General features: G+C 42.6%; 10 protein-coding genes across 16 annotated transcripts; 7 read left to right on the forward strand and 3 right to left on the reverse strand.

Annotated features, from left to right (window-relative positions):
• Positions 1 to 7,197: 7,197 nt before the first annotated feature.
• On the forward strand, positions 7,198 to 13,134 carry foxn4 (forkhead box N4). The gene is made up of 9 exons (XM_062382039.1): positions 7,198 to 7,277; positions 9,577 to 9,743; positions 10,624 to 10,736; positions 10,832 to 10,942; positions 11,033 to 11,160; positions 11,271 to 11,367; positions 11,465 to 11,672; positions 11,777 to 12,169; positions 12,273 to 13,134. Exons 1-9 carry the CDS (start codon positions 7,198 to 7,200, stop codon positions 12,521 to 12,523), a joined length of 1,548 nt encoding a protein of 515 aa, XP_062238023.1. The 3' UTR covers positions 12,524 to 13,134.
• Positions 13,135 to 13,255: 121 nt separating this feature from the next.
• acacb (acetyl-CoA carboxylase beta) lies at positions 13,256 to 35,608 on the reverse strand. Of its 5 annotated transcripts, none has more exons than XM_062382034.1 (54): positions 35,538 to 35,608; positions 32,969 to 33,527; positions 29,634 to 29,766; positions 29,222 to 29,360; positions 28,929 to 29,038; positions 28,746 to 28,827; positions 28,540 to 28,638; positions 28,285 to 28,394; positions 28,065 to 28,175; positions 27,773 to 27,982; positions 27,509 to 27,679; positions 27,238 to 27,399; positions 26,979 to 27,142; positions 26,556 to 26,706; positions 26,369 to 26,472; positions 26,194 to 26,275; positions 25,568 to 25,713; positions 25,311 to 25,461; positions 25,080 to 25,214; positions 24,418 to 24,564; positions 24,140 to 24,328; positions 23,948 to 24,048; positions 23,751 to 23,839; positions 23,078 to 23,202; positions 22,868 to 22,981; positions 22,574 to 22,687; positions 22,383 to 22,472; positions 22,173 to 22,291; positions 21,902 to 21,925; positions 21,120 to 21,260; positions 20,696 to 20,795; positions 20,503 to 20,610; positions 20,348 to 20,404; positions 19,966 to 20,007; positions 19,655 to 19,870; positions 19,418 to 19,573; positions 18,925 to 19,128; positions 18,674 to 18,829; positions 18,468 to 18,590; positions 18,105 to 18,374; positions 17,916 to 18,013; positions 17,705 to 17,825; positions 17,507 to 17,617; positions 17,159 to 17,302; positions 16,957 to 17,077; positions 16,773 to 16,869; positions 16,572 to 16,668; positions 16,336 to 16,471; positions 16,075 to 16,252; positions 15,858 to 15,970; positions 15,589 to 15,743; positions 15,298 to 15,468; positions 14,814 to 14,953; positions 13,256 to 14,291 (listed from the first exon to the last, which is right to left on the reverse strand). In XM_062382034.1, exons 1-54 carry the CDS (start codon positions 35,584 to 35,586, stop codon positions 14,165 to 14,167), a joined length of 7,362 nt encoding a protein of 2,453 aa, XP_062238018.1. In that variant the 5' UTR covers positions 35,587 to 35,608; the 3' UTR covers positions 13,256 to 14,164. The 5 variants fall into 5 exon arrangements, with proteins under 5 accessions (XP_062238018.1, XP_062238020.1, XP_062238019.1 ...); XM_062382036.1 differs by having other exon boundaries at positions 35,186 to 35,559; XM_062382035.1 differs by lacking the exon at positions 21,902 to 21,925 and having other exon boundaries at positions 35,538 to 35,554.
• A 598-nt stretch (positions 35,609 to 36,206) lies between these two features.
• Positions 36,207 to 51,826, forward strand: pole (polymerase (DNA directed), epsilon). The gene is made up of 48 exons (XM_062382040.1): positions 36,207 to 36,390; positions 36,494 to 36,623; positions 36,719 to 36,799; positions 36,913 to 36,957; positions 37,039 to 37,131; positions 37,420 to 37,574; positions 37,664 to 37,808; positions 37,898 to 37,978; positions 38,083 to 38,190; positions 38,280 to 38,390; positions 38,525 to 38,610; positions 38,699 to 38,818; positions 39,023 to 39,155; positions 39,259 to 39,372; positions 39,478 to 39,690; positions 39,774 to 39,881; positions 40,012 to 40,140; positions 40,221 to 40,323; positions 40,663 to 40,809; positions 40,943 to 41,088; positions 41,462 to 41,610; positions 41,706 to 41,798; positions 42,062 to 42,364; positions 42,538 to 42,733; positions 42,883 to 43,097; positions 43,927 to 44,029; positions 44,126 to 44,206; positions 44,298 to 44,420; positions 44,805 to 45,014; positions 45,207 to 45,419; positions 45,538 to 45,681; positions 45,765 to 45,905; positions 46,058 to 46,211; positions 46,420 to 46,526; positions 46,631 to 46,807; positions 46,913 to 47,136; positions 47,255 to 47,475; positions 47,584 to 47,788; positions 47,921 to 48,094; positions 48,428 to 48,553; positions 49,208 to 49,340; positions 49,441 to 49,639; positions 49,730 to 49,861; positions 50,044 to 50,237; positions 50,399 to 50,599; positions 50,935 to 51,060; positions 51,333 to 51,422; positions 51,514 to 51,826. The coding sequence occupies exons 1-48, from the start codon at positions 36,323 to 36,325 to the stop codon at positions 51,634 to 51,636; spliced, it is 6,873 nt and encodes a 2,290-aa protein (XP_062238024.1). The 5' UTR covers positions 36,207 to 36,322; the 3' UTR covers positions 51,637 to 51,826.
• A 1,773-nt stretch (positions 51,827 to 53,599) lies between these two features.
• On the reverse strand, positions 53,600 to 57,973 carry p2rx2 (purinergic receptor P2X, ligand-gated ion channel, 2). The gene is made up of 12 exons (XM_062381025.1): positions 57,834 to 57,973; positions 57,305 to 57,440; positions 57,106 to 57,177; positions 56,926 to 57,001; positions 56,738 to 56,834; positions 55,816 to 55,896; positions 55,588 to 55,729; positions 55,316 to 55,446; positions 55,129 to 55,219; positions 54,989 to 55,054; positions 54,818 to 54,895; positions 53,600 to 54,071 (listed from the first exon to the last, which is right to left on the reverse strand). The coding sequence occupies exons 1-12, from the start codon at positions 57,971 to 57,973 to the stop codon at positions 53,973 to 53,975; spliced, it is 1,209 nt and encodes a 402-aa protein (XP_062237009.1). The 3' UTR covers positions 53,600 to 53,972.
• A 3,096-nt stretch (positions 57,974 to 61,069) lies between these two features.
• On the forward strand, positions 61,070 to 67,643 carry pes (pescadillo). The gene is made up of 15 exons (XM_062382044.1): positions 61,070 to 61,228; positions 61,453 to 61,532; positions 61,866 to 62,019; positions 62,261 to 62,370; positions 62,521 to 62,692; positions 62,800 to 62,889; positions 63,014 to 63,130; positions 63,559 to 63,636; positions 64,065 to 64,154; positions 65,460 to 65,590; positions 65,701 to 65,826; positions 66,101 to 66,285; positions 66,568 to 66,728; positions 66,815 to 66,982; positions 67,245 to 67,643. Exons 1-15 carry the CDS (start codon positions 61,205 to 61,207, stop codon positions 67,317 to 67,319), a joined length of 1,761 nt encoding a protein of 586 aa, XP_062238028.1. The 5' UTR covers positions 61,070 to 61,204; the 3' UTR covers positions 67,320 to 67,643.
• A 1,254-nt stretch (positions 67,644 to 68,897) lies between these two features.
• gal3st1a (galactose-3-O-sulfotransferase 1a) lies at positions 68,898 to 74,358 on the forward strand. The gene is made up of 3 exons (XM_062379816.1): positions 68,898 to 69,230; positions 71,769 to 71,920; positions 72,249 to 74,358. Exons 1-3 carry the CDS (start codon positions 69,225 to 69,227, stop codon positions 73,396 to 73,398), a joined length of 1,308 nt encoding a protein of 435 aa, XP_062235800.1. The 5' UTR covers positions 68,898 to 69,224; the 3' UTR covers positions 73,399 to 74,358.
• Positions 74,359 to 76,137: 1,779 nt separating this feature from the next.
• On the forward strand, positions 76,138 to 83,442 carry lztr1 (leucine zipper like post translational regulator 1). Of its 2 annotated transcripts, none has more exons than XM_062382048.1 (19): positions 76,138 to 76,746; positions 76,866 to 76,928; positions 77,013 to 77,069; positions 77,160 to 77,239; positions 77,330 to 77,438; positions 77,618 to 77,701; positions 77,794 to 77,851; positions 77,962 to 78,101; positions 78,197 to 78,398; positions 78,796 to 78,906; positions 79,084 to 79,176; positions 79,289 to 79,384; positions 80,133 to 80,322; positions 80,439 to 80,608; positions 80,744 to 81,027; positions 81,381 to 81,530; positions 82,003 to 82,108; positions 82,206 to 82,286; positions 82,685 to 83,442. In XM_062382048.1, the coding sequence occupies exons 1-19, from the start codon at positions 76,595 to 76,597 to the stop codon at positions 82,799 to 82,801; spliced, it is 2,343 nt and encodes a 780-aa protein (XP_062238032.1). In that variant the 5' UTR covers positions 76,138 to 76,594; the 3' UTR covers positions 82,802 to 83,442. The 2 variants fall into 2 exon arrangements, with proteins under 2 accessions (XP_062238032.1, XP_062238033.1); XM_062382049.1 differs by having other exon boundaries at positions 76,138 to 76,567.
• A 1,164-nt stretch (positions 83,443 to 84,606) lies between these two features.
• Positions 84,607 to 85,263, forward strand: cldn26 (claudin 26). Its single transcript, XM_062380035.1, has one exon. The coding sequence runs from the start codon at positions 84,607 to 84,609 to the stop codon at positions 85,261 to 85,263; it is 657 nt and encodes a 218-aa protein (XP_062236019.1).
• A 6,165-nt stretch (positions 85,264 to 91,428) lies between these two features.
• LOC133945656 (apoptosis-inducing factor 3) lies at positions 91,429 to 102,830 on the forward strand. 2 transcript variants are annotated; one of them, XM_062382050.1, is made up of 20 exons: positions 91,429 to 91,521; positions 94,585 to 94,798; positions 95,578 to 95,687; positions 95,776 to 95,885; positions 95,977 to 96,021; positions 96,112 to 96,208; positions 96,321 to 96,433; positions 97,175 to 97,261; positions 97,431 to 97,522; positions 97,597 to 97,727; positions 98,360 to 98,475; positions 98,725 to 98,796; positions 99,607 to 99,670; positions 99,795 to 99,871; positions 99,955 to 100,072; positions 100,195 to 100,293; positions 100,446 to 100,521; positions 100,679 to 100,783; positions 101,446 to 101,466; positions 101,595 to 102,830. In XM_062382050.1, the coding sequence occupies exons 1-20, from the start codon at positions 91,491 to 91,493 to the stop codon at positions 101,635 to 101,637; spliced, it is 1,821 nt and encodes a 606-aa protein (XP_062238034.1). In that variant the 5' UTR covers positions 91,429 to 91,490; the 3' UTR covers positions 101,638 to 102,830. The 2 variants fall into 2 exon arrangements, with proteins under 2 accessions (XP_062238034.1, XP_062238035.1); XM_062382051.1 differs by lacking the exon at positions 101,446 to 101,466 and having other exon boundaries at positions 91,431 to 91,521.
• Positions 102,831 to 102,910: 80 nt separating this feature from the next.
• Positions 102,911 to 113,971, reverse strand: si:dkey-98f17.5 (uncharacterized protein LOC569123 homolog). The gene is made up of 13 exons (XM_062382053.1): positions 113,825 to 113,971; positions 111,202 to 111,313; positions 110,338 to 110,431; positions 109,461 to 109,515; positions 106,619 to 106,759; positions 106,371 to 106,531; positions 106,190 to 106,288; positions 105,419 to 105,564; positions 105,083 to 105,254; positions 104,818 to 104,930; positions 104,577 to 104,664; positions 104,306 to 104,365; positions 102,911 to 104,154 (listed from the first exon to the last, which is right to left on the reverse strand). The coding sequence occupies exons 1-12, from the start codon at positions 113,934 to 113,936 to the stop codon at positions 104,312 to 104,314; spliced, it is 1,347 nt and encodes a 448-aa protein (XP_062238037.1). The 5' UTR covers positions 113,937 to 113,971; the 3' UTR covers positions 102,911 to 104,154; positions 104,306 to 104,311.
• Positions 113,972 to 118,580: the final 4,609 nt, after the last annotated feature.

A 118,580-nucleotide genomic window follows, 5' to 3' on the forward strand; every position in this document is an offset into this window, starting at 1 on the left:
ACAATAGTAGCATACAAAAAATACATAATTAAATTAAGCATAACTATTCAATTTTATTGAATTGTATTGATTGTTTTTGGGAAGCACTTTGTATCTTGATTTAAAAAAAGATTTATCTACAGCACGTATATTAAGGAGTGTAATAAAAGTAGAGGCTTATGTCTCTGACTTAGTTGACTGACCTGCTGCAGTTAATGAGCCACTTAGTTTTAAGGCTCCCAACAAGAAAACACCAATTGATCTATCACTATTAAATTAGAGGTTGATTTGATACAGGAACATACATTTTTTATGAATATTAACAGTCACTTTTCTTCTGTGTACGAAAAACAAATGCCTTAGGTAAAGTAGCTACACCCTGTGGTTAGAACCTGGGTGGGAGTAATACTATGTTTACCTGTGTAACCTGGCAACCACCATCAGAAAACACCCCCCCCCACACACACACACAATGCGAGGTAACACAGGTATCTGTTTGCTCTGCTCTAGTGACCTAAGTTTGAGAAAAGCTCAAGTTTCACTCAATTTCTGGATTGTTTCATATTTGGAAAGCTCTCAGTCAATTGGGCCATAGATGGAGACCACTTGAGCGATGAACATATTTGAATTATTCACTTGCTGCTCCAGAAAAGTTGTCAAGGTTACCTCTGCTGTCGACCCACCTCTCCCCCGGCCCAGCGGCCCGGCAATGCTTGTCCGATCTTAACAAGCTTTGTGCTACCCACTGGGCTCTGATTCAGCACGAGACCCGGCAAATCCAATTACACAGGAGTCAGAGAGGTTGATTTTCCCATTATAGATTCCATGCTGAGAATGAGAGCTGATGATAACACTCACATCACACCACACCCGACCCAACCCCTCCTTCTTCTCTCCTCCTTATTTTGTCTCCATTTCACTGTGTCCCTCCTTTTATTTCTGCACCTCTTCCTATCTAATTCCTCTTTTCCCAAAGAGCCTCTTTCTTCCCCCTGTCCCTTTCTTTGGATCTCTCCCTCTTTCATAGTCCATTATTCAAATTTTTCAGAGCAGCGTAACGAAGGCCAGGCCCTGTCATCATTTCAGTCCCAAAATGCTGGGTCAGTAAGGTTAGTTCATACCCCACATTGAATATAGTTTTAACTAAAAACACAAATCATGTGAAGACATATAGCATCATTAACCGTGATTTTATTCTGCGCCATTTTTATGTACTGTAGCCTTAAATATAATTGGTTTACGCTTGATTTGACACCAATAATACAAATATTTGTCAGTCTGGATAACCTTTGAAAGGTCACTGCAAAATCTAAATGCAAAAGTATTTAGACAACTTGACTTCAGGCTGTGTGACTGCCATCCTTAGTGGACCCCATGAGCCTGCTGTGTCACATGAAAAGCAAATAGGAGCTCTTTTGGAAGTGAGGTTCTTTTACACTCAATCGGCTCTGACGAAAGTAAAGGACTTTTGGTCCATCTTTAGCCTTTAGGGCACTAAAAAGGACTGACCTGGCCTCAGACCAGAGGCTTTGGTGTTGACACAGGCCACAGAGAGGTCAGTACCATTGACCCCTCTGAACCCAGAAGACAGGGTCCTCTGTGATCCTCGGGGACAATAAGATTGGGGACTCCGACAGTCGTGGAGGAGAAGACAATGTGATGGGACCTGTAGTGACATCTGTTAATAACCATAGACCAGTACAGACCAATACTCTGTCAGTGCATTAAAAATCCAGCGCAGCTCAACCTCTCTCTTCTTCAGCATAAAGAGAAGGCTCATAGGGAAAAAGTACTCAGATCCTTAACTTAAGTGAAACCAGCAATAAAAGACTGTTTAAAAACTTTATTACAAAACAAAATGAGCATTGAGAATGTTTCTTTAATGAAAATGTGAAACAATATTATAAAAGCATATTCAAAGTAGAGGTCAGTGGCTTTGTATATTTTGTATGTCCTATGTTTCTTTGCATAGAGATTTGATAAATATTTTAATTAAAGAAATCATACATTGATACATTCTTCTTTTGCTGCTGGATAATATTATATATATATATATGATCTATGATAACTACACTTAAAAAGCAGTGAAGGGACATACATTTTATCTTCATTGCATTTAGTGGCAAATATCTCAACAGTTTTCAAATCTGACCAGATAAAAGTAAAACTCATTGTTAAATACCACAATGGATTAAGTGGTCTGTTTTTGGTGGTCTGGTTGAACTGACCTTTGACCCTGCTTGAGGCACATTTAGTTTACTCGATAATAACGAAGGCTGTGTGTAACTGCACTTTGGGTTTGAATCTTCAGTTTCAAGTAAAAATAAATGAATAATTCCTCTTACATAAGAAAAATGTAAAGAAACCACAAACTGGTAAAATATACACAACTTGTAAATGGTGCTGCCATTCCATCTTAAGCGCTTTTCCGACATGAATTAAGGAAAATGTCCAGACTCAAAATTCTGGAGCAGCAACAGGAACATTTCCAGAACATTCTTTTGAGGGGTAGTGCAGAGCATGAAGGAGGCAGGACATAATGCATAAATTGTGCATTAAGTGTTTTTGTTTACAGCTCATCAACACTGGCGTCTTCCCTTTATCCTAAAAGCTCTCGAATCTAGTTTTCTTTCCAAAGTCTATATCCTCCTCAGCATCTTCCATGTGTATGGCACCTCTTTTTGATCTTATAGGATAAATCACACCCACTTGCAATTTCCCGGGCATTTCCTCGCTGTATTCTCACGAGAGCACAACTCAGATCTTCCCCAGACATTTTACTTTGGGGCCTAGCAGAATATCTTCCAGAGAATGTCCAGCACGACAGACATTTATGTTCTCACTAACACTTCCCTTTGGAAAATCCAGACTTCTACTTATGTCTGAAATGTCGCCTGTGAGCCAGACTCACTCTGTGGAGGTGCGACTTCACTGAAACCTGTCGTGAGTCGTGCCTGGCTGTCTGACCTCTGACAGGACTACCCCGAGTCTGACAGTCTGGACACTCTGCTCCCTTCAGGTTGGAGCTGCAGTGAGCAAACACAGTTTTTGGCAAGGCAGTGGTGCTGGTGCTGCTCCTGGGCTAAGCATGGCTGACAGCAGCTTCCTCTGTGTGGCCAGGGGGTCACTTTGGGTGACATGCTGTTCATGGGGGACACTGTGTCTCTGCCTGCGGAGGAGATTAGAGGGGTGAGCTGACCCCGTTCTCAGAGGGGCTGGTGTGTTTTGAGTAAACACTTGGTGCAAGACAAAAACACAGGCTACAAACACAGGCCAATCCTGGGGCGGTGAGCCCATTGTTACCCCATTACTCCTGAACAGGCATGAGAGAGGAGAGCAGTCAGCCCGAGCCGCGGGGAGTCCTCGTGTCTCTCCTGAATGCATCACGGATGTTAATAGCAGGTCTGATCAGGGCCTGTCACACACAGCCAGGTCAGGCTGAGGAGCTGCCCACAGGTCGTTGCCATTACCTTCACAGTCCTGCATGTCACTTCCTGGATCGATCAATATTTTATTGATATCATTATTCATTTTTGGGCTAATCAGAGTGAACACTGCAAATATGTTACAGGGGGAGTGAGTTCAAAAGTGTTCAGAAGTTTATGATGTTGCTTTTCCATTGCATTAACATAAGGAAACTACAAAGATTCTCATTAACATTAACTATAAGACCCATAACTGACCATTGACTCACTGACATTCAAAACTGCAGCAACTGAAATGTTAGAGCACTTGAACTGGAATTATTTTCACATTCATTGAAATTTAAGGGATTTTTTTATTTATTCAAAAACCTCTGTGCATGTCAGTAGTAAACGTTGCTAATATTAGCACGATGCATGGCTGTGATATTATTATAGATATAGATGTATGGCCTTATCAAGAAATGTTAGGGCGAACTGTCACAACCCAGCACATGACTGGACGAAGGAGGGGAGACCTTATGAGATGTAAACACTGTACAACATTGTCATGCTGCAGTGTTTACTATTTTGCATGTCTATTTATAATGGGTTTCTTTTCTTAGTCCAGTTTCCGCTGGGAACGGGCGGGAGCCAATCCCAGCTGACGAGAGGCGGGGTATACCCTGGACAGGTTTCCTTGCATGGCTGACATAAAGTAAAATACATTTTAGAAGGTCTAAAATTTAGATTTAGAGTTTTCCAATGCTTAAACTAACCGAACCCTAATCTACATGTTATCATCATGCAAACCCTCGGCCAAACCGCGATTCAAACCAAGAACCACTATGCCACCCCTGTTTTTATGATACTTCACTGCTAGTATGAAATATAGGTCATATTACATACCGTAAATTATAAATCAAAACTACAGAGAGCTACACAGTTACGTTCAGTAGCATATGTTTTGAAAGAAGCATGACAAGCACATGACGGCCAGTGGTCAGTCACTGGTGCATGATGTGTAAAACACTTCAGAATTGTGTCGTGGACTCAAGACTAATCCAACGAAGCTGCCTGTACTGAAACCATCACTGGATATTATGATACGATTCATTAAAGCACTGCAAACTGAGCGGACTATTGAATTTATACAGCTTTTTTATTTACTACAACAGTTAAACTTATAATAAGATGAAGTGCTGCAACCAAGAATTAAATTGGGGAAAAATAAATAAAAAATACTGATTTAATGAAAAAATGTAATGAAATGATGAATCTAATCAGTTCAGGTCTAGGAAGGTGTCCACCTGCTGTTCCTAAACATCATCATCATCATCATCATCATAAACATCATCATCATCATCATCATCATCACCATCATCATAACCCTCAGTATTTGTATAAACAGACCCCCTCCCCACGTCGTCCCCCTTGTTTCCAGATCACAACCCTTCGGGCTTTAGGACCTGCCGGCCGGGCTCTCTGAGTGAGGATGGTCTTGTTTTTGTCCGTTACGTTCATGCATGTAATCATTGATTGTGCCCATTGTGACAGACCGATTTACCATCTGTATGCTCCCATGGGCCCGATGCTGCTGTCACTGCAGTCTCCCTGCAGACTTTTGGGGGAATTCCTCTTTAATTTCCGGTTTAAATTTCATTTCTACAACCAAACCTGCAGGATTAAAAAACCCACAGTCATCACACCTAACTCCTTCAAGCTCCACTCTTCTTCTTGTGCATTTTCACTCGTATCCCCTCTGCAGCTGCAGCGTGTCACTCTGAGTGCCTTGTCAAGTGGTAAAAGTAGTTTAAAGTGAGACATATGGTGGAAAACCAATCATTTTTAAATAGAGAAGGCTGAAATGGAACTTCCCCTTGTTGGAGACCCCCTGGAGCTCAATTAAATGCCAGAGATTAGACCTATTCAAATTCTTCTTTTTTTTTAGATCAGAAACTGTGAAAGAATTATAAATAAACAAAGCTGCTTTTTTCAAATTCAAATGTGAATGCATCCTCTTATCCAGAGAAAAGAAAAGACGAGCTCCACTTCACAAACAGTCACTATGGGCCTATTTTCCTCAACACAAATAGACAGGCTTCTAATTAATTTCCCTTTTGCGTAAAACAACTTTAGCAACATTGTGCACACAACTCTGATACCTGCCTTAGAGCCTTGTGGCCATGGGCAGTTGGAATGGAGACTTTATATTTCAGCTTGAGGGAGGAATAGGTGACTCTCTTTATTTTATTTGGACTGGATGCCACGTTTCTTTCTCCCTCCTCTGAAGTGTCATGCTCTTCTCTTCCAGCCCAGAGTGTGTATGTGTGTGTGTATGTGTGTGTGTGTGTTTGCCGCCTCCTGCTGCAGCCCACCCGGCGCTCTGCCCTCCTCCCTGTACGCGCCTCCCCGGCTCCTTTTCCCACTGCTGAGAGGAGCAGGACGCGGCCACAGCGGCGGGAAGCAAATTATCTACAAGCACTTCCCTTAAAGAAAAAAAAAAAGTTCCCACTCACATACACAGATGCCACCACAAGTAGAGACTCACATCGTCTTAGAGCTGCCCGAGGGAACTCACTGGGAATAACCTGGCAGGAGGGTGGATACTTAATGGTTTCTTCCTCTTTTTTTAATTGCTTAATTCGGGGGACTTTTTCTTCTTCTGTTGCTTTCATTGAGCACAGTTTGGTTCATTTGTTTTTAAACTACAGAACATTTTTGTCGCATTAGTTTTAAAAGTTTGAAGAGGAGTTTGGCCTGAGCTCGTGTTTTCTGTGTTGAAGACGCACTGTGCGCACCTGTTTGTGCCACTGGTGGAAACAAGCGCAGAGGACGGTGTAAGAACTTCACATCGATATTTTCCCATAAGCTCAACTCTTCAGTGATTGTCATAAGAGGAACTTCAACCTTGGATGGAGTAGGATCTGACTTTTGGTGCAATTGTCTGGCAGCTTGAGGACGCATGTGCCGGAGCGCACCAAGGGAAGCTCTGAAGAAACCATAACCTCGTCCTCGCTTCTTCTTCTGCACTTTGCTGTGTGAAGTGTGGATGTCATCGGGACTGCTGAGTTAAGAGCCACCGTGTTAACAGCAGCTGTCAAACTCATGGGACCCTCCTGCCCCTGCCCCCCGGGCCACTGGGAGCTGTGCTGAGGTCTCCACTGCGCATGTCCGAGCGCTGGACAGCTCCAGAGAGGGAAATTTAAAAACGGTTTTTTGGAGAATCAAGTGCAGCACAGAGAAAATACAGTACAGGGGCTCGCGACCGGCTCTCACCACCTCCAGTATCATCCAAAACAGGTGACTCCTCTTTATTCCTCTCTTTCTGCATCGTAGCCTTTTAAACAGATTGTTGTCTTTATAACGTTTGAATGATTTTTACACTTGAAACAGGATTTCTCTCTAAGCTGGCTGAATGATAAACAATACAGGTGTTGGTTGAGTTAATGTGACAGAAGTCTTGTGTGAACATTTGAACTTGATGTTTATTACATTCAAGCTAAATTACTATTTATATTCAGTGTTTATTTAATGAAATCTCAAATAGGGAGAGATAAGAGGAACACATTTAATATAATGTAGGGAAATGGGATTGAGCTACAACAAAGGCATAGTGATGACAGAAGGGAATTATTCTTTGCTGCTGCTATGGATTCAATTTGCTTAACTTGCAAAAGGAGACACTATTTGAATATTCTATATATTGCACTTCTTACCTCTACAGAGCTTGTTTGTTACAGCTTGAATGCTCACACAGGGAATAAATAATGTGATGTTTTTTATGACTTTACAGAGGCTCCACATATCCCAGGAAATGATAGAAGGCGGAATTACATCCATGATGTCAGGAATAATTGAGAATGCTGGGCATCATCCATCGCCACAGGACTACAGGTAGAGACTACTGACTGAAAACATGCTCCCTTATACCAGGAATATATTGAGATCTAAACAGCGCATGTATACGTTTTGTTGCATTCTGTCAAAAACACTCAGGATCAACTCGAAGGTGCCTCAATAGAAAAAAAAGCCATATTTATATACATCAAATCCCTCAAGGTGTTTTACGAGGAGTCATGGAACAAATTGTCTGACCCTACTATGTTTAATCTCAAGGTGGATGGACAGCTCTTTTTGTGCATGGTGGTGGTGGGGGGGTTGCATGAAAAAGGCGAGAGGGAGAAAAAAAATCCTGAAGAATAAATAATTTTCGGTCTGAATGGATCTGTCAGAAACCATCAGCTCTGTTTACACTCCCGCTGTCGGCACACGGAGAGCCTGAGCCCCTTGGCCTGCCGACTCAGGGGGAGACGGGGCGCTCTGGGTCACCACCGTGCACAAGTGGCTCCCAATTAGAGAAGGAGGGCGGGAGGGAGGAGGGGGTGCAATATTTAGTGTTGTTGAACCTCTGGGAAGGCTCGGATGATACATGGAGACACCAGCTAAACATGTTTTGCCTCAGTGAGCAATTTTCATGCTGCTGGTCGAGGGAGAGAGAGAGGGACAGAGAGAGGAGGGGAGGTGGGGATGAATCCCCATGTGTTGTCTATTCTGCACTGCTCTATCAATATGTATTATTCTTTTATCCCAAATAGATCAATAGATTAGAGTAGCAGCAATAGTGCAAAAGGCCAGCTATTGCATTTATTGTATACTTTTTATACTCCACCAGTTGAAGTTTCTGTGCCTGCTAGGCTTGAACACCAATCCTTCATTTTTGTCAGAAGTAAAAGAAAACACCCAGAAAAAGAAAAAGAAAGAGCGTCAGACTCCCAAAGGCACAAGCTGTGATAACGTGATACTTTGCAAGGTGTTGGGTTCACATCCCCACCTGCCTCAACAGAGCAACCCCTCAACAGCTTTTCCCGGCGCATGCAAGGTGTGTGAGGACGTGTGCTGCTGATTCCCGCCTGCCATCATGTCACGCACTCAGACGGCAGACACACAGAGCCCTGACCTCGAACTACATTCTGCGACCCCCACCCCTCTCTGGCCTGAGGCTCTGCTGATTTCCCCGTTGAGGGAAGATTGGGGTGGGGGGTGTGGGTGGTGTTGTTGGGGGGGGGTTGCAGAGGGTTGATGGAGGGGGGATAGAGGCTGGAAAGGGACAGGGAAGCAGATGGCATCCTATTTGTCCCTCTTATGTGTGAGGGCTGTCATTCCAACAGATTAATGCGAGGGCCGGGCGGAGAAAAGAAACGACAGAGACAATCAAGGAAGGGTCTGGGGGGAGACAATGGAGCCACGTGCCACTGGGCAGATTTGTCGTTTGGGACACAATAGGTGATCATTTTTCAATGGGCAAGGCCAACTGTTTCAGGCAACATGTGCTGCCGTCCCATGTTTCAAACCATCTCGCGGGGTTGTTTACTTATGATTCAGCCAATGGTGACAGCAGGGCCGTGGTCACCTGACACAGGGTTGATTTTTTTATTAGGAGATTTTGTGTGTGTGTGCGTGTGTAGGGGGATTGGGGGGGGGGGGGGGGTGATGTCCTCCTACACTGTCCACAGACCCACAAAGTAACTGAATAGTATGTGTTGTCATAGCGACCCCAATTACTAAACCCTTTGCCCAGTGAGTGTGTGTGTGTGTGTGCTGAGGAGTCTGGAGAGGATTCAAGAGGAGTCCTCTCTTTTCTTTCTCTTTGCCGAGGCGCTCCCCGTAAAGTGACAGAAAGCTGATAGGTGCTGGCGGCGCGCTTTTTAAACAGAAATCCTGTCAGTGGATGAAAATGTATTTTAAACTTATTTAATCTGCGGTATTAAATTAACTAGCCATAAATAATAATTTCATATTTTATTAATTTGTATTTATAGGTTTTAAAAAAAGGAAGATAATAAAAAAGAAATTATGGGGAAAACAAAGATCAGTGTGTGGCCCTCCTGGAAAACAAAAAAACAATCATCAATCATTTGCTCTGAATGGAAAGATTGTTTAACCCCCTCATTGTTGATCAAAACTGTCACTGCTAAATAACACTGGTAGATAATCTCCTTATGTTAAATCCTGGATGCAGCAGCTAATACACGGCTTCGCGGAGCAGCTTTCATCTCTGTTTGCCCACATTAACACTTAGTACACTGGTTTTGACTTTAGGGGACAAAATGTTCTGTCAAGTGTTTAGATTTAAATTCCACTTATACTCACCCCCCCACCCGCCAACCTCTCCCCTCCCCCTCCTCTCTTCAAGGCTTCTGACCACGGACCCCTCCCAGCTGAGGGAGGAGGACCTCCCCGGGGACCTGCAGTCTCTGTCATGGCTCACCTCTGTGGATGTGCCCAGACTGCAGCAGATGGCTGATAGCCGGGGCCACAGCAACGGGCCCTCCCAGGGCAGCCTGCTGGAGCAACAGACAGGTGAGGGGACAGGGAGGGGACAGGGAGGGGACAGTGCAACATTTAAAATCCGCTGCATCTCTCTGATTGGATAAACTGAAGGATTCTTCTGGGTATCTGGCCGTGTAGATTACGAACACTGTTTGAAAGAAAACACTGACAGATACAAGTGGATGTGATGTTCTAGGCACTAGGACAGTTTCTACACTAACAACACAGAGACAGTTAAACTCAGAAACAAATCAACTTGGATGGTTTTGGTTGGATTTGCTTATGCTCACCTTCATTTTGTGAATAACAGATGACAATTCTAGAGATCCCATGAGTTTGAAGCTACATGTGTAAACAGACATTTTCTACTAACTGCTCACATTAAACTCTGGAAAATCTAAATTCTCTGATAAAGTTGAAATTAGTATTTGTTACCTTACAGTAACTGAATAAAGATCCACCCCCTAAAAATACTTCTTTTGAATAACAAAATCCACCCTATATAGAGTTATCAGCATTATTTCTTAAGAAATTCAAAACAATGAAACAATCTAATCCACGCCATTAGTCCATTAGGTCCTTGGTACATACCCTCTCCTACCATCAAGTTTCAATGCAGTTACTTCATTTGAGTTTACATAATCCAGCAGCTAAAACATGACTTCCTTGCCAGAAGTAACAATATCCACCGTGCCCAAATAGGAGATATTAAATTGTTTAGTTGAGAACCAGATTCTGTCAAGAGGCAGAGGTACTAAACATCTAAGTACATACATGTCATACGCAGCCACATCATCCTGTTTTGAAGACAGTTTCTGTTTCAAAGATTCTAAAAAGTAGGTTTTTGTTTCTATAAGTAAGAAATATAGGTTTGTTTAAATGTAACTAAGATTATTGCGTCCACTCACAGCTCAGCTGAGCAGCCTGGCGATGACGGCTGGACAAGGCGCCATGCTCCAGCTCCAGAGCAACATGCAGCACAGCCCTCTGGGAATCAGCATCATCAACACCCACAGTGGAAGTGTGAGTGTCCGCAGCACTGATAGAAAAAGAGGTATCTTTATGTTGTATGTGGTGTCAACAGTAAAACATATGACACCCTTGCATTTGTTTCAAAGATGTCTCCATTCTCCATGAATGGGATGCCTTCTCCAGTATACCAGTGCCCTACCTCAGTCTACCAGCCTACACCCCAGCACGTGTACTCTCTAACCCAAACTGGACAACAGGTGACACAACTTCAAGCCAACGGAGTGTCTGATTTTATCAACAGAGGAAATGTAATAGATAAGGTCCTCATTGTTCTCTCTTGTTTCTAGTGTTCAACAACTGGGCTTTATAGCAATGTCTCTTTCAACGACCAAAGTCTATTCACGCAACCTCGTCTGGCTCCGCAAGACCAGGAGCTGCAGCCCAAGTCTTTCCCCAAGCCCATCTACTCCTACAGGTCGGTACACAGACGTTTGGATTTCTGACTGAATTCTACTTCTAGTCCATTTCCCCTAATCTGCTTTAATCTGAAATCCAATAATGATTTAATCCGTTTTTTTCTCCCAGCTGTTTGATTGCCATGGCTCTGAAAAACAGCAAAACTGGCAGCCTCCCAGTCAGTGAGATCTATAGCTTTATGAAGGAACACTTTCCTTATTTTAAGGTATGAATCTCTATTAATATAACACGGTGGACTAAAATGTGAAGATTCATGTAAATGAGAACGGAATTAAAATGTTACACTACCTCATTCCCTGCAGACTGCACCTGATGGCTGGAAGAACTCTGTCAGACACAACCTGTCCTTAAACAAATGCTTTGAGAAAGTGGAGAACAAGACGAGCAGCTCGTCTCGTAAGGGCTGTCTTTGGGCACTGAACCCTGCCAAAATTGACAAGATGGAGGAGGAGATGCAGAAGTGGAAACGCAAGGACCTGCCGGCCATCCGCCGCAGCATGGCTAACCCTGGTCAGCAACGTCTTTACTTCAAATTCAAACGTCGAATGCTCCCTCCGGTCTGCATGAGCCACCAATGAACGACAAAGTCCTATAACCTGTTTTGTTCCCTGCAGATGAGCTGGACAGACTGATCACAGACCGCCCAGAGAACTGCAGACGCAAAATGTTAGAGTCCGGCATGACCCGGCTGCCCGGCTGTCAGACGGGCCTCCCGCTGACCGTCTCTAACCAGATGCAGCCTCAGCCCATTGTCACGCTGTCCCTCCCGTGTTTACCCATGCACCAGCACCACCAGTTTCAGGCCCAGCTCCAGGCTCAGGCCCGACTGGCCCCCATGTCCCCCGCCCCGGCCCAGACACCTCCCCTCCACATTGTCCCCGACCACTGCCACAGTCCTCTCACTCAGCAGTCGAGCAAGCCCCATGAGGATTTCTACATCGTGCACGGGGACACGCACACAGAGGTGGATGCACTAGACCCCAGCATCATGGACTTTGCCTTTCAAGGTAAATACACATTCTAAGTGTCAGGCCTGTTTTTATTTAGGTTTGCAGGATATCTGACGTGTTGCTGCATCAGTACATTAACCCTCTCCTTTTACCTGCTCAGGTAATCTGTGGGAGGAAATGAAAGACGACAGCTTTAACCTGGATGCTTTGGGCACCTTCAGTAATTCGCCCCTGCGACTATCAGACTGTGACTTGGGATCAGCCGGCCTCCCTCCCACCTCCTCCGGGGTGAACATGCCGCTGTCAGATATGCAGGTGACGGGCCTCTACACCACCTACACCACCCAGGAACCCCTGTCGTCCCAGTACATGGGCTCAGCAGCCAACAGCAAGCCCATCATCCTGCTTTGAAGCAACTCTAACAGGGTCAACACGAGTTTATCTTATCTGCGGAAATCTATGAACACGGTCTGAAGAAGTCTCTGGTTTCTTCTGTGCTACTAAACAAACAAATCACACTGCTTCACCTAAGGAACCTACCTGGGGAAAGGATGTTTGAAAAGCATGTCACGTACAGTCTACCATTAAACTGCTCATAAGAGATGACACTAATAATAAATTAAGGTTTCAAGAAGGACGTACGTAAGACTTAAAATATCTAGCTTTGCCCAGCAAAGCCTCCCAGCCTGTATGAGTATGAGGACTCTGCCTGGAGAAGTATGTGTAAGTTAGCATCTACCGGTTTTTCTACTGTTCACTCTGCGTTTTCAAGTCCTTCCATACTGTAGCTCTCCATCTCTTGTCTGTTGTATTGTGCTAGACATTATTACTGTGACGTTTTATTTATATTTATAAAAAGAAAACTGGAGAAGGGGATGACTCTGTCAGTCTTTTTGCTGTATATATTTGAATGTTTTAAAATTGCTATTACCACAGAAAAGCTTTGTTTTTGACTGTATTTACACATTTAAGTTCCAAAATGCAAACGTGTGCCAACACCTTTTGAGTAATCCAGATGTTACACGTCATTCTTCTACACACTGTGATTAACATGTCTGAAAGTTAGGTGTACATTATGTTCAGTTATGTGACCATAATAAAAATCAAAAGGGTGAATAAAAATACATTTGTTTTTTGCCAAAAATATATCAACGATATTTATTAACAACAGCCTTCGGGTGGAAAACAAGACACAGGAAAGAGTTTATGTACATTCAAAGGAAATGTCACGGCTGATATTTCTGATCGGAGGCAAATCAAGACATCAGCTGGCGAGACCACTTCAGTCGTTAATGTCCATCTTTCACCAAACCTGAGTCTGAAGAAATGTGTCCCAGAGATGCACAGAGAGAAATGAAAGAAACTCAGAAGTATCACATACAGTGTCACACCATCTCCTGTCATTCAAACCATTGTCTTTAGCACATAAACAGCAGAGACTGAAAGAAACATTGAAAAGAATGCACCACTGAGTCCAGTGTCAACAGTGAAATGGTGAACACAACTGAACTCATGAAACTGCACTACACAATTGAACCTGATTCTTAATTTGCATTTCTGCATCACAATACTGATAAAATAATTGCAGAAAAAAATATATCTGAAACGTCAATTCACTATTTCACTGCCTCAGGATTTTGGCTTCATTTGATTTTATTCTCTTTGAAGTTCACTATTCACTATTTTCCTGGATCAGGAACTTGGCTACTATTTCTTTGATTGTATAACCCTGACCTCAATAGACCACACAGAGCGTATTGGGATACATTTGTAATACTGACACACCATCAGCTGCAAACAACTCGACAAATGTAAAAGAAAATCATCGGAACAGATTATAAAAGACAGGGCTTTGTAGTGGTTCTGTAATAACTTATGAGTAGGTCACATTCAGCATGTGTGTAGTGCAAAGAATTGCCCCGACAATAATCCTGTACAATCACTTTTTTTTTAATCTTTAAATGCCCCCCCCCCTCTTTACTCATACAGCACAATCAGGTGGATCAGACCCTTCGTTCTCTTTAATATCACAACCTGGTAAAGCCCCTCAGTTTAACTGGCACTGGTGTTGTCCATAGTGGAGAACAGATGCAAGAGCTTGGCCCTCTGGGACGGAGTGATGCTCTGGCTCATGTGGATGATGCAGTCCATGGCCACATCAGGGTTCGCCTGCACCAGGCTGGAACACAGGTGGAAGATCAGCATCACAAACATCCCAATGAAAATGTATAGAGACTTTTTTTCTGCTTTTGCTTGAGGTTAAAATAAAATAATAAATGATGTTATATATGTATGATATATCTCTACAAATAAGAAGTCGCAGTTATAAGTCAGACTACGCAATGAGTAATGTATGAAATCCTTGGTTATTTATTTTCCCTAAATGCTTCAGTGTGAACATATAAGGAAATGCTACAGGCAACTCCAGGTAAACATGAGAGAACTTATTAACGGTTTCTGACTGAGTCAACAATAAAGCGAATAAAGATCTTTCACTGATTCTGAAATGCATGAAGATCACATGGGAGCGACCCATTGGCCGAGTGGTTAGGTTACGTGCCACATTGACGCACACGACAGTGACCAGCTGATCCCCATTCAACTGAAATGTCAGGCACCAAACCATCAATCCTGTTATTATTGCTGTGTGTGTGTGTGTATGTGTGTTGGTGTGTGTGTGTGTGTGTTTGTCTTTGCATACCTTTGGATGTGTTTCAAAGTGTTTTCTCGTTTCAAGTACTTGATGTTCTCCCTGATGGCGGACTGGGTGCCGCTGTCCTCCATGGACAAATGCTTCTCAAGCCACTCAACTACAGCTTGGTTATTGTCCCAGAGGTAAGCCTGGCAACGCAAACAGACACACCTTTACATATCCATAAACAATGGAGTGCATGAAACTAACAGACATTTGATTTTAAGTCTTTCAGGACGTCTCGATTGCAGCTCATATTCTCAGTCATATTCAGGGGTTGAAATGAAATGAGAATGAATTCAAAAGTGTCATGCTTAATAAACATACAAAAAAACTACAATACAAAAAACTACAACTCAAAAAAAAGGACCAACCCACTTTGCCAAAATTGACCAATGAACACTGCCTGGGTTAATCTGCTTTATTTACTTTTATTCAAAATGTTTAACTTGCATGTGCATTAGAGAGAGAATCCCTTTGTGTGTTCACACACCTTGACGGTTCCCTCTGTTTCAGCAAACCAGCGTCGCAGCATGGACTGCACGTGTCCGTCACTGAGGTCCTTGTTGGCCTGCAGAATCTCACATTTCACCACCTGCTCCAACAAGAGGCGACGGAGACGCCAGTAGAAGAACGTCCGCACGTTCTTCCACTCCAGAATATCCTGTTAACACAGATTTGTAAAACATGTTACAGCAGCGTGCAGCAACACTGAGCCCAGTTTTATTTCCTGCACCTAATGCTACACACAATACACCAGCATGGTTGTGAAGTGCTCACTCACAGTGATGACACCCTTCTCCTGCATCCTCCCTGGGGTGTCGTGCAGGTCTACAAACTGCACTGCCACCTGGTGGTAGATGGGCAACAGGAATTCTTCCCTGGCTTTGAGCTTTGACTCCAGCGCTCGGCACCGGGTGTCAGACAGCTCCAGGGAAGCTGGTGAAAACAGAACAGCTCTGAATCACGGTAGGGTTACGAAGATCTCTGCAATACTGTGGAGAAGATAAGAAACTACGAGTGCTTGTATGAGTTGAGATAAGAGCTTTTTACCAAGCTGCTCAACCAGACTGGCATAGATTGAATCTAGTCTTGTCATGGTCTTCAGTAGGTCCTTCCTCCTGAATTTGATCTCCACTGTGCCCTCAGCCTCTAGCACACCCCCTCTGCACAGAGAGAAAACAACAGGGAGACAAAACAAACATGTAATCACACACACATCTTTTGTTTTATATAGAAATACAAAAATAATTCGACTACATTTACATACTTGCTCTCCTTGTCAGCATAGAGCTCCATACACAGCGGGTTGATGGTGGGGTCAATCACCACCCAGGACCCTCCCCTCAGCTCAGCATGTGGTGGGATGTACACCAACACCGGCTGATGGAAACCATGCAGGGAATCCACAATGTAGGCTCCGAACTTCAGTACCTGGTCATACATATCTGACAGAGAACAGAGGAAGTTATTTTACAATCACGACAAAGCACTGTATGAGATTCAGAAATGTTTATTATCCCTCACGTACCCTTCATTCCACCGGAGAAGCCCCTCCAGTTGGCGAACACCATCAGAGGCAGACGTTCCCGGTTGAAGTCACAAATGGCCTGAGCTGTTTTAAAGGCTGAGTCTGGGAACCACACCTGACCAGCCTGCTGCAGAACCTGACATCACCACACAAACAGATGAAGGTGAAAAACTCCCCTTATTATTGTCACCGTCTGTTGTTGGACATTAACACAGTGTGTGTAGAGATTTGCTCACTTTGGATTCTGAGTCCAGGTTGGCTGGATCGGCTGGGACGGTGAACTCTACTGTGCGTGTTTCAACAGCGATGACACCGAGAGGTATTCCTCCTAACCTGTATTGATTCAACAGTGTCAATAATATCACTTTAAGAGTGAGGCTGAGTTACCGTACATACCGTTCATATGAAGTATTCTGTGAGTGTGCAAACTTATTTACCGAGCTCTTCCTACCACCACCGTCTTAGCCCAGGACTCCATGATCTCCATGAAAGAGCCGTGGTCGAAGAATCCGCTCTGCCAGGCGCCTCTCACCGCTGATGACACCCAGGAAGAATGTTCAAATCATGGAAACTTATTTGCTTTATGACTGAAAGAGACATTTGTTTTTTAGAGGAACTCACTGGGGTGAGGTCGACCAGCCAGCATCCAGCGAGGGTCATAAGGAGCTTTAGTAGGAGTGAACTCTATCTCTCTGTCCACTGGATCTTTAGCTGCTATGACAGGCACAGGAGAGTGTTTGTCCTGTGAGGAGAGAAGAACCCGAGTTAGTGATCTGGCGCTGTTGTTGTGTGAAGGTCTCACTTCAGAAAAATTCATCCGAACCTTTGGCATGTAGGAGAGCCACTGCAGGATGGTGAAGACGCCCTCAAAGTCATCTGGCACCGTGGTGTGAGTCACTCCATTGTTGTGCATGATCTGGATTCCTCCCAGCTGGTTGTTGGAGGTGTAGACCTCTCTGCCCAGAACCTGTACACAACAGGGATTCAAGGTTCCAACTTTCTATTTGAGGTACTTGAATATTATAACTGAAGCCGTCATTTATATTGAACAACTTCTGATGTGTACTTTGGCCGATTCTTTCTTCAATTCCATTCACTTCCTCATTTTCACATTTAGCCAGTTTTTTGTGAAGTGCACAGCGAAATATAAGTGAAGAGGAGACCAACAGACCTTGTTCAGAGCACTTGCTCCAGTCAGGATGATGTGGGAGTTCTCCACCTGAATCACTCGCTGTCCCAAACGGACCAGATAGGCTCCGATCCCAATAGCACGACACGTCACCTGCAAGAGCAAAAAGTGGCTTAAATACAAAAAAATAAAATCCCCAGAGGGAATGACTGCTGAGGGAGGTCAGATCCACCTTCTCACCATGCTGATTGTAATAATCTCCCCATAGGCCTGAGAAGTTTCCCCAGCGATGGTGCCAGATCCTCTCAGGTTCTCGACACCGAGACCTTCATCCTTCCCGATGATGTCCGTGATGATGTACCTGACAAATCAACGCATCTCTGTCATCCCACAGAGAAAAGTTCAGGGTGCCATGTATTTCCACGAGGTGACATTGTTTAATTCACTGTACCTGGACTCTCCTCCTTCCTCTACGTGGTGACAGTGAACAGAATTGGTGGAGCTGATACGTGTGTAGTCCTGAGGTGTCAGGTAAAGGTACTTGAAACCCTGAGGAGAGACACGGAAAAAACATATAATGAGACACGTGAAACGACACATATGTATTGCCATTACCTCTGCTCATTTCCTCAGAGGTCACCTTGTAGGGGTCAGCAGGGTCGATCCATGCCACCTGGAACATGTGTTTGATTTCTTCAGCGAGGCCGATGCGCGCTCCGCTGTTGGCCGAGATGTAAATGCGGGGGATGCCCTCGGCCCGAGCCAGCTCCGACGCCCGGAGGAACAGCTCGTCCTCCTGAGGACCGAACGAGCCGATCATGTGAGTGATGTCGTTGCAGATGACAATGATGTCTCTGCCCGCGGGGTACTCTGGAGTCTTCATCTTCAGCCTGAAGGCGACCATCCCCACCTAGTGAAGAGTGGTGATCAGAATCATCACACTGGGAAAAGAATACATGAAAAGTGTAATAGTTCATGTGAATGTCTTCAAATGGATCCCTACATCATTGTCACCGGGCAGGCGGTTCATCTGCACCAGTCGACCTTGTGGGTCCAGAACCAGCTCAGCGCAGATCAGCACGTCTTTAGGATACTTTTCCCCTGGACCCCAGAGCTTAAACAGAGCCTACAAGAAGATTTCCAGTCGAGTCAGACACATCGAGAACATCAGAGAAAGAAAATGAGTCTAACTCAGCGAGTCTGCGTTACCTGTCTGAACATCTCAGGGAAGTCGTAGACGTATGTGGTGCCCAGAGTTTGAGCCTGGAAGCGTTTGGCCTGCAGCAGATCCTTGGTCACATAAGGAGTGTTGATCAGCATGCCGTGCAGAGGGCCGTGCTTGTCTCCATATGACTGGAACATGATCTGCAAAGATGACGAGTTGTCATTTATGTTGTGTAGAATACAAAAGAAAAGACACAAGTCGCTTCGAGGAGGCGACCTCAGTCCACTGCCCTCACCTGTCCAGAACTTAGGTCATTGACCTCCTTGTACAGACTGATGTCCAAATAGTAGCCAGATTCATTAGTGAGAAACAGACGGACAGGCACAGCATTTCCTGTTGGCGTCAGGCGGATGTTGATCTTCAGTTCTGCCTGAAGGACCCGCAGCTTCCACAGGCGGCTGCCATAGCGCATCACCATGGAGCGGACAGACTCCTCTATCTGATGGTCCAAGAGAAAAGAACAAAGATGTTAAAGAGACTGAATGTGTAATCTGATGTATTTATTTAGGTTTAGTTTATTAAAAAAAATATTATATCTACTCTTATCAACAGTAAAAATCAATGGTATGGATCAAAAAGAGAAAATTCATACACTTAAATTTTCTTCTTGCAGATGGACTTAAGATATCCTACATTCTGATGACTCCAAAATAAAAAATGTAAATACAATATCAACACAAATACAAACCCCAGTGTGGTAGTGTTTACTGTATGTGCTGGACACTGACCTTCGAGGGGTCCATGATAACAGTTGGGACAAAGTTGAGGAAGATGTGGTTGCAGTCTGTTCGGATGCTGGTGTTACTGAAGGCCACCTCCAGCTCATCCATGGCCTCCAGGAGAAGACGTTCTCCCTCATTTTGAAGGTATTCAAAGGAGGCTTCCTGGATGTGTGTACAGAATCATTTAAAGACTCGAAACACCACTTCAAGCTTATCACCTCAGTATCCAGTTTCCCCTCGTACCTTGGTAATGAGGTCTGAGTGGCGGATGATGGCTCGGATGAAGTAGCGGTAGTCTGTGACCTCAGCTCCCTCCTGAACACGAGCAGCGCCCAGGTAGAGGTGCATCTTGTGGTTGGAACAGGGAACAGCTTTCAGGCCGAAGTTCCTCATACGGTTGAGCTCCAGCTGAAACGCTAACGCTGGCTCCAGATTCCTGTAAATACGATCCTCCTGGAACTGAGGAGAAGCACATGCAGAGGAGGGGGGGGTCATCATACAGGAGAGGGTTGGATTATAATTCAGGTTATTATATTCAAGTTATCCAAACTTACCCCGTCTCTAGCTCTGAACGTGAAGAACTTGGGAAATTCTCTCTGTGGGAATGAACATTTTTAAAGAATGATATTGAGAGAGCAAACAATGAATATCTACGCCAGAGGCATAATACATGCAATGGAAGTAGAGATATATGTGGAAAAATGAAAATGTAACATCACACATTCTCTACAGTTCAAACTAAGTTGTATGTGTTTCCATGTGAAGATAATCATTAAAAACACAATTTTAACTTTTGACATAAACACTAAAAAAGAAAGGAGATATTATTGGCTTCATCAAGTTATTTATAAAATTATATACACAGATGCATATGAATGCTAAAAGTGGGTCTAATGAAAACAATTCACAGTCTGGGATTATTGTTTGCAGAATTACCTTCTGTGCAATCAAAAACGTAATTCTCCTGATTCCATACTCGAAGAGGATCGCTCTCTGTGAAAGAAAATGCACCATTTTCACTTCAACAATAAAACTAAAAAACTAAAACACTATACCTTCACTCCTGTGCTGTGTAAGATTTGGAAACTGACCTTTGACTGGGTGAAGGCAGTCAACTCTGTGACCAAGGCATTGTCATCCTCCGTATCTGCTGATTTGATGGACACATTAATGATGTGGATTGGATTCTCCCTCGTATTCTGTACAGGGTGGAGGGGAAACAGATGGCTTCATGAAAACAGCTGTTTTCTTATTAAAGGCTAGCAGCCATTTCACAGCACTCACCTTAAAACTCTCCTCCTCATAAAGACTGGAGCAGGACTCCAAGAACGGAGAAGTCTCTGCGAGTGGTTCTGCAAAGCTGGAAAGAACTTCATCGAAATTCCTGCAAAGACAAAGATGCAACTGGAATGATCACCTTGTGTTTGTAGGCCTCCACCAAACAGGGCAGTTCAAATCTAAAAAGATTATTTTCCCAGACCCATGTGAGTTCACGGCGACCTTTCACCTTTCACCACTAAAATCGAATAATTAATCAGAGTTTGAGGAAATGTCCTAAAGGCACATGGACACGTTCTGTTAGGTCATAGTTATTTAGCCCATTGACCCCCCAAATCTAATCAGTTAAACCGTGAGTCTAACATTTGTGTTTGTGAGGTCATAGCAACCTTAACCTAACACAACCTTTAATGCATAAAATGTACTGGACCTTCTGAAGTCGTCGAAACACTGGAAGGCCACCATGGCACCCATGCGCTGGCAGGGTGGAGACCAGGCTCCCTCCAGGAAGAGATCACTGCTCTGACGCCTCATGTTAAACTGTCCTGATCCATGCATCGGCACAGGAAGTCTGAAGAAGAGACACACACACACACACACACACACACACACACACATACACACACACAGGCAGTGACAACAACAAAGGACCACTGAATGATCACAGTCAGCTTCGCTTCAGCAAAAAATAAATAACTGAACAGACAGGAGAACAAATACTGAGAGCAATTAATGCAAGTGTGGATATTCTCGTCTATATATACAACAATAACATTCAGTCTACAGGTACATTTCATGTAATTGAATTGACAGAGGTTATGAATTGTGGTTATAATATATCATTGTTACCATGTCTGATTGAGAGGTTGCAAATCAAGAATCAAATCAAATGCTGGAGAATGCAGGCTCCTGTAGTACTAAATAAAATATCAGGCCGGAAGATTTCAAGAGGGACACAAACTTAATAAAGGATGCACCTCTCAAAAAGTACAGAACTGTTTTACGAGTCGAAAGAAGCAACAGAAATATGGAGACGCTCAGCTCAACAGTCAATTAGGAAGGACTTGTTAGAGGAGTCCTTTAGCGGATGTCTCTGCTTTCACAGAACGAAAGGGGAAAAGAAGCAGCACGGTGCATCCAGCATGCATTGCTCTGGGACATTCTGTACACACAGTCAGGAGGTTTGTCTGGCTGGGAGGAGCTTTACTCTACCTGTTCAGAGTAGGGCTGCTCCCTCTGAAATAAGATGATTGACAGGTCACATTAGCGATGGAGGGTCAGACTGCACCACAACCTCCAGGCATTATGATTAGATTCAAAGCAGATTCACATTCAGGCATGGAGGGAGAGCCCCGTCTGCATTAGAGTCAGCTATAAGCAGTCACAGCAGCGGCGGCATAGTCGATTTAAACGAAAAAAATGCCTTCACTTACTAATGTTAAGTCTGTGTCTGTGGATGAAGTCTAGTGAGTACATATGTTACCTGTTGGGATGTGATGACGGCAACATAAACTGGAAGTCCACAGCACATGTTCCGTCCTGCAGCTGGTGATGCTGGATGCTGTTTAGCTCGTAGGCGATATAAGCTCTGCGAACATACACCTGCAAGACAACACAGTAGTAAATAAGTAAGTCATTGACATTGGAAAAATAAAAACGGATTATAAGGAAATCCTCCAGTGTTTCCACTTACCTCAAGTGCAGCCATGCACACCACTTGATTGGAGTGATAGAAGAAATTGGGTAAAACATCAAATATGGAGGTTTCAGAGAGGATGAGTTTCTGTGAGAAATGAAGACAAAACCAAAGCGTGTGACTTTAAACATTCAAAAAAAAAAAAAAGAAAAAAAAAAAGGAATGTTATGTCTCCACACGAGGATTACCTTCAGGTTCTCCGGACAGAACTGGTGTCCGTACATGTCAATGGCCGAAAGGAAGATGGACTCCACCTGGTTGTGTCTCAGCTCATATGATGGTAGATGTGAGGCAATCAAGACCTATGAGACATGTACAAATACGATATCAGATAATCTGTTGGGGACAAAAAGCAACATTTTCTCAAATCTGAATAAGGTATACATTTTGATAGTTTTGAAAACACCATTTCAATCCAACTTGAGTTCATTGTGCTTGAACTATATATTCAACATGTGTCCGTGAGATGCAGGCGGTCTGACCTGTCGGGCTCTCAGTGCCACCCGGGAGTTCTCCGTCTTACTGAGCTGTGTGAGTTCATTCAGAATCGCCATCAGCTCATCGGCCAGCGTGGAATCCCGTCCGCACAGTTGGTCCTACACAAAGTCAAGGAGGCACATCACATTGTGTCACATCAGGCAGATATCCTGTAGGAGGAATAAGTCACGCGTCGGTTTTGTGGAAAGTCTTACGATGAGCATTGTGACCAGGATGTTCTTCTTGGGGACCTGAGCATGAGAGAAGATGTACTCCAGCACCGGACTCATGTCGGGTTTGTGCTGTTCTCTCAAGTTGATGACACACTTGTCATAGTGAGCTGTTTCAGAGGAAAAGGACGACGCCTGTTACAAAGAAGAAATATACAAAAACTGCTGCACAAATGACCATGAAACTAAGAGGAAGGAAGAAGTCATTCTAATTTGGTGTGGATCCAGATCAGGGGGCGGATCCAGGATTTTTTTTCCACTTTGTTTTGTGGATCGAAATAGAAATTTGGATGTAGTGGACTTAAATAGGGGATGTGGCTTTTTCAGCAGCTGTATGGTAACAAATAGGACAAAACACCTTTATCTATCTCTTTTGATTTAAGGGAACTGTTGGGCCTTGATGGAGGGAAGTCCTTCTCCTGTGTTAAACTCTAGTTTAAATTCAAGTTCAACTGCAGTTCACCCCTCATTTAGAGTTTTTAAATTATTTCCTTGTTTTCTTGAACGTTCTTTTATCTGTTTTGTTTAATTACATTCCTGAGGATGATCTGGCTTATCTATGTATTGCTAACTTTGCACTCATATTTTATGAAGCACCTTGGAAACTTAGAAAGGTACAATGCAAATAAAGTTGATTATGATATTACTATAATGTCACCTTGCTGAAACTGCATCTCGACTTGCAGGTAGCGCTTCAGCAGATCTAGAACCACAGACTTCATATACCCCCGGATTCCACTGCGGTACCTGAATAGAACATGATCGAACATCAGTCCAACAGTGAAACACCAATATCACTTATGTGTGTTATAACTGATCATATCTGGGTTTGACAAAAATATGAAATAAACCCACCTTTGCACCAGCTGTACGATGCTCTGGGTGTTCATGAAGAAAACCTCCCGGTCAGCCTTCCTCTGCAGGGTCGCTGCATGGCTGTCTAGAATATTTGCAATCTGGAGTAATTGAAAGGAAACACCATTATAATATACTGAGTGTGGTCGCTTGTACTCAAAGAACTCGCTGTGTGTCACTTTGTTTTTTTACCCTTTGACTGGGGAACTGGCAGAGGACGGACGTGATGTTGCTGGCGTACTGGGCTATGACTTTACGGATGTTTTTCTCAACGCCAGGTGGAACGCGTCCCGCCACACTGGTCATGATCTCCTGGAGCTCCAGCAGCGGCAGGGAGGGGTCTCTTAGAGTCTTCATCATGGTGGCCACCCACTTTTTCAGCTGCAGACATGAACATGCAACAAAATAATGCACTCTAATGTATAAAAACTGACTCAGGACTCGGACGGGGCGGAGGGACTGTTGTGTACCTTGGTGCTGAAGTAGGGCTCCTCAAGGCAGTACCCTTCCATGACCTTAATCAGGTTCTCGAGGACACTGTGAAACACCTGGTGAAGCTTCTCCCCGACCATGGGCAGCGGCTGCTGGGGCGGCAACATGGCTGTGTTGAGCTCCACCTACAACAGAGGACACAATGAGAAAAGTACAGTGTCCATTATTATCTGCAGTTACAGTTACAACATTGTTTTCCATTTAGGACTAAAACACCTAAATTACATAATATTTGAATAAGATCTTAAAAGTCAAAACATTATTAGAAAATGCTTGAAATGTACAATATTTTGAATAATCATGATCCATTACAATTGACAAATACAAACAGTGGAAGGAGAAAACAGCTGACTGGCTAGCAGCGTATTTATCCTACGACATGCTGGATGTCCTTTTCTTTTGAAGCTACAGCAGAGATGATCGAAGCGGATATGACGGAATTAAAAGGCGACCAAAATGAAGCGTTCTGTTCCCTGGAAGGAACTGTGGATTTCTCTGGTTGTTGGAAACATTTTGTACAATGTAATCACATTATTTTATTCTATGTTAAGTAGGGATTTGTGTATTATATTTTTAAATTACAAGGTTTGATAAAAAGAGTCAGATTATGTGCTGTAAACAGTAATGTGGAATAATCTACCCGGTGTATACTGCTGGGGTCGTCGAGGTCGATATGTGCCACCACGCAGCCAAGCACCAGCACGGCTCCAGGTCTCTTAACAAAGTGGATACAACCAGACTGCTGCACAGTCAGGGTCATCACCATCTTCATCACCTGAATCCACAGCACAAACACAGACAGTGACAATACAGAAAGACAAGCCTCGTTATTTAAATCACAGGCATTGAACATTTCCCCAGAATCCGTCACCTCCATCTCAGCGTAGACGTCCCCCGCATTAACATGTCCTCCGTCCTCCACCATGTACTGCAGCAGTTTGCCAGCGGACGGGGACCTCAGCACTGTGGGATCCTTCTCTTTCTCAAACACACAGGTCTTGTTGCCGACAGTGATGCGGTAACTGTGCAGATAAATAATGATGATAATATTAGAAATGAGTAAACAGATAAAACCAGAAGGAAAACAAGCACCAGTGATTGATCCGGATGGAACAGTCACACTCTTACCTGTCGACCTCCTCCTTCATGTAGGTGGTGTGGCTGCTGCCATCGTAGGAAAGCAGGAGGCCTCCATCACTTAGCCTGTGGACGTCTATTTCAATGTTGGAGCTGTTCATCACAATGAAGTATGTTGTCGGGGACTGGCGCGCCACCTGCAGGTGTCAACCGGAATCATTTGTTGATTAAACTGGAAATAACCACACTGCGATTGTATATGCCTCCTCGAGCCAGTACAGTTCCACAATGACCTTTAACCTTAGAAATCTTATCAGTTCATTTTTGAGTCCAAGTGACAACTAGTTAAAAAAAAGAAATTCCTTAATGCAAAATTTAAAAGGATTGTCTCAAGGCCTTCTTAAGATATTGTTTTAACGAGGCAAAAAAGAGTTTTGTGACATTGACCTTTGACCTCCCTATTCAAATCAGTTTATCCTTGAGTCCAAGTCAATGTTTGTATCAGATGGGTGTTTCTGATATATCATATTCCAAAGAACAGGAGGTCATGTGATATTGACCTTTGACCAGATATTGACCAGAAGAATGGGACGGGTAACTCAAAAACATCACAGAGCCACAAGAAAGAGGTTGAGTGGAACAAGGAACATGTAAAGAGAATGAAACAGGTTAGGTACCTTGAGACAGAACTTGACTCCTTCGTATACAAGGTCGAGACTGACGGAGTTCAGGAGACTGGCTGCAGGCAGCACCTGTCCTCTGAGGAAGCAGCAGGTCATGTCTTTTAAAAGTCAGTTAAACGAGTAAGAACTATGGTGAGACATTGACAAAAAAGAGACTGAGTCTACCGACCTTTCCAGGGAATGTAGGTAATCAGACATGCTCTTTCTGAAGCCTGCATCAGCGACGTGCAAACCCCCACAGACAACCCCCAGCATGGTGTCTGGCCTCTCTGCCTGCAGACAGAACACGTGGATGAAATGATTAAAACCAAAAGGAAGCGACTCAAAGGTCTGACATCGGGTCGTCGGTCGGCTACCTGCACTTTCTCTGCAATGAGATGATCCAGCCAGCCAGTGTCGATGTCATTGTTTCTGAAGTTTTCCGTCTCCAGCAGCTTAATGAGGTACTCAACAGTCGTCCTGAAGTCGCCTCTGATGGACAGCTCCTTCATCGCCACCACCATGTTCCTGAAGCAAACAAAAAATATCACACCTGGTAAAAAAACATGTTACCTGCACATTTCCTATCCTTGAATTATAAATAATAATGGTGTATTCCGACAAATAAGATTATTGCATTGCTTGCAAAAGCATATAGCATTGTTGTCTTCTAATCTTTTAGATTGGGTTATTAGCTGGTTATTACATTTTTTATCATATTACTGACTGTTGCCTCAGAGTTAAAACCGTAAAGCTGAGATTGTCAATATTGTGGCCTCATCAAAAATAGAACAACTTACGAAATGGCTTCTTCGCGGTTCTCGCCCCACGAGAAACAGTGTCCAAACTGCGAGTCCGCAAATTCATGCAGGCCACCGGTGGCTCCCACGCTGAAGTAGCCCCACACATTTTTACTGCTGCGGAAGTTCAGCTCCAGCACGGTGCCAGAACTGGGCTTGAATCCCTGTGGGCGAGGGCACATGGACGACATGTGAGTGAGGCAAATTAAAAGCATGACACTGAACATATTAACCGCGTTTTGAATATTGATCAAATGACCTCATCGGGGTTCTCGCTGGTGATGCGAGCAGCTATGACGTGGCCTCTTGGACTCGGGATGCAGTCTGGATTTACAAAGTTAATGATGGTGTCGCCCCACGGAGTTTCTCCATAAAGCAGGCGGATGTCCTTGATTCTATCAAGGGGGATTCCCATGGCGATCTATCACAGATGAAACTCAGTGTTATAATGGCAGGATTTCAGTTGGAGATATATTCTTCTTATGTTTACACATTAATCATTTTGTTCAGGGTGCTATAATGAGGTCTACCTGAAGCTGGGCAGCTGGCAGGTTTACATCTCCGATCATCTCTGTGCACGGATGCTCAACCTGCAGACGTGGATTCAGCTCCAGGAAGTGGAAACTTCCATCTTCAGAGAAGAGATACTCCACAGTGCCTGCGCTCACATAACCCACCATCTTGGCAAGCCGCACAGCAAACTGGCCCCGAAAGAGAGAGGAGACAATTTGTAATATTCTCAGCAAGATTGACTCAAAACTGGTAAATAGACACGTGCAGAGACGGAAACTAACCTGTTCCATCTGCTCGAACGTGGAGGGAGCAGCTATGGTGGCAGGAGCCTCCTCTATGATCTTCTGGTGCCTCCTCTGGATGGAGCAGTCCCGTCCAAACAGAGAGATGGCATTCCCGTATTCATCGGCCAGTATCTGCACCTCGAGGTGCCTCGCATGCTGAGCCAGCTGCATGACGAAGATGGGTGAGCCGGGTACCTCTGTCTGAACCTGAAATAAAAAACTGAAACATGTCAGCAGAGGGAATTAAAAGTATTCTTGGATAAAGTCATAAAAACGCATTTACACAGACCTGTCTAAATGACCTGGCAAAGTCCTCAGAACTTTCTACTTTACGGATTCCCTTTCCACCTCCACCCTCAGAGGCCTTGATGACAACCGGATAACCGATCCTCTCAGCTCCCTGCACAGAAACAGAACAGAACAAATATAGTTTAGCAAAAGATAAATCCCTCGAAGCGTTTGATTGATTGGAGGGTTGATGAATTGTTTGAAATATTAATTATGCTCACTGCCAGGCCATCGTCTACATCGAGGACGCAGCCCTTCACGTAGATCTCCTGAGGAACGCTGATCACATTTTCTCCGGCTTGGTCCTCCTCTGTCCAGTCCACTCTCAGACCTGGAGCACAACATCACACCAGGTGAACACATAAAGACATTTTGCACTCACAGTTTGACCCATCAGATAATCTGTACCCTGTAAAGGAAACACAGCATGTCCGTCAGCACTTTATGTGACAGTGTGTGTGGAGGAGGTGCATCACCTGACCCGCTCCATGGGAGTGTGGGGATGTCAGCAGTCTGGGCCACAATGGACGAAGCCACTTTGTCCCCTAGGGCCCACATGGCCTTACTGGACGGCCCTGGCGGAAATCATCATTAAACAATGAGATGTGAGAGACACCAATGGTCCACAGAAAAATATTATGTGTTTTCAAACTTATTTCATATATAAGTTATTTATATATACCTAAAAAGGATATCCCCGCTTTGCTCAGGAGGTCTGGCAGTTTGGGATTTTCTGACGCATGTCCCCAGCCGGCCCACACAGCCTGTGATGAGTGAAACACAAACACATTGTGTTGTCATTTGGATTTCTTTGTAGAAGAAGAGTCAAGGGAACACAGCTGTGCAGATAAACACTGAAATGTACCTGCACTGGGATTCTTTTTGCAATGTCCACTATCAGCTCTACGTTGGCATAGTTGTTATTGTTGGCCCCGCCAGGTACAGGCACATAATGATCCGCCATTTTAATGTATTCTACAGGTGGAAAAAGAACAACACATAGCAGTGAATATTCAACAACAGGGATTCATTTGCTTTGGCAGCTTAGACAAACACTCTCAGCTAAGACACATTTTTTACGCTCACACTCAGCAAGATCCCCGCCTGGTGATATCTGCTGCATAATAAAATATGATGAGTATCAAATTCGACAGTAACCTGCATTAGCCTTCAAGTCTTCTGGGGTCACCATGACAACAAAGCGGATGGTCCTCTCGTTGCGAAACATTTCGTAGGACCATCGGCGGATAGAGCGCATACATTTGACTGCGGCGATGCCATTGTTGGCGATCAGCACCTGCAACACAAACACAAACCAGTTATTTGCTGCTTGTTTTGTACAGCAGCTCGTAACCTCTGTGCTTTACTAATAACATTTTTTGTTTAGCTTTCTCTATAAATCATGACTCCTGCTACAAACTTTTAAGTGGACTGATATTGATGCATATGTGGAATTTGGTGCAGATCCAAATAGAAATCAGGATCTAGTGAATGTAAGTGTGGTTCCATAAGGGGACTGTTGGACCTTGGCAGAGAAATGCATTCCACCGAGTACCACTCAAGTCCTTACTTTTTCGATGACACGGTTTCCACCGAATCGGGTGACAAACTCGGCCGGAGAGGCCACAGTGAAGTCCCTCTGTAGATCCATCTTTCTGTGTTCACGTCCTTTTTTCACCAAATGAAGCCCGGACATGCTAGGCCTGGAGTGGAAAGCACATTGTCAGTTCTCCTGCTCAGTAACACAGCAAAACAACGTTACCTGGGTGTATTTTAGTTTTGTATCTTGGCTACAACATTTGTTCAAGAACTCAGCGATCGCGGTCAGACCCAAGCAGGTCAAATCCAAAACGGAACATGACAGCCACAAGTCGACAACAGCACTGGACACCACAAACCCAAGTCAAAGTTCAGCCTCTCTCAATAAAAAAAAACATTAATTTCTGGCCTTATCTTCACAATCACACTCAACCACTGCTCTGCACAGAAACATGTAATCTCTAAAAAACAAAATGTTTCAGGAAATCGACCTGCGCTATCAGTCTCGCTGTGGCCTTTTATCAGCTGTTCACCGGAGCAGAGCCAATAAAAGTAGATGTATCGTCACCACATATTACAGCATACATACAGATCCATATTTCAAATGCACCAGCCAGGCTACAACTGGTGATAGTCGGGTATTCAAGTGAGTTTGTTGACAGAGCTTCAGTTTAGTATCCGTACGGTTTATGACTTAAGTTAAATATCGGATTAATCCGTTATCAGATTTAGAGTTCATTTTGAATCAGGTTGAAAAATGAATCATGAGATTTTGTGGAACTGACCAACAGCGTTTAATGTTTATTGGGATTTTAACACATACCTATATTCATAAATTACTATTAAGTTGTTTCTACATATTAATTGATTATTATTGAGTTTACTAGAGAATTTAGGCCTTTTCGTACTCTTACAATCAATCATGTGAGGCCTATTAACAATGAAATGTGCCTACTTGCTGTACTCTGTGTTAAATAATACTTATAATAACAACAACAATAATGGTAATAATATTAATATCTATGGCACCTTTCAAAACCAAAGTTAAAAGGTGATTCACTAAATATAATACAAGTGCAAAGAAATAAATAGAAAAAATAAAAGCATTAAAACAATTGGAAGAGTCTATACAGGTGAGTTTTGGACTGTATTTTAATCTGATGCATTGCTTCTGCTGATCTGATGTTGAGGGCGAGTACTTTGATCCACAGTGTGGCAGCTAAGACCATAAAAACATGATCTCCATTGTTTTAAGCCTGGATCGTGGGACTTCCAGCAGCATTTGATTCTCTGATCTCAGGGGTCTCGGAGCAGAAGCAGAGGTCAGAAGCTCGGAAATATAAAGCAGAGCCCGACTAGGTAGTGAACAATGATCGATAGGCTCTGGAACTGAATTCTGTAGCAGATGGGCAGCCAGGGTAGTTAATCAACGTAATCCTCTCATCACATAAAAGATACTGCTCAGGTAAGTAATAAGGTTTAATTTTAGGATCAAAAACAAACTTTTTATGCTACAAAACGGATCATCTCCCTTGGTTAAATGTTTGACTATGTGAGATTAAAAGAGCAGCCATGTAGTTAAATAGAAAAGTAGTAAAACCGGACTTACTGCCGTGGTCCATTCTTGAAATGAATAAGATACAACACAAATTGACATGAAGTTTCTAAAGAGATCACGCCTTCGGATCACTTTACATACCATGATCATCTGTTTGCTCACGTCGTGCTCACTCCAAAGTCTCACTGCAGTTGCTCCCACAAGGCAAAGCGTAACTCCACAGAAATTCAGGCTGTCACCGGGAACCTGAGTCACATCAGCTATATCCTGGAGCTGCAGGGCAATTCTCCCTGGGGTTGATACAGCATGAACTTTAAACCGAACTCCAGCTTTGTACTGCTCGCCGGTAGAAAATACTGATTGCACTTGGTTATTGAGCTTGACTTTGATAAACTTTTACAGCTCCTGTGTCTCTGTGCACTGCTCATCCCCTCTCTGACCTTTTTTCCCAGCACATGTTGCACGATACACGACAAGGTTGCAGAGCGCACCCATTCACAAGCACTGGTACTAAAACATGTCAGTGTGTTACTGCATCGCTTCAAGACGACAGACGTCCCTCCTCTTGAGAGCACCAATTGTTAAAGTGTGTTTTTTTTTATTTCCCCACAACTCACAGGATCTAACGCAGGCTCCGTCTAGGTTACATAACAACTACACGGCTGCAAGAGATTCTTCCTGTTAAGAAAAAATCTTTCTGCAGAAGTTGCTGCGCCATTTGCTGAACTTAAGGACAAGTTTATTTGTCAGCTGATAATTGTCAAAAAAAAAACACACACTGCAGCTTTAAGTATCAGATTACTACACAACAGCTTCAAACCTCTGAACGGCACTTTGCTTCTGAGATACGGAAACAGGTTGAGACTCCAACAGCAGTTTCCCTCCATCACGCCGCATTATTCACTTAGTCGCAGAAATCGATTAAAAAAAATGTGACCAAAACAGAGAGACAACTTCCTCTCAAGTGCTCCCTCCCCTCTCCACTCCCACATGGGCAGCCAAATATCTGGAGATCCCCCGAGACACATCACAGGCTGCTCATTATCACTATAAACACAGGCGAGGCCGACAACGCAACACTAACGGTTTGATTCTACTTATAAATCTAATGAGAATCCAGACTAAAAGAATGGCGCCAGTGTTGCGGATATGAAAAAACTGAAACCTCCATGCAGCCACACACAAACAGATTTGAACAGATTAGGTCCGCACTCCTTTAAACTGCAGGAAACATTCTTACCTTTCATGATGATTTCCACAAGTCCCACCTCAACACATAACTTAATGCATGAGTCTATCCACATGTGCATGTCAAGTCCAACATACAGCTGTGTGCAATACAGCTCCTTTGACCCTCCATCATGTATCACTGAGAATACAAAATAACTGATGATAAAAAAAGAAACAATATATACGAATGTGTAAGCTGTTTTAGCTTGCTGTTTAACAAAAGTGTGTTTGCTGTGTTTGCTGTGTTTGCTGTGCTGCGACCTCGAGTCACATGCAGGTTTCAAAGTCACTGGCCGAGGCCCTTGTTCCAATAATAGAGTCGAGTTGTTTGGCATGCGACAATAACACAGGTCAGCCCGATGCAGTCAGGTGGTGACGCACAGTTTGTGGACACAGGACGAGCGGATGCATTGCTGCACGTCACTAATGGGACACAGTTCTAAAGAGGCATCCATCCTCTGTCTAACCTTTAAAACGACATGTCAGACAGAACCTTTCACCTCTGTTTGGTCACATGATGGAGGCCTGACCCTGGACAGTTTACTCTTTACTTTATTTAAAAAAAAAAAAAGTCTTACTTGATGCCTGAGTAGCTGGGCTGCCGGGGGGCACAGGATGCCTGCTGAGGGGCCGATTTCCTGGTGGAAGTCGAAGGCTGAGCTGCACCACTCGGAGGTTTGGTGACCAGGGGCTCCTCGTCTGAGGAGTTATCCTCTGATGCTCCGAGAATGAATCTGAGGCGCTCCCTCGCCTCCGGCCCTGAGCTGAGCATCGGCCCTTTGGTTTTGTGAGGTTTCTGAGAGGTCGGTGGCAACAATGGCGCCTTTGAATTTACCTCAGGGGACGACTGTGGAGGCTCACAGTCCAATGTTTTGGCGTCAAGGCCTGAGGAGGCTCCGTCGGCTGGAGAACTGTTATTCTCTTTGCATGCGGAGGTGGTGGGAACTGTTGAGAGGGAATGCTCCCCTGGATGTGGGGTGTGAGGAGCGGCCATGTCCTCCTCAGCTGATGACGGAGATTCCTCTCCTTTCACAGGCATTGCCACTTTCTTGGTATTAATCCTCCACAGTAGCAACAATATCCATAGGACTAATCCCAAAGCGGCTAACACGAACATTGACAGACATCTTCCTGCACCTGAAAAACAAATATGTGAGAAAACTTAAAGGTGTAGGCTCAAATAATTTCTTTGTATGTTCACATATTCTGCTGCATATGTGATAGTTGTTGAATAAAGACGTTTGTAGCTCCAGAGCGAGATGTGCGAAATATGATAAATTGTTCAAAGTGATGTCACTTAAGTAATTGGTTGGGACTACAAGTTTTTAAATAAGAAACAGCAAGAGATGAATCTCTGTTGCTTCTCCTCATCTCGACATGATAGAAATAAATCTATATAACACACTTCGGAAGAGTCAAAGCAGAGGACAAAGAAAATATTAAATAAAAAAATTAAGATATCAATTTGGCTTGTTTTGTGTAAATTGTCATTAATAGGGCCCACACTGCTAAAATGGGAAACAGCTAAATATTCAGTTATCAATTTAACTAATAAAAAAAAAAATCATGGAACCCCTCTAGACATATTTCAATTCATCATTAATTAACACATGAATGAAGTAGAAACCAAGTGTTTAAGTCAGATTAGTAAGTTGTTTTATTATTGTTACCGGCTGATACCAGTGGAACTGTTATCAAGAGGCTCAGTGGGTTCCTGTTCTACGTCCTTGCCACTTGATCTCAACTGACCTGAGAAAACATTACACTATAGCTGTGTACTATTCTAGAGCACGGACATGTCTTTAAAGGTGGCCGGAGGTCAGAGGACCTCCAAGGACAAGGACACCCGTGGTACTGTGAGATAAGGTCTGTGGCTGCGGTTCAACTTCAAAACAAGGAGTAAATCGATAGACATTCCTACTTTTATACCAGCCTTCATTCCAACCCTAACAAAAACAGCAACTACACAAATTAACTGCAGAAAGCTGCTATGTCAGGTAAATCAATTAAAATCATATTATAAGCACTTATTAAAATGTATAAGGTTATATTCACACTCTTCTTGAATCTGAACGTACACATCAATAACAAAGCTGTTGACCAGTTGAAACTGCTCGGGGTCTCTAACAGCTGACGTGAGAGCTAAGTGTGGCAGCTCCATGTTGGGGAAAGGTCAATGCTGAGGAAGTAAAGGCTAATGCAGGCCACACATCCACACACATGCACAGCACATTCATGAGCATCTATAAGAGACAACGAGGGGAAAGGGATATGGGACGTGTGGATGTGTGAGCCATGCGAAGCGAACAGGGCTTCAAAGTTACCGCACAGGAGACAAAGATGAAATAATGTGATTCACGTGAAAGAGGCTCACAAGGAGGGATTTGTGCTCTGCAGACACTTTGCCTCTGAGGCTGCACAGAAAGAGAGAGAGAGAGGCTGATCCATCACTTTACAGAGGCAACATGCTGTGTTTGCTGTGTCACAAGGTTACTAATTATGACATATAACAAACTACTGCAAATATTAGTTTCAAAAAAACAAATTAACAATCAACAAGGCAAATTCAAATCAAACGTTATTGCACTGTAAATGAATGGAAACGATCATTTCAGTCACAGAGGGATGACGCTGCTGTCAGCTGCACAGGAGATGTCCACAGGCTTTATCCCCTGCAACCTGAACTCAATACTTCGATCCACGTCCTTTTCTAACACATGTTATCAACATGCATGACTGAGGATGAGACTTTGAGGAGGTGGAGCAAAGCAGGAGGAATAGAAAAAAAGTCAAACCTGAGTTCAGTCCATGTTCCACTCAACAGGAAAACTCAGCTAAGATCGATAGATCCACCTGAGTCTGTGAGAAACCCCAGCAGCCGCACGACCGTGTGGAGACATGCAGCTTCTCTGTGGTAGTGATCTGTCGGTGTTGTTGTTGTTGATGCTGCTGCTGCTGCTGCTAACGTGCTAACTGGGAGCAGGGGCTACTTCCACTACTCTACTGTGATCTAGATGAATTCTTGTGAATGAGGAACACTTCTTCGCTTTCTACTCGACTCCTCCGAGAACACATAGTGTGTCCTGCCTGCAGCGGGCAGAGTCATTTCCATGTCAACAACAGGGAATGTGAGAGAGAGACACCTACCACCACCAGTCCAGTCTGTGTCAGCCCCTCCAGCAGCACACACACACATACACACGTTCACACCTACACGCTCACACACACTCACTCACACACATAAACTCCTCCTTCTACTCCTCCTCCTTTGAGGATGTAAACATGTGCTGCAGGAGCCACGCTCCTCCCAGGAAGAAGCAAACCTGCCAAAGATCGTGTGTGAAGGAAATAGGATGTCCCAGTTTGTGTTTAAAAAGGGGAAATGGAAACAAATTAGGCTGTGGATTGTGATGTGAATGTGCTTGTGTTACTAGGGACAACATTTTTATTCCTTTTTATTGAAAAATTAGAACTTCTCCATAGTGCTCTCAGTTTCAGGCGGTTTCTTTTTTGCAAACGTAACCACATACGTCATCAACACGAGCCTTGATACGTGCTTATATATATATATATATAATAGTAATCCTTATAATTTCAATAGGGCCTCACTGTCTGTCAGTGACTGTCAGTGCTTGAGCCCTAATAATAATAATAATGCGGAAGTTTAAATGATATTTTCCTGCAAATGCCGAGGATTTTTAAGTTGGAGTGATTCTCTTGTTCATCAAAGGATCTTTGTGGTTCCTCCTCTCGGCGCTGCGCTCGCGGGAACTGCAGGAACGCGCCAAAATAGGAAAACAGACGCGTCAGTGACAGAGACGGAAGATAAACAACTTTAACTTGTTTTACTGATGCGGCTCCTTTCACGGACCAACTGAGCGGCCGTGTGAATATCATCTGACCGTGTGCGCGTCGCCCTCTCACGATACAGGATGGTTTTCTTTAAAAACAGGGGGGGATACGGAGCGAACCGAGGACAAGGCGGAGGAGACCAGGAGCAGTAAGTGAATTCCCTTGTTCTGTCATTGCTCCTGCCTCCTGCAGTGAGCTGTAGATACCCCTCACCGAGAGGCTGACGGGAGAAACCCATGTGTTTGAACCAGGGACGATGGATCGTCGGCTCTCAAGCGGCTGGAGCGCAGCCAGTTCACCGACGAGATGGACGCCCGCTTCGACTTCGACAGGTTGAAGGAGCCGGGGGAGAAAACCGGCTGGCTGATCAACATGCACCCCGTAGGTTCCACCGGCTGATGTGACTGTCACGTGGGAGGTCACCAGGAGGAGAAGTGACACTGAGCATGACACTGTTTTGATTCTTGTATTACCAGGCAGAGATCCTGGATGAAGACAAGAGGATGATCAGTGCTGTGGACTTCTATTTCATTCAGGAGGATGGAAGCAGGTTTAAGGTGCGATGTGATTCACCAGCTTTAATATTTAAAAAAAATTCTGTTATTATTATGTAAAAATAGTCATGATTAATGTGCCTTGTTCCCTTGTGCCCCTGATACTCTTCCTGTAGGTGGCTCTACCCTTCAAGCCATATTTCTACATAGCTACAAAAAGGGTAAGTCAGCATATGTCGGTTTTTACACGTCACGTCAACATGTTTAATAAACTCGTGACTTAAAGACGTGTGTGTCTGCAGAACTGCGAGAGAGAGGTCATCTCATACTTGTCGAAGAAGTTCCAGGGAAAGGTGGCGAAGCTGGAGATTCTCCCGAAGGAGGATCTAGACCTGGTGAGAGCATTAACGTCCATCAATGTTTTTAATTTAATATTTATCAAAATACAGACACGATGACATTTATATATGTGTAAAACCAACATTAAAAAACAATTGTGTTATATGAACTGGAGCCTTTTCAATTCGAAATGGTGACAACTCTTTCTGACAAACACACATATGGACAGAGGTGAAGACTTGACCTCCTTGAGGGAGGTTATGAACATTATCACGAGTTGCAGCCTTTCCATTTAAAAGCATTTGGCCTTCAGAGTTGTTTTACCATTGTCCTGTTCTCCTCAGCCGAACCATTTAGTTGGCCTGAAGAGAAGCTACATCAAGCTGTCGTTCAACTCCCAGGACGACCTCCTCAAGGTGAAGCGCGAGATCTCTCCGGCAGTGCGCAAGAACCGGGAGAGGGAGCAGTCCAATGACGCCTACACGTCCATGTTGTCCAGGTAGCACCAAAACCGCAGATCACTTCCGCTCCGCTCGCTCATGTTCTGCTCACGTACTGATCTGTGGACGCCTGGGTTTTATTTTCCAGTGCCTTGTCAGGAGGCCATGTGACCTCCAATGATGATGACGGGAGGTCAAAGAGCATGTCCGACCAGTTGGACAACATCGTGGACATGAGAGAGTACGACGTCCCCTATCACGTGCGAGTGTCCATCGACCTCAAGATCCACGTGGTAAGAGCAGATTTCTGCTGGAGGTGTACGCACTGTGCACGAGGATGCACCTGTTCGCTGTTCTGATCTTCACCCTCTGTGCTCCTCAGGCTCACTGGTACAACGTGCGGTACAGAGGCAGCGCTTACCCACCAGAGATCGTACGGCGAGACGACCTCGTGGAGCGACCAGTACGAGGATTTAGTTATTTACTGGTTATTCAGGACAATGTTATCTTGACATCTTCGTCCATGTCGGTGTGTCTTCGTTCAAACTTTGCCGCCTGCTCCTGTAGGATCCTGTTGTTTTGGCTTTCGACATCGAGACGACCAAACTTCCACTGAAGTTTCCAGATGCTGAGTCAGACCAGATTATGATGATCTCCTACATGATAGACGGACAGGTGAGTTTCTATTCACACGTTTATATTACACAAAAATATTCTCCTGTGTGTGTGTGTCGGACTAAGTTCTCTCACTTTTCTCTTTAAAGGGGTTTCTAATAACAAACCGAGAGATCGTCTCGGAGAACATTGAGGATTTCGAGTTCACTCCCAAACCTGAGTATGAAGGGCCGTTCACTGTCTTCAATGAGGATGATGAGGTGCGTAGCTGCATCACACTCAATATTCTACAGTGGAAACAAATGTAGAATCACTTGAGAGTTTGTTCTTATAAATGTGCTGAGCTGTTTTTGCATCCGTGAAATAACGTGTGGTAAATTGACTTTGGCTGCAGGCGGCCATGATTCAGAGGTGGTTCGATCACGTTCAAGAAACGAAGCCAAACATCTTTGTAACATACAACGGAGACTTCTTCGATTGGTGAGCTGTGGACCGAGTTGTTTCTGTGGTTACTCCTCTACTATGATGTCTGCCTTCCACCTCCCTGACTTTTTTTACTTTCTTTAAGGCCTTTTATTGAGACTCGGGCCGGCCTCCACGGGCTGAGCATGTACAGGGAGATCGGTTTCCAGAAGGACAACCAGGGAGAGTACAAGTCCAGTCAGGCCATCCACATGGACTGCTTGAGGTTTGCTCTCCTCTCACACAGTCACCATGACACCATTGTGGTTAATGTAAACTAGACCATGACCAGTTTATTGGTTAGCAGATGATATCAGCGTTAAAGTTTGCAGATTTTGAATTGTTTGTACCGGACACACTCTTAGGGTTTAGAGCTGGATCTAGATGAATGCATTTCTAACATCCCTCCCACCCGTGTCTCCCGCGCCAGGTGGGTGAGAAGAGACAGCTACCTTCCAGTGGGAAGTCACAACCTGAAGGCAGCGGCGAAGGCTAAACTGAGCTACGACCCGGTAGAGCTGGATCCAGAGGAGATGTGCCGCATGGCCACGGAGGAGCCACAGGTACACCACGGAGGGGATTCAGTTTTGACAGCTCCGAAAAATCAAGAGTCTTCAATCTCATGGACGTTTTCTCTCTTTCTCTCTCTCTCTCTCTTTCTGTCAGACTTTGGCCACCTACTCCGTGTCAGATGCTGTGGCCACGTATTACCTGTACATGAAATATGTTCATCCCTTCATCTTCGCTCTGTGCACCATCATCCCCATGGAGCCCGATGAGGTTTGTCTGTTGTGTGTCTTGTAAATGAGGATTCCCCCCCCCCCCCCCCCCAGAAATAGCACATATTTTGACAGTTAATCATTTCCTTTCTCACATTGTTACCAGGTGCTGCGTAAGGGTTCCGGGACCCTGTGCGAGGCCTTGCTCATGGTGCAGGCCTTTCACGCCAACATCGTCTTCCCCAACAAGCAGGAGCAGGTCTTCAACAAACAGACAGAGGACGGCCACGTCATGGACTCTGAGACGTACGTGGGCGGCCACGTGGAGGCGCTGGAGTCCGGCGTCTTTCGCAGTGACATCCCCTGCCGTTTCAAAATGGTCAGTCAGTCGATCACAGTTCTACTTGATGCTGGCTCCTTACTTTCCTGTTTTTTACTGTGATGGTTTTGTTTTGTTGACAGAACCCGGCTGCATTCGACTTCCTGCTTCAAAGGGTCGAGAGAACGATGCGTCACGCTATTGAGGAAGAGGAGCAAATCCCTCTGGAGCAAATCACAAACTTCAATGAGGTGTGATTTGTCGTTGTTTCTTTCCTTTTTTTTTTGGTTGCGTCGCAGATTTCTCTTTTTACTTTCCAAAAGTCCCCTACTGTCAGGTTTCTCAGCTTGAAGTTTTAAAACGTCCCCGATGTTTTCCCAGGTCTGCGACGAGATCAAGAAGAAGCTGATTTCACTGAAGGAGGTTCCAAACAGGATCGAGTGCCCCCTCATCTACCATCTGGACGTCGGGGCGATGTACCCCAACATCATTCTCACCAACCGGCTGCAGGTAAGAAAAAGGAAATGCATGAAAGTGGGCAAAGTTATAGAAAAGCTTGAAACTCAAATCTTTATTTTTTGTTTTTGCAGCCATCTGCTATGGTTGACGAGGCCACGTGTGCTGCCTGTGACTTTAACAAACCTGGAGCCACCTGTCAGAGGAGGATGGCCTGGCAGTGGAGAGGAGAAATCAGTGGGTTCAAGTGGTTATTGTGTGTTAGGGCTGTCAAAATAATCAATAGCAATTTACAGTAATCCACATTTTTATTGAAAAGGGGTTGTTGTCGGCCAAATGAAATTCTATTTTAATTCAATGCTACGACTATGAGTTTAATTAAATATAATTTGTATTTGTATAATTTCAACTTTTCTCAAGCTTTCTATAGACATTGAGATGATATCATTTTCTATATTCTTTTGATGGCATCCGAGAAGAGTCTGTTGATAATTCTAGTGGTTCTGTTTGTGGATATAGTCGACACAACCTTTATTAAGCATCAACACGTGTAGTAAAGTGAGCGTCTGTTTGCAGTGCCTGCCAGTCGCAGTGAGTTTCACCGGATCCAGCAGCAACTGGAGTCAGAGAAGTTCCCGTCGCTGTTTCCCAACGGTCCGCCTCGTGCGTTCCACAATCTCAACAGAGAGGAGCAAGCCAAGCATGAGAAGAAACGTTTGGCCGGTACTTTGTTTTTTAACACTCTTTGTTTAGTAATTCCACTAAGCCAGTCCTGCTCATTTTGTTTTAAATTTTTGATAATAAGGGTTCATGTTTACTGATTAACAAAACATGATGTATATGTTCCCTGTGTCAGACTACTGTAAGAGAGCCTATAAGAAGACACATGTCACCAAAAAGGAGGAACGCGTCACCACCATCTGTCAGAGAGAAAACTCCTTCTATGTGGACACCGTGAGAGCTTTCAGAGATCGCCGCTACGAGTTCAAAGGACTCCACAAGGTACATTTTGGGATCCATATGAATGAAAACTAGAATTCATCTCAGTACAGTTCATATCTTTGCCAAGGCCCAACAGTCCCCCGAAATGTAGGAAGACATTTAGCTATGTTAAAGAAAGCGATTTAGAGAAAAAACAACCTGGATCCACACTCCAATTGCATGAGGTTTTCCCTGAGCTATACTGCATCCTTCTACCAAGTATTTGTGGTAAATCACCCAGCTGTTATTGTGTAATCTAGCCTTCAAACCAAACAATGAACAAATGGTCAGGGGCGAGTGTTTAACCTAAAAACACAGTCATATCTAAAGACACTTAAGATCGTCTTGTGTTGCTCATTCAAACCCGTGTTATTTTCCTGCTTCTCGGTTAAAGGTGTGGAAGAAGAAACTGTCGTCAGCTCAGGACTGTGGAGACGCTGCCGAGGTGAAGCGCTGCAAGAACATGGAGATCCTGTACGAGTCCCTTCAGCTCGCTCACAAGTGTATTCTCAACTCTTTCTACGGCTACGTCATGAGGAAAGGGTGAGAGTCAGTTACTGCACAGTGTTCAGCAGAAGAGATCGTTTTATGTTGTCTTGTTGTTGCCGTGCACCTGACGTTGTGTGTGTTGCCACCAGGGCGCGCTGGTATTCCATGGAGATGGCCGGCATTGTGTGCTTCACTGGAGCCAACATCATCACTCAAGCCCGAGAGCTGATCGAACAAATAGGGTGAGTGTCACATGGATGATGTGATGGTTATTTACGGGAATGATGTTCCTGATCAGGGAGAGTGCTGCAGGGATCCACTGACTCGTCCCATCAGCATCATGTTGATGTCTGTTTGAATCTGGCCCCTGCCGCGTGGTCTTTATTTCTTGTGTGTTTTTTTGGTTTTCATCAGACATACATAAACGTTACTTTTATTCTTGTTGACATGCAGTGAAATTAACAATATACTCATCATGATTTTCCCCTCCACTTCCGTGTCTCAGGAGACCACTAGAGTTGGACACCGACGGTATCTGGTGTGTCCTACCGAACACCTTTCCTGAGAATTTTGTCGTGAAGACGAGTAATGAGAAGAAGCCCAAGGTGACCATCTCCTACCCGGGGGCCATGCTGAACATCATGGTGAAGGAGGGATTCACCAACGACCAGTACCACGAGCTGGTCGACCCCGGGTCCCTCACCTACAACACCCGGTCAGAGAACAGCATCTTCTTTGAGGTGGACGGACCGTACCTGGCCATGATCCTGCCCGCCTCAAAAGAGGAAGGAAAGAAGCTGAAGAAGAGGTCAGAGGCAGCGGAGATCTTTTTAATTTGTATTTTTATGGATGAATATATCATATAAGTTGCGTGGTCAATGGATTCTTTGTACCAAACATTAAGGGAATGGGCTGTCTGCTTAAGATCGTGTTAAACTGTAGAGCGACCATGTTGATCACTGGCTTCTCTCCTTGTTTAAGGTACGCTGTGTTTAATGAGGACGGCTCTCTAGCTGAGCTCAAGGGTTTTGAAGTGAAGAGGAGAGGAGAGCTCCAGCTCATCAAGATTTTTCAATCCTCTGTGTTTGAGGCTTTCCTCAAAGGCACCACTCTGGAGGAGGTCTACGCATCGGTGGCCAAAGTGGCCGACTACTGGCTGGACGTTCTGTACAGCAAGGTGAACATAGCATCGTGATATCAAAAGATATTTCCATCATACAGTCAGCTGTGTTTTGAGTAACTTGGATTAACTAGAAAGTTCAGTCAAATTGTCGAGTCCAGTCCTTGTTATCCTCACACAAATCTTTACTTCCCTGGTTTTTCCAGGCTGCCAACATGCCAGATGCTGAGCTGTTTGAACTGATTTCCGAGAACCGCTCCATGTCCCGGAGGCTGGAGGACTACGGAGAGCAGAAGTCCTTGTCGATCAGCACCGCCAAGAGACTCGCTGAGTTCCTGGGAGACCAGATGGTGAAAGACGCTGGTCTGAGCTGTCGCTACGTCATCTCCCGAAAACCAGAGGGTTCACCTGTCACAGAAAGGTGGGCCAGCAGCACTTATAATAGACATTGTTTATGTTCATGTTCATGTTCATCCTTCTGCATCAATGGCAGTGGCATCGATGGCAGCTTTAGCAGGAAAACTATGGAAAACAAGTGGGACCTCCTCAGCAGAGAATGCAGCTTTGACCATTGTAGTGAACATTTACATTAGGAGGATACGATTAGATTAAATATTCTTTTTCCAATGTCACAGCAGGATAATTAAAAACTCTTTATTCATTATGAGCATCGACTATATTCATGCGAAGATTGGAAAAAAATCTAAATTTAATTTATTAAATACTATATATCACCAAAATAAATAGTAACTAGTGTAGAGTTCATTTAATTGTATGAACCCCAATCTAATGTTTTTATAATAATGCCTTTCCATAATGAGGTCTAACCGATTAAAGTTCAATCATACAGTAACACACAAACACAGGCGACAACAGTTGTCAGCTTTTAATGAAGCTGGCACACGGGTCATGAACAAGGAGGTGGCAAAACAAATCTTGAAAAATATGGAATTAAATGACAAAGCATAGCAGACAGTGCAAGTTGTCCAATGATAACACAACTTGCCCCCAAACTGACTCTGTTTGGTAAGTCAAACTGTTCAGTCATGAACCATCTTCTGTTGTTATCACCACTAAATAACATTGTCTCATGATGTTAGATAGATAGATAGATGGATACTTTATTAATCCCGAGGGAAATTCAGATCATCCAGTAGCCTCTATGTTTGTGGAGAACGGGCACTTTATGACTTTTGCAGAAGTAAAAGCTTTTAGTTTCACATTTGTGTCATTGGGTTTGTCTCCATTAGAGCCATTCCACTGGCCATCTTCCAGGCAGAGCCCAGTGTGAAGAAACATTTCCTCCGTAAGTGGTTGAAGATGTCCAGCCTGCAAGATTTGGACATCCGCTCTGTGAGTTTGTTTTAAATGCATATTTTACAAGCCTCTGTTTGAATCTTCCTCTGTTCTCCAAATGACATTAACATTTTCTCTTGTGGGCCGTCCCAGATCCTGGATTGGAGTTATTACATAGAGAGGTTGGGCAGTGCCATTCAGAAAATCATCACCATCCCTGCAGCTCTGCAACAGGTCAAATAAAAAAAAAAGCATGCCTTCAATTTATTTGAGTAAATCCAAAATGATGTGCAGATTGATTTTATTTGTTAAATTTCATCATCAGGTGAAGAACCCAGTGCCCAGAGTGAGACATCCCGACTGGCTTCACAAGAAACTCCTGGAGAAAAACGACATTTTCAAGCAAAAGAAAATCAGTGAACTGTTCACCAGTGAGGGCAAGAGACAGGTGGGTTCACCTCCCAGCAGAACGTTTTGTTTGTTTAGAAAGATGTTTTAAATACCTACGTCTGAATTAAGCTGATCTAACTCACTCCGATGATTTCTACAAGGATATGACGTAACCAGTCAGTGGGGAAAAAGTAGGCAGCTAGCTAGCAGCGTCCGGGGGGGGGGCAATTCTCATTCTCTTACATGCAGAGCAATAACTCAGTCTGGTGGCAGTTTAATGAACGTCCTTATTAAACTCCCACACTGTCAATCATGGCAGAGTACAAATCAAATGTAGAATGACAATTAAAGTTATAATAAAGTAACCCTCTAAACTTCATTGAGTTGAAAGCACTAATTTATATTTGAGTCTAATTAGCTGAATGTTCCTGGTCCCTCTCAGGTGGCCCATCAGCCTCTTGAAGCAGGCCAGGCTGCGGACATAGAGGACTTCGGGCTGCCAGCCAGACCCCTGCAGCCGGCCATCCTCATCAGCACCAAGCGGAAGCGAGCGTCCCAGGGAGAGGACAGCCAGGTGGAGTCTCAGGTCCTGGAGCTCAGCCAGTCCTGGCGAGAGATCCTGGGACCACCCCCACCCATGGGAGAGGAACAGGTAGGAAGCAAGAACCACTAGGTCCTGCTTTTTGTCTCAGTGTTCAGATACCTGCTTATTTCAGGCCATTTCTTATGCTTTCTGAATTCATTTGAAATTACAGGTACTTTGAGACTACTATGTTCCACCATTACCTGAAAGAGGTCACATTTACATTGGCTCTTTTTTTTAAATCAATGCTCCTGTGCACAGGAGGAGCTCTTGGTGTGGCTGCGCTACCACAAGAAGAAGTGGGAGCTGCAGCTGAGACAGAGGAAGGAGAGAAAGAAGAGGAGGAGGATGCTGGACGGTGAAGCTCAGCCTGTAGGTGGAGGAGTGATCAGAGACGGCCCCACCACCGGCCTTGGCAGCTTCCTGCGCAAAACAGCCCGCAGCATTCTGGACATGCCCTGGCAGATTGTACAGGTGGAGTAAATTCACCCTTTGTTCACCGCCTTCAATACAATCCATAGAAGATTGTCTAATATAATTCATACAACACTGAATCATGGTCTAACATGATATCCTGTTACCTGCCACACAGATCGCAGAGACGAGTCACCCTGGCCTGTACAAGCTGTGGGCTGTGATTGGTAATGACCTCCACTGCATGAAGCTCAACATCCCCCGGGTCTTCTACGTCAATCAGAAAGTCCCCAAACAGGAGGAGGGAGCCATGTACAAGAAGGCAAGTGGAATGAAAGACGCTGGGGAATATGTTTGTTTGAATCTTTTTGCCGTGTGAGTTCTGACATGAACTCGTGGCTTCAGGTGAACCGGCTGCTGCCTCGCTCCAACATTGTGTACTACCTCTATGAGTACTGTGTACCAGAGGACATGTACCAGGAGCACATCAACCAGATCAACGCAGACATGTCTGCACCAGACATCGAAGGAGTCTACGAAACACAGGTGAACACGCACGTTTATACACCTCCAGTGTTCTCATAAGATGCAATAACAAATTCCACTCTACACCATTGATTTAGAGTTGGTTCTTTTTTCCCACGTTGTCTTTTATAAACAGATTAAACAGTGTGATCGGCGTCTTTTCTCTCTCTCAGGTCCCCTTGCTGTTCCGGGCTCTGGTGCAGCTTGGATGCGTGTGTATGGTCAATAAACACGTGGTGAGGGATCTGGCCGGCAGGGAGGCGGACACCTTTGATCTAGAGCATCTGGAGATGAGGTCTCTGGCCCAGTTCAGCTACCTGGAGCCAGGTAAGACCCATCTCACACACTGGTCATCTGGACTAGAGGTCATAATGGATCCTGCAGGGTTTATTGTTTTGTGGTCTTGGGATACCACAGCTTGTTCAGAGCTTATTAAACAAACTTCTTTGACTGAAGGTGTTTATTATGTCGATTTTAACAATAAACTGGCTTTTACAAGTTTAAATGACTGTGTTTATGTTTTCTTTCTTTTCAGGGAGTGTTCGCCATATGTACTTCTATCATCACAGCCAGGGACACAAGGCTCTGTTTGGACTTTTCATCCCCTCTCAGCGCAAAGCCAGCATCTTCATCTTGGACACAGTAAGAAAACACAAACCTTTATTTCTTTTACTCTCTCCGTAATGGAGATGCATTTCCATCTAGCTATAGAAAGTTATACTCAATTGCATTCATTTTTCTTTCAGGTGCGAAGCAACCAGATGCCCAACCTGAATAACCTTTACACTGCAGAACGCACCGCCCTCCTGGAGAAGACCACAGAGGATCTCCTGCCTCCAGAGAAACACAACTTCGAGGTTCGAGCTGAAAACGACCCAAAGGCTATTTACCGTGCATTGCAGCGGATTCTGCTCAACTACAAGGTGACAAACAATGTTCATGTTTCACACTTTACACACATGAATATCACTTGTCATTTGCCTGTGGCTTAACTGATCCTCTCCTGCTTCGTCTGTGGCTGTTTACAGGAGGAGCGTCGGGGCCCCACCCTCATCGCTGTGCAGTCAAACTGGGAGCTGCGTCGATTGTCAGCGGGGATGCCAGTGCTTGAGGAGTTTCCCGTCGTTCCAGTGCATGTGCTCGACGAGATCAGCTATAACGTGCTGGATTGGCAAAGGCACGGTGCCCGGCGCATGATCCGTCACTACCTCAACCTGGACAGCTGCCTGTCGCAAGCTTTCGACATGGCCAGGTACAAACTGAACACTGTAGACTCTGTGACTCCCCTTTATTTATTGTTTAGTCAAGAGCTTTTGTCACAGGTTTGTCTAAAATAGACTCTTTGAAACTCACATATCTCTGGCTTCCAGGTATTACCACTTGCCTGTGGGGAACTTGCCTCAGGATGTTTCCATCTTCGGTTCAGACTTGTTCCTGGCGAGACATCTTCGGAAGCACAACCACCTGCTGTGGCTGTCACCTACAGCCAGACCTGACCTCGGGGGAAAGGAGGCTGATGACAGCCGTCTGGTCATGGAAAGCGACGACAGAGGTTCTGTGGAGATCAACTCTCAAGGATGCTATTCCACCGGTACATAAACACCAGGAGCATGCACAGGAAAAAGAAAAAGTATAAAGCAAACAAAATCAAAACACAAAAACATTTCCCTGCATTTATGCATTATCCTACTTGTTCTAGTTTGTGTGGAGATGGACCTGCAGAGTCTGGCCGTGAACACCCTCCTCCAGTCGCAGCATGTCAACGACATGGAGGGTGGAGCCAGTCTGGGCGTCAGTTTCGATGTGATCCAGCAGGCCTCGCTGGAGGACATGATGTCAGGAAATCAAGGGGCAAGCGCTCACGCTAGCTATGATGAGACTGCTCTCTGCTCCAACACCTTCAGGTGTGTCAATGTGAATCACCTACATATAAACAGCACAGTCTCACCGGACGTGGATTTGTTCCTCATTGATAAAGGAAGCAGGTTGTGTTTGGTGTTTTGCTCATCCCACTGTTTCCTCTGTCTTATGAGCAGGATCTTGAAGAGCATGGTGGTGGGATGGGTCAGGGAGATCACCCAGTACCACAACGTGTACGCCGACAACCAGGTGATGCACTTCTACCGCTGGCTGCACTCCCCGAGTTCTCTGCTCTACGACCCTGCTCTGCATCGCACCCTGCACAACATGATGAAGAAGGTGTTTCTACAGTGAGTGACATCGCCACAACTTCCTCTACACATATACATATATATATATATATATATATATATAGTGTAGCTCAGTGTATCTGGGAGTGGTTGATGTGACATTGTATGTTTTTTATTGATTAGTTAATAAGTATGATGGGGCTCTGAGGGTAACAAATTGAGGCAGCGTTATTTGAGTTTTTTTTATTTGTGTGGCTCAAAACATCCACTCTACCAGGTCAGCTCTGTCCGGTCTACTTGTCTTTTTTCCTTCTCTTATTAATCCCATCCTTCTCTTAAATGCTGCAGTGTTCTGTTCTTCCATAAATCATTCTTCTTTCGTTCTGCTCTCAGGTTGGTTGCAGAGTTTAAACGGCTTGGCTCAACTGTGGTGTACGGAAACTTCAACAGGATCATCCTGTGTACTAAAAAACGGAGGACAGATGATGCAATCGGCTACGTGGGGTATATCACTAACAGGTCAGATAATTCTCTTCTGCAGTTACGTCTCTATAAATCCTGCATCTTGCATTGTAAAGTGATATTATCGCTTAATCTCTGCATATATCCATTCCCCAACCCCTGCATAGCTATTTTACATGTATATACATATAACTATATAATATATAACTTTTGTTAAATATATACATACCTGCATTAAATGTTTAAAAGACTATACATTAAACAGGCTGCTCAGTACTAAAATGAGCCAATTAAAAGGGTTTGTATTCAGTTGCCTGGAATCAGACCACATTAATCAGAAAAAGCACAATAACCATTTAGAGCACTGAAATGTTTTCTTCATATGGTGTTGTGGTCTCCATCACGGGAAGTCTAGTATAAAGGTCATGTAATAGCGAGTTGGCCATTACACTAATGGGACCAATACATAAAGGGGAAGTTAAGCCAATGATTCAATACTTTAATGTGAAATTAAAATATCTCGGACCTAGGACCACCTCCAAATGTTTTCCTGATGTTCAAAGCAGCATCACAGCAGTATCATTGACATTTAAAAGTTCGGTTGTTTCTCAATATTACTTACTGAACATTTTCTTTCATTTTCTTCTCTTTCTTCCCTTAAATATCGTTAATATCAGGGTATTTGACACTTCACCTCTTCTTCTCTTCCAGCATCCACTCCAGAGAAATCTTCCACTCTTTGTCCTTGTCCTTCTCCCGCTGCTGGGAGTTCCTGATGTGGATGGACCCGGCCAACTACGGCGGCGTGAAGGGGAAACTGCCCTCCAACCTCTTGCCGGGAGAGGTACGTCAAACTGAAACTTCTCCAGAACAGTTTATTCGATTTAATTGATGTTATCTGAGCTGAATCCAGAGGTCATTCCCCCCCGTTGTTTTTTCTTTAGGAAGGAGCCAAACAGAAGAAGAATAAACAAGGGGAGGGTGAAGAGGACGGCAGCGAGGATGAAGATGAGGCGGAAGCAGAAGTTGAGGAAGATGAAGAGACGGATGAGGTGGAGGAGCTGATCGAGAGCAACTGGAACATCATGCAGTACCTGCCTCAGACCGCCTCCTGTCAGAAATACTTCCTCATGATCGTCTCAGGTATAAAATAAAACGAATCTGCACACAACAGACATTAGTTCTTTGCTTTTTCTCTCTACTAACGAAACACACCCATCTGTTCCACCCCAGCCTACATTGCAGCTGTGTACCACAGTATGAAAGAGGAGCTGAGACGTAATGCTCCTGGGGCAACGCCAGTTAAGAGACGTGGAGGCAGCCAGGCTTCTCAACAGGCAGTGGGAGACCTGAGTGCTCTTCCTGGTAAGAAGCCGTTTGAGAAGCTGCTTCGGTTACTAAACACTTTTAAAGACACTCTTGTATTTAAAGGACTCCACATTACACTCATTAGTTACCATTGAATAGCTTCTGTTACACCCTTAATGGGAGCTTTCAATCACATTTAGGCTGATTTCCTCACAGATGTTGTGATTTTTCTCCTGCAGGAATGATCTCCTTCTCCCAGGAATACGTGTCCAGTGAGCTGACACAGAACTTCTTCACCATCACTCAAAAGATCCAGAAGAAAGTTGCGGGCACCAGGAGTGTAACGCAGCCCTCAGAGCTGTTCCCTGTTCTGCCTGGATCCCACCTGCCACTCAAAAACCCAGCACTGGAGTTCATCAAATATGTCTGCCAGGTATGCACCTCGATATTTGGTAAATGCCAAAAGCGGAACAGAACACAAAAAAACTATTGCTAACCAAGTCTTTGTGTTTCATATTGTCATAATTATTTCCTTTGCAACACTTAACGGTGTTGGTGGATTGGTAATTGATGGAACATCTTTGCTCCCTGCAGGTCCTCTCACTGGACGCCAACATAGCGAACCAGGTGAACAAGCTGAAGAGAGACCTCCTGCGTCTTGTGGACGTCGGCGAGTTTTCAGACGACGCTCAGTTCCGTGATCCCTGCAACTCCTACGTCCTACCGGAGGTCATCTGCCACCAGTGCAATTTCTGTCGGGACCTCGACCTCTGCAAGGACCCATCTGTGGCGCAGGTGAGAGCTTAGACAAAATAAAAATTAAAACACTTAAAATCGTTCCAAATTTTAAAAAAATTCCAGAGACATTGTCACTTGATTTGCCAATTACTCCTCCTGCATATGGCTGTGGCTCAGGAAGTAGTGTGGCTTGTCAAATACCGTAACCCACATTTTCCCTGACATCTTTGCTTTTTCTATAGTGATAGAGAAAGTGCAGCATTTAGTAGCAATTGTACTGTAGAGTTCTTTAGATAAGATAACACAAGAAAAGTGCAATACTGAAACAGTCCTTTTACCATTTATACATTCAGCCATCCGAACGAGATGAACCCTTGTTTTCTTCTCCTCAGGACGGGTCGGTCTTGCCTCAGTGGTTCTGCTCCAACTGCCAGGCCCAGTACGAGACCGAGTCTGTAGAGATGGCTCTGGTAGAAGCTCTGCAGAAGAAGCTGATGAGCTACACCCTGCAGGACCTGGTGAGTCACAAATGTTGATTTTCATACACATTAGAGGAAACTACCTCGTCCTAATAGGTAACGCATGTACCATAAACCATATATATCACCTCCCTCCCTGTTTCCTTATCCCTGTCTAGATAATTTACCTTTAAAGAAGCAACAGTCTTAATCATAGAAAAGTATCTCCTCTGTGAGGCCATTAGTGTCCCCCCCTAAAAGAAAGAGAAGAAGAAGAATTTCCAATGTGTGAAACTGTTGTTCAAACATGTGTGTCTCCTGTGTGATTTCAGGTGTGTAACAAATGTAAAGGCGTGAAGGACGCAAACATGCCCCTCTACTGCAGATGTGCCGGAGACTTTGACCTCACTTTCTCAATCAAGGTTTCTGCTCCCTCATACTTTACACTATTCATTTTAGTGATGAAAGCATGCATCTGACAGCTGTTTATGTTTCCTCTCTTCCATTTTAAAGAGCTTCTCCGAGCAGATCACGGTGTTTCAGAACATAGCGTCCCACTACAACATGAGCTTCCTGGAGGAGACCATTGACTGGCTGCTCCTGATGAATCCACATGTCCGACAGAGCTCTCGCTGACCGGGACCCTGTCTCTCTTTGCCAGAGGATGAACCTGACGTCTGTTTCAATTCTGTTTGATTGCGTGTCGTGCAGGTTGGAAGAGCAAAATATGGACTGTAAATATGTTTGAACTCCTGATTATGTCATAGAATATTTTATGAAATGTGTTGATTTCTGCTTTTGATGGTTAATAAATGTTTTCCAAGTATTTGTATCTGTTTATTTTTACTGCTCGGTAATTTGAGATAGGGCTGTAGCTTCCACTGCTCTTCTGCCACAATGGGAAAAAAAAACTAAACCTCCTGATTGCACCTCTCTCCAGGGACCTTCATCGATCAGCACAGTCACTAATTGACTGAGCTTCCTCCTCGTCTGGCTGATTCTGTATCTGCACAGCCAGTAACCTGAGTTGCCCCCATGCTCAGTGGTGGGAAGTAAAAAAATTACATTTACTTTATTTACTTAAGTACATTTCTCATGTATCTGTAATATGACTGAAGTAGATTTATTTTCAGGTACCTTTCACTTTTACTCCACAGATCAGCAAATATTTTTACATTTCATTGCATTACATATTCACATTTTCATTTATTTGCTTAGTTTTTTTTAAATAATCAATTATTTGGAGTGGAAGTGCTCTATTGAACCTATCGGAGAAGGGCAGGTAACATTAGACTCAACCTCCAGCATCACTGGTGAAAAAAAAAATGGCCCAACAGATACTCGACTTTAAATTTATATGACAATGCAAATGTTTTCAGTATCATCATCTGCAGCTTTCTCTGTTAATATGTGAGCCTGTATTAATTCTAGTGTTAAACAGTTTATACAGTGAGTAGGCCCCGTTAATGATGTGAATGACTTGCAGTCTTTACTTCTAGTAAGTCAATGGAGTGGAGTATTCCTCCACCATTTCCTTTTCACCTCATCAGATCTGTCGGCTTGCAGTGAAATGAATAAGACCTGTCTATCAAGTGTTTTATTGTAGTGTTGAAGATGAGACAATAATTTAGATCCTTTTTCATTTGGATTCTTTGTCTTCAAGTCTTTATCTACACAGTGTTAGCATTTGCAGGCAGATAGTGTCTCTCCATAGTGATGTCTAAAAAGAGAAGGTTTTCCTGGCTTTTGAAAATGTATATATACTGTGGGGAAAACCTTTGGTGGGTGGAGACGACTGAAAGCGAAGCTGGATTATAATGATCTTTACTGGTGCACCTCCATCTCTTTAACCTCATTGCTCCACAGCTGACTCACTTGCCTGCAGATGGGTTTATCCCAGACAAGTAATCACATTTCACAAGCACAATTAGATTCACTCTTTGGAGCTTCTCACAAGCACCAACCGTGCAGGTCGGTTTACAAATGAAGGCCTAAGAACGATATTGGAGACACAGTGACTGAGTTCTTTACATTCCCAGTTTTCCCACTGTAAATACATCTTTAAACTAAAGCTTTTCTAAGCCTATTATTCTAATAGATTACCCAAACCACTACCCTCTTCAATTCATAACCTTTTTAGTGATAATTCAGATCTCTACATGTCATGAGCATGTTTTTCTAACTGACATGTCGCTATACGTTGTGCTCCTCCATCCATCATGGTGAATATTGATCCATTAGTCTTGAGTCATAAGTATTTTTTTTCCACCACTGACCTTTTGCTCTCAGGCGTTCAGATGGATTCATACTTCACCGGAATCTTGTTAAAGAAACCCTCTTATGGGAAATGCTGGTGTTATTTGATTAACACTCATCGCTCTCCCTGTGCATCTCGTGGCCATTTCCTCCTCATGTATCTTCTCATTACACCAAACACGTCAGGTTGGAAGATGAAGGGAATCAATAAGTGTTTCACATTATAGGGTAATCTTTAATGAGATGATATCATGATGACGATGATTGTCTGCAACAAGTTAGCAGAGGACTTTTATTATTGGGTTGAGTGTATGAAATACATGAACATACAGTTTGCCCAGTTTGTGAATCTGCTTTTCAGGACTGAATTCTCAAATATCTTCTGCTCTGAAATATTTTTAGAAAATAAACATCCTCCAGGTGGTTTTACAGTCATCTAAGAAACAGGTTTATTGACACAGTTCAACAGTGGAGGTGCATCGAGGTTTCAGACGAAAGATGAACCCACTGCGCATGCAGAGACTCTGAGAGAGCCGGCTGGCTTTCTTTGAGCAGGTTTCCTCCGTCCATGTTCTCGGTCAGTTTATCCACCCAACAGGAGCCCGTCACTGAGCTGTCGCAGACTCCTCACTCAGAAGTTCTGTCATTGCCAGTCAGGTGGTTTTAGGAAAGTACCCACACGTGGCCCGGTGAGGACAGAGAGAACTGTGATGACATCACAGTGGGACACCTTCTGAAAGGTCTGAGTGGACGGAGCCGAAACTGTTGATGTAGCTGAGCTCTGTGGGAATGGGCACTGTGGGCTCATTGATAACCTGTACGGGACAATTAAAGAGGAAGGTGTTATTGAAATAGACGTAAATACCTTTCACACTATGCCCTGCTTATTTTTACACCATGCCTTATTTTAAAAAAATTCAATATATAATGCTGCACAGGCAATGCTACTGCAGCGTTATATTTTGCATTTTTTAAAGCAATACTACAAACTGATTTCTATGGAGGATTTGAAGGCACAATGCAACCAAATACATTGTGTTTTTAACATGAATCACAGTTTAACCTTCTGAAAATAAAGACACAAAAAGCTAAATTTCAAGCTCATGTGTTTGGCATTAGGATCCGAGTGCCCCGTGTTACCCATATTCTTGGTTCCTTTCCAATCCATTCATTAATGGGCAGGAAAAGAGGTAATGGTGATGAGACTAATTAGTAATAAATAAAGTAACATAGTACACAACGTATTGAGTATATTTCAAAGAAATTGTTCCATCGATTGTTATCAATCAAGTAGGTTATTAAAAACTCAGAAGCTACTTGTCAATTTATAAAATGAGAGTAATGTTATTCTTTTTTAAATCAAAAATAAATTTAATTAAATAAAATAGCAAACTGCACATTCACACATATCTGTATGGATTTTCAAATCATGTTTGTGAAAATGATTGTTTATTAGCTCTTTGTGAGATATAAAACCCACTAATGATCAGTCAACTGCCACAAACACAAATGGATTTATACAGTGCTGAGTAATAAATACATATGTGATGCCTCCACTCACTTCATCAAACTTTCTATCACTGTAGACTTCGTTCTTGTCAATAAAGGTCAGCATGATCCAGTCACAGAAGATGGTACACTGGAGGGTTGAAACGAGAAGTGGTAACAGTTGTAAAGGAAAATCTGTCGCTTTAAAATCTGAAGATTAGAAAGAAGAGAGGTAATCGCTCACAATCCCAACTGAGGTCAAGGCAGTCACTGTGCTGATGATGGTTGGGATGGGACTCAATTTACCAGCCTGCAAAGAAATGAGTTGTGAATGATACGAATATATAGTAAAAATACTGCAGAGGTGATGGAGGGTCCGCTCACGTGACCGTGAACAATGACGTCCAGTCGGATGCCGTAGGCCTTGATCAGTGTCCGAGAGTTGACCCCGTTCTTACTGTAATATTTGGCAAATCTGGACAAATGCACACAAAGGACAAATACAGGACCACAGTTTCATATGTTAGTCATACATAGGTTTAAAATGTCAGTGTTTGAGGTTGGAGCTCACCTATAATAGTATCCACTGCTGTCCTGATCCTTTCGGAGATCAAGACGACGGAAGGAGTATGTAGGTTTACAGTGTGAAACATCCAGGTCCAGGTTACACCTCCAGTTTATGAAAACCCCTATCACGCCTCCCTGAGCAAAAACACCAGTGACCAATCACATCTTCCCATCTCCAGGTCATTTTTAACACCTCTGTGTGCCATTAAAAATACGTGATTCAAACATTTATATATTCCTAAAATCAGAAATCTACAACACAGATGTCAAACTCACAGTCTTGCAGAGCTCACTGAAAGTCTCCTTCGCTTTATCTGCGATGTATCCCAGACGGAACCTTGGACAGTAGGGCGCTTTCTCCTCATCATAGTGACAGTTACTGAGGTATTTCTTGTCCTTTTGGTCTTTTAGGTTTCCCCTGCCAAAGATAAGAAGAGGTCTGACTTTCCTCGCCAATGTGTGTGTGTGTATGTGTGTGTATGTGTGTGCGAGGATGTACTTTACTTCCGTGCTTTTAATTTAGGGAAGTGAATGGAGTTCCTGATGAGCACTGTGAAGTTGATCGCCTCCATTAATGGTGGTTCGCTGTTGAAGACACCAAATAATCATGAAACCATAATCTTATCAAATTCAATCTTATAATCTCTAACCACAATAGACACTGTTGTGTCCGTCGATTTGTCAGATCTATGACCGAGGGAAACACTTACCCACGTCTTTTATCTACTCCCCACACTACTCTTTATGTTTACTCCCATGTGTATGTTTATGATTGGTTGCTATGTCTATGTAATATTGATCTTTATCATTGATACTGGGCATTGCTACTATTTTCAAGGGTACTTCACACTTTTATGAATCCAGTTTCATTAGTGCTACTTTTCCCTTATTATTACACAAAAATAATTTTACACAAAAGTAATTGTGTGATAACCTGAATACTGAAGGTGGTGGTGATGTAAAGGTTTGGCCCAGTCATCACTGGTCTCCCTGTTGTGTGTGGCTCCTAAACACTTGCAACCCCTTAAAACCAAGTACTTTCGGCTTGTGACCGCTCCCATTGGGTGGACAGTTAAACCAAGAGGGGATTTTTCCTTCTAGAACAAAAGATAGTAAAAATAAATGTCATTAATTCACTGGTCTGGGTTGTGTCCTATTTTTTTAGATTTGATGAAGTTGGTGCACGTTGCTTATGATAAAAAAAAATATTCTACCAAGTAATATATTTTTCTCCCAATTATCTTATATTTTAAGATACAGCCAGCTGCCTCTACTTTTTTTTTAATATTGTTTATGCATCAACAAATTTGGTTTCTTTGTCTTCCAGGTCCTCTGACACCTTATATTCGATTATTGATTGATCCAAATAAACCTGACAAAAATGTTCCTTATCCACTGGGTGGTGATTGTGCCTCCCCTGTCTTACCGTACTACAGCGTATTCTTCAACAGGACACCAGGTTTCGATCTCGCAGGTTTTGAAAGTGTGGTTATAATACTGAATACATCTGCCCGTCCTCCTGCCTGTAAGAAATTGATTAAAACAAAGGAAAACTGAGGCAAATATAAACCAACAAGACACAAGGAAAGATATAATGAGTAATAAAATCAGAACCATGGCCTTTAAAGTCAACCTCCCCTTGGACACAGTCAGAATCTGTTGAACAGTTGGCCCTGGGAACATTGAAATACTAAAATGAAAGGAGACAAATGGGAAAATAAATAAAAAATATGTCTGTGAAACGCATACATTAAATTGTCTTTTCCTGCATACTAGCTGTAGTTGACCTCTCACCTCTGCGCAGGTCCCATGCCTCTGATCATATGTGACCTCTCGTCTTAATATTGCACTAATCACATCACCTCCCTACAAAGAAAATGCAAAAAGTACTCAGAGGTATTCACTCTAACATGAAGCGTTACTGTGATTATGCCAGTGGGGTATATCTGGTGGGAGTGTATTGACTGGGCTGCAGCATTTCCTCGGGCCTCACCTCTGAGGGTCGAACGTACTCCACAGTATCCAGAACATCGTCTCCATGAACCGCTGTGCCTGTCATGACAGTGTAAACGGAGCTCTCCGGATGGGTCTCACTCTCTTGGTATGCTTTCTCAATTATAAACACGTACCTTCAGGGCAACAGAACAGACGGGGGCAATATCACGTTTTCTGTTCTTATAAATACATTTTTACAGGAGGTGTCGAATTACCATGGATCTGTTAAAGCCCTCATTACTGACACCAAGGGAAGATGACCCACTTCAACCACACAATTGAAGACATCTCATCTATGAGATCATTTAAGATCTGAAACAATAAGAGGAGTAATTTAATTATCGCAAACTCTCGTTCATACTTTACTGCAATTCCTAAAAGATGCATTCAAACAAATATTATATATAATTCTGATCACAAAATATGAAGAGAAATAAACAAATTGAAGTTATCAAAGCTTTTGAATTTCACAGATTGTCCCTATATCACATAAAGAGAACATGCAAATACACAAAAATTATGCTTACCAGATAAAGTAGGTCATCACGAGAAACTGAACGCTCCTGTAAATGATTCCAAGAGTTCTGTTTCTAATCACCATCACCTTTGGTGTCTCATAGTCCAAGAAACCAACAAAATAGTCCTTGATAAACTCACGGAGTTGCATGATGAAAGTATGAAACACTTCCCCCATCTCCTGATTTGTTGTTGAGGTCCAATTTCTTTATGTTTCTGTCTGAATCTGCCTTTTTATTTTCTCCCACTGTTTCTTGTTGTCACCCTCTGCTCTGGTCTGCATCTCTCCAGCATCCCTGGTACCAGTGAGGGTGGGGGGAGCAGAGAATGGGGTGGGGTTTCAGTTGTGGTAGAAATATTTTTTTAGGCAATTCAAACATTTTCTTGTCTCAAATATAATGAGTGTGTCCAGGCACATGCGCAGATATTTTGGGGGGCAGGTGCTCAAACCAAAAAAAGGGCACCCATTTCGCCAGAATTATTAAATTAAAAATAATAATAACTCAAATTATCAATTTGAATAAATAAATTAATGACAGGCAAAAACAGACAAAACAAGGCCATATTGAATAACCAAATAATATGTTAATGTTAGGGCTAGTGATGTGATGGGCTCCTCTGGACCAGTTAGGGTTACTGATTCTCCCTGTTACAAGTTGATGGCCTGATCCAAGATAAAAGAGAGCTGCTAGCCTGAGCTGCTTGCTGCAGTTCCCTATCATTCTGCTTTTGGAGTCTCTCTTTTCTTGGCATCATGCTGCAAATTTTGTAAATGAGATAAATAAATGTTTTGCATAATAATCAAGAGTGACTTACACAATCTCTATAAAGCTGACAACACAGTACACACACATTTTTTTTACTGTTTTCTGACCCGAGTCTGTCTGTCTGTCTGTCTGTCTGTCTGTCTGTCTATCTGTCTCCCTTTCTCTCTTCATTAAACATGACAAACGTCAGTAAACAGCTGGACAAGGCTTTGAAATCACTGAGTTTTTTGTTTGTTTATTTTTTAGGAAACGTCAGACCAGTTGCGACATAATGTTTTCAGCGGCGCTAATGTTGTGGTTCATTTATCACCAAACAACGTCGGGGGATTGCACAAACACCGTCATTACCTGTTTGTCTGATGCTGCGGGGATTGTTGTGCAAGTTCACACCTCTCATTAACTAGTTCATAGTTCAGTTCACGTCATAGTTTTAAGGTGGAAAGTGAGAATGAAAGACTTAACTTGTTAAAGAAAACCGTATCCATCACTACCCCTTGCCTTTACTGTCGGAATCTTTATTAGACAGTGTGTACAAATCCCTCAGATAATAATAAGGTGCATCGGATCTCGGATGTAGTTGCTGAGTCCGCGTCTCTGCTTTCTCTTGCCATATGTGTAAGAGACTGAGAGCTGTTGTGTTGCAGGTATGGCCTGCCCCTTTAAGGAAAGTTTGTAGTGTGTGACGTAGTGCACCTGGGTATTGTGGGAAAAGACGCTAAAAGTGTCTGTATAACGAGAAGTGACGGACCACCTAGAGGTGATTCGAGTGTTGCTCCTGCTGTATATCCGAGAAATGAAGTGGCCTCCTTCCAAGTAAAGAAACATCTCCTCCTCCTTATTCACGGAGCGGTCCGGACGGCTGGTTACCGGCCAGACAGCGAGCCAAGATAACCAGTGACAGGGGCGGCACCTGGTACAGGCGACATAGGAGACTGACTTATCATGACGTGACACATGCAATGTAAAACAATACATTAACGTCACACCATCATCCTCTGACCCCGGGGACGCACCGGAGATAGAAGAGCTGCGAAAAGCGTCCTTTCCTCGCCCATGTTAAATACTTGGGCTGTTCGCACCGGCAGCGTAGTGCAGGGAAGAACCAGGAAGCGCCACGGCCACACACACACACAAGCACATCATCTCCTGTGAGGGGGGGTGGCGGCTACAGGCTTGCTTAGGTCAGTCACCTGTAACCAGTATCATTTACCCCTGAACCAGCGCGGAGAAATGATGAAAAATTTAATATAAAATTAAATATAAAAACAATAAAATTAAATTAAAATAAAAAAACTGTACACATCCTGCGCAGAAGCCCATTGCGCACTTCCTGTGCAGAAGCCTACTGCGGAATTGCGGGCGCAGTTTTTTGTTTGTTTTTTTTTATAATATTTTCCCCTGCTTTTATATTTAATTAATTTAAATTTACATGGTGTAATATATTCTGCAATTAATAGGAGATAGAATGCCAATTTTAATCCGGGTCTCTCTTGTTGGATAGAGGACGCCCTGTCGATTAGGCCACACCGCTTGATGGTTGCAACGGAATTAAGTACATTAATAATATTGACAATTATTACTAAAACGTCAGAGACAATATTTTCTACTTTACTACGTATATTTGACAGCCTTACTTAAAAGTTACTTTTAGATTTTTGGCTTTGAGATACTGGATGATTTAACATACTTTAAAAACCTATTACTAGAGAATAACCCAGTACTTTTCCAACCTTGTCTTCTGACGCCTTACAAGAATCAGTCGGCTGTGATGTCCTGTGGCTGCCCCCTGCTGGCTGCTGGGTTCCTCTACTGCTCTAACTTGGTTTGTGCAGCTTGTGATTAACCAAAGTTGTCCATAAAAGAAAATCTTTAATATCCTTCAAGAGCAATTTGATGTACAACCAGCAGTCATCAATTGATGACAGAGAGAGTAATTTTTATTCTTAAATATTGATGAATGAAGAAAAAATTGGGCTCCAGCAGAAGGGCAATTTTCTCATCCAGGGCAAAAGGGCCAGTGCTTAAGAAGCACTAGGGATCTATCTGTGCACGTGCCTGACTGTGTCATTATATTTGATATACAGCAATAGGTATAGGAAAATATATAACAACTTGGTACTTGTTAACAGTTTTTTTTTTCATTTGTAAGTGAATTAATTTAGAATTTAGGATTAAGTGACCTTTTGAACATAGACTTTTAAATATATATATTAGATTTTCTAGTGTTTTCTCAGTTTTTTCGGTTTAGCCTTTTTGCAATCATTTTAGTTTCCTGTATTTTGCACGTTTGTATTTTTTGAAGGAACCCAACCCCATAATTTAAGGACTCTTTTGTTTTGCTACTGAGTTTGTTTTGCCTCCGTAACTTGTATGATCAATTGAATAACATATACTTTTACTTTCACACAGGGAAGTTTTTTCTCTTATTTTATTTCTTTTTTTAAACAGGCGGACAAACGGAACCTTGTCAGGGTCCTGCTTCCTGCTCGCACGTCAAAGCACACGTGCATCGACTACGTGGGGCCGTTGCTAACGTTGTGTACACACGCGAATTGTGTGTTTCGTTACGAATTGCCTTTTCTAAACGTGTGTAGAGATTCAGATACCGTTCAGTAATGGGAGGTCTTCAGAAGAAAAAGGTAAGAGTCGCTTTGGGGCTAATGTCAGGCGCGGGGATATGAAATATCAGGATAGCAGCCTGGTTAGCTAGTTAGCTAACAGAGCTAGCTGAAGTTTGTTTTTCTACAATCGTGTTGGTGCAGTTGAGATTTGAAGACGTAGATGTTCTGTTGTTCACTCGACTAATCAATCATTTAAGATGGTTTGTGGGAGTTTGATGTGAGCCTATGTTCTTGTTGTGCAGTATGAGAGGGGATCTGCCACCAACTACATCACCAGAAACAAAGCTCGCAAGAAGTTACAGCTGAGCCTCCCGGATTTCAGGTAACATCACAATGCTCAGTTATTAATCTGAATTTTACATCGACGTCATCTCAGTTGATGATCCATGATAAACATACACGTAAGATTATTGAAGTCTGATTAAAAAAATGGCCCTACAATAAATTCTTGCTCAATAAATGTTATTGTTATGTAATATAGAGAACACTTGAGTCAATTTGGAGATAATTCTTGGAATTGTGTTGCAATATACTATTGAATGTGTATATTTCAATCGTAACAGTAGCACACTAGAGAATTTGCTTCAGGAGGCCTGGCTGGAGAGATGCTCTCAGTAATAAGCCATGAAAAATGACTCCTGATTCTTGTTTTCAGGCGACTGTGCATCCTCAAAGGAATCTACCCTCATGAGCCCAAGCACAAGAAGAAGGTGAACAAGGGCTCCACGGCCCCCAGGACCTTCTACCTGCTCAAAGACATCCGCTTCCTGCTGCATGAGCCCATCGTTGGCAGGTTCAGAGACTACAAGGTAGAACAGACATATTTATCACTGTTTGTTTTTTTTTAAATATCCACACCAATACAACAGTTTTGAAAGTAAAAGTTGATTTCTGTTATTTGTGTAAAATGTTCTTAACTTATATTGCTTCCTTCCTTGCATACTAGATAGTATTTTTTCCCCTCTATAGCAGTTCCTTGATTAATTTTTTTTTTCAATTATGGTATTGAGTATGAACACTTATTCTTTTGTCAATATGTTGTCTTAACAGGTGTTTGTACGCAAACTTAAGAGGGCTTATGGAAAAACCGAGTGGTCTGCAGTTGAGAGACTGAAGGAGAACAAGCCCACCTATAAACTGGACCACATCATCAAAGAAAGGTGAGTCCTAGTCTCCGCAGTCCACCTTGGATTTTCTCTGGATAATCAAATTGGAGAACTGCTAACTGAGTCTTTTGTAATCAAAGAGATTCAAAATAAATAATTATTTATCAAGTTGAATTGCCTCACATGTGCTCCTCTATCCGACAGGTACCCAAGCTTCATCGACGCCCTTCGTGATATTGACGACTCCCTCTGCATGTGCTTCCTCTTCTCCACCTTCGCCCGGACAGGAAAATGCCACGTGCAGACCATCCAGCTGTGTCGACGCCTCACCGTGGAGTGGATGAACTATGTGGTTGCAGCTCGTGCTCTCAGAAAGGTGCTTATGCATATTTTTTGGGGGGGGGGCGGGGGGCTGTATTGATATGAACTGAGTTAATTTACCTCTGATTGACAATGCATTTAACACTTTCCTCTTCATGACAGGTTTTCATCTCCATCAAGGGAATATATTACCAGGCTGAGGTGATGGGACAGCTCACTACGTGGCTGGTGCCATACCAGTTCTCCCATGATGTAAGTGCAGAATGATGAAATTATGCAATTAATAATCACCAAAATAGCTTTTTGCGCATTGTGGGCTTCGTTAAGTAATTTAACCATTGAGACTTAGATGAACCTTCTTTTTTTGCATTTTTAGCACCCAACAGATGTCGATTACAGAGTAATGGCAACATTCACAGAGTTGTACACCACTCTCCTGGGATTCATCAACTTCAGACTGTACCATTCCCTCAACCTGCTCTACCCACCAAAGGTATATTGGATTTTGAGAACGAGGACCAATGTCAATCTTGGGGAAAAGCTCTTCAGATATTAATCCAACACATCTTTCCTTGTAAAATGTTTGGTATAATCAGTAAAACTAGTTTTGTCACACAGTTGGAATATATGTAAACTTGATCATTCCTGTATGAATAAATTAGGGATCCAGAAGTACATCAACATAAGTAAAAACAAGTTTGAAGATTGTCTCCACTGTGGATATCGCTCCATCAAATCTTCATGGTCAATAATCTCACTTGTTTTCTGCCTCAATACGACATAAGATATGATAAAATACCCTTTTATTCAATTGCTTTAAAGTCTTCTCCATAAATATTACTTCATACGTCTGGATGGATGTAAACTGCAACTTGCCTGGTTTGCATCTGTGCTCTGTTGACGTCATCTCTCTTTTTACAGCTGGACAGTAAAGCAGAGTCAGAGTTGAAGGAGGAGAATGAGGAGGACTATGCCATGAATTCAGAATGCTACTTGGAGGTGAGGCTCTTTATCTTGAATGTTTTAATGGAGTAATTACTCTTATCCTTTTTTGTATCTATTAAATAATATCCATTAAATATGTATATACATTTTCTTTATGTATTTATTGTACATCTGTCTTGAATGAGGCAGATTTTTAACAAGTCCCTCAATGAATAAAGGGACTTTTTGTCTGAATGCATTTAGTTTGTGACTATTCCTTGGGTCAGGTAGGACATCCATCCATCCTGATGCAAAGGAGGGTTTCTAAACCCATTTTGTTAGCAGCAGAGTAAAAATACATTAACTAAGAACAATGGTACACACTTTCTTCATTTTGAGGTCATAATTATAAGTTAGCAGTATCTTAAGTTATTTATTCAGTGCACATGTAAATAATTACCTTTAGTACTGATGCTCTAATTCTGTTGTTTTTGTCTGAGCAGAAACTGTCAGCTCTGAGCGCAAGTCTGGCACGGGTAGTTTCTACTGCCGAGGAGGAAGATGCTGAACTCGACCAGTTTCCTGTTGAAGGGGTAAGAAAACCAGTTAAAAACATATGATTTTAAATATACTAAGAACAAAACAGATATCAAACCTATGACACTGAGATGTGTCATTTGAACATGCAGAATAACATGAGCCAATGCTGAACATGCCCCAAAACAGTTACATGTATAGAGTGAGTAGTAGTAGTAGAGCAAACTTGGTTCTAAAGTTTTGTCCCAAGACTGAACCAAACCTCCGCCAGAGCTGAGAAGCCAGAAGGGTGGATTGGCTCATCTCCCATCATGGGATGGTGACCTGGACTGAAGCAGACATAACAGGAGAGCAGAGCTGGGTGTTACAACCTGGCTCTCCAAGGTTAGAAAGGTGGAGCCTTGGCTGTTGACAGGAGGACATGCAAAGTTAGCTTAGCCACCAGGGGAACGCAAGTGATACAGTAGATGGACTATACTCCAAAATGTACAGAGCTGGAGTTAAATATGGATCTGTTAAGTTAGCCCAGAAGATCGTCCAACTCGTTCAGTTAAGCATTGATTCTGCAACACTGGTTGATGAACCGAAAAGCTGCTAATATTGGCTCAACTTCTTTCTATAATAACTTATTATCCAGACACGTCTCCGTGGTCAGAGGTGAGAGGTTTTATCTTTTCAGAGGAGTTTAAACTTTTAGGTGTGAGTCTTGGGATTACAGCTTCTTGTTTGGTTGTTAAGGACAAGGTATCCAGCACCCTGTGGAGCTTGTTTTGCTCAACTGGATTGAGCTCCACTTCAGGGACTGTTCTGAAACCAAGAAACCTTTTAGGGACCTGCATGTCATTAACATGAGCTCAGTTCCCATTTGGGTTCTTGGATTGGAAAACAATGAGTCATACTGCACTTTTAAGCACACAAAAATGTGGGTTGGGGGTGTCTGCGCTTATCCTCCCTAATAGGTCCAATACAATCATGGTGACTGCTGCAGAACTGTCTCAAGAAGTTTATAGAACCACTCAATTGTACAAACAAAATATTGACGTTTTAAATCCCTCAGTGACTTATTTTCACTTTTTATGATTGAACCAAGAATACAGGGAACAGACTTTTAGTGCACGATTTTAGCTTCTAGCGTCGTAGTCCTTGGGATTGGATGAATGGCCACACCATTTTGGAGTCATTGTTATTAAAGGAATTTGTTTTATTTTCATAGTTGTGCAACACCGTTTGGAAAGTTAAATCGATTTATACGGCAGTGAACAGTAGTACAATGTCTTGGCTTCTTGTGGCACTGCATTAATGGGATTATAAGAAACCATGACCAAAAAAATCATTAACTTTCCCTTTCTTCTGTTCTGCAGGAAGAAATGGAAAATTTGGAGGCAAAAGAAAAGGAACAGAAACAGCAGGAGGCCCAGAAGAAGCTCTTTGAGGGCCTCAAGTTCTTCGTCAACAGAGAAGTTCCTCGAGAGTCTTTGGCTTTTGTCATCAGGTGAGTGAAACCTGCTGCAGTGAAGACGTTTATAAGCAGAAATAATGAATCCTCATAACTGATGCAAAGCCTATTTTTTAAATGATCTGTTTGCTGCTGCTGCCTTCCAGGTGTTTTGGTGGCGAGGTGTCATGGGACAAGTCTGTTTGCATTGGTAGCACATATGAGGTGTCCGAAGAAACAATCACACATCAAATTGTTGACAGGCCCAACGTCGACAAACAATATATCAACAGGTAAAATAAAGATTTTGTTGTTATAGCATTTTCTTTTCAGGCATGTAGAATGTTTTAATAAAACAAATGACAGTTACAGCATATTTCAGACTGTTCAGGAAGTCTGAGCTGAGTCATTGTCTCTTCTCAACTTTACCATATCCTTTTCAATGCCTCCTTCAACATTGGCTCTCTTGCCTCAAACACAGTCATGGTTTTTGACCAACCTGTCCCTGTTCTTTGCCAACTCACATTGGCTTTGTAAGAGGCTTATGTCATATCCTTGTTGTTTCAGGTACTACATCCAGCCCCAGTGGGTGTATGATTGCATCAACGCCAAGATCCTCCTGCCTGTGGAGGACTACTTCATCGGAGTGACTCTGCCTCCTCACCTCTCTCCGTTTGTGGAGGAGAAGGAGGGCGACTACGTGCCCCCTGAGAAAGTGAAGATCTTGGCCTTACAACGTGGAGAAAAACCTGGTATGACCTGAGACATTCCTCTGCTATCTCAGCTTTCATCCTCTATAAAAAATAATAATTAAACACTTGTTCATGTTCATTCAATTAGTGTTTTAAATCAGGATTTAGATTTTCTTAGCCTGAAATCCATGGACACACAGATGGCTATTAAGTTCAGGCAAAGTCTAAAAGCAATTGACTGCAGCAGTATTGAATGAGAAGATGCATGAGAGTTGTGTTAAATCGGTAGTAGTCAGGTTTGATACTAATTAATGATCTTTCTGTACATTTCTTCCTTCATAGCCCACGAACAGGAGGATGAGGAGGAAGAAGAGGAAGATGAAGAGGAGGATGAAGAAGAAGAAGACGAGGAGGAAGAGGGTGACATCGATGATGGTGATGATGACCTAGAGGCAGAAGAGAAGAAGCTTAAGAAGATGGAAGAACAAAGAGCTCAGGGCAAGGTAAAAGATCCGCATCTCTTGCCACTTGTTTGTTTATTTTTTTATAAATGTGTGCAGCCATTATTGACTTGTCTTCTTCCTTTTAGTCTCTGCAAGTCAAAGTGACGCCTGGAAAAATGAAGGTAGAAAACCCAGTACGTTTGGAGGAGGAGGAGAAAGCAGAGGAGAAGCGACTTGCCATTATGATGATGAAGAAAAAGGAGAAGTACCTCTACGACAAGATCATGTTCGGAAAGAAAAGAAAAATCCGAGAGGTTCGATTATTTATTCCTATTGATTATGGTTTCACATGAAGATAAGACGGTTTGTGCAGCTCTGTGAAAAGATAACATGCTCACATTCCTTTTTATTCAGTATGTCTCACTTATCTCTGCTTGCCAATGTTTGACAGTATTGTGTGGATGTGAAGAGAACTTGTGATCCCAGGGATGAACCTTCTGAGTTCACTGGCCGCTGAAGCTTGTGTGACCTGTGTTAAGCATCTGTTCATTGTCTGCATTCATTCTCTTTCTACAGGCTAACAAGCTGACCGCCAAGAGGAAGGCCCATGATGATTCAGAGAAAGCAAAGAAGAAGAAGACTCGCAAATGACTCGTCTGACTGCATCCTCTTCAGACTGACCCATGCAATTATGTTTATGGGATAGCGTGCATTAGAGGTGGACATGTCCTAAAACCTGCAAGTGCATTCGACATGTCTGAGTGAGTTAGTGCTCATGATGTTTGTGTGATAACTTTCAAGCTGAAATGCAGGAAATGGTTTATTCTAATTGTGTTATAAGTCGTGTAAATGTTTGAATTAATTTTGTTTGTATGAACTCTGTTCTGCTATTCTACATTACACAAGATATTCCACTTTATTTTAAAGTCTGTACTTTAATGAGTGTCTTTTAAAGTAAAAACACCATCTATTAAACCTGTCTCCTGTGATCTTACAAATTTAACACAAGTTGTATAGCTGTTTAGCTGCTATGTTTTTCTTCGCAATGAAATACTGGCTGGTCAATTCGGAGGTTGTTTATTCCTCAAGCAGGACTGTTGATGATGGATGAGCAGCTCATGCTGTCATTTACAACAGATGCTAATAAAGCAAAAGAGATTCAAAGAATTGCACTGGTGGTGGGTCGTCTGGACTGGTGCACGCGATTGGCGGGCGTTGATGACGAAGGAGCGTAAGCCCTTCTGCCCCCTGAGTTGCTGCTTTGATCTCGGTGGGCTGAAGGCCAGGCCAGTCATGTTGCGCACTTCTCAATCTTCCTCATTCAGACTGAGGCACTCTCTGCACCCCCCACCACCACCTCCTCGCACCCTGATCTGCATTCCACGCAGTCCAGCTCTCAGCCTGGCACACCCTGCCCCACAAAGGCCGCAGTGTCGTGCCTGAGCATGATGTCTGTGGGATGATGAGCAGCACAGCTCTAGTGTGTCCTCCAGAGACCGGGGGCCACGAGTAGCGATAGAGCTCCAGGGTACTGAAATGGGAGAGGCTGTATGACCACATATTGCTACATCCTGGATTATAGAGCGAAGTAGACTCATCACCCTTAGTCTAATGTTCATTTAATTCTCTAATCGAGTCTGGGCTGTGCTGCACAAGATAATTTATTGAAATTGGTGATTACACAAGCACAAAATACCTTGTACTAGATCATTATTTGCACATCTGAGGTCAACCGGTTTGATGCACTTGCTGCAACCAATAATACTTGTGTACGCTCTATACTTCCCTCAGTTTAAGATAATTGGGATACCATTGTTATTCAAATTGTTCAAATCCATGCTGGAAAATGTCATGGCTGTGCTGTGTACATTTTGTCCTTGGCACATATAGACATAGCGTACTGAATAAGGCTTTCAAACAATACAGAGAACAGTCTTGATCAAGTGGTACAATCAGAGCCTTTGTGATTGGACTTTCTGCGTATTTTCATTTTATGCCGTTTTGCACCCCTCCTATCAGCTTGCAGTTCAGACTTCTGTGTCTGCACTCAATAGCCCTCTGTATGTCCACACAGAAGAGGGACTATACAGCTTCACCCCCCCCACCCCAACTCTCCCATCCTCCCCTCCTCTTTCTTTCTTTTTTGCAATCACTGGCAAGTGAACATCCCCTGACACGGAGCCTGACGTCACAGTTGGCTAGATGCGCCTCCCTGAAGTGCTTTATTCAGCAAGATTGGTTTTGGAATTGAAAGCTGAGGTAGTGAGGAGGGAGTGGTTAAGTGCCAGGTGTAGCCTGAGGCATCAGGTGTGCATGCAGAGAGGCAGAGCGAAAGAGGAGAAGAGGAGCAGCAACCAGATGAATGAGATCCGAAGCAACGGACATGTGATAAGGGGAGCGTAGGACAGTGCTGGTTCTATTACAGCATGTGTATGTTGAGATCAGACATGAGGACCACCGGAGGGAGATCTACCTGTGTCTGGAAGTGGATGGAATGATAGAAGACAATGTGTCTGGAGAAGAAATGCTCACATTAGTTTTTCTTTGGATTTATGTATGAGGGTAAGAGCTCCTTGTGTATTTTTCCTCTTTTTATTTTGTGCTTTGTAATATTGATGATTTTTATGACCATTTTAAGTTAAAAGCAAGACCTTATTAAACAATGCCACATGAAGTTCAGAGTAAGTTATCGGTCATACATAATCTTAAATCCCTTAGTCTTTTATTTTAATATTTACTCTTTAAACAATATCTCTTTGTTCCTGTAAATATGTTATGCAGCAAATCAATCTGTCTCTAGTGTTTTTGTGCATCCAGATAAGGATCAGGGTAAACATGCTCTGACTTAACGTGAGCTGTAAAATTTCATGAGGTTGGTGAAAGGGCTGTTCCGGTAAATGGCTCAAATTATACTAATGGTTGATCCTGCAAGGACACAGAGTACCTGAAGGTTACATGGCACCTCTTGGGGGAAATCTAGCAAATACTGATAACATCAAGCCTCAAATATAACACCGACTTTTATTTGACCCAAAGGATCTCAGGTTTCAGGTTACTTATGGAATAAAATGACTTATAATTAACCATTCTGCTTAAATTAGCATTGTCCTAGAATGTCTTCCTTTAGAGTTTCTTGTGATGGCAGAGAAGCCTCACACATGCCCTATGAATAGCCTGATCGCAGAGTCCAGACAAAGAGCAGAAATAGCCCTTTTAGCTGTGTTTGAAGAGGGATGCTTGTGTAATGCTCTGATAAGATTGAACATAAGATGCAACTCTAGATCAGAGGAACCAAGGCACACATAGTAACTCCAGCCGGCACGAGGGCTTGTTGTCAACCTCGAGCCGAAACCCCAAAGCTGCACTGACACCAAAATAGATAATAAATGACATGGGACTCCAGGCTGGAATTAAGGCTGTGTCTTTCTAAAGGTAAAGCAATGGTGAGTTTTAGAAAACTTGATCACAGCCATATGTATAGAAACTTAAAACATCTCAGAAAAGGATGGAAATGTCCCAAATATCCATTTCAGATGATGGACAACACACTCACCTCCAGACATAAAAAGAAAAAGGACAGACTGGTTTGATTTGAAATCTGTACCTCAGATGTTTTGTCTATGACTTTAAATTAATAACAGTGTGAGTCACACAACTGTTCAAAAGCCATAGTGGTGGAAAGTTAGTAAATCTCCTCAGGTATATTGCTTAATTTGTACACCTCTACGTTTTGTTGGGCAAATTATGTTTTTTTCTGCACTTCATTACAGTTGTAGGTCCTTGTTACATGCACGCTAACATTTAATCAAAATGTATGTTTAAAAAGTCTACACAATAGAGTGAATTGATTATGAATCAATCTGTGGTTTGTATGAACCATTGTTGCTTGATTGAATTGCAGGACTATTGGGCCTTTGCAGAGGTTAACCTGTAATATTGAAACTGTTATTTAAGTAAATGTTGTAAATACTTCTTCCACTTCTGGCTGTTCCAATTAACAGCAAGTCCTCAAACAAAATCTAACAAAGACTATTGTTTTCGAAAACATCAACTGATGTGAACACATCGTTTTGCTTGCCTCCTTCAAAACACTTTATTCATTACAGTTTACAAAAACCAGGATCCTCTGACAATGATGTGAGTTTAGAATATGATTGTGTAGATCAATAGATCACTAACACAAAGAGAAAATTCTGTGTATTTGCTGATTATGTTGCCGATTAGTCACTGCTAAAGCAAAATTATGTGAAATTGGATTTAAAATACATTTTGAAAAATCTGAGATTTTTCTATGAGAAAAGGCTGAAATGAATGTTCAATATATGTGTATATATCGCCTCACCATCCGCTCCCCATCAGGGGTCACTGTGAGTCACATCCTCCTAAAAATTCCAGCTGGTGATGTCACCTAGTTGTTTGTATCGCTGAGTCGGCAGGTGGCTCATCTTACGGTCTGCGGGGGGAGGCGTGCAATATCACCTGGCAGAGTGATGAATTATTTAGTGAATGGGCCTGCTGAGGGGCACAGGGTTGTTCATGTCCCGTCGCAGGTATGTCCTTTTGTGGACCTCACTCGGACACCTAAACATTACTGTATTTGGAGCTACAACTAATTTTACCAAAATAACTGTTTACATGAAAGAAATGACTTTAACATGTTTGTGTTTGGTAGCGAGCATCTCTGCCACCAGAGCTTCAGGTGCAGGATACAATTACATAAATACTAAAAATAAAACACGATCCAATACCAAAGCTCTGGATTGAAAACTACCTTTTGAGAATTATAAAGAAATATACAAATATAGGGATACATTATATCTAAGTAGAAAAAGCTGTTAGTTATGTTTATATTTTGAAAATAATCCTGAAAACGGAGTCACTTTACACTTAATATCCCAGTAACTATCTAAATAAATGATTCATGGTGTTGCTATTGTGTCTGTGAAGCAGAGAACAATGGATAAATAGTAACCTTCCCCTATCTATCTATCTCTGTAGATGATAAAAGAAAAGTAGAAAATGCTTCACATGATGTTGATAATGACGATGAGGATGAGGATGATGAGATGATGATGACGATGATGATGATGATTTTTTAAGGGTGATCCTCGACGCTGCTGGACCATGACTGTCAAGCAGGGAAGGCAGTGGAGGTCCATGTGCAAGGGCCTGGTGCTGGGCACCCTGTTGACCAGCTGTATGATCCTGCTCTACTGCCTCTCCACTCCACAGATCCACTTCAATCTGCCCGAGTAAGACTCATCACACCGGTTTACATCTGTTCAGTAGAAAACAGTGTGAATCATTTCATCACATCAGGTTTCTTAAGCACTCAATGGATTTTAAAAGTCCTTAAGTCATTTAAAAAAACAACAACATCTTTTCTGGTTACAGCTTCTCAAATATGTTGGTGTGCATCATTTTCTTCTTCTTTTGGGGACTAAAACAAAAAAACATCTGGCTGATATAGATAAGTGATCCTTTGGTGCGGTTTTAATGAATGTATGGGGACTGTTGCACCTTGGAAGAGGTATGTTCTCTACTGAGTGCCCTTCTGTTTAACTTCTTTTCTCTCTGTAGGGTGCCAGTGCCCTACTCCTGCGCCCACCGTCCATCCCAGCTCCAGACCAAACCAACCACAAACAGCTCACACCAGACCCATGGCCCGGCTTGCACTCCTAAAGTGGATATCATGTTCATGAAGACCCACAAAACCGCCAGCAGCACCTTCCTCAACATCCTGTTCCGCTTTGGGGAGAAACACCGGCTCAAGTTTGCCTTCCCTGACAGCAGGAATGACTTCTTCTACCCGTCTCTCTTTGAGCGCTCCCATGTAAAAGACTACAGACCTGGGATGTGTTTCAACGTTATCTGTAATCATTTGCGCTTCAATGCAGCCGAGGTGGCCAAGTTGCTGCCCATGGATACTTCATACATCACTATCCTGCGAGACCCTGCAGAGCTGTTTGAGTCGTCCTTCCACTACTTTGGCCGGCTGGTGCCTTTTACCTGGAGGATACCGGGTGATGACAAGCTGACTGAGTTCCTACGTGACCCGCTCTACTACTTTGATTCAGAGGGCTTCAACTCTTTCTACCTCAAGAACCTGCTGTTCTTTGACTTTGGCCAGGACAACACTCTGCAGCTGGACGATCCGCGGGTCGAAGAAGGAATCAAATCTATCACTGACCGTTTTCAGCTGGTCATGTTGGTGGAACACTTTGAGGAATCACTCATCCTCCTCAAGGAAACCCTCTGCTGGGAGATGGATGATTTGCTCTTCTTCAAGCTCAACGCCCGCAAGGGATCCACGGTGTCGAAACTGATCCCTGAGCTGAGGGTCAGGGCCCTTGAGTGGAACGCTATTGACTGGAAGCTGTACCAGCATTTCAACCAGACTTTTTGGAAGAAAGTAGATGCATATGGACGGCGGCGGATGGCTGAGGAGGTGGCAGAGCTCAGGAGGAGGAACGCAGAGATGACGTCTATCTGCATTGAGGGGGGGCGTGCTGTGGAAGCTGGCAGCATCCAGGAGACAGACATGCAGCCCTGGCAACCCATCGGAGAGAAGTCGATCATGGGCTATAACCTGAAGAAGAATGTGGATAAGGCTCATCAGAAACTGTGTCGTAGGATGTTGATGCCAGAGCTTCAATACTTGACAGAGCTAGGGGTGAACCTGTGGATCACCAGGCTGTGGGGCCATGTACGAGATGTTATTAACTGGTGAGTGGACAGAGCGAGAGGGGCCCACTGAAATCTGACAGACCGGATAGTAAAAAGAGAGATCTGCTACGCTCTCTGTCTCACTTCATTGTAAATTAATTTACATTTCACACGATTGTGCACTGTAATAGTATCTGATTAGTGCTTGAGAACAAAATACTGGTGACCACACAATCTATATTTACAGAGCCGGTTTGTTTCTTGTCCGCTGTGTCGACTCAAACATTAAAATGTTCTTCTTCTCACATGTGAGCTTGTTCTAAGGTTTTGGTTGAGTGAATTGTGATGTTCAAAAGCCCTTTGATTGAATGAAGACCCATTGTTACCATCTAAGTATAAAGTTATTTGAAGACATGAACACAACTAAGGGCTGAAATACAGATGTGAAAATAGTGAATGTATTTATTCTATCCCACTTTACTGCCCATGGAGGACAAAATCAGCAGTCATTTAAATTGTAGATGAGCAAACCTAACCCTTTCTAATAGCACTTGTCACTTGTTATAACAACAGGGAAATCAGAGGTGCAACTTTATGTCATGTTATGTTATATAATATAATATTACAAAATATAATAAGCCGTGAAAGGTAAATCTTATTTAGAAAGCCACTGGGATGATGACAGTGTTAAACACCATGTACATGTTTTGACACAGCCTCCTAATCAGTGTCTGTGAAATTAAGGAATTCAAGTGAGATATAAATAGATGTTCTTTCCTGATAAAGCGCTGCAATGGTCATGTATCTCTTGATTTGTGTCCACTCACCTACATAGTTTTTTCGTTATTTAATATTTTTGTTTAAACAGTAACTGCTGATTTATTTACCTGTATTTTACTGATTTTGTCCTCCATTGCTACCGGTAATACAGTATATGATAATCTTTGTATCCTCAAAATAAAGTGATTACTATATGTAATACTGTATGTCTCAAATGTCTGATTCATAAATATCGACAGCTTCCTCTCTTTCTGTGACAGTTTATTCAATTCTTTATTAAATTTACTGTTTTGTATAACAATTTGCATGGTTCTTATAGGTTTATTGTGAATGAATGTAAATGACTCCCAACATCTTATCCAGCATTTCATATTGGGGTTATGGATCTAAATATACGACAACTACTTCATGAGCAAGTAAACTATAGTATATATATATATATATAAAGATACACCATATGCCATAATATAAAGTAGCTTTTAATTTTCTCAGAAACTCTCCAGTTTCTTCTGAAACTGCTCATGCATGAACAAAAGGGACGTGAAATATCTGCGTCCCCTCTCAAGAGATTAAAAACAAATTATATTTAATATGAGCAGTGTTGCCACAGTAACTTTGTAAAAGTTTGAGTTATTATTATAACTCAAACGGCCCAAGAGAGAGAAAGCTCCCGCACCGGCGACGCCATGAGGCGCCGCGGACGAGGACCTCTCCCCACCCCAAAAAAAATGTCGAGCGGCCGCACACCGAGCCTACGTTGGAGCCGCTACCAATGTTCGGCCGATATATCGCTGCAACACTAGATATTAGATATTTCCCACGGCACACATGACGATCTCTCACGGCACACTAGTGAAAAGCACGCTGGTTGAAAATCACAAGTTGATGGCCTGATCCAAGATAGAGAGCTGCTACCCTGAGCTGCAGTTCCCTGTCCTTCTGCTTTTGGAGTCTCTCTTTTCTTGGCATTATGCTGCAATTTTCTAAATAGGATAAATCAGGGTTAGGGTTAGGGTTGTGCATAATAGTCAAGAGTGACTTACATAATCTCCATACATTTTTTTTACTGTTTTCTTACAGAATCTGTCTGTCTGTCTGTATCTCTCTCTACATTCAACATGCAGTGTTGTGCAAGTTTACACCTCTCATGAACTAGTTCATAGTTCAGTTCATTTCATAGTTTCAAGGTGGAAAGAGAGAATGAAAGACTTAACTTGTTAAAGAAAACCTTATCCATCACTACCCCTTGCCTTTACTGTCGGAATCTTTATCAGACAGTGTTTTAAAATCCCTCTCTGCTCTCTCTTGCCATCTGTATATCAGACCGAGCGCTGTTGTGTTGCAGGTATGGCCTGCCCCTTTAAGGAAAGTCTGTAGTGTGTGATAAACACTTCAGAGAAAATATTTTGTACTTTACTACATATATTTGACAGCCTTACTTAAAGTTAAGTAAGGCTGGCTGCTGGGTTCCTCTGCTGCTCTAGGTTGGTTTGTGCAGCTTGTGATTAACCAAAGTTGTCCATAAAAGAACATCTTTAATATCCTTCAAGGGCAATTTGATGTACAACCAGCAATCATCACTTGATGACAGAGAGAGTAATTTGTATTCTTAAATATTGATGAATTCTTAAATACGTGCCTGCTATGAAGAGTATAGAGGATCTATAATTTTACATCACAACAGTATCTTCGATACTAATATTGCCATAGACATTACAAAACCTGAGTTACATAGTAACGCGTTACCGGCATCACTGAATATGAGCCATGACCAAATAAAGTGGCCGAATATTCCCTTCATATTCTCAGATATTCTACAGCAAAATCCCCTGAAACTTGACAGACTGACAGTGAGAGTCACCTTGAACCAGAGGGAGGGGAACTATCTGTGGATCAATCGTCCAGAATAAGACTCATTCAACTTGGACTTGTACCGTAGGTCCACAAAAAGACGCGCATCACTTTTTAAACATCGTGTGACTGGGTTTTTCACAATCGACCACATGACCGCAGTGTTTCGGGGGCGTGGCTGAACAACTGAGCTCTTTACTATTAGCACTGATGTCTGTTTTGCTTCTTTAGCTTTTAGGCTAACGCGTCACTGCGAACTTGAACCGTCGTAGCGCAAACAAACTGGACATTAAACCAGTTAGACTCAAATTCTCATCGTACACTAGCAGCCGTAACTTTCCATTCGCAGCCGTCGCTGCTAGTTTTGTTGCTTAGCAGTAACACAAGCCATGATCGTTTTTAGCATGGCTAGTTGCTAACTGTTAGCTCGCGTGGCACAGTCGTTTGACGTGGAACGGGACAGCTCGTAGTCACACCCGAGCCAGTCGCTCAACCCCAACACTGTAACTAGAGGTGGCAGAGACAGTAGCTCTCACTGTGGAGGACCCGCATCGACGATGGCATCACCCGTGGACGTCCTTGCAGATGAGTGGCCCTGAGAAGTGAGTTAGCCCGATGAGTTAGCAACAATGTCCTGCAAATCCACGAAAGTCGCCCCGAGTGTTGATTTCGACCACAGTTGCTCCGACAGTGTGGAATATTTGACCCTCAACTTTGGCCCCTTTGAGACCGTCCATCGCTGGAGGAGACTCCCTCCGTGTGATGAGTTTGTCGGTGCAAGGTAACATGTTGACAGATGAGTGAAGGAAGCCTCCACCTGGACACTCGCTGTCTTTTATCGTCATTGTCACGTTCTATTTGTCATCACACTCATTCTGAACTTCATGTGCTTTTACACAGGCGCAGCAAACACACCGTGGTGGCATACAGAGATGCCATATACGTGTTTGGGGGAGACAATGGGTGAGTATCACTGGAGAGGGACGAGCATGTCCGCCTTTTCCTCTTTATCCACCACACACTGTATAACCCTGTGTCCCCCAACAGGAAGAACATGCTGAATGATCTGCTCCGCTTCGATGTGAAGGACTGCTCATGGTGCAGGTACAGATACTCTGTCCCCCAGTGATCACTAGAAATATACACGTTCACTGTAGAATATGATCTGATGCCTGTTTATGATGTGTTTTGCAGAGCGTTCACCACTGGAACTCCACCTGCTCCCAGATATCACCATTCAGCTGTGGTCTATGGCAGCAGCATGTTTGTCTTTGGTGAGTTTTTAAGCTCATCATCTTAAAAAATCAGATTTTCAGACTCAATGGAATGGGGATGCTGTAACGTTGGTCTTCAATGTGTTTCAGGGGGCTACACCGGAGACATCTACTCAAACTCAAACCTGAAAAACAAAAATGACCTCTTTGAGTATAAGTTCGCCACAGGGCAGTGGACTGAATGGAAGGTGGAGGGGAGGTAATGTGTTTTTATATCAATGTTGAAATTGTTGTTTCAAACCCAGAGTGTGACAGCTTCTTTTAAATGTTTCTTTTTCAACAACAATAATGAGAATTCAAGAACAAAAGAGAAGTTTTAATAAGAAGTTTGTCCTCATTGTTGTGCTAAAATATTGATCCGTCTTCCCTCTGTATTAGTTTGCCAGTGGCGAGATCTGCACATGGAGCCACAGTCTACAATGACAAACTGTGGATATTTGCTGGCTATGATGGGAATGCCAGGTATGTTTAATTCTTCTTCATAATGTTTATCTTTTGATTCATCCACACTGATTTTTAACACAATTTTAAAACATATTGTCCTTCCTGTGCAGGCTGAATGACATGTGGACCATCAATCTGCAGGATCGAGAACATGCATGCTGGGAAGAGGCTAGTATATTTAAGTTCGATTTTCCTTGAGAAGCTCATTCAGATTGAATAGCCCAGATTTCCTTATGTAATTATATGAATGTCTCTGCCTCTGCCTTTGTGTTCATCAGATTGAACAGAGTGGGGAGATTCCTCCGTCTTGCTGCAACTTTCCTGTCGCCGTATGCAGGGATAAGATGTTTGTGTTTTCTGGTCAGAGTGGAGCCAAGATCACTAATAACCTCTTCCAGTTTGAGTTCAAGGGCCACATGTGAGCAAAGTGCTTCATCACACATCTCCGACTCTCATCCCTGTAGTAGCCAGTGTTATTTGGCACTAATGGTTCCCATTACACTTTCCTCTCAGGTGGACACGTATCCCGACTGAGCACTTGCTGCGGGGCTCCCCTCCGCCTCCTCAGAGACGCTATGGCCACACCATGGTGGCCTTCGACCGCCACCTGTATGTGTTTGGTGGTGCAGCTGACAACACGCTGCCCAACGAGCTGCACTGCTACGATGTGGACTCTCAGACCTGGGAGGTCATCCAACCCAGCCTGGACAGTGAGGTATGAAATAAATACACACATTGCAAGAACTGTGTCATTATATAATGAGTCTTAATTTGTACTTTCTGCCCGTGCTGTACTATCCCTTTGGATGACTGCAGCTGTTTACTCAGAGAAAGTACTTAGCAACAGTTTATGAATAAAACTGTTTGAAATGTAAATAAAATGTTCTCTTTTTTTTATGTTTGAGCTTAGCCACTTTTCATTCAACATGATAGGGAACATGTTATTGTTAAAACCTATTTAGAAAAGCCTAAGCTAAAGTACCTGGCAGCAGAATAAGTGCGGATCACAACAATATGGATTGTTCCGGAATTACAATCCTCGATATTGAAGCAATGATTTTCTCCTTGCTCTTACTAATAAATGCTGAATTTCCCCTGTATGTTCACCTCAGATGCCAAGTGGGAGACTGTTTCATGCTGCTGCTGTGATTCAAGATGCCATGTACATCTTTGGAGGAACAGTGGACAACAATGTTCGCAGTGGAGAGATGTACAGATTCCAGGTTAGTGTCTAAATGTTTTTGTTGCTGAAGTATAATAATATTTGCTCTGCATTTTTAGACAGATTTAAGCATTGTTGTCAACGGTCTCTACTGCTTATAGAAAATATTGCCTACTTGACATTTGTGATATAATAGTGACTCCATTACCTCCTAAAGCAATTGTTCTTCTTCTTTCAGTTCTCATGCTATCCTCAGTGCACTCTCCATGAGGACTATGGGAAACTGTGGGAGAACCGTCAGTTCTGTGATGTGGTGTTTATTCTGGGAGAGGTAGGTTTTATAGCTGGTTTTGGAGGAAAATAACAAGACTTTAACATACGTAACCCTGGGCATTTGTTTTCATCCACGTACCGTGTGTGCCTCCTTCTTGTTTGGTTTTCAGAGGGAGGAGAGAGTCTTGGGGCACATTGCCATTGTGACGGCAAGATGTCAGTGGTTGCGGAAGAAAATCCTGCAGGCTCGGGATAGGCAGCGACAGGTTAGAGCCAGAACACATCATCTCCTCTGAGACAAAGGAGGATAATCAGCAGATTATTTTCATACTCATTTCATAGAAATTCAGACCGATGCATTTGTAGATTATTAATTAAATTCCCAGATTATCTCTGCTCCAATATGACGATACCAATAAGGCACTGAAACAACTCCCACATTTTATGTCATCATTGAAATTTAAACTGATATAAGGTGCAACTGGTAGAAAGAAGAGATGTTCAGTCCAATTGCATTCACTTCTGTAGCACGTTTATTATATTAAAATATGATTTTCTGATAATACTAAGCAGTTGGTAATGTCAAAATATGACTACCATATTGATTATTTTACCAACCAGCAAAAATCGAGTGGGCACTTAAAGAAAATCTTGTTTTTCGCTGTTTCAGTGTCAGTTTCTACTGCCATACTTCTAGAAAATTAACCAACGCAACACTGAGATGAGGTGCAAGTTGAAGTCACAAACACAATATAAACCACAGTCGTGCTTCTTCTCCAGTGAAGTTTAACCAACAACTTTGGCATAATCACATTTACTGCAAAATGCCAGGAATTGTGAAATTCAGTTTAAGCTTTGTATTGACACAAAGAACATGGACAAACATGTCAGTGTTGAATTTAGCATTATAAATAATAATAATTTGCACGTAAACTATTGTAACACTAAGAGATCAATAGCATATAGCTGAGTTGAATCAGGAAGTTTTGCTTAACTTGCTGTCTCTGTGTGCAGAAGGCTAAACAGGAAAGCAGTGAGGAGAGTGAGGATGGCGCAGGGGGCGGTCCGAGGGATATCCCAGCAGGCAACAGGCCATCAGGCACACAGCCGATGCTAGAGGTGGCCATCAGGGAGGCGGAGGCCCAGCCTTTTGAAGTCTTAATGCAGTTCCTCTACACAGACAAGATCCAGTATCCACGCAGAGGTTGGTCTCTCCTCCTGTTTGTCATGTTTGGATGGCGCCTGTAGTAATCCTGAATAGATATAAGAAATACAGATTATTATTGATCATATGTTCTTGTCTTTCACCCGTCTAAATAGGTCACGTCCAGGATGTGCTTCTCATCATGGATGTTTACAAACTCGCTCTAAGTTTTCAGCTTTCCCGCCTGGAGCAGCTGTGTGTGCAGTACATTGAGGCATCTGTCGACCTGCAGAATGTTCTCAGTGTTTGTGAAAATGCCAACAAGCTGCAACTGGACCAGCTCAAGGTAAAGTACATCATGCATTCTAGCTCGAAATGTCATCATTCACTGCCATCTAGTGGGGGAACTTCAGGGTGTGATGTACTGTAGATGCAGTCATTCATTTCATTATTAATTCAAACTGACTATTTTCTTCTCCAGGAGCATTGCCTTAATTTTGTGGTGAAGGAGTCGCACTTCAACCAGGTGATTATGACCAAGGAGTTTGAACATCTGTCCACTCCACTGATAGTGGAGATAGTGCGGCGAAAGCAGCAGCCTCCTCTCAGGCTGTACTCAGACCAGCCGGTGGACATTGGGACCTCCCTGGTACAGGACATGAAGGCTTGCCTGGAGGGAGGCGGCCTGGAGTTCTGTGACATTATTCTGCTGTTAGATGGACATCCACGACCCGCACATAAAGCCATACTGGCAGCCAGATCCAGGTAGAGATGGCAAAGGTTTTATGATCTGCCTTTTGCACATGCAGAAGCCAGGGGAAATAATCAGACCCTGACTTTTTAAACATTTGTAATGATGGTAATCTCAAACCTACGTTTTGATTCTTATTTGCAAAGCATGTCATATTTTCAATCTTCATGTTTTAATATGACACATCTCAGAAATGTAGTTTTTGGAACCTGATTCACTTTTGTGTTGTGATCCAAGGGTTTATACAAATATTTTATCTGTGATAGTTTAATTAAACTGATTTGTACATGGCCTAGAATGAGAACCAGAGATCTCCAGAGAGTTGATTGGATGATTCTGACACTTTTTGTACACTTTCTTTCTTCAGTTACTTTGAGGCGATGTTCCGCTCCTTCATGCCAGAGGACGGTCAGGTTAATATCTCCATTGGTGAGATGGTTCCGAGTAAGCAGGCCTTTGAGTCCATGCTGCGGTATATCTACTATGGCGATGTCGACATGCCTCCAGAGGATTCCCTGTATCCTTCTCAAATTCAGCCACCTTTTATTTTCATATCAATATGTAAAGGCATAGTATCATAAACACATTATATTTAGTTATAAAACTTGAAACAAATATGTATATTTGGCTCCCCACAGGTTGATTCTTAAAAGTTTTAACAGTCACCATCATGTGGCCATTATTTGAGTGCAGCCAAATGCACCGTCACTTTGACTTCGACTTTCAGCCACTGACAGCTGTTCCTACAGAATACATCACAGGGAACAAATATTATATATACATATATATATATATATATGTCATTTTATTATCATTATTAACACTATTGTTAAATTGCTCAAGTTCCATTTATTAAGGAAGTACAACAGTTTATTAATTCAAATAGAAGTTCTTTAAACATACAGGTGTCAAAACTCACAAAAGCATTTAATTGGAGAGTTGCATATAGTGAAATTAATTAGTTTTATTCCTTGACCTGTGATACCCAGCTACCTGTTTGCTGCACCATATTACTATGGGTTTTCCAATAACAGGCTACAGGCTTACTGCAAGCAGAATCTGGAGATGAACGTCACTGTGGAAAATGTCTTGCAGGTACAAATGTTTCTTAAGTGAAATTATGTTCAATGCAATGTGGATGAATAATGTCTTCATTCACTTTTCCGTTCTATCCCCTCCCCCCTTTTTTCAGATTCTGGAGGCGGCAGATAAGACCCAGGCTCTGGACATGAAGAAGCACTGCCTGCACATTATCGTCCACCAGTTCATCAAGGTGGGTGGCCTGGTATCCGGAGCGCTGGGAGTTTGCTGCCCACTCACTGCAGCTGAGCTAACCCTGTAGCCCTTTCGTCTTAGCGGGAGACCGACACTTTTGGCCTCCTAGTGGATCATCCTCAGCCCAGCCGGCTGTACAAGCACCTCATCACATACCGATGAGGCTCATAGTACAACTCTGGTTATTGTTTGTTATTCAAAGAAAAGGCAAAGCATGGAATTCTTCAGTTTCACAGTAGTTTTATCCCTGTTTACGTTTCTGTTAAGCTTCTTTATGTTTTTCTTTTTCTTTTGTACATGAGCAATCAAGTGCTGCTTCTTCCTCTGTTTGAGGATTGTCTTCTTTTCTTAATTTATTGCTCATTATTTTCTTTTGTTTGCTCTCCCCTCCTAAAGGTTTCCAAGCTCCCCAACCTGCGGTCTCTCAGCCAGCTGCTGCTGTTGGACATCATTGAGTCTCTAGCTACACACATATCAGACAAACAGTGTGCTGAGATGGGCTCCGACATTTAAGGATGACGCAGAGAGCCGAGAGGCTCCTCTCACAGAAGCCATATAACTAAGCTCCTCCTACTCCCAGTCACTCCCTCCTCCCAAACACGGTACTATGTTGGACCTCAAACAACTCAACCTTTACAGTCGATGTCCGCAGCATCAATCTGCATCATTCTAGCTCTATTGCAAATGTTAAATTATCTAAGAATCCCTCCTTATTTTTAGTTTGTAATTTATTTTCCTCACACGCAACAAAGCTTTTTAATTTGTTTTTTATCTGCTCAGTATTGCTCAGGTTGTTTGGATATCTGCTCCAACTCAGTCTAAATACAACTTACAAACTTATATCATTCTATGGATTATTTATCTAAACATCTATTCATCACTTGTATTATTCTCAGCTCTGACACACGCCTCTTGTAAGGAATCAAGACCATTATATGAAAGAAATCAGAATGTATGTCTCTTATAAAGCAGTTTGTTTCATCTTCCTGTCATTGGCACACGTCTTCTTATCACGACTCATTACTAACAGACCAGCTCTCTGTATCCACAAAGTATAGCAGTGTGTGTTTAGTGACACCAGGATGCTGTTGTTGCATATTTACCCTTGAGTTTTATGTATTTAAGGTCTTAATAAATCTTCTCATATAAAACAAGTTGTGTTAAACTGAGTCTCTTTCCAACCCATGCCCTACTTTCATCGAGATTTTGTTTCTTCAGATTAACAATCAGTGAACAATAGCAAAGTTCTAAACGCTATTCACAAATACTTTATACATAATAACACAAGTCTAAGATCCTAATATAGACCCTTGGCTTCAAGTAAACCATTGTAACCTATACATTCATGTGAAGAAGATGAAGGTTTTTTCTTGACCTTAAGTCACGTCCCTGAAGGGTTTCAGTTTCCACAGATCAGTGGATAAGGATAAGTTCAGACAATGCTCCATGGTACGACACAGTGAATTCCTTCAGCCACTAGGCATCTTTACTCAAGTGAGATCAATTCAACCTTTTTGGAGTATATGAGCAATATGACTATAAACTGTATTGCATATTTTTGAAACACCTTTTTTTATCATTTTATTGTGAAGTTATAGTAAAATTAGGACCGTAGCATTATGATAAAAGATGAGGCACTAGATTGGGTTTGCTGTTGGCTGCTTTTTCAGGATCTGTAGAGACCCACAGTGGAATTCATGAAGTGTTGGACTCTGTCGTAAGTAACATGGCAGTGAGCACAAAGTGCCATTCATAGAGGAGATACCTGAGACACTTTGCAAATCTAAAGCTCTGCCTCTGAGTATAGAGGTAAAAACACTTCCTGTCTCATCAATAACGTTCATGTGAAATAATTGCAACTTTGAAAGATGACTGAGTTAAATAGCCAAACCCAGGAACATTGAAGTCATGGCTGACATAACATTTGATTATTATTCATTTTAATTGTACCCTTCATTACCGAGCTTCCTCATGTTTCATTCGTTTGAGTTCACTTTTGTCTGCACACACACGGCCCAGAATCCAGTTGAACATATCCAGTTTCCTGTTAAAACAGAGTTCATTGTGCACTGATGACATTGAACACTGAAACAAAACAGTGCGTCTCTTGTCGAGCCGCAGTGTCCGATTATCTCCCACTTATCTGGTGCATTTTATTAAGGAGGCTGAGTGAGTGGGCAGTCCAGGTTGGTCCTGCTCCCTCAGCAGGTGGGACGAGCCACTGAGCCACTCTGCATCTCTCAACCTGGGACTTAGACCTGGAGAGCCGAGTTGAAGCCCAGATCGTGTGTGTGTGTGTGTGTGTGCAGAGGCAGAAGATGGTTTTTCTCACAACTAAAATAATGCAGAGGACTGCTCTGTTTGTGACGTTCGGGGGTTTGGTTACTTCTCTGATCACCACCTTCCTCCCCCTGTGGAAGACGATGAACTCGGAGCTGAACGAGGTGGAGAACTGGTTCTCTGGGCTGTGGCACACCTGCCTCTACACGGAGGAGGTGGGGATTCAGTGCAAGGCCTACGAGTCCGTCATGGGACTCCCGATGGACCTTCAGATCTCCAGGGTGCTCATGTCAGTGTCCATAGGTACAGGAGGTTTGGCCGTCCTGGCTGCTTTCCCAGGTCTGGAAGGGGTTGAGGTGTGTGTCGGAGAGCCTCGCAGGAAGAGAGTGCTCCTCATCCTCAGCGGGGTGCTGTCCTGGGTCTCAGGCCTCACCACCCTGGCTCCCATCTCTTTTGTAGCCTACACGACTCTGATGGAATTCTGGGACGAGGGTTTTCCTGATGTGATGCCACGCTGGGAGTACGGGGAGGCAATGTTCTCTGGATGGTTTGGAGGTTTGGCTCTGGTCATTGGAGGGACCCTGTTCTTTGTAGCTGTGTGCATGGGGGACTACGACCAGCGGCCTCCCAGTGTCCCCAACAGCCCCCAGCTGAAGCACAGGATGCAGCACTACCTGAAGACCGAGGTTTTATAGTGTCATGGTACTGACGCCTGTCGGTCTGTGCAGTTCAGCGATAACATAATGACACTTATTCAGAAACTTTTCTGACAGAAGTTACAGGAAAAGGAAAAAGATTGTCCTCATAAAGTGATGCATATGTGCTGAGAATGGAAGTATTTGATTAAAGTGATATAATAAGCAACTGCAGTTGTTCTTATTCCCTTTAAGTCCACAGTTGATACTTTTAGGATAGATTTTTTTTGACAAGCAGAGCATGAAATAGAAGCATAACAATATTGAGTTAAATTCATTTGTAAAAAGTTTTGTTTATTAATCTAGTGAAGGAAATAATGTAAACATTAACATTTAAGTAATTTAAGACATGGAAAGCTTTACATTGATGCCCAGGATGATTTTGAAGGTATAATAACCCATCACCCAAATGAACAGCAGATACATTCCAGTGCACATTTCAGGGAGGGACTTGGCACCATCAGCTTTGTCCTTAATGCACAGTTTGTCTTTGGCACGCTGCTGCTCACTGTGATGATCATATCTGTTTTTTTAACATTTTTGTCATGGGGTCTAAATGAACTCAACCGGGACTCTTACCAATTTGCACAAACTCATAAACCAGTTTTTTCCCCCGAAAAAGATCCATGACTTTGTTTCCACTAAATCAAGGAAAATGTTGAAAAACAATGTGTAGGAAAAAAATGTATTCCGGATCTACAACAAAATGTCATGAGTGCTTCTTTGGCCCCGCCCATTCACAAAATCCCCACCCTGCTAACTAGCAAACAAATGCAGATGAAAACATCAATCTGTTTGGTGGAAGAAATAAGTCAGTTTCATATCAAACTTGAATCAGTTAGATTGAGTCTCCTTTAATAACTTCTGACTTTAATGGAGTTTTCAGGCTGACGATTTTATATTTGAGCCTCTTCAAACAGTTAGATCACTTTTCTCGCCTCTTTCGATCAAGGCTTTTGGATGCTATCGCTCTCTCCCTGGCCCCTGCACAAGAGAGTCCCCCTGTAATCGAAACCAACTGAGTGATGTGTCAGTGATGCAAGGCGGCCCTCGGCACACTGGGAGAGTTGTACTCCCCCCCCACCCTGGGCTTGAACACATGCAGAGAGCAACATAAACAAACTGACACTGGAGCACACGTGCACATGTCAGCTGTCAGTACACTCCTCTTTTATTGGATGAATCTTAATTGTTTTTCATATCTTTTATTTTTCCCTTTGGAGTCATTGAAGGTTTTCCTAATCAACCTGTTTCGCTGGTGTCTTAGAAAAGAAATGAATCTGAGATTATGAGATGAATGACCTCGTCTCAGCAGTTGCTCGCACAGTGGGATCATAAGGAATGGAAATATCTCGGGAGCTCATTTCTATAATACTCAGTATACCTTTTTAATCCTGCTCCACCCTACCCCCTGACTGAAAGTGGGATTTACTGCACAAACTGCACTTTCACTTGTTCTCCCTCTGGTGCACTCTCTCTCTCTCTCTCTCTCTCTCTCTCTCTCTCTCTCTCTCTCTCTCTCTCTCACACACACACACACACGAGGTAAGAGTTGTTTTAGTGGTTCCACCTTGCACCAGTCCTAAGAGTAAACACAATAAATGTCACACCGGGTGAGTATTAACTGTGGGTGATACTCTTGCTGCAGCACGGGCATGCAGCACAATGCATGCACAGTAAGCAGGTAGTGGGATAAGTGGGCAGTGAAACCAGCCAGTGCAGGGGGGGGGGGGGGCTGAGGCTATGATCAGGCCTGGCAAGTCAGGTCTTTTGAAGGCGAGGCTGAAAGGAGCTGAAAAGAAAAGCCTTGAGCAGAGGGAGAGAGAGAGAGAGAGAGAGAGAGAGAGAGAGAGAGAGAGAGAGAGACACACACACAGGGAGGGAGGGAGGGAGGGAGGGGTGGGAGGACGAGAGCAGGGAACGGTGAGTATTCATGCTGTGTTAGCATCCCCTCAGCAGCTCCATCAATACTGCGTACAGCTGAGGAACTGGCAGAGGTCCTCCGTGCTGCATTTGCAGGCTCGGCCAGTGAAAAGAGAGCAACTCCCACGACTGGTCTGCTCAGTCTGCTGCTGGAGGGGGGCTCTATGAGGGCAAGTGCACACACACACACACACACTCCAGAGCTGCATCAGGAGGAGGAAGAGGAGAGCGGAGGAGGGTATAGAGGGACAGACAGACTGGGAATACTCCAGGGTGGACAGAGCCAGTCCCAGGAGGCAGAGGGACAAGATTGTGAGGAGACTTGTGTGCTAATATGCCAATGGAGTTTGACAGGGTCTCAGTGCACCTCCTCTTTGATAACTGGTAAGCTGATTCATTCCCTTTTACTGTCAGAGACATGTAGTTCTGTTTCATTACTGTGTAGTGTGATGTGTTAATGTGATGCTGACTTATTTCTTCAGTGAATGGCTCAACCGGTGCACTATGGTCTGTAGAGGATTTGAAAGGAAGTTTTTACCTGGAGAGCAGTGAACTGTGGTGCAGTGTGTGAACTGAAATCACACTGTAAAGCACACAACAGACTGTGATGTTTCAATCAGCTATGATCCACAGAGCTGACCAAGTTATACAGCAAATCTGGAACTCTTTAAAATACAAAACAAATACTGTGTGTATGTGTGTGTGTGTGTGTGTGTGTGTGTGTGTGTGTGTGTGTGTTGCAGCAGAAGTGTTGTGCGGAGGCACAGCTCCTCTGTAGGGGTGCACACCCCTCTGTAAATCACAATTTCACCTTTCCATGACATCACGGAGAGGTTGTCGCTCCGAGCAGCAGTGACCTGACACGAGTCGCTGGTGCCATTGTGCCACAGAAGTTTGGGTCAACTTGACGTATTAAAGCCACTTAAGTTTAAGCTGCTTGATCCATTGTGTAAATCAGTAAACAACTGTGTGATGGTATAATCTTTGGTCTGTGCAGCCACGTGGCTTCGGCAGTTTATTCATTTAAAAACACAACAACAATCTGAAAACACATTACAAAGTTTTATATTCCATCTTTTTAAGGATTGTTTGATGATTGAAACATGTAAAGTTGTGGTCACTGTTTGAAGTTGGCTACAAACAATCACATTTAAAAAGTTGGCACTTGTGAAGAATGATGTGAATGCACTTGCTCACAGTGTGTGATTGTGTCACGCACGCTAGAGCTTCTTAATGGAGATTGTTGCCGTAATCCACCTCTTTCTTTATAGTGCAGCACACGTAGGCAGCTGATTAAATAGAAGTCAGTCAAAAGTGTGTTGGCAGTTTAGGGATCATACTGGTGACCAGTGTGACAACTCCCAACTTCATCTTGGAGACACCCGTTTGATTTCTTCATCAAAATAAGAGAGCCTGGTGTTGACAATATACATACTTTAACAGGCAAAACAATAAGCAAAATAATGAACCACTAATGGTCTGGCACCTTTGCTCAACACTTGGTTTACGCAATCCCAGGATGATTCCACGGCCTTATCTCGTGTTTCACAAACCAAGAGAACGTGCAAAGTGTGAGTGAGGGAAACAGGTGTGGTCAGACATGAGGAGTTCAGAGCTCTTGTCCTTTATCAGCCGAGGGTCAGAGGGTCCTAATCGTTAACCGCAGGTTAACATACCGACCCAGCAAGTGTTTGAATGAAACTAGAGATCGCCTATTTGAATTGTAAAGAGGCCAATGAGCAGCTCTTCTTTAGATGCAGGGGCTTCAGAATGCCCAGGGCCCAAGCAGAGCTGACCTGTAGAGAACAGGAGGTGATTCAATGTTGTTGTTTTTTACAACATGTGTTCATGTGTGTAACTGCTCCTCTGCTGCTGAGGGTTTGTGGCTCCAAAGAATATGAAACATTAGGTATTTGCAACTCAGAGCATGTGGCGATAGCAGAGGTTCATTGGAATAAATGTAATGGAAAGATGTATGTCTCTTTTTGATGGGTAAACTCTCATCTTTGTAGAGCAGCACAATCTTTGTTCACAATCAGAATAAGTTTGGTTGAAGGTTGGGTTCATTTTGAGCAACAGATGTGAGCTTCAGAGTCACTGTGCTGCTGTTTCCAGATCGACCTCTTCACCTCCAACCAGCGGCCGCGCTTTGCTAATTCTCCCCTCCGACATTCCAGTAACAGGTATTACATTGGAAGGGGCCGTGAGTGAAACTGACAGCTTGTTTGCAGGCAGGATTATCAGCACTGCTTGGGGACAGGCCCGACAGTGAGGGAGTGCAATGTGCGTCATATGTTGTGAGGACCAAATCTGCTTAACCTACTTTAGTTTTGCACAAAATATCTTGGACTTGCTGATACTCCGGGATGGAGGATGGCAGCGCATTGCGATCCAAGTTGTTATTCATCAAATTTTCAGTGCGGACAAATAATTAAAGGGTGTGAGAGGAAGGTGGAAAGCTTCTGAGCAGAGCATGATCTGATATGTCTCTGTATTTAATGAAACACACAACATACAGTCTGAGTTGTGTTTACAAAAACACCTGAAAGTTTTGTTTCTATTATAATTTTATTACTGTCTTTAACCAGTATTCAATCTGTACTTGGTTTACACTCAAATTTCCTTCATGGTAATCAGTAAATAATTATTTATAAAATAGGGCAGATCAGAGGCAGATGTGGGATTTTTCTAGATCAGGGGAGATACTAGGGCCACAATTGGCACAAAAGGACCAGTCACATATTCAACAGCCACAATTCCTGATTTGGTAAGGTCCACATATCACTTCTTGTTTACTGTTGGCTCTATAGCTTTTGGGCACAACCACAGAAATGTATTTTGAAACTTTTCCTTGTTCAAACACATTATGTACTTAAAAAAAGCTTAGGAAAGAAAAATTCCCAATAAATTCTGATCTTTAGTGCTCGTGTTGCTAGTAATGTTGGTACTTTCCAGGCCCCGCCTCTGGATCTGCCCCTGGAGCAGCCAAATTATGGCTAGCTTTAATCAATTTGTGCTTCATGTCAGTTTCAGTGTCTCAAACACACAAACAGCTTGTTTTATCTGCATCATTTCCAGTTAGCGAGTTTATTCCAGTGGCTAACAAGCAAGCCTGTTTTTGTTAAATATTGCACAACTGTTGCTGAGATGTTTAGAGGGGAAATTGACCCCAAAACGTTTTGACAGTGTCGATGTAAACTCGTGTGTCATCATTTTTACCATAGAATATTATCTGTTTAATAATTATAACTGTCAAGTGGAGTAGTTCTGTCTTTACCTCTGAAATGAAGTGGAGCAGAAGTATAAGATGGCATGAAATGAGGATATTCAGGAAAAGTACAATTTACTTTAATTGTAGTTACAGTACATGAACGTAGTTTCAAGCACCTGCTTGAATTAAATACAGAGTTTAGATTCAACCACTTTATCTCAGCAGCAGTGGTTTGGTCAGTCAGGGGAGATCTTTCCATCTCTACTCTGTTTTCAGGAACTTTTTTCTAAGCAGGGCTCTATTCAACTCTGCACTTTCCCCCCCTCCTGAAGTCCAAGGACATTAAGATGTGCTCAGAATATCAAGCAGCCCTCTGGGCTTTACCCCAAAAGGATAATTTGGTGAGTGTTACACCTGCCACCCTGCGTCCGCTCAGATTCATAGCCAGCGCTCTGCGAGTAACTAGCTACTGTATGAGCGGGTGAAATACCAGAGGGGGCAGAAATGTGAGGGCAACGTGGCAACAAAACGAGGGAGATTTTGAAACTCGAAGGGGCCCCTGCCGCCCTTTAAAGCACTGTGTGACGAGAAAGTTAATAGGTGTCAGAGTGTGGTTAATATTTAACGGTTTCCCATGCAATATGCATGAACCAAGGTAACAAAGTGTGAAAATAGTCCTAATTAACACAACTGCTTCCTTTTTACAAGCACTAACATGTTGCTGAGAAACACAGCAAACGATTTAAGCGTCTCTCCACTCCTTGAATTCTGCGGCCCCTGGACACTTTAGAGGAGAGTGTGTGTGTGTGTGTCTCTGTGTGTGTTTCTGTGTGTGTGTGTGTGTGTGTGTGTGTGTGTGTGTGTGTGTGTGTTTATGTTGTTGACGATATCGTTCCCTCTGTCCGTTCAGATTATACGGAGGAGCTGAGGTGTGTCATGGCCAGTGTGGACCTGCAGGTTCTCATACACACTGATCTGTGTCATCATTACCTTCCGACCGAGCAGCCCAGCCCGGGGATCTGACCGCGCCTCCCCTCCCTCTCCCCCTCCCTCCCTCCCTCTCCCCTGGGTGTCCCTCAATCCTGGGCCCACCATGGGAGGATGCTTCTCCAAACCCAAACCAGGTAACCAAGACATTTCGTCACACTCACACATATCTCTCTCAGTCTGGTTAGCTGGTCAAACACCAAACAGGCAGCATGTCAGCTTGTGTGGAGAAAAAAAACAGATGCTTAGATGTGACGTTAACATGGGGTTAAAAAGGTGTTGAAACCCCTCTATGGTGAGTAGCCGACACGTGTTGTTGATTGTGTAGAACTGTGGCAGTGGCAATGGTGTTGAAATAATTATCACAATATAATAATGATTTCTCATATATAAATATATATATCTCACAATATGAAACTGTTTGCAAATCCACTTAAAATACTGTGATCAGTAAGACATGTTTACATCAGTGAACTGTGTGTGTCTCTTGTCTGTTACATGACCCCTCTTCATATTCATAACTTCTCCTACTGCTCAGAGTCATTCATTCGGACAACAGACGTTTGCAGAACAATAGCATGACAACATCCCATCATCACATTGTGAAAGTCAAGACCACCAAAGCCTAATATCAGCTTGGATTATATCAGGGGATAGTTTGTAGACTATGAACCTGAGTAGTAACGTCTACTGTTGGTGGATCAAAGTTTAAGTCTGGAAACTTGTACATGATAATATGGAGACACTATGAAGGCAGACCCTACCAACAACTGCTCAGAGGCTTTAGAACAAAATTGTTTTCCAGTTTTTATTGAATAATTTAGAAGTGCACAGGTAAACTGGAAATAAAAAAAACTAGATCACTAAAACATGAAAATTTACATATATGCAGTATATACAGTTTGTTCAGTTGACTCCTTTTCCAAGCTACCAAATCCTGTTATTCGTGTCAGCCTCTGTTTGCTGCACAGCACTTTGTGTGGGAGGTCAAGAGGATTTAAAAATGATACATGAATTTTAAATTCTGACACTATGTGCGGATCCATGTAAGTGCTTGCTGGGAGTTAGCTAACAGGCCTCAGTGCAGACGTGCAGGTGATAGTGGGCACGAGGAGCTGTTCATAGAGTCTGAGATCAAATCATCTGCTCAGTTCGTGACGTGGAGGTGAAGAGAGAAAGATGAAGTGATGTCTGTGTTCAGGTGACAGAGGCGGCTGACTATCAGGCCTACGAGGAGTTTGTGTGTTTGACATTATGACATCATATGGAGAAGTGTTTCTATTCTTTAGCCCAGTGTCATTAAATGGAAACATTATTAGAAGAGTTCGTCAGTGCAGATCGATAGAACAAAGTACTGATCTGAAAGTTAAAGAATCTCTTCTATGAAACTTATAATCATCATGAGGATGGAGGATTTATAATAATATTCAATTGAAGTTTATTCAAGAAAAGAGTAAGACAAGCAGAACACAACAGATACATATCTCCTTTTAAACACATCAGAATATTTTACTGTAGATGTTAAGGTATGGTTAGTTTAAGATTATTCTCACAATTCATTATTTTATAATTGATCCAGGTTGTGTAACTTGGACATTGAGAACATCTCAATCACCATCCCAGGGCAGATGTCACTTATATTTTCAAATTGTACTCTTGAAGCATTAGATTAATAAAGATAATGTATCTTTCTATATGATAGCATTTATCTTAGGCCTAATCTAAGCCTCAGTCTGAAGTGTGAAGTATAACTCCTGATGAATATACCATTCAGAGTAACTGGTCACATTTAAGTGTAAGTGGGAGTAAATTAGCACCGTGACAGGACCTACAGGGGAGTTCTTGTAGATATGGCACATTACCCTCTTCATTTGCATAAAAATGTAAAATGAAGAAAAATGTAAAAGTGATGCCTGAACTCCGACGCTATTAAAGTAAAAGCATCACAGAAAATGCTTCGTGCTGATCAGGATATCATTTTATTCCGAGTGATTTTAGCCACAGCTGTTTCAGCAGCAGCATCAAGAGATTCTCTTCAGCTGTGGAAAGCTTTCTCTTTTTCTTTTCTCCTGCAATTGCACGGCCACTTTGATTTTCCATTGATTTTAATTAAGACTCGCTCAGCAGGAGAAAATTCCTGCCAGATTACTGTGTAAGCACATTTTTCCAGCCCAACAGATATAGCCCGCTGCAGTGAAAAGTGAGTTACACAACCAATCCTTAACGTTCAGAAATATAAACAGCAGCACATCACATGTCATTAAAGAAAAGTGAATGTCTCCTAAATATATAGATAGACTTTGGAAATATGAATAAAAAACAGTGGGTTGAAGAGCTACTCTCATGGGTTCTGTGTTTATGTCGCATTCTTTAATGGGAATCTCATTATTCATGGAATTATAGCTGCATTCAAAGGGAACATTATCATCTAAATCATATTCTCTAACATGAGATGAGAATTTAAGCAACGTGGTGGGGAATTAATAATGTATCATTAGTTTAAAATATACTGGTAAAACTTTCAGTTACAGTCTCCATCTTTGTGTTTTTACAGTCACACAAGTAAACTGTAAAACACATTTAATACTCACATTCTGACTGTTGTAGATCTTGTCATGAAAACATAGGGTCTAAGAAATGTGGTTTCCGGAAACTGCATCCTCTGGTATAGCTGCACACCCCTACTCTTAACTGGTGAATATGAAAAGCAACAGTGTTAGATCATTTCTGCCACTGCTTTGCATATGAATGATCTGCTGCTATAATATAATATGATATAAAGAATGTGTGCTAGAAAATGTGGATTTATGTTGAAGTGCAGTGGAATGGTGTGTCTGTGATCCTAAAGCAGGGAGAGAAAAGGAAGCTAATGTTTCCCTCACACATTTCTCCCTTCACCTGCTTCCTACTTTCATTTGTTTCAATCGTGGAGACGTCAGACTCAATTTGTCCCTGAGCAGTAAACGCGTCTCTCGGCTGAAAGGCAAATTACTCCTCCCAGTCACTGGAGCAGGACTGTAATAATATAACATCACAGATATACAAGAATAATGAGGCTCGAAATACTGGTGATTGGTAGCAAATATGACTACAGCAGATTTTAAATTGAGAGCTTTACATCCTCATCTTTACAGCTGATGCTACCAACAGGCCGTGTGTATTCAGATGTGTTCTAAGTGAGATGTGTCTGTGTTGTGCAGTTGAAGTTAAAGTGGAACTCTCTCTCCTGGAAAAAGAAAAAGAGGTGGACGGGCTATCCCCCAACGGGAAAGCGAGTCCCTTCGCCGACTGCAGACCCAACGGGGCCCTGGGACACGGCTCTGATGACGACTCCACCCCGCTCCCCCCCTACCACAAGCCACGGGACTACGTGGAGGCCTCTGTGTGTCACGTTAAGGATCTGGAGAATGGACAGTAAGAATATGAAAACTTTCTTTCTTTCCCCCACAACACAGAACACACAGTCCCACACACACATGCATGCAGGGGTTATTAAAATGATGTGCACAGCTTTGATTTTAATCACATCAACATAAATATTTCCCATGAAAAATTAAATAAATTTAGAGGCAGTGACTGGATTATATTGTTTGTCCAGCAGAGAGCGCTGAAAAGCTCAGATTTAACTGTAAATTAAATCCAATCTTCACTTTATTTAAAGAAGGTAAACAAGGCATTTTTGCTCAATAATCATTTTAATCATTTCAAATTTCATTATAATGCTTAAATCTAGAAAAGCTATAACAGTAGAAAAACTACAGAGGAATCAGTGAATCTGTGAAGCCCCTCAATAATAAAATCTACAATTCTAACATGAAAAAACATCAGCCCCATAAGCTACTGTTCATACCAGAACCAGTGAGGCCGAAGCAATAACCCCACGTTTGTATTCAGGGTGTTTTCTGTCAGTGGTTTAGTTTTACCGAAGAAGACTGAATCATTGGTTCTGTGAAAATTCTTAGGAAGTCTTGCTGTAATGGCTGCTTTGACTGTTTCAATAGACAGATAGATAGATAGATAGATAGATAGATAGATAGATAGATAGATAGATAGATAGATAGATAGATAGATAGATAGATAGATAGATAGATAGATAGATAGATAGATAGATAGATAGATAGATAGATAGATAGATAGATAGATGCACTTTACCTTTATTTGGTAACACCTCTTTGTTTCCGTGTGATTGACAGGATGCGAGAGGTCGACCTGGGAAGTGGCCGAGCTTTGTTGATCAAAGAACATGGGGAGTTCTCCGCCATGGGACACAAGTGTCCACACTACGGAGCGCCCCTCGTCAAAGGTGAGGGATCTCTTCTGATTTTGACATTGGTACAATAGTTAATATACTGTCATATATTTGATTGACTTGTCATTTCCTGTTGCGTAAGGTGTGCTGTCGAAAGGACACGTGCGCTGTCCCTGGCACGGTGCGTGTTTCAACATTGCAACAGGGGACCTGGAGGACTTCCCTGGCCTGGACAGCCTGCCCACCTTCCAGGTGACCTTTCCCCCTGGTGTTGTAACGCCTTTTTATGTCCCTAAGCACCGTGTAAGAAAGTGTACACGTCGCTCATTGTTGTTTGCTCCAGGTCAGAGTTGAAAAGGACAAGGTGATCATTCGTGCAAACAAGCAGGTAACCAGACGAGGAATGGGAGATTTTCTTTTTGCAGGGTAATAAACGGAGCACCTGCTTGACCCGAGATCTTTCTCCAAACATTTCCAGGCTCTTCTGTCACAGAGGAGGTCAAAGCCCATGTCTCGATGCTCAGCAGTCATAAACTCCAGCACAGGCTTCAGCCACGTTCTCATCATTGGCTCAGGTGTTTTTCTCCCTCTTCATTTACAGTTCTGTCTATCTATCTATCTATCTAGTGTCTCACAGTTGAGCCTTAACTTCAGGATCGCCTCAAACAACTCTTTCCTTGTCTGCAGGTCCGGCAGCTTTGGTGTGTGCAGAGACACTGAGGCAGGAGGGCTTCACCGATCGTATCGTCATGTGCACCATGGACAGGCATCCGCCGTATGACAGGACTAAACTGAGTAAGGTTTGTACACAGCCCCCGACCACTTATCAGCTGAGACACAAGTGACTCTGCCAACAAAGTTACGTAACACACTGCGGAGGAGCTGCTGCGGTCAGTAGTGCTGAAACCAGAGCTCTCTGGGGAACAGCTTACAGCAGCAGAGCTGTGAAGAAAGTGGTTTCTGTGGAAGTTAACTGACATTACATTGGTGATTCAAAAATAAATGACTTAGTGGAAATGGCATTATTTTTAATTCATATTGACCGACTGCTTTGTCGTCTCAATGTCCAATGACAGTTAGGTATCATTTAGGTGGTTGTTGGACTCGCTTCACTTCCACTATGTTTCTGTTGGACCACAAGTTGAACAGGGAATCTCTGACAGCAACAACACCACTAGGCACGGCCCCTGGCAAAGCCTGGTTGGCGAGAGGGGAGTCCGATGTTACCTACACACGCTGGCAGCTGGCCAATCAGAGCAGACTGGGCTTTATCAGGAGGGGGCCTTTAAAGAGATAGGAGCTAAAACCAAGTGTTTCAGACAGAGGCTGAAAAGAGGAGCTGCAGCCATGTGCAGTTAGAAGACAGTGATGTGTTTCTGAACATTCAAGCATGTAAACAATTTTAAGAAATAATCAAAATATTAATTATTAACCTAAATATGAGCATATATGTCTTTTATGAGTTGAAAGGGGAAGTTGATGCTTGAACAAAGAAAAGATAGATTCTTCTTTGTTCTCAGCACTAACTTGCAAACCCTCAGTCTCTCGACAGCACAGCAGAGCAGCTGAGATTGCGCTCCATGGACTTTCTGCAGGAGCACGACATTGAACTGCTCACAGAGAAGGAGGTGAGGGGTGGAAAACACTGATTCATTATGGTTAATGACATGAGGATGGGTAATGGTCCTTATAGTCTATCTAGTAATTTCATTCATTGAGGATTAATCATGGCTTTTAAAGTTTTTAATATGACATTTAAGCAAGCATCCAACCTGCTAACTAACCTGCTCATTTCAGGCTGTAGCGATAGACGTGAAAACACGATCTGTGACATTTGAAGACGGCCTGAGGATGGAGTACAGGAAACTCTTTATCGCTACAGGCAGCAAGTAAGAACACTATTTTTGATAATTTACTGAGATTATAACTATATAAACTGACACTTCCATTTCCTTCTTGAAAGACCCATACCAATGAGCTTCAGAGGCAAAGACGTCAGGAACGTGTTTCACCTCAGGACGCCTGACGATGCTAACAGCATAGCGAGGCTGGCCAACAACAAGAACGCCGTGATTGTCGGAACGTCGTTTGTCGGTGAGAAAAAGACACATTCAAACGTGCTTTGCTTATTTCAGATTAAAGTTAGTGTTTCATCACCACAAACGGCTTCAGCCTCGGCAGTAGCTCATTTATCATCATTTATCATCATCTATACGGGGGTTTGAAAACTCTGTCTCACAAGTTTTCCAAGGTCTTTCACAGCTGGGTTCTTCCTCTTGTGCTGTACGTTACAGATCACAGTCACCCATCCACACACATTCACAGAGCTCTTGCTATACGTACACTTACAAGAATTTTCTTTCTTATCAGAGGGATAGTTAACCCCAAAATGTAAATGAACTCATTACCTACTTACCACTATGCCGGTGGAGCGGTGGGTGAAGTGTTTGAGTCCACAAAACCCTAACTTCAGGAGTAAACAGCACTGCAGCCAAATGCAAAACAATTGAAGTAAATTCTTCAAACATAACAAAATAACAACAAAAACACAACATACCTTAACATTGCTCCTGTGGTGTCATCCAAGTGTCAGCAAGCCCTGACTTTGCTGTTGTTCATCTGTACACATTTTGCTACTCCATTCATTCATCCAGGTTTTTCCTTTAATTCTGTGTCACTTTGCACCGTGTACAACATGCGTTAATGGTTTTTTGTTGTGTTGGCAGGTATGGAGGTGGCTGCAGCTCTAACTGACAAGGCCCACTCGGTCTCTGTCATAGGGATCGAGTCCGTCCCCTTTAAAAAAGCTCTCGGGGAGAAAGTAGGGAAAGCCATAATGAAGGTAGGGACGCACTCCTGGGAAATCAAGCTTTTTAGCACATGAAGCATCCCTGCATCCTATCATCAGCACTATCCCTGAGATACTAGTTAAGATGCAAATCATGTGTTTCTGGTCAATACTGCAGACGCCACAAAGGGGAGTGTAAATCTCCTCTTTAGCAGTGACCGATCTTGCAGGCATAAGGACATCCAGCCGTGAGTTCTCCCTGTTTTTGTATTAACGTGTGCGTGGTGTGTTCTGTCTCTGCAGCTGTTCGAGGCCAACAGGGTGAAGTTCTACATGTTGAACGAGGTGTCAGAGATGATTGGCCATCATGGACAGGTATTCAGAAAGTGAGAGAAACAGCATGACATGATTCTCGGAAGCACAAACCTCCTCCTGTTCAATATGCAGTGAAGATGAGTCTGATTAGAAACACAAGTGATTAAAGCAATTGGGGGACGTGTGGCAACTTTAAATCCACTGGAAATGTAATCTCCAACTATTGCTGATTAGAAATTGTAGGTTAAAAGTCAAAGCTCAAGGTCACTGTGACCTTAAAAGACATGTTTGGGCCATAACTCAAGAATTCATGCACTAATAATGCAACGTTTCCCACAAATGTTATTGTATGTACAAAAGCTGAAAGGTCAAATTCACTGTGACGTCATCCGTTTCTACATAATCACATGCTTACTAACTCAGGAACAAAAGGGCCGATTCTGATGATAAACTTCATCTTTTCTTAGTAAATCTGTTAATTGAAATTTCAAATCACACATCGAATAATTTCCCATATCAGAACCCAACACTCTATACATTAGAGTGAAATAAAATAACACGGATTCAAAGATAGACAAGAAATTAATAAATAAAGTAATAAAACAATATGTGCAAGACCATTGAATGAACTGCTCATATGTGTCAGGACCGATATTCCAAGTTTATTCTACAGAGTCCCTCCACTCCTTTATTGGACCATTGAATAAAATGGTGAAGGCTACATTTATTCCACTGTGTGGTAAACAGGGTGTAAATTGGAACAGTGGAATCATTGCACCATTTTATGTGACACCACAGTTTTCCCGCGTAATGATGTAAGGACAAAAAGAAGCAAACTGAAAGCGGGGCTCTGTTTTTCATGTTTCACAGCTGAAGGAGGTGTTGCTGAACAGTGGGAAAGTCCTGCGGGCTGACGTGTGCGTCATCGGAGCAGGTGATGTCAGACATGCTCTAAACTCCGTCTCCTTTCTGCAGTGATATATTGTTACAGTTCATGTGTGTTGCTGCGAGCTGTGTATTCAACTGGACATTATGTAAACGAGTCCTCTCTCCCGCAGGAAGTGTTCCTGCGACAGGCTTCGTGAAACAGAGCGGCCTCCACGTCGACTCCAAGGGCTTCATCACTGTCAACAAGGCGAGTAACAGCAAACTGCTCCGCACCAGCAAAAGTGTTCATTCCATTTTGTTTTTATTTATTTATTTATTTCCCCCCTTCAGATGATGCAGACGAATGTTGATGGCGTCTTTGCCGGGGGAGATGTGGTGATGTTTCCTTTCTCGCCACGCAACAACAAGAAGGTGAACATACCTCACTGGCAGATGGCTCACGTACATGGTGAGTGTGTGACTGCTGGATCTAAAGCTCCAGTGACTTATTGTGGCGATGGTGTCCTGTACATGCTCAAATACAATATCAGATTGAAAAGGTATATTTTTTCTTCCCACCCTGACTGACAGGAAGAGTGGCAGCTCTCTGTATGATGGGCCGACCCACTGAGATGAAAACGGTGCCTTACTTCTGGTCCGCCATGTTTGGGAAGACCATACGCTACGCAGGTAGGTCTGAGGTCAGCGCTCTGAGGCCGACGTGCTGCCAGACAAAGGGGTTGAAAAGTTGCAGCTGCCTTCAAACTGTCAAACTAAACACAAGTAGAGACCTGATCCAGTGTGAAGCCTGAACTCATTGTTTTTTATTTCTATTGGTGAAGGTTATGGAGAAGGATTTGATGATGTCATTATTCAAGGAGATCTGGATGAACTGAGATTTGTAGCTTTCTATACCAGGTAAACTTTTTTTTACGATTGATTGTTACTTCATCGATTACACTAGAATATTATAAACAAAGCAACATTCTTTTTAACTGTATTTGTGAAGTAATGTTTAGAATTTGTTGTGATAAATGATTGTTTCTCTTTGTCTCATCTTGTGCTCTTGCTATAGGAGTGAGGAGGTGGTGGCTGTTGCCAGCATGAACTATGATCCCATTGTGTCCCGTGTGGCAGAGGTCTTAGGGTCCGGAAAGACGATTAAGAAACGAGATGTGGAGTAAGTCTCCTTCCCAGAAACTGTTCACGTTTACAATAGCCGTTATGTTCTTTAGGTGTTCTCAAGTTTTACTGTGAAGAAAACAAACAAAGTCACTCGACGAGCTGTGGAGCTTGTGACGTTGGTCACATGGAGAGTATTATACAAGCCAAACGAATTGACTTTGAAAAGAGTCAGAGGCCTGAAAAACAATCACAGCAGTTGTTTTCTTCATGAGTGACACTTGGTGGTTAAATAACCTCCTGATCATTGTGTAATTTAGTACTAAGTAGGAATGATAGGCACAAACAGTTATGAGACGGATGTCTCAAGTAATGTTAGGTTATATTTCTAATTTGTTTGCTTTTAACAAAGAATACAAAAATATATGGTGTATACATATTTATGTTGAGGTTATAATAATTTGGGAGCAGATGGAAAAAAAAGTTGTATCTACCGACAATAACAATACAATATTGGTGTAATCATAATTAATATGGGTTAGGGTAAGGGTTAGGGTTAGGGTTAGGGTTATGACCTGTATAAAGTGCTGCTATATTGCTATTACTCCACTCTACTGTAAACGTCTGTATATTTTGTCTCTGTGTGTTGAGGGTTTGATTTGACTGTAGTGTTCTTCATGTCTTTCATTTCTAATAATGCAAACCCCATAAAAATTGAAGGATGTTAGCACGACTTGGCAAGTACGGAAGAAATACAAACTTTTCCTCTTTTCCATTTCACTCATAATGAACACATGCAGGAAACCATCACTGAGGGACTTGATGAACGTGTGTGTACGATGTGTCTCATGGATGTTTCTGTCTTGTAGGACTGGAGACATTTCCTGGTTGATCGACAAAGGCACTCAATGAAGGGCCAAAGTCCACTGGACACCTTAATATGGACACTTATGGTGCTGAGACACTGAGCAGCTATCCCAGTCTGGACACACTCTCTATCTGAAACACACACACAGGGTGCAGGACCATGTTGGCGTGAGACACACTCCCCTGAGGACAACACTGAAACTTGCTTGTGTTCCTGAGGGACATTATAACGTGACGTACGGAGCCGTGCACGATCTGAACACACACGGACGCTGTGTCTGCAGGTCTTCATACCATCATGTTGTCACGCACCACAACAAAGCAACACTGCTCTCAGCCTCTGTGCTGCAGCGAGATGTATCTACCTGTACACTTTGTTTATAAGACGCCAGGGACAGGCATTGGCATTTTTTGTACAAATAACATTGTATATAGCTATAATCCTGAATGCACTGTAACAAATATAAGAGCATACAATTGGAACTGAGTTGAAAAGGAAGTTTTAAATATCAGAGTTGGTTGTATACGCTTGAATACAGACCCTAGATCTGCATGGTTTCACTTACTGTAACAGGAGATAGGGAAACGGAAATAGGCCCCTTACACAGAGATATTTCAATGTGAATGCATCAGCAAACACAAGGTTATGTCTGCAACAAGTGAGCAGAAACCTGAATGCAGCTTGAACCCTAACCCAGCAACTCACTAACACACACAAACACACACACAAGCAGCGCTTTACAACACACTACACACTCTTCTTATTGGTTGCCTTGCTCATAGATTACACAAATGAAATTCTAATCATTCTTTGATTGTACACTAGTGCTTGCACAGTAGAATCATGTGTTTTCCAACAGATACCACTCCATTAGAAAAAAATCTATTAGTATTTAAAGGTTAGTTTTGATAGCTGTAACATCCAGGGACTTTATTTGTTACCATGTCAGGGAACTGAGGTTTGAGGCCTGGATGTACTAGGGTTACTGGTCCTTTCTCAAGCAGAAATTAATTTGTTGTGTTAATATGTATTTTCCCCCCAGTTATTGTAATTTCACAGTCTCTTATATTTAGGATTGCTTATAATGTGCCGAAGGGCTTCGAAGCAGATGCTTGATTACATCGTGGTGAGCTGATGATCCCAGAACACTTGAGCTCTGACATCACATTTTAGAAAAGCATCGTTCTTCCTACAGATGAGCCTGGAACGGCATTTTTATAACTAAAACTTTGAAATAAAAGTCTTCCAACAATAACCATTCGGTGTTTCTTACAATCATCGTGTGTTTTTGACTTTAATAACCACAAAAAAAAGAAGTATAAGTATAAAATGTTTAATCGCTTTTAAGGGAGTTACAGTGAGTTTGCATATTTCTTTATTTGAGGCTTGTTTATGAAATAAAGTCGCTAAACAAGCCAAATGACTTCAGGTTCCTGACAATGTAAATATGTATCTAGAAAATTACATAATATATAGATTTAATTTTCACAAATTTGTAAATTTAGAAACTTATAAAACATGAAGTCCCTAAAGAGGAGGACACCCGGGACACCTGGCATCTAACACACACAATACAAACGGACATAGTTCTCAATAATATTGCAAACAACCAGTCGAGATGTTTCTGCATTTTGGGGGTAAAAGGTGGGGGGGCACTGATCCAACAATCCTTTACTGATACCTCAAATCAGGGTCTCAGCCAATACGGCTTATTTATCCTAGTTTACAATCTGTCAGCCAAACATCACTGGATGAATGTAACTGGAAATTAAAACACTAACTAATCTAGTTAAAACTCTGGATAAGTCACAGCATTAAAAGTTAAGTATCAGTCAGATTTGGACAAGATCTGCATTATTGGATCAGTGTGTCCCTTGTAAAAAAAAAAAAAGCTCCTTAAAAATCACCTTGAGGTGAATAAATATTTCTACAAACACTGGAGTGAAGGCATTACATGGTGTTTTTGGACAACACGAGGGATTCATTAATACAACTAGGAGACACACATCAGTGCAGGGACTAACTGTTAACCAGTTGTAGTTTGACTGTACTAATCACACAACAAAACTGTAGAACATTCTTTGGAGGCAGGAGGGAGTTTGCAGCTGTAAATCTAAATCATCAAAATTATGTAGAACAATGTCCAACTCTGTTGCCTGAGTGTTTTCACAGCATTGGTTATTGCAGTTATTGCAAACAGTCAGAATGAAAAGACATTCTTGTATCTTGACAGACGACATGACACGACAGACGTCAGGACGGTGCAGTGAGATCTGTGGTCCACGATGAGAACAACACAATGACGATTGTTGTTAATAGCACCTGCAAGTTGAAGAAATTAAAATGAAAATGAAAAGTCAATTTGTAAACACTCCACTTCTCTCTAATATAATTTATGCTCTAAAAAATATCTATTCACATTATGATAAACAACTACAATCACAGTTTCCCCTGAACTCAATGACGGAGGCACTTTTTCATTTTTAATCAGATCTTGAGATGATGATGATGATGATGATGATGATGATGATCTCGTCTGCATCAGAGGTTCCATCGGCCGACTGAGGAAACAGAAAATACTGATCATTAGAGATAGAAATCAAGGAGTATATAAAGAAATAAAGAAATTACGCTTTGATGAGTCATTTTTCCACAAAAAAAACCTTGAAGCAATATGTCAACAAATCGATGGACCACTTGTCTTCAGCCTACCTGGGGTCAGAGGTCATATTCTTCTGCACACTGCTGGAGGTACCATTCATACAATTTACCCTGTGGAGCAAAATGAACTGTGTGAGATTCACAATTGTGATGTAAAACAACGCTGACATTTGTGTTACTAGTAAGTAGTTACACTTTTGTTTTGGGTCTTTAATAGAAAACAATAACACAATAAACTGAGCTTAGAGCTGATGCTTCAAACTAAAATTAAAATATATATTACAGCAGTCTTAATGTTTGTAAAATCGAATAAGGATTTAACCTTCTTGGTTTTGACAATATCCTGGATATAATCGTTGTACTCAGTCATCACCCTCTTCTCCTTCTTCGTCAGAGTCTTGTTCCGTTGGCTGAGGATGAAGAGCATTACAACAATGTTCAATCACAATTCCAAAAATCACTTCCTCTATGTGTGTGGGTAGAAATGTGGGCGCATGTTTAATTTGTGTACCTTTGTGATATTTAGACATTGGTTTAAGTTTAAGTTCCGTTTGTGTTCTTACCCTGCAAAATACTTTGATAGGAAAAGCAGGAGGTAACAAAAAGCCCCAAAAATGATGACAAACAAGACTTGTCCGTCCTCTGGTAACCAGTCCCATAGATATATCACAATTCCCTGTGAGGCACATGTTAAACAGGCTGTCAATAAAGCAAGATCACAGGTAATAAGTACAAAAACAAAAAAATAGAAGTTGTTTTGCTACAATGTTATTACTTTATCTATCAGCTGTCACTCTCTTCAAATGTAAAAATGTTACTTTGACTTACTGTGAAGACAGTGAGGGTCTGAGCTGGGCCCTCACCCAACAGCTCCCCCAGCTGCTCTGTGGAGAAGGTGCTCACAATGAAACTGAGGATGAACAGGAAAGGAAGGAAAACGCCCAGAGCCCCGCACAGGAAGGAGCGAAGACGCACACGTTTGCTGTGAGTCACATCAGCCCTGCACGTTCACACAGAGAAACAGGGTTTAAATAGCACGTTTACTGCACTGCATGATGTAATATCTCCTCCATACTCATGAGGTAGTGTATGTGCCCATTTTGCATTAGAATAAATTCGCTTTAGCAGGTATGATGCCATGCTGTAAGTCAAGAGATGTCAAACCTGTCCTGGGCCAGTCTGCTGCTGATGGTGGAACAGATAAGGTCACAGTCTTTCTCCAGCTGGTTCAGGGTCTTCTGAACGGCCTGGTTGATGGTTTTCTCAATAGTCAGGCAAATCCCGTCGATCTGGTTCACACACCTGCTCGGCTACACAACGCCAAGGCTCGTAAGTGCGTCAGTTTAACAGTGAACACACAAAACATCGCGTGCATCTCAAAGAGCGAAGGCCTGGAAACTGCCATGAATAATCCTGAGGGGAGGGTGACTGACAGCCATATAAACTGCAGTGAGGATACACTTGCTCAGCAAAAATAAATTGGAGGTCAGGGGGGGATGCACAAATCTAACATGCGGAGCAGAGCTTTGAGGCTGTAGATCACAAAATGGTGCAACAATAATTCAGGTCCGGGGCTACTGTTGTCAAAAGGTGGCCGATCAGAGGGCATGGTTTACAACCCCTGTTCACCCTGAGAGTGGATAACACTCTCAGGCCTCCTTCTGCAAAATGAATCATCCTGTTCCTGGCCATCAAGGGCCACAAGGAAACCTGGGGGCAGAGAATTTACATTCAAGGATAATCAATGACTGCTCAAGCCCCAGGGTGGAGGAGAGCTTTAATTCCAGGCCCAAGACTTGAGATCTGAGGGAAACACCCACTAGAGTATGTAAATCATCTCAGTATTAGATGGTTAATCAGTTTGTAAAACTAGAGGAAGCAAGAAGATCCCAAATGGAATTACTACTGAAAAATAACTAGTAAAAAGACAATTACCCTCTGCGGGTTGGGGATGTAAATTGTTGGCATATCAAAACCACATTTGTTGAGACCTGGACAGCGACACAGTTCCTGGACAATCTGCATCATCACCCTCTGCCGAAAGAATAAAACATTGCAAGTCTACCTTTTACCGAGTCAAATCAATCAAAAAATGTCATGTATGGAGTGAACTTACCTGTCTATCTGTTTCCTTCCCAGCTTCATCTGCCTTACTCAGGTAGAACAACACCTTGTCTCCACATTTCTCACTTAGCTTCTCCACGATGTTGAGCGTGCGCTTGCACAGCGCCTGGCCCATCGGGTCGAAGAACACAAATATCAAGTCTGCCTGTTCTCCTGCACGGAAAAAGAAACAAGTCAGTCACCAGAGAATCCCAACCGCTCAGCACTGGAGTAACACGAGTTGGAACTGTCAAACCATACCCAACCAGGTGATGGCGCTGTTGACGTTGAAAGGGTAGACCATGTCTCCATCCACCAGACCCGGAGTGTCCACAAACGTCAAGAGGCTGAACTTCTTCTGCTTGGAGGTGGAGATCTCCGCCGACAGGTAGTCCATGACACCTGGAACATACAGATGCGGTGTGTGCACGATCGCCTCCACAGAAACAAAGATGCTAAATGAAAAGCTTGAGTCCCTGCAGAGAAGGTGCCACCTCTAATGACTTTATTATCAGGAGCTACTAGAAGCCGCAGTACAGTCAATACTTGGAGACCCGGGGGAGACGCAGCGGCATCAAAGATCAAGAGCTTTTCTAAATTCAGCTTTGAAGGATTTATGCCTTTATAATCAAATGTCTCCAACATGCATTTGAGCTGTGAACATGCACGAGCACAAGTCTTAACCCGATTGTTTTTGTGAAAGGCAGCAGCAGCGGCCACACCCTCGCACCTTCAATATTAACACAGGAACACGTCTGACACGTCTTGGGTTTTACACCGTGCGCTATGCGGAGAGATGTGTTGTCATGGTTACACACAACAGCTCTTCAACTGGCAGCTTTAGTGGGGGCTGTGGGACGTAAAGCTAGCCAGTGAAGAACGACTGTGAGGCAACGCACTGGGAGGCTATGACTCTCCGCAACAAGTGACTAATTGAATATTAATATAAACAAATCCCATCCTCCCTTCACACACACATACAAACGCTTACATGCACACACACACACACACGCCCGAGATAACACTGAAGCTGTTTCATAGGAAGAGGCAGGTGTCAACGACGTCCAGCACAAATCCCATCCTTGTGCTGCAGCGAGCTGGTCCACTGCTGCTGGAGCACATTAGCATTCCCTTGTGTTCCTCTTACACCAGCGGGGGTCATAATATCAATGCATCTTCCTGCTATCACATGGCTTTAAAGTGCAATCCCATTATCTATCAACATATCGAGACATCTCTGTTATGTGCAACATGGCTAAAAGCCTCTAAGAGATGATATCTGTGCAGACGTCATGGAGAAGCTCTATGGTTTATCCTTCAGTTAGTCACGATTGTTCAAAACATACACATGCCAATGTTTGCATTGCTAAAAAAGACAAAAAATAGCAACTTTGAAATCCTGCTGATTCCCCAGTGTCTCCCGAAAGCTGCAAAGGAAACAGGAGCGATACTCGCCCATGGGTGCTAAGCTCCTCAAGTGGCTGTAACTGAGAAGGCTACACCAGAGATCCTGTGCACGAGCAAAAGGGCAAAGGCTGCAATAACACTCTGTCGACCACAACTTAAAAAGAACTTCATGACAACAGGTTAATAAGATTAAAACAAAACAGTAAGACACAGTAAGATATCCTGTAAAGCAACATTAAGAAGTATTTCCAGTGAGACCAAAGTGTGTGACAAGCAGCTGCTCCCACGTAAGGATATGTTTGTCGCTTTTCTGATGAGTCATCCTCAGCCGCTGTGACACCTCAACAACTGCCAGAGTCATGGTGCATATTTCCAGATGCAGAGATGAGAGTGAAATAAAAGGACTCCGGTGTTTCGGCAGCAGTGGATTGAAGGTGCAGCGGGGCTCGGGCCTGCAGAGTGGAGCTGTGGCTGCTGGAGTCTGGGCTGTGCCGTCTCTAATGGCCGTGACATATCTGAGAAGCTCCTCCTGACTCCACTGCACTGCCGTCGACGGGGCGTGTGACTCACGCGCCATATCGTGAGCGCTCCGGTCCGCACCCGGTGAACCCTCACTCTCTCTCTCTCTATACGCTCACTGTCAAGCCACACACATTACTGTCTCCCCCCCCCACACACACACTGATGCTCCCACTCAGGCAGCAGGCACACCCAGGCTTTCTGCACGACCACCTCAGCATCCAGGGGCTCCTGACGCACGGAGAGCTGAGAGCAATTCGCTTCAAAACAACATGCCACTAAACACGGCTCTTTTATGTGAGAGTAATCTGGGCTCACAGATCTCAGGAGCGACTGGCACGAACCTGATTAGAGGCGAACAGGGGGTCTGCTTTATAAACAGAAACTTGATACGTCAGGACTGTGACTCAGCGTTGAGTCATCGAGGTGAAGCACCTGCAACACGACCTCAAATCACAAAAGACCAGCCTGACCTGAGACCATGTAACCCATAAATAACACGTCATGAGCAGAACACGGTGCTAAACAGCCCACAACAGCTGCTGATGTTATCGATTAAATAAGCATTTTATATTGAGTTAGCTTTATTTACAATAGCAAAAGCACTGAAAGGGACAACCCTGTGTCTGCAGCTCGTAATTACATTCATCTCCTGTCCACTTTTCCATTGCTTCTGCAGCATCTCCTGCTGTTAGAGCAAATCTGAACACTCAGCCGTCTCTTCATCCTCTGAACTCTTTCAGCGTGATGCCAACAGAAGAAAAGTATCAATAGAAAAGACACAAGCATGTGTATGTATGTGTTATATGCGTTGGCATTCATTAGGAGGCTGTAGTCAGGTTAATGAGACTGGGATGTGCACGCAGGATGTGGGGCTGATTTTATTATTGGATTCAAAGGTTTGAAATAGGGAGGGAGATCCAGTAGCACTAGATTTAGTGAATAAAGCTAAACTGTTGTACTATGTGAGATCTTTAGACATGTTTCTGTCATCCTATTAGGAAATTTGTGTGCATATAGCATCAATACAGGAATATGAATATGGAGTACAGGATAAGAAGCTGCAGTACAGTAGCTAGGCCTGGCTTTGCTCTTGGCAGCAATCCTACTGCATGTGCAGTAAGATCGCTGTGAATAGTGTCCTGCACTGGATGCTAAAAGAAGAAGGAAGTCTTACCTTTGAACTCAAGAAGCGGTCGAAAGTGCGGGTAGAGATGTAGCGTTGCATTTCCCTGTGAGAGAGGAATACAAGACAACGTGAGAAAGACAAATACTACTCTGCAGTTTTTTTTCCTGAGCTCCCAGCCCTGTAAAATGGAGTCCTCCCTTCCTTCAGTACTTGGTCTTGTTCTGCAGCTCAGTACACCTGCTATAAGCTCTTTCTGTACCTAGAAGATAATGCTTCCACTCTGCAGTCCTGCACTGCAAATATATTATTCATCTTCATCACCTTCACCACAGCAGGATATGAACAGAGAGGCAGAGGAGGGAGAGGTTGAGAGCGGATAGAGAGACAACTCTCTTCTCTCGAACCTGTTTATATGCTCCAAAGACGCCTCTGTGTGTGCGGTGGTGTGTGTGAGCAGGGGTGTGTGTGTGTGTGTGTGTGTGTGTGTGCGTGCGTGCGTGCGTGCGTGCGTGCGTGCGTGCGTGTGTGTGTGCGTGTGTGTGCATGTGTGTACACAACAAAGCGTCTCACTGGAGCAGCATACAGAATGAGAAATCACCACCGACTGAGGGAGTGCCTTCACTTCACTACACCCTGACACCGGGCCTATCGCTTCATCGACCTTTATGACTGACGGCAGCTTCTGTCCCCGTTACTGGAGCTCAACATTCAAACCTGACAGAACCTGTCTGAATATGTATTACTGTTAATCTACAAACACTGATCACATATTCAGGCAATCAAACTGAACCCGCCAGGTTTAATCCAGGTTCCATTTTCCAGCATCAGTTGGTACGGCTTCATGGGGCTTTTTATCAGATCCTACACACACTGAATACTAAGTGCTAACGCAACAGTGCTGGACATGTTCTCGTGCTGTTCTTACCGTCAGTGATTCTCTTTTGCGGCCGCTGGTGATGAAGGTGAACCCCTGCGTTTCGATGGCAACGCCTGTTTTCTGGATGTGCTCTTCCACATACCTGAAATGACAGCAATCGGGTGTCGGGTGTGATTTACATTCCAAACATGGTTTCATTTCTAATATTGCATTTATAAGTGCACCGGGTCTGAGTCAGCAGCTTAGGGTGATTAAAAGCAAAGTATCAAAAACGTACATTTAAGAGACTCTAACGATACGGGGGGTTTTCCTCGATAACTGATCATCGCTAAACCAAACTGTGGTCGATTCACTTTATGTCTCTCGACTAATCCATCAATACTTCAAGCACTCATTCCAATAAACTAGGCTGCTGCCTGTGTAAACACTAAAACACAACCTGCACAACTTCAACCCCAAAACACTCACAGACCCTGAGAACCCCCCACCCCCACTTTAAAATATGATTGACAGCTGTGCTCTTCGTGGAGGTTTTTTCAAACCCCTACCTGAACTCAACTGAGGGGCATATCTCTGCTAGGTTAGACAGTTTCTGAAAAAACAAATCTGGGTGATGAAGACTATTTTAGGATAATCGTCGAATTAGGCCATTATTGCCAGTGTTGCTCTCAATTAACGTTCAACGAAACAATGAGCAACAAAGCATGAATAACAACCAACTGAATCTATCTGTCTTTACTTGTCAACTTTGTAATTCCTACAAATAATCTACAAAACTGATTAATTTCATTTAAACACAAGAACCATTTAAAAAAGTCATGTATTCCAATCATAGTCCTGTCACAAAGAAATCTCAATCAAGAAAGGTCATAGTGGGATGGTGCCGAGCTCATTAAAAACAGGATGTATTACCAATTAATGAAGGAGCTCTTCCCTGCTGAGTGGTTTCCCATTATCATCACAATGATCTTCTTTCTGGGAGGCAGGAGGCGCACTCCGAGGCTGCTGGCGATCTTCACCAGGCCTGGAAACACACACACACACACACACACACACACACACACATATATAATAAGGCATATTGCAATAACGTTAACACTTTATTTTTAATCATTTCAAATTATTTCAGGAGAATCTCAGTTATTTGGTGAAATATACATGAGAAGAGACATCGTTCAACAAATATATTTCCAATAAATACTTGTGTTTACCTGTAATATATTACAGTTGCTTTTCAGAATTTGTCTACAGGCAAGCAGTGGAATTTATGTGGGATAAAATCAAGAGTGATTTTTTTCATCATTACATTACATTTCATTTAGCTGACGCTTTTATCCAAAGCGACTTACAATAATTGCATTCAACCCCGAGGGTACATACCAAGAACGACAAGAATCAAGAAAGTAAAATTTCTTCAAAAATACAAATTGCTATAAGTAAGTGCCATTTAAGTGCTACTAAAGTGTTAGTTTCCAAAAGTTGTTAGTATTTTTTTTTATTTTTTTTTTTTATTCAAGGTATAGTCAGAAGAGGTGTGTTTTTAGTTTTCGGCAAACAAAGTGGGGCTGAAATATTTTTTGTTTGACAGAAAAAAATGTTTTTATGTACATATATTGTTTTTATATCTAAACATTCTCTTGATCCAATTAATACAAATGACAGAACTTGTTATTTTTTTCCATTATCAAGCATTATCGTGATATCTGCGGTTCTTCAAGAAATGTATATCTTTGGTAAATTAACAAATTACATAGTGCCCTCTAAGAAACGTACAAGGGTAAAGGGTGGAAGAAGTAAAGCTCAGGTGTGAAATTTCAAATTTACTTCACGCTCTTATTTTGTCTGTTGAACAATTTCTTATAATAATCTGTTGTTACTGAAGTGAAGCAGCTATACTCCTCATGAGAGACTCCTGTTTATGTTAAAGCAGAGATATTAGAACTATTAAACTGTAATAACTATAAGAGGACATGTAATAAAGCACCTCCGTCAAGTGCTGTGGCTACACACAGAATGATCCAGTGAACTGCACAGTATCAAGGATCAACTGACCAGGAGCACAGCCAGAGGCCCGAGGCGTGGGCGGAGTCCAACTGCTGTAACTCTGTTTAATCTGTTGACATTTTTTTTTTTTCTACAGAAAGATTCAAAACTCTAAATGACAAAACAGACACACAAATTGTCAGCAAGGAGATGGAATGGAGCTTCCACAAAGAACCCCAGAAACTCATGACAACTACACACCCAAATAAGTACAAACATGCACATAATGAACAAACAAAAACAACACAATTACTACAAAGACACAATTAAGTAAAAGAGACTCAAAATAACAAAGAAAGAGACTGAAAAAGACAACAGCCGACAGTCAAAGGGATATTGCTGTTCGGTTGGGGCTGGGTGGGGCTGGGTGATATTGCCAAAAGATAAAAACGTTTAGATAAATTTTTATCATGTTAACCCCAACCAGTCGCTGCAGATGGTTGCCCACTCTGGGCTGGTTCTGCTGGGGGATTCTTCCAGTTGACGATCTCCACAGTCGCCAAAGTGCTGCTCATTGTTGGAAGTGTTGCTCTATAATATTTAAGGTTGTGTGAACACTTTACTAATCTGAGGTAGAATATGCATGTAAGCAATACATTGGTATTTAACTTTTGTTATATTGTATTGCTATTGATGAAAAATGTATTGCAATAATTATGGTTATCGTTTTATCACCCAGTCATAGGCCTTTTATTAACTTCTTGAAAGAGGTTATGTTTTCATCTGCTGCTCAACCAATTTCCACCAAATTGTGTGTGTGTTGGGGGGGGCGGGGGGTCCCAGAACCCAATCGATTCGGATGCAGACAAGAATCCAGGAAATGTTATTTACTTTCTTTCTTTAATGGTTTGAGATGAGATGTTACTTCATGGATCTAAAAATAAGTCAGGCATGACTGATATTTATGATTGTGTTAACTTCGGTAAAGATCAAAATAAAAATCTGTGTCATAAGGGTATATGTTGCATATGGATGTTGATTCCTGAGTGATATAGTCTTTTTAGATCAGAGTGGCTTCATTATCCGTCCATGGACCATACACTGTGGTTATTATTTAGTAATACCTGTAAAAAATATCATTAATTCGTCTGGTCCAGACACTGAACGGTTTATAATAATAATAGCGTTATATTTGTGTCGTGTTTGAAAGTAAAGCATTGATTCATAAAGGGGAGAGAGAGCAGCCACACCACCACCGTGTTACAATGTCATGTGAGTGACACTGACAGGCAGCTGCAGCTCACACACACACACGCACACACACACACACAAACACAAACAAACATATAAAACACATAATACACACAGCAAATATAACACACAGACACACACATTATAAGAGCAGCTTCTCTCCTGCAGCACAAACTTCAGCCTGAGCCCCTCCTGTCTCTAAAGTTATATATCAGCACAACCAGGTGTGTGTCTGCTTCACGGTCCTAACTCGGACTAACTCGGGCGCTGACTCGGGTTAAACCCGGGTGGTGTTATTTACCTTGGTCGCTGTCCACATACAGACTGTGGCATTCCTTCAGGATCCTCTCACTGGGTGTGGTGATCGCGGACTCCAGCGGGTTGGCCACACACCGGTTCTTTCTGGACGACATGATTCCACCGTGCCACCAAACACCACCTCAGCTGTTCCCTCTCACACCAGGGGAAGAGTTTCACTGCTGCACAAAGGCTCCGCCGTGCGGATGAAGCGCCCCCGTGCGGTCACCGTCTGCCAGGACACCAACTGTCAGACTGACCAGGCTCATCCGCAGTGGTTTTTCAGTGTGTACGATTTAGGTGAAGGGAATCTATCAGAAGATATTGAATATAAGATAATCGTTGTTGTTTTTTCACTAGTGAGTTTCATACAAATTGTAAACAAATTCTGTTTTCCTTACCCTAGAATTAGCCCTTTATATTCAAATAATGTATCCTTTCTACGGGGCAGCCATGTTTTTAACAGTAGCCCAAACAGGACAAACTAAACCCCTTTGGAGTTTTTTTCACGTTTGGAAGGGGGGGATGAGGTCAGGGGTATTTAATTGCAACATACAACTTCAACTTCAGATATCACTAAATTCAACACACTGAACCCTAATCCCGAACACAATGTTTGCCTTATTTTTAAGATAGACCTGACAGCTGGATACACAACACATGCTTGCTCAAGTTTCAGCAAAACATAATATATATATGTTCATGAAATTGAAATATATAAAGCCACTGTTGTAGGTATAATCATGTTTTGACTCTGCTGAAGTAAAAGTAAATGTAAAAGGTAGAGACATTGAAATACCAAAGTAAAATACAAGTACCTTAGAAAAGTACAAAAGTATCCTACGGTGAATGTAATTAATTACTTCCAACGTTAAATTATCGCCATGTCGTACACAGGAATCCTGAAAACTTTTTTTATTGTTTTGTTAAGCCTCCCACCACTTTGGGGAGTTATGCTGCTGTACACAATATATATGTATTTAAGCTACTCTGCAAGTTAAAGAATCTTAAAAAAATTAAGACAAGCAGAGATTGAGGTTATTGTAGTAGAAAGGTGGCCTCTGAGTGATCACACAATGGACAATAACACACAAACACTTTTTCTGAAGTCTCACAAAAATCATTTATAAAGTCAATGCAATCCTTTTCTGGGAGACCATAAAAAGTATATATTTTGTAGGTTTTGTTATTGTGAATATCACCCTCCAAACATTTATTATGCTCTCTATTGTAAACACCAGTATAACAAGGCAAAATGTTACCAACTATAAACAACATATCAATTAATGTCATTATCCTCTTCCCTGATATCATCAGCTAAATGCATAATAATGTCAGACACCCTCTCTGCTGACTAAGTTTGTAGTCACATCCAAAATAGATTTATTTGGATGTAGCGCTGCTCGCTGTGAATCACACTGTGTGACCAGAAAGTTATTTTACTTTTCCTTTTGTCTGGTTTCAGCGGAGAAGCTTCAGGGTCTGAGTTGCAGCTGATCCAATCCCAAAACTCAAACAGAACTCTTCATTGTTTAGAAAATATCATTTTTCTTTCACTTTAAGGATCAAAAGACCAAATAACTAATCCTCAGAGGCTCTTACGGGATTAAAGGTTTATTTTTGTCGAAAGCTATGCAACTCTTTGGGTCATGTGTGCAAACCGCATGTCCTGAAAATGAAAATCTTTGTAGTAGTTATGGACTGATGTCAGTTTTTTCAACCCTAATAACGTCACAGAAGTTATAAATAATATATATAATATATAATAATATAAAGAATAAGAGATTGATTTTATTTTAACACTTTCTACTGATGAGAAAAAAAGCACATCTTGGTACAATGGGCTATCAGCTGTTGTTGCAGTTTCTTTTCCAGCAGCCAAAATATGTTAAATATTTTAACTTACTGATGATACCATTTATACAGTTGTATAAATTCTGCTATACTCTAGTAGCCTGCAGTGATCTGCTGATGGCACATGAATTAAAAACAATGAAAAACAAGTTTATATCCACTAAATCCTTAATTCAAGAAAAAAAAAATGTTTTGATTAAAATAATAATAATCTTTAAGCATGTGTGGGCATTAAAAGGGTACAGCAGCTCAATCGAGTGTCCTCTCTTCACCTTCAGATATCAGATAACTTTACCTCAGGCCAAGCAGTGTGCTTCAAGGAGTTAACAAGTCTCCCCCCCCTGGAGCTGAAATCATAAGCTGCACCTTACAATCGGCTTGGATGGTTTACTCACAACATTTCACGGCAGCCTCACAAATGAATTTCACGGAGGAAACTGCGCCAAAGAAAGAGGTACTTTCAAAATTCTGCTTCTTATTGTGTTTGCCTGCTGAATAAAGTTTGAATCGAAAGCTTTCAGGTTTTATTTTGGGAGGAATAGGTCAACACCAACAAGGTTTTTGGTACCAATGAGAGCAGCAGTAGAAGTTATGCATTTCTTACTGAGATAAATGCGATCATTGGGGATGCTGTGTTGAACATTTACCAGTTTGAGGTGATATCTTTTCCATCTGCGTATCCAAGGTGATACGGAAATGTAATTGCAGCAGTTTGTTTTAAAGGCAGGTGGCTGTTAAATATCAACAAAAATTTATTGCATGAGGTATATTTATTTTAATAGTAATATTTGTACTTATATATTGGTCGTGATTATTTTAAATAAAACGATCATAATCTGTGCACACAAGACTCCATAGTTAAGAAGAACAAATTAAATATTGAACGTAATTAGATGTTAGTTTATTATTTATGTTTTGAAGTCATTAATAGGAACTAGAGTTGAGAAAAGTCTCTTTGCTTTGTATTCTTCCTTATTTGCCATTTTCGTAGTAATTCAGTTCTCGATGTTGACAAACAGTGAATTAATCTAGTTTTCTCTCTGTGATGTCCTCGATCACTTACATCCTGCAGAATAGATAATAAGGCATTGAGAGTTATGAGCATTTCATGTAGATTGACTGTTTGCATTTCTCATTTCAATCAATTACCTTTTTTATGGTGCTGATGTGGGGAAGCTGTAACTGCCTTTCACTAAATACTCACGGGGAGGCAGTGCCTCACATGCTCACTGTTCCTGAGGTTACACAGCACTTAGTTAGTATTGGGCCTCAAATCTTGAAATAAAAAAGAAAGAAAGAAAGAAAGAAAGACCTATGGACATAAAAGAACAAAATGACTCAACTGTTTGTCTCGTGAATACAAATTCAGCGACTGTCTGAAGTGGTCTGGTCTAATGTCACAGGAACTTTGTATTCAGAAACTTACTCTGACTTTTTTTATGTTGCAACTTTATGGCAAAATGTAAATATATTTTCCCCCATGTTGTTCTGCACTTATATCAAAAAGGAATTATTAATCAGATCCTTCATTACATTTGTAATTTAGACTGTGTGCCTCATATTTTATCTTGGTCATCTTTGACAAGATTTACACAGTCTGCCTCAATTGATTGATCTTCTGTCATTGGTCTATATAATTACAAGAATTACAAGAATAAAAACCAAGTAATGATGTGACTGCAGAGCTCACAGACAGACAATTGTGTGGCTCTACAGATCTGGGACAGAAGGCTAAAAAAGATTTTTGTTGCGTTAAAAGGAAGAAAATAGTGTCCTTCAAAATTCTTACTTGGCAAAGAACAATCGGGCTACTACTCATCCAAACTGATGATCATGAGAGAAAAACCAGAGCTGACCAAGAACTGATGAAAAAATACTTTTTTAGAACAAACGTGTTAGTTGGTTAGGGAAGTTACTCCAATCTCCACACGTGGGTGGCTGTGGCTGAGGGGTAGAGTGGTTTCCCCAACCTGAAGGTCGGCGGTCCGAGCCCCAGTCTGACCCATCTGCATGCCAAAGTGTCCTTGGGCAAGATGCTGAACCCCGAATGGCCCCCCCATAGAATAACAATGCGAATAGAAGCACTGTATGAATGTGTGTGTGAATGGGTGAATGTAAAACTGTACTGTTAAGCGCTTTGAGTGGTCATCAAGACTAGAAAAAGCGCTATATAAATACAAAGCCATTTAACCATTTACACGGGATCTCTGGAGCTTAGTTATGAAAATGGACAAACCCTGATCTCATATTTTCAGCTTCTAGTCTGGGACAGTGATCTGTGACCAATCTGACAAACTGTGTGACCTACTGTGTGTCTGATACCCTCCTCTTCTTCTCAACTACCCCTCATCTCCTCTGCTTTCTCCTCTCGTGTCTGAGTCATAAATCAAATCATCAAGGAGCAATATCCTCTGCCTTTAACCCTCGACTATAAAGAAACAGAGACCTCAGGGAGAGTAACAACCGTGTATCTCTCTCCCTAGACTGACAGAAGTACAATATGTTGCGTATAAGAGTACATCAATAGAATTATAATATTTACAATATTGAAGACAGTGTCAATGGAGCGAGGTATCAAAAACTACATTTTCGTTTTTTGACGTGATGATCAGATCATAAATACATTTTACAGCTAGACTTATGCAACAAACCAACCAGGATCAGATTATACAAAGTAGATCAGTGAGGAAATCCTCTGTCCATTGAGGGGCTCGTGACTCCTGACAGTCACACGACCCCTCATCAGGGCAGGATGCAGCTACCGGCCAAAATTCAACAGATGATTATCATCATCATTATCTAAATCTTTATTGCAACACCAGTGTGACCACTGATAACATCTATCCTGCTTAACACTATCTCGCCTCAACCCTTCTCCTTATTTGCTCTTTCCATCTTTCTCTTTC

This window comes from Platichthys flesus, chromosome 3 (genome assembly GCF_949316205.1).
Source record: "Platichthys flesus chromosome 3, fPlaFle2.1, whole genome shotgun sequence".
In the NCBI taxonomy this organism is placed as follows: domain Eukaryota; kingdom Metazoa; phylum Chordata; class Actinopteri; order Pleuronectiformes; family Pleuronectidae; genus Platichthys; species Platichthys flesus.

Coding starts and splice junctions, on each gene's coding strand:
- acacb (XM_062382034.1), bottom strand. CDS start 35,586: ATGTGTGTGTGTGCTGCTGGAGGGGCTGACACAGACTGGACTGGTGGT. Junction 27,400..27,508: donor TGCCAGCTGCCCAGCTTCAG/GTAGACCTCATT, acceptor CATCTGTGATAG/ATCGCCATGGGAATCCCCCT. Junction 18,375..18,467: donor GCCTGCCCGGTGACAATGAT/GTAGGGATCCAT, acceptor ACTCTTCACTAG/GTGGGGATGGTCGCCTTCAG.
- pes (XM_062382044.1), top strand. CDS start 61,205: ATGGGAGGTCTTCAGAAGAAAAAG. Junction 62,020..62,260: donor GCAGGTTCAGAGACTACAAG/GTAGAACAGACA, acceptor TTGTCTTAACAG/GTGTTTGTACGCAAACTTAA. Junction 65,591..65,700: donor TCTTTGGCTTTTGTCATCAG/GTGAGTGAAACC, acceptor GCTGCCTTCCAG/GTGTTTTGGTGGCGAGGTGT.
- pole (XM_062382040.1), top strand. CDS start 36,323: ATGGTTTTCTTTAAAAACAGGGGGGGATACGGAGCGAACCGAGGACAA. Junction 41,799..42,061: donor GAGCTGATCGAACAAATAGG/GTGAGTGTCACA, acceptor TCCGTGTCTCAG/GAGACCACTAGAGTTGGACA. Junction 43,098..43,926: donor GGTTCACCTGTCACAGAAAG/GTGGGCCAGCAG, acceptor TGTCTCCATTAG/AGCCATTCCACTGGCCATCT.
- p2rx2 (XM_062381025.1), bottom strand. CDS start 57,973: ATGCAACTCCGTGAGTTTATCAAGGACTATTTTGTTGGTTTCTTGGAC. Junction 55,897..56,737: donor GAAGAATACGCTGTAGTACG/GTAAGACAGGGG, acceptor TGTCTTCAACAG/CGAACCACCATTAATGGAGG. Junction 54,896..54,988: donor CCTTGACCTCAGTTGGGATT/GTGAGCGATTAC, acceptor TCAACCCTCCAG/TGTACCATCTTCTGTGACTG.
- gal3st1a (XM_062379816.1), top strand. Junction 71,921..72,248: donor ATCCACTTCAATCTGCCCGA/GTAAGACTCATC, acceptor TTCTCTCTGTAG/GGTGCCAGTGCCCTACTCCT.
- lztr1 (XM_062382048.1), top strand. CDS start 76,595: ATGTCCTGCAAATCCACGAAAGTCGCCCCGAGTGTTGATTTCGACCAC. Junction 78,102..78,196: donor TTTGAGTTCAAGGGCCACAT/GTGAGCAAAGTG, acceptor CTTTCCTCTCAG/GTGGACACGTATCCCGACTG. Junction 78,907..79,083: donor GAGAGATGTACAGATTCCAG/GTTAGTGTCTAA, acceptor TTCTTCTTTCAG/TTCTCATGCTATCCTCAGTG.
- si:dkey-98f17.5 (XM_062382053.1), bottom strand. CDS start 113,936: ATGTCGTCCAGAAAGAACCGGTGTGTGGCCAACCCGCTGGAGTCCGCG. Junction 110,432..111,201: donor AAGAGCTCCTTCATTAATTG/GTAATACATCCT, acceptor CTGTCATTTCAG/GTATGTGGAAGAGCACATCC. Junction 109,516..110,337: donor GCAAAAGAGAATCACTGACG/GTAAGAACAGCA, acceptor CCTCTCTCACAG/GGAAATGCAACGCTACATCT.
- LOC133945656 (XM_062382050.1), top strand. CDS start 91,491: ATGGGAGGATGCTTCTCCAAACCCAAACCAG. Junction 96,434..97,174: donor ACAGGACTAAACTGAGTAAG/GTTTGTACACAG, acceptor GCAAACCCTCAG/TCTCTCGACAGCACAGCAGA. Junction 100,294..100,445: donor GAAGACCATACGCTACGCAG/GTAGGTCTGAGG, acceptor CTATTGGTGAAG/GTTATGGAGAAGGATTTGAT.
- cldn26 (XM_062380035.1), top strand. CDS start 84,607: ATGGTTTTTCTCACAACTAAAATAATGCAGAGGACTGCTCTGTTTGTG.
- foxn4 (XM_062382039.1), top strand. CDS start 7,198: ATGATAGAAGGCGGAATTACATCCATGATGTCAGGAATAATTGAGAAT. Junction 9,744..10,623: donor CCTGCTGGAGCAACAGACAG/GTGAGGGGACAG, acceptor GTCCACTCACAG/CTCAGCTGAGCAGCCTGGCG. Junction 11,368..11,464: donor AACACTTTCCTTATTTTAAG/GTATGAATCTCT, acceptor CATTCCCTGCAG/ACTGCACCTGATGGCTGGAA.